Below are 144179 nucleotides of genomic sequence, written 5' to 3'. Positions count from 1 at the left end.
CCATCATTTGCTACCGTATACACTCGAATAATCCGCACATGTTTTCTCCAGAACAAAAAGACGAAAACCTGGGCTGCGCAGATTATTCGAAACAAGGTTGGTACTGTTCCGCCTCCAACGATATATCCCATTATACTGTTGCATTGTTGTGGCCTCAGTCTGTGACGCGTCAGTAGAACGTTAGAAGTGAAGTGTTAACGATGTCTTCAAACTTGTTAATTATACCTACAATTTCTCGTTATCACTCGTATACTGCAAAAGAAAAACTAAAAGTTATTGAAGAAGCCGAGAACATTGGAAACCGTACAGCGGGAAGAAAGTACCACGTGAGCCAGAGTTGTATTCGCGACTGGCGAGAAAACAAAACGTGGCTTCAAGAAGCTAATAGTAATCGCCGGGAATTTCGCAGCCAAAAAGCGGAGCATCCGGACCTCGAAAAAAGGCTCTGCGATTACGTGGATGAGAAGCAACAATAAGGATGCGCGGAGAGGAGTGAAACGTGCCAACTTAAAGCATTGGGTTTAGCCAAAGAACTAGGCATTACCAGTTCCAAAGCTATCCGGGGCTGGCTATCAAGATTTTTCAACCAAAATGGAATAGGATTCCGGAGGAAAACTACCATCGCTCAACGGCTTCCAGGCGATTACGAGGAAAAAATTGTGCATTTTCATCCTTACGTTATAAATCTGCGACGCGAACAGTCCTATTTTGAGATGCCGCTCGACAACACCGTGAACAGGAAAGGAGAATCCAACACCATGACATGAACTGGCGGCAGTAAGAAGCAAAAGTGTACAGTGATGTTGTGTGTAACTGCCGATGGACAAAAGCTACCACCTTAACTTATATTTAAAAGGAAAACTATTCCGAAAATATCAGTGAAAGACATATTAGTGACAGCAAATCCGACAGTGTGGATGGCCAATGATCGTGTGATTGACTGAATGACGCATGTTTGGCAACATCGTCCTGGTGCGTTACTGAATTTATGTAACATGTTGGTCCTGGACAGCTTCCGCAGATATACAGCTCAGGAAATGAGACAAATTACAAGAAGGGAAAACTGACTTGGTCTTCACCCTGGAGGCCTAACAACCACTAGATGTGTGTATAAATTGGCCATTCAAAGCTGCACTTAAACAGCGATATACGCAATGATTAAAACTGCAAGTTCACACCGAGTGGAAAAATCAAACGGCCGGATTTGCCCCAGATTTGTGAGTGTGTGAAAAGAGTATGGGACTCCATTCCACCACCACTGCTGGAAAAATTCTTCAAAAATGTCGTATCACAAATTCACTGTATGGAACAAAGGATGACGTTCTGAGAAGATGGTGACAACAACAATTATTCTCCCGCTAGTGATGACGATGAAAGTACTGATGAATAGAGACATAAGGAAACATACGTATCGACTAAAATATTTTATTGCACATATTAACATTAAATTCGCACCCCCCCCCCTTTAAAAAAAAAAAAAAAAAAAAAGAGAGAGAGAGAGAGTAGGCCTAGAGCCCAGTCTAGCGGGTTCCCCGGCCGCCCGCCCGCCTTATGGGCCAGCCTGCAGGCCCGCCGGCCGGCCAGCTGCACGCTGCTGAATCGGTTGCGTTTTACGATTTATCAACCTGTTCAACAGCATGAGAAGATTATGATGCGTTTCTTCAAACCAATTGATATTATACGTAATTTTGAATGCATCATTAGATTAGAATTTTTTGTTTGTAAATGAAACAAATTAAAGCAAAAAAAAGAAAAAATGTTCCCTCCCTCAAAATTAGGGTGCACGGGTTACGTGAGGGTGCGGATTATTCGAGTATATACGGTATTTTACTACTTCCAATGGAAGGTTTTCCTTTTACCTGAGCTTTTCCTTTCTCTCTGCCACAAACTCCTCTACTGCTGTTAACTGACATACCTGAAAATACATAGTACAATTCAGTTACACATAAATAATTAACTTTGCATTATTATATAGCAAAATGAACTTAGAAAACCCCTATAATGCTTTCCAAATTACAAGTTGAAATACAATAGTAGTAGTAATAATAGTAATAATGATGATAATAATAATAAACCCGGTACAACATAACAGGCATGCACGGTGGATACAAGCAGAAACAGATACATACAAGATGATACCACAAATGCCTGAAGTGATAATTTTGAAACATGAAGTCACCCAAGCAATTAATTCTACTCACAATTGGAAAGCCCCTGGAAAAGATTAAATAGCAAATTTCTGGCTAAAGAAGTTCACCTCAACACATTCACATCTAACTAAATTATTTAACATATATCTAAAAAGAAAGATGATGAGACTTACCAAACAAAAGCGCTGGCAGGTCGATAGACACACAAACAAACACAAACATACACACAAAATTCTAGCTTTCGCAACAAACGGTTGCTTCGTCAGGAAAGAGGGAAGGAGAGGGAAAGACGAAAGGATATGGGTTTTAAGGGAGAGGGTAAGGAGTCATTCCAATCCTGGGAGCGGAAAGACTTACCTTAGGGGGAAAAAAGGACAGGTATACACTCGCACACACACACATATCCATCCGCATATACAGAGAAAATGTCTGCTTGTGTCTGTGTATATGCGGATGGATATGTGTGTGTGTGCGAGTGTATACCTGTCCTTTTTTCCCCCTAAGGTAAGTCTTTCCGCTCCCAGGATTGGAATGACTCCTTACCCTCTCCCTTAAAACCCATATCCTTTCGTCTTTCCCTCTCTTTCCCTCTTTCCTGACGAAGCAACCGTTTGTTGCGAAAGCTAGAATTTTGTGTGTATGTTTGTGTTTGTTTGTGTGTCTATCGACCTGCCAGCGCTTTTGTTTGGTAAGTCTCATCATCTTTCTTTTTAGATATATTTTTTCCACGTGGAATGTTTCCCTCTATTATATTCATATCATAAATTATATAACAGTCAGATTGCAGACCCATACACATTCCCTGATACACTTACACATGGAATAACTTATCTGAAACCTAAAGATCAAGCAGACACGGCAAACCCAGCTAAATATCGCCCCATAACATGCCTACCAACAATATATAAAATATTAACTTCAGTCATTACACAGAAATTAATGACACATACAACACAGAGCAAAATTATAAATGAAGAACAAAAGGGCTGTTGCAAAGGAGCACGAGGATGTAAAGAGCAACTGATAATAGATGCAGAGGTGATATATCAAGCTAAAACTAAACAAAGGTCGCTACACTATGCATACATTGATTACCAAAAAGCTTTTGATAGTGTACCCCACTCACAGTTACTACAAATATTGGACATATACAAAGTAGATCCTAAACTGATACAGTTCCTAAACATAGTAATGAAAAATTGGAAAACCACACTTAATACCCAAACAAATTCAAATAATATCACATCACAGCCAATACAGATTAAGCATGGAATATACCAAGGAGACTCATTAAGTCCTTTCTGGTTCTGCCTTGCTCTGAACCCACTATCCAACATGCTAAATAATACAAATTATGGATACAATATTACTGGAACATACCCACACAAAATCACACATTTACTATACATGGATGATCTAAAACTACTGGCAGCAACAAATCAACAACTCAACCAATTACTAAAGATAACAGAAGTATTCAGCAATGATATAAATATGGCTTTTGGAACAGACAAATGTAAGAAAAATAGCATAGTCAAGGGAAAACACACTAAACAAGAAGATTACATATTGGATAACCACAGCGACTGCATAGAAGCGATGGAAAAAACAGATGCCTATAAATATCTAGGATACAGACAAAAAATAGGAATAGATAATACAAATTTTAAAGAAGAACTAAAAGAAAAATATAGACAAAGACTAACAAAAATACTGAAAACAGAATTGACAGCAAGAAACAAGACAAAAGCTATAAATACTTATGCTATACCAATATTGACCTACTCATTTGGAGTAGTGAAATGGAGTAACACAGACCTAGAAGCACTCAACACACTTACATGATCACAATGCCGCAAATATAGAATACATCACATACATTCAGCAACTGAAAGATTCACATTAAGCAGAAAGGAAGGAGGAAGGGGATTTATCAACATAAAAAACCTAAATTATGGACAGGTAGACAATTTAAGAAAATTCTTTCTACAACGAGCAGAAACTAGCAAAATACACAAAGCAATCACTCATATAAATACATCGGCTACACCACTGCAATTTCATAACCACTTCTACAACCCTTTAGATCACATAACATCAACAAATACGAAGAAAGTAAATTGGAAAAAGAAAACACTACACGGCAAGCACCCGTATCATCTAAAACAGCCACCAATCGATCAAGACGCATCCAACACATGGCTAAGAAAAGGCAATATATACAGTGAGACGGAAGGATTCATGATTGCAATACAGGATCAAACAATAAACACCAGATATTACAGCAAGCATATTATTAAAGATCCCAATACCACAACAGATAAATGCAGACTTTGCAAACAACAAATAGAAACAGTAGATCACATCGCAAGCGGGTGTACAATACTAGCAAATACAAAATACCCCAGAGGACGTGACAATGTAGCAAAAATAATACATCAACAGCTTGCCTTACAACATAAACTTATAAAACAACACGTTCCCACATACAAGTATGCATCACAAAATGTACTGGAGAATGATGAATACAAATTATACTGGAACAGAACCATTATAACAGATAAAACAACACCACATAACAAACTTGACATCATACTCACCAATAAAAGAAGAAATTAACACAACTAATCGAAATATCCATACCCAATACAACAAATATACAAAAGAAAACAGGAGAAAAAATTGAAAAATACATCCAACTGGCTGAGGAAGTCAAGGACATGTGGCATCAGGATAAAGTTGACATTATACCAATTATACTATCAACTACAGGAGTCATACCACACAATATCTACCAGTACATCAATGCAATACAGCTACATTCAAACTTATATATACAACTACAGAAATCCGTAATTATTGATACATGTTCAATTACCCTAAAGTTCCTAAATGCATATAACATATACCATACAGTTAAAAGGAAGTCACACTTGATCAAGGTCTGCGTCACTTTCCATTTTTGACTAGACATAACGTCTGAGAAAAGAAAGAAAGAACAATAATAATGTAAGGCTATACAAATGTACTTTCTTTAGGTAAAGCAACATTGGTTTGCTTCTGTTCTGTCTGTTCTTGTTGTAATCACAGATTTTATCATCTCTCCACAACTACCTAATATCAAAGATAGCATGAATATTGTATGACTACATCCTCTGACTTTATTTCATCAGTTGGTTGTTTCGAAGACATATGCTGGTGCCTCAGCATAATCATCTACTCTCTTGCTTGGCTGCATTCCACCTGCTCCTCATTTAACATACTGAAGAGGCCATTTCAGCAGCCACTGAGGAAACAGGGTGCAACCAACTTCAGATTGTGGTGCACATTGAAACAAATGATGCCTGTCATCTGGGTTCTGAGATCATACTTCTGTCATTCCAGCAACTGGCAGACAAGGTTGAGAAGACCAGCCTTGTGCATGAAGTTTCAACAAAGCTAACAATTTACAGCATTGTCCCCAGAACTGATCATGGCCCTTTGGTTCTGAGCCAGAGACTTCAAAGGTTCTGTGACAAACTAGGCTTCAACTTCATCAACTTGAGCTATAAGACTGGGAACTGTAGGGTCCCCCCAAAATGAGTCAGGTTTGCACTAAACATCAGAGGCTGCTACTGTGTGTGGGGTGCACATAGGGGTTTTCTTTAGATTAGGCGACTCTCCATCCAATCCAGATAATAGTAGGCACAGGAGACCTAGAAGTATCAGTGTAAGATTAGGATGGTTAACTGCAAAAGCATTCACAACAGAGTGCCAGAGTTTGAAGCATCTCTGAAAAGCAGTGAAGCTCACATAGCACTGTGTGGAATGCTGGTTGACACCTGAACTGATAGCAGTGATATTTTTGGGGAAATTTTAGTGTATATTGAAAGGATAAGCAAATGGGAAATGGAGGTGATGTATTTGTCACAGTAGACAAGAAAGTCAAATTCACCAAGATGGAAACTGAAGCCGCATGTGAGACTGACTGGGCAAGACTCAGTATTGGGGATGGGCATAAAATGATAACTGGATCCTTTTGTTGCCCACCAGACTCATCTCTTGATATAACCGAAAAAAATGTAGTCATCAGTGGAGACCTTAATCATCCAACAATTAACTGGAACAATTACTGTTTTGTTAGTGGTGGGCCTGATAATACATCCTGTGAAACATTAACAAATGCCTTCACTGAAAACTACCTAGAACAGATAGTTCGGAACCCCACTCATGATGGAAATATATTGGCCCTAATGGCAAAAAATAGACCTGATCTCTTTGAGAATGTCTGCATCAAAACTGGTATCAGTGACCATGAAGTGGTTGTGGCAACAATGATTATCAAAGCACAAAGGACAACTAAGGCAACCAGAAAGATATTTATGTTCAGTAAACTATAAGTAGATAAAAAATCAGTAGTGTCATATCTCAATGAGGAATTCGAAACTTTCAGCACAGCACAAGAGCATGTAGAGGAACTATGGCTCAAATTTAATTGACAATGCACTGGATAGATATGTACCCAGTAGAACAGTTCATAATGGGAGGGATCCTCCATAGCATACAGTCACTGTAAAGAAACTTCTAAAGAAACAGAGATTACTGCATAATAACTATAAAACAAAGCATAGGGCTATAGACAGAGATATGCTGAATAAAATGTGTTTGGCTGTCATGAGAGCAAGGTGTGATACCTTCAGTGACTACTGTACCAGAATACTATCAGATGGTCTTTCACAAAAACCAAAGAAATTCTGGTTTTACGTAAAGGCTGTTACTATCACCAGAATTAGTGTCCAGTCCCTAGGAACTGAAACTGAGAGTAACAAAGCAAAAGCTGAAATCCTGTGTTGAGAAACAGCTGAAATTTTTAAAACTGAACAAAGTTCCATGGCGCGATGGAATCCCTGTCAGATTCTACACTGAATTTGCAGCTGAGTTGGTCCCTCTTCCAACTATAATTTATTGGAGATCCCTCAAACAAAAATCAGTGCCCAGTTCTTTTTAAAAAAAAAAAAAAAAAAAAAAAAAAAAAAAAAAAGAGAGAGAGAGAGAGAGAGAGAGAGAAAAAGAAAAAAAGAAAAAAAAGCACAGGTCACATCCATCTACAACAAGGGTAGCAGAAGTCATCAACAAAACTACCATCCAATATCCTTGACATCAATTTGTTGTAGAATCTTAGAACGTATTCTGAGCTCAACTATAATGAGGTATCTCAAACTGAATGAGCTCCTCCATGCAAACCAGCATGGATTCCGAAAACACAGATATGTGAAATCCAACTTGCACTTTTCCCACATGACGTACTGAAAGCTTTGGATCAACGCAGTCAGATAGATGCAGTATTTCTTGGTTTCCGTAAAGCATTTGACTGATTATCACACCTACACTTATTTTCAAAAGTACAGTCATATGGAGTATCAAGTGAAATTTGTTTCTGGATTGAGGACTTTTTGGTAGGGCTCACAGCGTGTTATCTTGAATGGAGAGTCATCATGAGTTACAGAAGTAGCTTCGGGTGTGCCCCAGGGAAGTTTGTTGGGACCCTTGCTGTTCATGTTGTATGTTAATGACCTTGCAAACAATATTAATAGTAAAATCAGGCTTTTTGCAGGTGATGCAGTTGAGAGAAGATGCACAAGTAGTCAATCAGATCTTGGTAAGATTTCAAAGTGGTGCAGAGATTGACAACATTCTTTGAAAGTTCAGAAATGTAAAATTTTCCACTTCACAAAACAAAAATATATTATCTTATGACTACAATATCAGTGAGTCACTGTTGGAATCGGCCAGCTCATAAAAATATCAGGGTGTAACACTTTGTAGGGATATGAAATGGAATGATTTCACAGATTCAGTCTTGGGTAAGGCAGGTGGTAGATTTCAGTTTACAATCTACAAAGGAGACTGCTCACAAATCACGTGTGTGACTTGTTCTAAAATATTGCTCAAGTGTGTGGGACTTGTACTAAATAGGACTAACAGGGGATATTGATTGTATACAGAGAATGGCTGCACAAATGGTTACAGGTTTGTTTGATCCATGGGAGAGCATCACAGACATACTGAAGGAAATAAACTGGCAGTCTCTTGAAGACAAATGTAAACTATCTTGAGAAAGTTTCAAGAACTGGCTTTACATGATGACTAATCTACTACAACCCCCTACATATCGCTCACATATGGATCATGAGGATATGGTTAGAATAATTAGAGAACACACAAAGGCATTTAAACAATCATTCTTCCCACACTTCATAAGTGCACGGAAAAGTAAGAAACCCTAATAACAGGTACAATCGGATGTAACCTGTACCATGCACTTCTTGGTGGTTTGCAGAGCATTGATGTAGATGTGCATGGATTATAAAAGGTTGTGTAATTTTATGTTGTAAAATTTGACTCAAATTATAATGTTTTGAACATTTACTTTAATCGTTCGTCATATGTTGCATGTGCAACATCTTGCTGGATGGTATTCAATTAAATTACCAAGAAGTAAAATCAGTATCTGAACCTAGCGGAAAGAAATTTCAATGAATAATAACCATCATTGGGATGTCAACGCATCACTGTCTTAGGTGAAGCTGATGTTGACCATGACCATCCTGTAAGTAATGTAATTGTTAAGCATGAAGACACTTCACGTGAAGTAAATTCACAGATGGGTGACATTTCTCGTGAAATGCAAGTACAAACAGATGGTCAACTAACCAATTTCCTTGCTTTATTGTTTCAAAATTTTAAGGCAATAAATGACAACATAAACGCACAATTTTTTAAAAAAAATCTGTTGAAATGTAATAGATCTTTGACCAATTATTGGCACAACAGGAAAAACAATCTAAAGATCTGAAAGTATAATCTAGTGAAATGCTAATTTTACATGCTAATTTTAACACATTATCAATTGAGTAAAATGCTTTAGCAGTTGATGTTTTGCAATTAAACAAAGAAGTTTAGCATAGTCTTGTGGAAGATGTACAGGCATTGTCTAAATGTAAAAACAATTAAAGGGTAATGTTGAAAAACCAGAGCATAAAGTTGATACTTTCATGGGAGAACAGGACACAAGAGTACAAAAACAGTTCAATGATTCTGTAAATGCCGCTATGTCAGGGCGACACAATACTGGCAAATTCATAAAATCCTAATTAATTCAAATCAGTCACTGACAATAAAGATTTGCCAGAATGGCATGACAGAGTAACTGCACAAACAGTACACTTGCAACAAGAATTGTCTACAGCCAAGAGTTTAGTTCAAGACACCGCAACAACTGCTAATAGAGTGTATGACACTTACAGCAGACCTACTGCTGCAGATCAAACCCATATGGTACCAAAAGAAATTTCAATAACTTATCACCAAATCGTACATCATATGAAGTAGCGACTGCACTATCACACTCTCCTGTCTTGCTTGAGGAAAGTTTGCTCAAGCATAGGCAGTTCCAGGTCTTTATACCGAGACAAATACTCCACACGTGATTGTGTTTATATGAGCATTCATAGGTGTTTTACCACAGTCTTTGAGGGAGCAGCTGAAGATCCACTTCATCACAGGGTACATACAAGCTGATGGAGACCCTTGGGCCAAGAACACAGCAGAACTCTGTCAAACTTACAAACAGTTTGAAACAGCATATTTATCTAAGTATTGATCAAGACGTCATCAAAAGAGTTATTGAGAAAACAGGTATTCAACCCAAAGCTCCTTCATACTAAACAAGGTAGTCCCCAAAGATACTTTGAGAAATATTTCAAAAAACTCGAGTCTATGTCTCACAAAGGTGTATTAAGAATTCTGAAGGCAAAGTCCCTTTTAGATATTCGTGAGGAACTCATACGTGTACCAGAAGACGATCTAGAACATTTTATGAGGTACATGATAAGAGTAACAACACATATTCTTTACCTACCAACAATATTTTTTCAAACAACAGTATTGTCCCCTCAAAGTAGTGCCCTTCGGCAGCTATACCCAGCAGAGCAGTTGTTCCCAGACTTGGTAGCAGTGCTGAAAGGCTTTGAAGTGATTTTCTGGTTGGTTTAGGGTTTTATGGAGATGTAGTTAAAGCTGTGTTGGAACACTTCATGAGATCTATCATCCAACATAATATCTGACAAATTTACCTTTCTTTTTTAATCTGGTTGCCATTCATTAGAGTAACTCATGAATTAGAGCAGATCACAACTTCCCAAATGACATATGCCTCAAAGGCTCAACATGACATCCAAGAGTATAATACATTTTATTTGCCATACAACCATCTTGTTGTGTGTTTTTATTCTTGGAGAGTGGCTACTCTTTGGCAGTCAAGCTGCCACCAAGCTGTGTTGCCAAAATATAGAAGGCCCCACCCACAACAGGTGAAGCCATTTACTTGTCGTGACACATTGCCGTTTTCTCATATTCTACACCCCCTGTTTTAATGTCTGCCCATTTATTGTATGCACATCTGAAAAACAAACACCCATCCACAGCATATGTTCCGCAACTTACTCTCTGCTTGATATTTTTCTGTCACGATCATCTTTTCTTGCACTACACAAGGAATGTGAAATGTCATTTGCCTAAACAGCATATAACACTTGAGCTTCAATAGGTAGGGCCTTCAATATGTCAATGATTTTCTTTTGTATGTTCTCCAGAGTCTCAAAATGACATCTTTTGAAACATTTTTTTTTAATTTTAGGGAAAGAAAGATGTCACAAGGACTCACATCAGGTGAATAGGCCAGCTCTGGAACAACAAGAATATCTTCCGAGATCAAAAATTCTGTGATGAAGGTGGCCACGTGACATTGGGCACTGTCGTGATGCAGTATCTACTTGTCTACAATGTCCAGTCTCACTTGATTCACCTTTTTTCTGAGTCTTTCAAGGACATCTTTGCACAACACTTGGTTGACAGTTTCCCCTGGGGGAACAGATCCTTTATGCACAGTACCCCTACAGTCAAAAAAGCAAATCAACATTGTTTTGATCTTTGATCTGCTCATTCAAGCTTTTTTGGTCGAGCAGATGTCTCAGTGTACCACTCCTCTCTATGCCATACTGTCTCAGGATCGTACTCTAAAATCCAGGATTTATCACCTGTGATCACATGCTTGAACCATTTGTGGTCATTGACATTCCTCTCAAGAAGATCAGTGCACTCGTTTCTCTGCTTCTCCTTCTGGTCACTTGTGAGGTTTTTGGCGCCATTTTGGTACAAACATTTCACACATGCAAAACTTCAGTTAAAATTTGATGTACAGCGAAAGTGTTCAAATTTAACAGGTCGCTCATCGTCCTTTTTGTTAAATGTTGGTCTGATCTCAAAAGAGCATGCAAACACCTGATGTTTTTGTTGGTTTTAAGCTGAAGGTCTCCCTGAGCAATGTTAATCTTCAACATATTCTCAGCCTTCCAAAACTGATCTGTGCCAGCGAAAAACTTGTGCTCTTGATAAGGAATGTTTCTCAAAGGCCTTTTTCAACTTAACAAAGGTTACACTCACAGACTCTCCAATTCCAACATAAGACTTGATGGCATAAAATTGTTCTAAATTCTATTGTTCAATTTTTGTAACAAACAACAAAAACACAAACTTCACTGCTGACACTTTCAAAAACCACGTTTGCTGTACAGAGCTGAAACTTGTACTGAGCATCTGGAAGAGATGAACTCACTGGTCTACACAAGTAGAACACGGAAGTGTTGCTAGATCGCTTGCAGTGTTGTCAGCCTCATTACTTCTGTCACACGACTCTTATTCTACTCTAGTTTCTATCAATCTTATTCATGAAGACAATGAGCTCTGTAACCACAACAATAATGACCACAATAGCAGCCCGCAGACAAGTTAGCTGCACATGCACACTCATACCAGCCACACTAATGGCTACCACGTTGCTCCAGTGACATCACCTCCTATGTCACCCAGACATGATGCACATAGTACAAACCACTGTCCACAGAATTCAAATCGTAATAACAGAAGGATATTTAGTAATAATTGTTACTGCCCTGCTTACTAAGGAAATGGAGATGGGCAAAGTTTTAGAAATAACAATAACTGTTACTGGAATCCAAGTAATAAAATCCAGAACCAAGGAAACGTGGCAATACTTGCCCACAAAATAGTTACATATAACATGGTCCGCCTGATACTAGTTTGGCAACATCAAGGTCATTTGGTGAACATCGTTGAAGTTACCAATAAGCCACCACAAACTACTGTACTGAAGCTTCTTCATTCTAATTCCAACCTCATTAAGCCCTCCAATGGCAGTTGTATCATGGGGTGGGGGAAATCGAGGCAGTCATGTCAATTTATCACAGTATAATGACGGAACTGATATTGCAGATGAGGTAACTATGGATCAACATAAATGTACTATTCATATACAAGTTCTAGAACAAGCTCCAATACACCACATGGTGAGAAAAATTCCTACCAGAATAGTATTAGATACAGGTGGCTCTAGTGTTGGAACTCTAGGTGCTAAGTCGCAACCCATCAAGTGGCAGATACAAGTACATGTTGTCAATGGAAATGGAGCTGTGGTACACCTGTTCCTAATTTTGAAAGGTCTTGTGTTCACTTGCTTGCTGGGCATCGTTTTTCCGAGAAAAGGACATAAAATTAGACTTTTCTTTGAGTAAGTGCTATTTATGCATTGAGGGCACATATATTGAAGTTGACTTATTACAAACATGGTAAGTACTACCAGGGAACTAAAATAATTTTTTTGAAGGCAAAGAGTGCACCTGAAGATAGTTTCTCAAATCATTACGGTGAAAATGACAATAACAAAACATAAGACAATGGAATCTCCTTATATCAAGGAAAAACAACAGATAGAATTAAGTAACATACTTTTGAAATACTTAGAGAAACATAGTATGATAAATATGTTGTTTACCACATGGATGTGATGTTGCATGACACACTTTACCATAAATCTTACTCCATTCCGTGTACAAAATGAGGGGCTGTTGATTGAGAAGTAAAATAAATGCAAACCTAATAGCCAAGAGTGTGTAATTCTGAATGCATATGCCAATAATAAAATAATTGTGCCAGTTCACATGTAACCTGATAATTTAGAAGCAGTATGCTATTTGACTAGCTCAGATCTCCTCTATTCCTATTGGTAGGTCCTATTGTTAAATGAAAATAGTAAATACATGGCTTTCGCCCACACTGGCAGAATTTATCAATTTTGTGTTTTGCCATTCGGACTCAACATAAGTTCTGTTGTATTTATTATGGCTCTAAACAAAGTTCTAGCACCTGACGTACTAAACAAAGCAATGTTATATGTCGACAATATCCTGGCTGCAATTGCTACTTGGAAAGAACACCTTGAGATACTGGACAGAAAATTATGTACATTTTCACAGGCTGGAGTGACAGTTAACTTTCAGAAATCAAAATTTGGTTATGAGGAAATTAAATTTTTACCCTTTGTTGTATCTCCGCAGGAATACTACCTGATCCCGATAAACTAAGTACAGTGAAGAATTTTCTGGTTCCAAAAACAAAACAGCAATTGAAAGCATTTCCTGGTCTCTCTTCATTTTTTCACCATTTTGTTCCTGGATAGTTCATGAATAGTCCAGCACTGTTGAGCTCATAAAAGAAGAATGCTGGTCAGGCAATGTCCAACAGATTTCGATGTAATAAAGAATGCTTTAGTAAATTATAAGATCCTATTTCATTCTGACATGAATACAGATTATTCTACTGCCACAGATTCACCCTTTTCAGGAACGGCTGTTTGTTGTTTCCAATGCCTGGAAGAAACAGTAAAATTGAAGTTAACATGTGTAGTTTTGACAGCAGGGCACTTCAGAGTGCAAATGCAGATATTCAACTATCGAGCAGGATGCTCTAGTGGGATAGTGGGCGTTCAAGAAATTCAGCTATTACATTTATGGAAGACATATTATGGCGTTTTGAGAATACCATGCTCTGAGCTTTTTGTTAACCTGTGAGTCGCTACATCCTAGGATTAAGAGGTAGACAACTTTTCCTCAGGAATATGGTTTTGAGACAAGCCGTGTAAAAGGTAAGAACAATGTTGTAGCTGAAGCTTCATCACTTCTACCACAAGGACTGGCTCAACATGGCTACATTGCAAGATACAGATCCAAGGAGGAATAAGATAAAGACTCTAGTTACACAAAATTCAACTGAGAAAATTTTACAGCATTATAGAACTCAAAACAGCACATTATTTTACAAATGTAATGTCAGTGATGACAACTGCTGCGTGTGCATTCCTTATGCTTGTAGAATAACATTAGTTTGGCGTACACATTATGTTTGGAGTCACTACAGTTCCTCAAAATAAAACTGAATTTATATTTCTACTTTCCAAATATGTGAAGGTATATTGAACAACTATTAAGAGATTGTCTATTGTGTTGGAAGGCAAAACTTAATAAATGCTGTTACACAGAATTACACACTCCATCTTGTACAGTATTTTATTGTATGGAACTGGGGACCTAGATACGATGGAGAGGCTTCGTCCCACTGTAGCCCTCAGTGGTACACAATCCCCACAACAGATACAGCAATCCACTCACTCCACACCGAACCCTGCGTTATTGTGTGGTTTGGCCTCCAGTGGACCACCCCACGAATGTCTCACACCAGACAAGTGTAACCCTAATGTTTGCATGATAAGAGTAATTATAGTGTGTGTGTGTACGTGGAGAAGTGTTTGCGCAGCAATCATCGACATAGTGCAACTGAGGTGGAATAAGGGGAACAAGCCCCCATTCACCAAAGCAAATGAAAAACCGCCTTAAAAACCATCCACAGAATGGCCAGCACACAGGACATCAGCACTAATCGGGCACAGTCCATATTACCAACACACCCACTACAAATCATGTATCTTGATGTTACCGGCCAATGCCCATTGCATGAGTTGGTGTTAAGTACTTAGTAGCTCTATATGATCTTTTTTCAAAGTATGTCAACAACAGCAGCCTCTACCATTATTGAAATACTCTAACATTGCATAGCAATAACTTGCAACCTATCACATTCCTCATTAACAATGCGTCGAACTTTACGAGCAAGAAATGGGAAGATTTTTAACAAGATAATAGCATTAAGCACCACATTCTGATATCCTGGTACTGAAACTTTCTGGCACATTAAGGGGGATGTAATGGATTTCGGTCCAAAAAATCGATTTTTCAAAAATATTATTTTATTGATATACACACTTTAATCTATGTTGTGTGTTAAATTGATTAACTCTGCACTGGCAGTCACTACCACCTTTTCCGACATTTGGGAAACTGCTTCCTTCAGCGGAATTTTTGTCGGTGTGAAGGCTATTTTCTTTCGGTATCTTTGGCTGACATCTGTATCTCTGGTTGACATATCTTTGCCTCAAAACTTTCTTCCATGTGCTTTATTTACGTTTCGACAATACTAACACATATTAGAAGGTGGAAGGTTGAATTTGCAAACCTTTACGTGGAAGTCAAGATTTATGCATAATGGGTGATGGAAATACTGTGTTTAGGAAACGGAGGTTTCATGGAAATCGGTTTACCAACAAAATGGAGGAAGCAGCTCGAAATGAAGAACATAAGCTCTCAGCTTCAGCATTGAAACTTGGGACAGGAGGATTGTAAAGGTGCATGAATGACAATGATATGGATTCCTCTGGATTCAGAGTTACTGATTTAGAGCTTCTCTACCAGGCTATAAAGTTTCCATGTTCATGTGTTAGCCGTAAAAATATGGAATGCATGATTGCTGTTGAAGAAAGAAGAGTGGGAATAGCTTGTGATTTTAAATTAATTTGTAATTCATGTGGCTATGAATTTTCATTTTCCTCCTCCGAAAAATTGACACTGGTACCTATGAAAGGAATTTTAGGTTAGCATATGCCCTGAGATGCCTTGCATAGGGCAGGGAAGGAGGTAATTTATTGTGTGGTTTTCTGAACATGCTTCCATCTTGTGCAAAGTTTGAAAAAATCAATAAAGAAATGTCTGATGCTGTGTGCGATACAGCCAAAGTTTCTATGGAGGAAGCAGTGGAGGAATTGGTTGAAATGAGCCAAAAAGAAATAGATCCTGGGGTAGATATTCATGACAGTGAATCTCCTATAAATGTTACTGACCTGTGTGTGTGTCTGTAGACGGGACCTCACTGAAAAGGGATCACGCATCTTTGTATGGAGTTGCATCTGTTATTGGTATTGACTCAGGTAAAGTTTTAGATGTACAAATTATGTCTAAATACTATCACCAGTGTGCAACAAGGAAAATGTCCAACAATGAAGACAGTGAGAAACTGGCAAGAAAAACATGCACTAGCTTGCTCTAAAAATTATAGTGGCTCAAGTAGGGGCATGGAGGCTGCTGCAGTTGTGAGGATGTTCTCCAGATCTGAGGACCAGTATGGTTTTAGAGATGTTAAAGATACAAAATACCTTGGTGTTGGGGACCCCTCTTCATTCAAAGCTGTAACAGGTAATAACACTGTTCTACAAAAAAAACCTTTTTTTCTATTTCTGATAAAAAATATTGTGATCCTAGTTGTATTTTGAGTGCTGAATTGAAAACTGTTTTTGGTTTTTTTGTGTCAGGGATAGTTTATGAGTAATTGCAATTTTATTTCTCTTTTCAGTTTCTGATATAGTGCAGCAAACGTGAGGTGAAATTCGACAAAAAAATGCACATCTTTATGATGTTATTAGTTCATCACATTAATAGAGGGTGGGATCTAACATATAACACAGTAACCTTTGTGTACACACTTCGAAGCATTTATTTGACATGAGAAATTACAGAAAACTGACAAACAATGAGCCACTGCCTTGTAATGCACATCACTTTTTTCTCTTGTATTTTGGATCTTTCTTCTCTCGAATGATATTCTAGCAATAATCTGCTAACATAGAAGGTACCCACTTCCCTTCATAGCGCCTTTCTATGGTTTCACGTTGTACATTCTTTTCGCCAACTTTCCATCTTCGCCTAGGCCATTCTTTTTTACGTAGTGAGAATTTCGGTCTCGACTATCCCACTCGCAAAGAAAACAGGCATACTTTGTGTAGCCTTGTTGCATTTCCAGTACCATAGCAATTACCTTGAAATCTGCACATATTTTCCATTTGTGTTCATTGTATTTTAATGAATTTAGCATCCTTTGTACGAATTCGTAATTCTCTTTTGTCAAACTAGCGTAAGCTACTGGAACAGAGGGTATTTTATTACCGTTATGGAGCAAAACACCCTTCAGACTTGTTTTCGATGCATCTATGAAAAGTCTCCACTCCTGTGAAATATAAGTGAAGTTCAGCACTTTCATCAGGCCAGCAACGTCATTGCAAAATGTCAGTGCTTCGTCAGTTGAAAAATAAGAAAGAAAGGCATGTTCTCTGTGCCTGAACACACTGATTTTAATACTGTGGTGCAGTAGATTATACTCTTGTAATCTTGAACCAAGCAACTGTGCCTTTTGTTTACTTAGTCCTAGATCACATACTAAATCATTTAAATCTGCCTGTGTTAACAAATGTGGCGATGACTCACTTGTGCAGTGATATAAAGAATCACCATCTGTGATTTCTTCAGTACTACTTATTTCACTGTCACTCGGAAATTGACCTCGAGTTCTTGAAGGTACTGGAAGGTTGTCGGAATGCGACACTGGCATTCTCGCTGAAGGCAGATCTGGGTAAACAATGTGCCTCTTCGACTTTTTGTTTGTAAAACCCTGAATTTTTGTTAGACAGAAAAAACAATCAGTAACATGGTCCTTAGGCTCCCTCCACACCATGGGAACAGCAAACAACGCCACATTCTCTTTACTTTTCCACCACTGAATTAGTTTGCAGTAACATGTAGCACAACAGAAATGTGGTGCCCATTCTTTATCTTGGTCTTCTACCTCTACTCCAAAGTAATGTTTGTATGCTTTCTTTATGACTAAAGAAATTTTCTTCCTATTTCTGGCAAAAGTGAACTTCCCACTGATGTAGCAGAAGTTGTCCGGCTTATATCGACATCCACGACGACCTGGCATTTCTGCAAATTTAAAAATACATCTGTATTAAATTAATAGTAGGGAACTAGACGAACGCTGTTGTGTAAAGACAAGCAGTCGTTTTACCTTCAGCACCAGGCTCAATCAGTTTACACACAGGAACTAAAAAATTCAATCGTGCTCGGAAATATGACAGACAGTTACTTGTCAGCCAAAACACCCACTCGTTAAAACTGATACAAATTGCGGCTAACACCACTGTTGTAAACTCGATGCACTTGCCCCTAGGAGGCGTGAAGCTTTACTGCCGAGGCAGCGACAGGCTGTCGCCGTTCGAGTTAATGAGATGTTTCAGGTGGTCTTAATGACATAGGTGTGGCGGGGGATAACTTAATGATGTCTGATTCTTCCCATCTGCTGTTGCACAAGAAATTATCACGTTCTATCACTACATGATGCGGCAACACACCCGTATTTCTCTATAACGTCTCTGTGTTTGCCATGAATTGTGAATATACATATATATACATATTACATAAAAAGTATCCCTGACAACAATATTTTGTTTACATATTTGAATTTCCCATGGTAAAATGGTCTAGAAGCACATACTTTAATATCAGAAATAGAACCCATGTCAAACAGTGTAATCTGTGCAATACAACAATAGAAAAGTTGGAATGTGTTGGCCAGATCCAAAAGAGGCTTGGTGGTAGGCTTCATCGCTTGCTGAAAGAGAAGAAAGGTGAAGTACTAGAGGATGGTAATCCACTAGGAGGAAAAGACAGGCTTACTCCGAAAGAAACTGATTCTTTTCAGTTATTTTATGGGAGAGCTATCAGGAAAAACACACATAATTTAGAGGCATTGAGGCATGCTGTGTGGGCACAATTTTTTTTCAGAAACTATCTACTGACCAAACACCAATGCACAGTCTGTGTCCGAAATACGATTGGTGTAAGTTTATCAACAGAAATAAGATGTATTCGCACAAACACTCATTACCAGAACCAGTTATGAATGCAATCAAATCCACATTCAGGTTTCTTGCAAAACCTGATTTATTGAAGAAGGTCTTCACGAAAAGGCATAAAATGCAAATGAAAGCCTCAATAATTTAATTTGGATTACATTCTCAAAAAGAACGTTCTGTGGACTTGAAGCACTCAAAATAGGTGTCTATGATGCAGTTTAATGTTACCATAACGGAAATAATGGCAGAACTGAAGTGCTGAAGAGAGTTAGTATAGATCCTGGTGTGTTTACAACAAAAGCATTTTACACCATCAACGAGAGCAGGGTCAAGAAAGCTAACAGATCAATATCTTACCTACAAATTCGGACCAGGCAGATTAGAACAGGAGAAAAGAGAAACCTGGAGGATGAGTAGTATCAGTATGCAGGATTTTAAAATTGAGGTAAGCTTATTACATGTATGAAAAGAAAATCTTTGAATCTCATTTTCTCTGTTTAACATTTTTTACATTATTAGAAACCTTTTTTCAAAAAGTATATGCACTAATGCTATGAAATTTTCAGGAACTGTTCGCAACGTGTTGCTGTCTCCCTGGAACTAAAAAATACGAGATCCTGCAATTACATTCTGATTTTCAGATGATTGTACATAGAAAAAAAGTTAATTTTGGCTGTGCAAAATTAAAAACTCTGTTAATGATACAATTTGTACTATAAACTAATAACTGTAGTTCAGTGGTCTTATAACCTTTGCAGAACACTACAATACAATTTTCAGATTAATTGCAGGATTAGAATTTGAGTTATGGCTTTTTATAAAAAAAGACAACAAAATTCAAATTTATGGCAAAATATTAATGCTGTATATTTTATTAAATTTTTCTGTTAAAACAAGGCTCTTTTTCTTTACACATGCAAAATTTTAGATTTGTACTTTAATAAATATGGCTGTAATGATTTTTGAAATTAATGTTCACATTTTCCATAACTTCTCCCCTTACAACTTTGTGCTGGATCAAGACTTGAACTCAGGACCTTTGCCTTTTTTGGGCAAGTGCTGTACCCACTGAGTTACCCAAGCATGACTCACGACCCGTCCCCACAACTACTCCTCTGCCAATACGTCGTCTCCTACCTTCTCTGGAAGAAAGGATATTGCGAGACTTGGTTTAGTCACAGCCTGGGGGATGTTTTCAGAGTGAAATTTTCATTCATCAATGTAATAGAATTGAAGTACTTTATTGTCACCAGTGTCTGAGAAAATACCTGCATGCATACTACTAATGATTCTGTTTGTTCTGCGGACTGAGGAAGCGTGGTTCCCCCCCACCCCCTAATGAACTGTATTTGAAAACTGAGGTAAAAAGAAGAGGAAACCAATGCTTTTACACTCATCAAAAGCAAGATAAGTACCAGGCTGTAAATTACTATAAATAATCTTGCAGTAAGATGCCCAGGTTTTGTTATCTATAACAAATATTGTTTTATTCACTGGACAGATGGAAGACCAAAGATTCTATGAATTATTACACGAGACACTATTCCTGTAAATCAAATTACTTTACACCTCATCCTGCTGTGTGTACGGTGTGCTGAAATGTGGCATGAACAGGAATATGAAATAAGAAACACTGAAGTGCACAGCTAGAAAATATATTTATGAAAGAGACTCGTGTTTTCCGTTGATTGAGTCTCAATAATAGTTTTAATTTTTCTTAAGTATTCATTACCTTTATATTAGTGAACAGTTATTATGAGCATGTGCAATATATTAGCCTTTAAGTTATACGTGCAACTTAACTGTCATTTAACCATGACCCTGAACTAATTACATGAGCTTTCAAGATAAATATCAAAATTGAACCGTAAACATTTCTGATGGAATTAATATCTTAGGTGCAGATGTTCATGTGGTGAAATTCTTGGGCCTAGATGAGGTGCTGATTAGTTACCTTTAAATAAATAAATATTTGTCAGTAATGATAATGGACAAATATTTCAATGAAAAGTTGTTCATATGCTAAGATACAATGCTCCTTTGACTGGGCTGTTTTTTATTATCAGTTTGCTTTGCGTGTATTTTCACATGTACACATGTCTTTTCTCTGGTGGGTGCAGATGGTTCTGCTTTCGTGACATAGGTAATGCTTGCTGCTTACCAATTTGAAGATCCAATGTACAAAGGGTGTTAAAAAGTTTTGCACAGTCATCTCTAATTGTTTTATTTTTTGCAGGAGGAGAATGAAATTTTTTGTGAACATACAGGTACCATAGGTACAACCACAACGGAGGGGTATCTGTTGAGAGGCCAGACAAACGTGTGGTTCCTGAAGAGGGGCAGCAGCCTTTTCAGTAGTTGCAAGGGCAACAGTCTGGATTGTTGACTGATCTGGCCTTGTAACAATAACCAACACGGCCTTGCTGTGCTGGTACTGCGAACGGCTGAAAGCAAGGGGAAACTACGGCCGTAATTTTTCCCGAGGGCATGCAGCTTTACTGTATGATTAAATGATGATGGCGTCCTCTTGGGTAAAATATTCCGGAGGCAAAATAGTCCCCCATTCGGATCTCCGGGCGGGGACTACTCAAGAGGATGTCGTTATCAGGAGAAAGAAAACTGGCATTCTACGGATCGGAGCGTGGAATGTCAGATCCCTTAATCGGGCAGGTAGGTTAGAAAATTTAAAAAGGGAAATGGATAGGTTAAAGTTAGATATAGTAGGAATTAGTGAAGTTCGGTGGCAGGAGGAACAAGACTTTTGGTCAGGTGACTACAGGGTTATAAACACAAAGTCAAATAGGGGTAATGCAGGAGTAGGTTTAATAATGAATAGGAAAATAGGAATGCGGGTAAGCTACTACAAACAGCATAGTGAACGTATTATTGTGGCCAAGATAGATACGAAGCCCACACCTACTACAGTAGTACAGGTTTATATGCCAACTATCTCTGCAGATGAGGAAGAAATTGAAGAAATGTATGATGAAATAAAAGAAATTATTCAGATAGTGAAGGGAGACGAAAATTTAATAGTCATGGGTGACTGGAATTCGAGTGTAGGAAAAGGGAGAGAAGGAAACGTAGTAGGTGAATATGGATTGGGGCTAAGAAATGAAAGAGGAAGCCGTCTGGTAGAATTTTGCACAGAGCACAACTTAATCATAGCTAACACTTGGTTTAAGAATCATGATAGAAGGTTGTATACATGGAAGAACCCTGGAGATACTAAAAGGTATCAGATAGATTATATAATGGTAAGACAAAGATTTAGGAACCAGGTTTTAAATTGTAAGACATTTCCAGGGGCAGATGTGGACTCTGACCACAATCTATTGGTGATGACCTGTAGATTAAAACTGAAGAAACTGCAAAAACGTGGGAATTTCAGGAGATGGGACCTGGATAAACTGAAAGAACCAGAGGTTGAACAGAGTTTCAGGGAGAGCATAAGGGAACAATTGACAGGAATGGGGGAAAGAAATACAGTAGAAGAAGAATGGGTTACTTTGAGGGATGAAGTAGTGAAGGCAGCAGAGGATCATGTAGGTAAAAAGACGAGGGCTAGTAGAAATCCTTGGGTAACAGAAGAAATATTGAATTTAATTGATGAAAGGAGAAAATATAAAAATGCAGTAAATGAAGCAGGCAAGAAGGAATACAAACGTCTCAAAAATGAGATTGACAGGAAGTGCAAAATGGCTAAGCAGACATGGCTAGAGGACAAATGTAAGGATGTAGAGGCTTATCTCACGAGGGGTAAGATAGATACTGCCTACAGAAAAATTAAAGAGACCTTTGGAGATAAGAGAACCACTTGTATGAACATCAAGAGCTCAGATGGAAACCCAGTTCTAAGCAAAGAAGGAAAAGCAGAAAGGTGGAAGGAGTATACAGAGGGTCTATACAAGGGCGATGCACTTGAGGACAATATTATGGAAATGGAAGAGGATGTAGATGAAGATGAAATGGGATATACGATACTGCGTGAAGAGTTTGACAGAGCACTGAAAGACCTGAGTCGAAACAAGGCCCCCGGAGTAGACAACATTCCATTGGAACTACTGACGGCCTTGGGAGAGCCAATCCTGACAAAACTCTACCATCTGGTGAGCAAGATGTATGAAACAGGCGAAATACCCTCAGACTTCAAGAAGAATATAATAATTCCAATCCCAAAGAAAGCAGGTGTTGACAGATGTGAAAATTACCGAACAATCAGTTTAATAAGCCACAGCTGCAAAATACTAACACGAATTCTTTACAGACGAATGGAAAAACTAGTAGAAGCCGACCTCGGGGAAGATCAGTTTGGATTCTGTAGAAATACTGGAACACGTGAGGCAATACTGACCTTACGACTTATCTTAGAAGAAAGATTAAGGAAAGGCAAACCTACGTTTCTAGCATTTGTAGACTTAGAGAAAGCTTTTGACAATGTTAACTGGAATACTCTCTTTCAAATTCTGAAGGTGGCAGGGGTAAAATACAGGGAGCGAAAGGCTATTTACAATTTGTACAGAAACCAGATGGCAGTTCTAAGAGTCGAGGGACATGAAAGGGAAGCAGTGGTTGGGAAGGGAGTAAGACAGGGTTGTAGCCTCTCCCCGATGTTATTCAATCTGTATATTGAGCAAGCAGTAAAGGAAACAAAAGAAAAATTCGGAGTAGGTATTAAAATCCATGGAGAAGAAACAAAAACGTTGAGGTTCGCCGATGACATTGTAATTCTGTCGGAGACAGCAAAGGACTTGGAAGAGCAGTTGAACGGAATGGATGGTGTCTTGAAGGGAGGATATAAGATGAACATCAACAAAAGCAAAACGAGGGTAATGGAATGTAGTCGAATTAAGTCGGGTGATGTTGAGGGTATTAGATTAGGAAATTAGACACTTAAAGTAGTAAAGGAGTTTTGCTATTAGTGGAGCAAAATAACTGATGATGGTCGAAGTAGAGAGGATATAAAATGTAGACTGGCAATGGCAAGGAAAGCGTTTCTGAAGAAGAGAAATTTGTTAACATCGAGTATAGATTTAAGCGTCAGGAAGTCATTTCCGAAAGTATTTGTATGGAGTGTAGCCATGTATGGAAGTGAAACATGGACGGTAAATAGTTTGGACAAGAAGAGAATAGAAGCTTTCGAAATGTGGTGCTACAGAAGAATGCTGAAGATTAGATGGGTAGATCACATAACTAATGAGGAAGTATTGAATAGGATTGGGGAGAAGAGAAGTTTGTGGCACAACTTGACCAGAAGAAGGGATCGGTTGGTAGGACATGTTCTGAGGCATCAAGGGATCACGAATTTAACATTGGAGGGCAGCGTGAAGGGTAAATATCGTAGGGGGAGACCAAGAGATGAATACACTAAGCAGATTCAGAAGGATGTAGGTTGCAGTAGGTACTGGGAGATGAAGAAGCTTGCACAGGATAGAGTAGCATGGAGAGCTGCATCAAACCAGTCTCAGGACTGAAGACCACAACAACAACAACAACAACTTGGAACATTTAGCTATAAGTTGGTAAATAAAGGTATTTTCTTTTATTTACAGGTGAGCCATAATGGTCCATGAAGTAGATGTCAGGTTGTGACAACGGTTGGTGATGGAGTTCCTCTTCAAGACAGGCAATGACTCTACCACATCGATTCACAGGAAGTTGCTCCCTGTTTATGGGGAGGACACAGTGGATCGCAGCAATATCCAGCATTGAATGCAGAGGTTTAAAGAAGGTGATTTCTCTACTGGACAATCCACGATGCGGTAGACCATCGAATGAGTGATGTGAATAAGGAGACCATTGATCAAATCATCCAAAATGACAGATTTGTGATGACCCAACAGCTTGCTGAAATGACTCGTCTGTCACTGGGTAGTGTGGTATCACTGATACAGTCACTAGGGTACAGAAAAATCTGTGCACATTGGCTGCCTAGATTACTGACAAGAGAAATGAAAACGATGAGGAAGAATGTGTGCGATGGTCTTGACGGCGTCATTACCCAGGATGAAACATGGTTGTTTTTGTCCGAACCTGAGAGCAAAACCCAATCCAGGAAGTGGCGTCATCTGGGTTCCCCTCAGAAGAAGAAACCAAGACTTTCACGAACAGCAGGCCGAAAGGTGATGGCCTCCTCCTTCTGGCATCAGTGTGGTGTCATTTTCATTGACTTTTTGGAACCTGGCTCTACAATTAACCGAGACCATTACTGTTGGTCATTGGACAATCTGCAATGTGCCATCAAGATCCACACACCACAACTTCAGTGTCAGCTCATCAGACAACACCATGACAATTCCAAACCCCATACAGCCCTTATGACAAGGAGAAAAATCAGGAAAATGGATTGGAAAATTGTTTCTTATCCTCCCTACAGTCTGGACTTGGCTCCGTCTGACTTATACCTCTTTAGTCGTCTGAAGGCCCACCTGCGCGGTAAAACATTTGATAGTGAGAAAGACCTTATTTCATGTGTCCAACGATGGTGTAAAAGTCAATCCCCAGAATTTTACCAAAGTGCATTTGCAACATGGAAAGAACGTTGGGCCAGATGTGTCACAGCTGATGGAGGCTACATTGAATAGGCTTAATGTATAGCTAAATGTTCCAAGTATGTTCACAAAAAATTTCATTCTTCTCCTGCAAAATATAAAAAATTAGAGACAACTGTGCAAAACTTTTTGAACGCCCTTTGTAAATATTCCTATAAACGACGTGGAAGAAATATAGAAATGAAGATGAGACATTGATTGCTTTACATAAATGCAATGAAAATATGTTAAAATTTATGACTAATAACGAGATCCACTAAGCCAAATGAGACTTTCACTGTGTAATGTACATAAAACGTATGCAAACTAGAAACTCTAACTTATTTTAGCGACGTTTTAGCATGTTTCAAGAACCATTATATGTATGTGACTGGCCAAGAAATCTACAGAAGACATACCATATGAGTGAAATTCTGTTTCTGGCATGCATTATAGTGAATAATCAGAAGACTTTGCAATACAGGTTAAAACAGAGAAGGTGAACACTTTGCATATCAGGATTTGATCCTGAGAGCACCTGGATGACTGTGATTCAATGTGTGGGATAGGGATATCCTTGGAACTGCTTATAAGGCAATCCATACAGACATGAGCATGTGAACACATTGTACACATTACAGTTGCATAGACTGACTGTTGAGTCTGTGCACAAGTGATTTCCTCGACAATCCCCATTATGCAATAAAGACTTGGCTGTCAAGACAAACAGTGGCAAACACAGCGTTGCTACAAAATTCAAATGAAGTGAACAAAATAAACACAAAAATAAAAGCTCAAAGTAGACACAAATTATACCTAATGTAAAGGTTTGTGACATATTACATTATCCAGACATTTATTGTGTCGTGCTGTTACTATTAAACTTATAAAGTTGCTCTTCCCAATGAAATATATAATAGATTATAAGAAACCCACATCCCTTCATGACACTGCGTGGACCTCTTAGGATATATGTAAATAAGTATGTATCTATCTTCATGTTGTTCTAGATTGTTAAGTTTTGTTCTTATGTACTTAAAACTTTCATTTCAGCACAACCATCATGAGTTGTGAAAAAGCATCACTGATCCTGCTGTACAACTGTTTCATGGTTCTGGTCCTTGTGAAAGACCTCATGACTATCTGAATAACGTCCTTGTTGAAACATGACATCCAGTGCAGTATGAACACAAAATTTTATCTCCTGGATCTAGCCTCCTAAGTGGAATTGTCCAACAACCTCTATTGTCTCCTGCCACCTGACATCCTTGGGCATATACTTTACTTTTCACAGAACAATGATAGAAGAGCCTACACCAATCAGTCTCATGTATCTGAACAATAAGCTTGTATGAGAAATGACAAAACAACAATCTACTTAAACTAAAGAAAGAAAACATTTTGCTTTCTACACGACCGTCCTTTATTTAGACCAATGAAATAAATGTATTTGTTAATTCATGCATGTGACATAATGTATTGTGTGTCATTTGAATTTAAAGAGAAATGAAGTTAAAGTGAAATTATTTGTGGCAGATTAGAAATACTATGGAATGAACATATGTTAACTAGTTACTTGTAGAATGACATTGTCAAGTTAGTAGTGAAAAATTGTGCCATCCCTTTCATGGAGGCTGTGTGATCCCACACTTCATAATCATCCTCACAGTTTCCCGATCTCAAAGATAGCATGAATTTTATATGAGTACGTACTCTGCCTGTATTTCATTGGTTGCTTGTTTCGAAGACAAATGCTGGTGCCTCAGCAGTGACTTCCGTTCTCTTGGTTGGTAACTTTCCTCCAGATCAAACAGATTATAAAATGTTGCATCATTTTATGATGTATTATTTCACTTAAATTACAATGCTATGAATGTGTACTTTAATCATTTGTCAATTGGTTCATTCCTTATCCTAATATGATTTTTAAATACTTTTCAGCAAATTATTCAGAGCAGTTATTCCACATTGGTCATCTTAATATGATGATGCCATTGCTCAGCAGCCATTGTCATAGTTTTCCTACTGTCGTGGTTTAAGGCATATTGCACAATCAATGTTAGAACTCACCTTCACTCAGAAGTTAAATTATAAAGTCCGATTCCTTTTTAGAGCATTGTTTTATTACACACTCAATACTGATAACAAAACTTTTAATTATCTTTTCATGGTCACGCATTATCACGTTAAAGATGTGCTGTCAATATGGGCTTCACTGATTCTGATTGTGCTGCCATCAAAATTATAATCACCCCTTCTCACTTTTACTTATCTTATTTTCCACAATTAATATTAAATAAAATTACATACAGAGGTGGCATGATTATACTGCCTAGTATGAGCAACATTTCTGTCTGAAGAGTCATAGAGTCCATCAATGGGAGGGATATATGTTTCCATCATCAATGGAGTTTGCGATTTCACAAACATTAAGAGAATCTTCAGCTTCAGATTCACCATCTGACATTGAAATCAAATATTTTACAACTGCTCAATCAAACCATGCCTTGGAAATGACATTATAAAGCAACTAAAGTGTTGTCAAAACCAACAGCGCCACTTGAGCATCAGAGCTTTCTCCCTCATCAACAAAGGATCTGCTGAATGCTATACATCAATCTAGTGAGAGTTCATTGAACTACTTTTCAGAATGGTCCTAAATGCTTAATTCTTTGCAGAAATGTACCTCACAAATATTTATTAAAATTCATAGAAAATAGAAACTTTAGAACAAACCATTTACAAGAAATAATTGTACTAAAGCAGAGCGCCTTAAAATGATGGGTGTGATTCTTCTAGTGTTAAACTGAAACCTCCACCCTGTTTTAACATCTTTATTTTGATAGACTTCATAATTACCCCGTCACAGAAACCTGAGATTTGCACCATGATACGATACTGGTCTCATCATATTTTATTTCGTGATTATATTCAATATAGAGCTCACTGCCAATTGATTTACATGGTTATTTAAGTTAGGTGTGTTGCTGATGTTCCTTGCCCTCTCCTTGTGTGTTCGAAGTAAGATGTTGCAGCACACACAGATGTATTACATGTAGAAGTTAGCTTCGGAAATTTTTATCACAGAACAAAAATGCTGTTCCTTGTATTTCTTAGCTTTCAGATATCTCACTACCACTCTCCTTCTCATTTATCACAGACACAATCAATCATCCATATCGTTATACATTTCTAATTGAAGCATGACAGGAATGTACACAATACATTATGTAGATTTTTTGTGATCAGTTATACGAAGCACTGGTTGTGAAACAGAAAGGGAGTGTGTTATAAGATGAATGTGGGACTACGTACAATAAGTCAATAACATTTTATTTGTAACAAAACATAAAACTGTGTCTCAGAGTCTTCTTTAATAAAATCCCAAAACACTATACATATATAGTACATTAAAAATAATTCATCCTTTAAAAATATTAAAATGCTGAGCAAAATCTCTTTCAATATAAAAAAGTTTACTTGGACATGCTACTTGCACAAATTTACATGAGAGCCTTCAACATAATCTGTATTATATACATTCTCTCAAACCACCGCCTCCTCCCCCTCCCTCCATCCCCCCCTCTATATCTGTCTCAAAAACAAACACACACACACACACACACACACACACACACACACACACACACACACACACACAAACAAACAAACAAACAAAATTATTATTTGGTTTCATCATACAAAAAATAAAATCCTTGAAACAATACATGGCAAGTATATTACAACAGACTGTTGTATACAGTCCTCCATGAAAAGAGAGACTTCCCGAAACTACAACATATGTGCGATTAACTGAATTGTAATAAATATTCATACCAAACTTTAAGTAATCTTGAATAAGTGTGACCTCTTCAGATGAAAATTCTTTGAGAAACATTTGTACATATTTTAAGGAAGACATTGAAATGTCTTAAGCTCAGCTTCTTTCACAATCTTAACACCATTATTACAACAGCCTTCACCAATATTGTAATTCACTGTCAACAAACATCTGTGATGTCAGAAAACAGAAAAGAGCTCTCTCATTATCTATATCTTAAAACAATACAAAATACAGTTACCTACCAAAACTGAATTCCATATTCAACAATCTATACATCACAGTTTTCCACAATTCTTTTATCATTTAGCTGTATCAAAATATTCAGATAAATAAAAAACAACAAAACTTGTACACAATTCAAATAACACATTACACATACATTTATGGTATCTCTTCAGAACTCATATTTATCACAATCCAGTGACACTCTTATCAAACATCAATACAAAAGATTTTACAAATTTTATAAACTGTGGCTCTGCAAATATGATGTGCTTAGATACCAACAGAAGTACCAATTAAAACTGCAAACTGTCAAAATACTGGCATGATTTATCACAGATTTCTGTATGTATTAATTACAAAAATTAAATTTCCAAAATAAATTCTTTCAGTTCTTATTATGAAGAGTTCTTATTATGTTTGTATTAAACATTGCATCTATTCCAAGACTGAAAATCAACTATTTTCTTTTTGTGGCATATAGAAGAAAATTCTTTAAAACAATATTCCAAACCCTGGTCAGTTTCCTTGTATAAAGTGAGTGGTTGCATGAGCTTTTGTATTTTGCTTGTTGGCGAAGAAAATGACAGACTCGATTTCTGTAACTTAAAGTGCCTAAAAAAAGGAATGTTGAACAATTATCACTTATGAGCAATATTACTTTGCTCAAGTGGCTCATTACAAAACAGAGCTTGTGAAATAATAAATGCACATTTGTATTAAAATATACACACTAGTTTCAGAACTGATCTTTTTAAAAATTAAATCTTTTTCTAGAAAATTAAAACCTGAATAAGCCAGGCTCAAAGTTATCACAGAGACTTTCACCAGAACACACAATGAAGTGCTAATGGTATGTTTTGAACAGCACCTGCTATCAAAATTTTCAAAATAATGAGCCTACATAGGAGAAGAATAGGTGCTTCCTGTCTTTGTGTCAATAAGGACCTTAGCAAGTGCTTTGGAACTCTCCAGTCCATACACATCAAGAGGTTTCCTGTTTATATCTGCAATCCTGTAAAACAAAAAGCTTTCCTTAATTAAAAAGCAGTAGAAAGAAAGCAAAGCATTAATCCATCAATATGTGAAAGTCCAAAATTACTTCAATACACCACATCACTTTGTACTCACCAGCCCCCCGAAACACGATGTAGGAACTTCCAATATGACGGTCTAAGATTGTTTGGTTCTACCACTGCAGCATGAAATAGAATTGCAGTGGACAAACAATAAAGGAGTATTGTGGCACCTGGTAATTCTGGCCACCATCCCTTGTCTACCCCATTCCTATACATTATCTGGAACAAAAAAGTACAACAGCAGATGCATCTCTCCAAATGCTTCTGCAGACATATACATCATTTCATTAGCTTAGATGTCATGACTTGAATACTTAGATACATGGACCACATGACGCATCACATAATAAAAGTGTCTCTTTCCATCTTATCCCATCCAGTAAGACTCCCCTGACCCAGAGTTCTGGACAATTTTTCCTAAACCTCCCCAGTCCTTTTCCTGCACCCCTTTTAATCACTCTTCAACCCTTCTGCCAAAAGAAGGAGCCACTTGCTCCGAAAGCTTGTAAACTTTAATACCTTTTATATGTGTGTCCTCTTGCCACCACTTGGTGGGGTAGCTTTTTTATCTATCCAAATACATTGTGTTTTCAACAATACAGAGGTATTCTTTCAGCATTAAATTCTACACAACAGCACTTATTCCCTCTGCCCATATCTGTAACATAAAGTGTGTTCATTCTAATTAATTTTTCACCTCATTTGTTTCATCTAAAAGAACTAACTAAGAAACTTCACACAAAATACGAGAACAAAGGTCCACTTGCAGCTCTCACAGCCTTACTTCTGTCAGTACCACTTTCACAACTTCACAAAAGTTCTCCTCCATACCTTGTGGGACTTCCATTCCTGGAAGAAAGGAAGTTTCATAACAGAACACACTCTGCCACAGAGTGGAAGATTCATTCTGGAAACAACTGTCTAGGTTTTGATTAAATTATTTTCCTGCATTACCCTCACTTCCATGGATGTGAGCCATAAGATTAGCAGAACAACTTCTGTGAATATCAGCGCACACTCCGCTGCAGAGTGAAAATCTCATTCTGGAAACTTCTGTGAAGTTTGATAAGTAAGCTGTGAATATAAGTCATTAGTCACGCCTGGATTTCTGAATTGGTAAGAAGACAGCCCCCAAAAGACAAGGTTCAAGGTTTGAGGTTTGAGCTCTAATCAGGTGCAGCTGCCAGGAACTTTCATAACAGCACACACACTGCTGCATAGTGAAAGATACATTTGAAGTTAGGTTTGGATGAAAACTATGTGCCATTGCATAAAAATTCTTTCCTAAGTATACCACAAAACGTCAGCTATGAAATATAAACTGTGCGCTCATGATTGACTGATATTCAAAACAATTGTTCCCTGATGTTTTGAAAGCTTCTACCAATCCGTCCCATCCCATCTCTATTTAGTGTTTAGCATATCAGCCTCTCCTCGCTGATTCTGCGGAAAATCTCCACATTTCTTATCTTAATAATTCTAATTCATTTCTAGCATCCATCTATAATTTCACATCTCAAGTACCTTAATCTTCTTCTTTTCCAGTGTTGTCTCAGGAAAGGGGATTACTGCTGACTAGTCTGACCCCACAATCACACAGAGCAACAGCAGTTTCAGTAAAGACATAGCTTCAGAAAAAATGATTGTCTCTATTCGGACGGCAGTTGTGACTTTACCACCTTCTGATAGTAATTGTCATTAGGCTTATGCCCTAGAAAGGGCCATTTGGTCTCTGAGTCCTTTCAAGATTTGAATAAGGTCTTGCCAGTTGTAGATTTGTGTTTAAATGCAGATTAAAGCCATCTGTGTCAGAAACTCTCACATACAGTTAGCTACACACCTGTAAACGATCAACACTTGACTTACATTCATGAGGTACAGAATTCAAATCCCCTTTTCACTATCAAGATTTCATTTTCCATGATTTCCCTAAATTACTTAAGGCAAATGCTAAAATGGATATGTTACAACTGCTTTTGTTCCCCATCCTTGTTCTAACTATTGCTGTGTTTCTAATGACTACAAAACTGCCAGATTGTTAGACTGTAATTTTCTTTCTTTTTACAAATGGTCATCAAATACCAATACTTCAGATTCCAAGATATGCATAGTTGTTATCCAGATGAATATGACAGTCCTCATCGAAACTCATACTGTAAATATAATTTATGGATCACATAATCAACAAACTAACTCATTCAGCATCTTTGAAACTGGTGATGTTAACAGTTAGCACTACATAGTTGTGAACAGGGTGTGTAATATAAATCATCCAACAAATTATACTGGGTGTCTTAGCACAGAGTACTTGGCAACTGTTATACTGTCAGGCACGAACTTCGCCTTATTCTGTCAGTAAGTCTAATTTTCACTTGTACTACATATTTTTCCAGCTTTCTGCTATTTGCCTTTTAACCTCTTACTCCAACTGCTGACCCATTTTGAGAATTTTTTGTCTGTACCACTGACACAGTCTCACAGTATTCTACAAATCTTGTGCTGTCTACCAACTAAAATACACACAATATGCCAAGTGGTCTAATTTCAGAAAAATTTCCCACATAACCCTCATGGACTTTGTTGAAATTTTGTGTGAACTTTCACATATGTTTCAAATTAACATTGGAAGAGTTCCACTTTTGTCAATTTAATACTTGCAGAGATTTAGTCATTTGTTAAACCCCATAATGCAATTATTAACAATGCACCCATGAGTTTTCAGCAAATTTCAGACATAATATCTCCAACAATATATTCTTGAAAGAAACAAAGGTAGGTCTTCTTATAAAACTTTTTGCACACTCTTAAGCAAAATAATGAAGAAAATATTATCCTCAGTGATATGTATTTGGATAATTTGAAGCAAAGTCGGTTGAAAAAACAGATGCTCGAAATAAACGTGGAGTTTAGCTTTTTGTATCTCCGGATGTAAGTGCGGGATATACCTGAAGCCACCCACTTAATAACTTTTCAATACAAGATCTTAGAATATAAAATTTCAGTCTGCTACCACTTTCCAACAGTTTACAGAATGACGACAAAGTTGATAATTTTTCTAAAAAAAGATACCAAAAATGGCTACTTTAACCCACTTTTACAAAAAAGAAAAAAAAATTGTCTTCTGTAAACTCTTTTAAACCATTTGCACTAGAAAGATCATGTTCTAAAGCACCTAAAAACTATAATTGCTTTTGCAATGCGAGCATGTAAGGTCCTAAAAAATATGAGCCTATATAATAGGCTCATATTCCACTGGTACTCAATTTAAATCAACATTTTTATTATGTCCTACAATTGTTTAGTAATCTCAGAAGTCCTGATGACTAGGAAATGAGCTTGAGTCAGAAATACTGCAACTAAGTAGTCTTTTTTGTTTTTGTTTTTTTGACATCTCTACAGCATTCAGCTCTACAAAATTGTTATTATACAAAACAGAATGGAATATGCAATCCAATAAAAAGCATAATTTTCTCTTTTTTGTGGCACTAATTATTTCAGATAATCACGTTTGAAAAGTATAATTTTTTGGGTTCTCTCTTATCAAAATTTTTCCCCAACAATCCCATTAATGACATCACCCAACTGGCAGTTTAAGTTTCCTCATGACATTCTGCCCGTAAAAAAAATTCAAATAGCTTAGGATCCTAAAAGAGAACACTTATAGCTTTGGCCTCTGACACTGATAGAAATATATCACTGGCTTGGAATCCTGTGTAAAGAAACCATTATCAGGTTTGGGAACCTGTGGAAAGGAAACTCACTCGTGACTGCTGTTGCACAATGTCTCACAATGTGACAGTGGTGTAAAACCAGCAGGCTATTTATATGATGTGTGTTCTCGCTGTTATGCAACAATTTTACTGCTATGGCCTCCAGTGCCTTGCTACTGTGCAGTTAAATTCTGAAGTTTATAGCATATTTGAGATTGTAGTTACAGCAGAAAAACAGACTGAAATATGTTGTGATGAGTCAAGTCAAAAAAAGGCACCCCTTTTTCAAAACTTCTTGACTTATTTGAAGTTTACTTCAACACTTAGTCATTGAAACTTTTGACATTACCTTCCCCAGAGATTATTAAACATTTGTAGAACATAAAAGAATCTGACTTAATTTGAGTACCAGTAGAATATGGGCCAATTTTCAATGCACCTACAACTTGTCGTTCTTTTTTAGGGCCTTGTATGTTCACATTCAAAACAAAATATGGTTTTAGCTGGTTTAGAACGTGGTCTTTATAATGAAGATAGTTTAAAAGAGTTTACAGAAGTCTTGATTTTTTTTTTTTTTTTTTTTTTTTAAGTGAGCTTAAAGTTGGCGTTTTTAGAAAAATTATCAACTTCGTCTTTAATTTGTAAATTATTGGAAAACAGTACAAAAACTAAATTTTATATTCTGCAACCTTGCAATGGTAAGTTATTACACAAATAGGCTTAAGGCGTATGCTGCAATTCCTTCTGGATGTATAAAATGCTAAACTTATACATTTTCTGAGCAGTTATTTTTTCAGCAAACTTTGCTTCAAATTATCCATATGCAATTCACTCAGGAAATCTTTTTTTGTTATTTCACTTAAGAAAACACAAACAGTTGTACAAGATGACCTCGTATAGTTTCTTTCAAGAAAATGTTACCGAATATATCATGTCTCAAAGTTGCCGAAAACTCACAGATGTACTGTTGATAATTGCACTATGGGTCAAACAAATGACTACTTCAGAAGTACTGAATTAATGATCGTGAAACTTTACCAGTGTTCATTGGGAACATGTGCAATTGTTCATTCAAATTTTCATCAAAATCTGTGATGGTCATGCGGGAACCTCTAGATCATTTTGTATGGAATGACCCAATAATCTGTAGAACATTTGAGCAGGACAGCTGGATTTGTAAGCTTCCCTTCGGCTAACATATGTAATTTTTGTAACAAGATGCAAATGTTGTTATTTACCTGTGGACATATCTAATAATTTTGATTCAAAACCACGTTTACTAGAAGCATCATGTATAGAATGTGTCACTACCATTCCTCTACTGGCAAAAAGATTTTCTTGTTACTTTTGGCCCAGATGTATGTAATTTCTCAGAAGGGTTCCTGTTAAATGAATGAGGAGTCAAAGCCACAGAGACACGGCATTTTGAAAAAGCACCATGCAATCACTATAGTTTTACCAACCAGAACATCACTATAATTCTGTACAATGCTAATAAAGGGTTTGATAAACAAATGCTTTGCTATACTCATATTTTTTCTTTCCTGAATGTGAGCTCATCACTCTGTGAGCATTTACAGTGGCTCTTTAATACATCCCATAATAATTCCTGAATTTAACTACCATATTGAGTTATTACCTTTCATGGACCACATTCAAGCCAATAACTTTTTACTTTCAGATAAATTATCGTGTTTATCAGGATTGCTAGTGTCAGTTCTTCAGAAATCAACAACTGTAAGCCATGGATATAAAATGTCTACATTTTCATGTGATTTTTTACGATATAAAAGTCAGTGAGAGAACCAGTGCCTTGGGCAACTGTCTCTTGTATGTTAATAATCTACTTCCATACAGACAGTCATATCCTGCTTCAACAAAGGAAAGCAATGTGGAAGTTGGTCCAGTGCCCACCAACACACGTTGCCAAAGACAAAACATTTTACATTTGAAAAATTATTTATACTCTGCTATCTAATCTCAGAAAAGGATGGTCATTGCTTCTAGTTTTGTCAACAGATGCTTGATAAGGTAAACAGAAGTCAAAATCAATATTTAATTACATATCTGCTGATGATACACATGGAAAGTATTAACTCACCTGAACCAGTTTCCACATAATATACAATGCAATAGTATTGTCAGGGAAAAAAGCAAATGCCAGTCCAGCCACTAGTCCACTTGGTATAGCATGGAATTTTGAGTCTTTGTCAAGAAGCCAACGTAATACACAAGAGGTCATCTGGAAACACACAAGTAAATGGCTTTTAGAAATAAATAGTAAAACTACAAAAAATAGTAAAAAAAATCCCACATGGATGACACTTTATTTATACATTAAACAGGTTGTACATAACACAGTCATAATCGTGGGTGTTGGTATATCAACGGACAGATTTTGTTAGCCAATAATTTCAGTGTCCTGTACACCATATAACTACAATACAGAACTGCAATCATGCAAAGCAACTACCAGAAAGGTTAATAAACAGTCAAACACAACGGGAGCACATCCATTATAAGACCAAAATTACTTATAATTAATATACTACCACTATGGCAAATAAACCGTTACCAAACACAAAAGACTGCTGATCTCTCTGAACAATGTGTGCCCCAACTGATCATAAACGTGTCAAAATGTCTTGTTGCAGAGGAGTAGTCCATTTTACTATCACCTTTTCGCACAATCAACACATGTTGTTGATAATTCAGACCACATCAGAAGTCATCTAAACATATTCAACAAAAAAATGTTCAAATGTGTGTGAAATCTTATGGGACTTAACTGCTAAGGTCATCAGTCCTTAAGCTTACACACAACTTAACCTAAATTATCCTAAGGACAAACACACACAACCATGTCCGAGGGGGGACTCTAACCTCAGCCGGGACCAGCCGCACAGCCAATGACTGCAGTGCCTACGACCGCTCGGCTAATCCCGCGCGGAATTTTCAACATGCACTACAGGGAACAAGTCAAGTGATATTGGTTGGTTGGTTGGTTGGTTGGTTGGGTGGGTGGAGAAGGGACCAAACCACAAGGTCAACAGTCCTTCCAACCTTGGATTAACTAAAACCAATAAAATCCCACATTAGAAGAGGGAACTACAATGTCCATAAAATGATAAACTATTGACAGGGAAGGAAGGAAAAGGGCGGAAGAGAGGTGAGAGAAAGAAAGTGACTAATGACAGGGGCGTAAAGGAAGAAGCACAGCAGACAAGAGAGACACTCAAGACATAACTGACCTCATAAGGAAAGGAGTGGGAAGGCAGAGGGCAGGGGTGAACCACCAAGCCCAGTTGAAGACAATCCAGTCTGGGCAAAAGGGGGGAGCAAGAGGGCCTGCAGTTCCCTCCACTCACCGATAAGTTGGCAGGTCCCTCCCTTAAATAAAGCGATGAAACACCCATCACGAATAGAACGTAAAATGAAATCTGCTGCTAAGGCAGTGTCAGCCAACACCAGGGGTATCGAGTCTGGAAAGCTAAAAGTCTGTCGCAGGGCAGCTAAGTTGGGGCAGTCCAATAAGATGTGAGCTACAGTCAACATCAATCCACGACAGAGAGGGGGGCCCTCACAACGGAGGAGATAAGCTTGATTCAGCCAATTATGGCCTATGTGGAGACGGCATAGGAAGATAGAGGCCTTATGAGAGGCCTGTAAGGAGGACCACCACGGATTTGTAGAATCCTTAATCACCCTGAGCTTGTTCGGCAAAGAAAGTGTGTGCCATTCTGCATCCCAAAGGACCAAAACCTGACGATGTAATGCTGAGCGAAGGTCTATTTCCAGAATGCCAATAGCAAGAGATGGCCTGGTAGTAGCTAATTTAGTCAGTTGATCGGCAAGTTCATTGCCAGGAATCCCAACATGGCCTGGGGTACAAATGAAAACCACCGAGCATCCACTTTGAGCAAGGAGAGAAAGGAAGTCCTGGATAGCGATGACCAACGGCTGGCGAGGGAAGCATTGGCCGTTAGCGTGCAAACTGCTCAGTGAGTCACTACAGATAGTGCAAGATAGTCCTGAGCAGGAGTGAATGAGGTCCAGAGTGCGCAAGATGGCTACCAATTCTGCAGTAAAAACACTACAGCCATCTGGCAAGGAATGAAGCAAAACCAATGCGGCCAGCAACCATGGAGCCATCAGTATAGATCACTTCTGATCTCCATGTCTGGATAAAGGAGACCATAATTAGGGTGTTTTGGGAAGCAGTGAATGCGGAGTGCATAAGGTATCAGCTGTTGTTAGCGCAAAACTCTCAGTGGTGGAAGACTAAGTATGGGGCTAGTCCCAAAGACACCAGTCGCAAGTCGGACCCCACAGTGGTGGATGGGGTCTAGTATCTGCAACGTCGAAGGCGACGCAGAACCATAGACAGGACTTCCACTGTCTAAACGAGACTGGACCAATGCTTGATACAATCACAGGAAAACAGAGCGGTCTGCACCCCAGGAGGTATTGCACCGACACCTAAGAACATTGAGATTGAACCAGCACATCCTCTTCAGCTGGTGAAGATGAGGGACCATGTCAACCGGGCATCAAAGACCAGATCCAAGAAGTGATAAGTGTCCACCAACTCGAGGGGCTGGCCATCGAGAAACAGTTCCAGGTGGGGATGGACTGTGCAGCAACAGCAGAAATGCATGATACTGACTTGGCCGCCGAAAACTGAAAGCCATGGGAGAGAGCCCATGAGTTCGCCCAGCAGATTGCCCTCTGTAAATGGCATTCTGCAGCGCCCATTACAGCGGAAGCGACATAGATACAAAATTCATCAGCCTACAAAGAGGGGGACACTGTCGGCCCAACAGCTGTCACCAGACAATTAATCGATATGAGGAAGAGAGGGACACTCAGCACGGAACACTATGGAACCCCATTTTCTTGCCAATGGGGAGTGCTGTAGGAGGAGCCAACTTGGACCCGAAAGGAGCGACAAGAAAGGAAGTTACGGATAAAAACAGGCAGAGCGCCACGAAGGCCCCATTCGTGAAGGGTGGTGAGGATGTTGTGGCACCAGGCGGTGTCATACGCTTTATGCAGATTAAAGAAGACTGCAATGACATGTTGCTGATGGGCAAAAGCCGACCGACCGGATAGCAGACTCCAGGTGGACCAAGTTATCCACTGTAGAGTGGCTACAGCAAAAACCACTTTGAGTCAATGACGAAAGGTTGCGGGATTCAAGGATCCAAAACAGCTGCCGACTCACCATGCATTCAAGGAGCTTGGCTGCAGCAAGTTCCGGAGTCCACCAAGGGAACAGCTTCCAGCAAGGGGAACCTGAGGAAGAAGGGAATGCTGAAACTGTTGCTGAATGGATGGTGGCAGTCAAAGTCCGTGTAGATTCATCAACAGGATGGGAGCAGAGGAAAAGGCACCCCAATCAGCCTTAGATATGGCCCGCCTGGGAGGGTGACGGAACGAGAGACACTGAAGGAAGGTCAAAACAACCAGGTAATGGTCGATGTCATGTACGTCATCGTGGACACCCCACTGAATGTAGGGAAGAAGGCCGGGAGTGCAGGTGGAGAGGTCAACGGTAGAGAAAGTTTCACGCGCCATACTAAAGTGCATGGGAGGGCCTGTGTTTAGTAAACAACACCTGTGTTTAGAAAACAAAGGTCAAGCCCTGCCAGAACAGCTTCAACTGTCCTGCCCAGGGCAGTAGTCGTATGGCTACCCCAAAGAGGGTTGTGGGCATTAAAGTCCCCTAGTAGCAGGAAGGGAGAAGGGAGTTGTTGAAGAAGCGTGGTTAGAGCAAGGGATGTGGGCGGCCTGTCAGGTGGGAGGTAGAGATTACAGATTGTGATTGGAGTGGCCAGATGGACCCTGACAGCAATGGCTTATAGAGTAGTATGGAGGGGAACCCATTTACTAACAATGTCCTTGCAGACCAAGGTGCAAACACCACCAGAAGCCCGCAAGGGGCCAATTCAGTTCCGACAGAAAGCATGGAACCCACAAAGGACGGGTGAGTACGAATTGACATAATGGGTCTCCTGAAGTGCAATACAAGTGGCAGAGTAGAAGGAGAGAAGGGGCTGCAACTCTGGAAGGCCCTTGTTCTTGCGTTTCTGCTTCTTGTCTTGGGAAGGAAGAGAAGTGCAGACTTTAGCGAGGGCAGGCACGGAGTTACACCGGGCAATCTAGGTGCCCACCGGAGGCGGATTGCACTGCCTATGCGGAGCAGCAGATCGCCTTTCAGGGGGGTGCCGGGAAGTGGAGTCCTGATAGGGGGCTCCAGTACCGGCGGCCGCCGAAGGACGGGAGCACTTCTCCGGCAGGGGAGGGGGAGCAGCACCTGAAGGGATGGGTATGGGTACGGTCAGGGAGGGGGAGTGGGAGAGGGAAGGAGGAGGCTGAAGGCATAGGGTGAATGGGGTGGGGCTGGGATACTTTTGATGAGCCTCATTGTAGGTGAGCCAATCTAAGGTTTTGTACTCTTGAATCCTTCTTTTACACCGGGCATGCAGGTGAGCGTGGAGAATGCTGTCCATGACAATATACACGCACAGGCATTCCCCTCATGGAGGGGGTGCCAACGTCACCGCAGAGGGGATCAGTGGTGCAGTGGGAAGACAAGTGTCCAAACCGTAAGCATTTAAACCATCTCATTGGTGGTGGAATAGAAGGTTTTGCATCGCACCAGTACACCTTTACCTTGACCTTCTCTGAGAGGACATCCCCCTCGAAGACCAGGATAAAGGCACCCGTAGTGGAGCGATTGGAGGTCCTTGCTGCACATGGCAGATAAAATGAACCTCTCGCTGCTCGAGGTTAGCCTGGAGCTCCTCGTCAGTTTGGAGAAGAAGAGCTTGGTGGAAAATAATGCCCTGTATCGAGTTCAAGATTGGTGGTGCATGATGGAGACTGGGATGTCACTGAGATGGTCACAAGCACGCAGGGCATCAGATTGGGCAGCAGAAGACGTCTTTATGAGAAAGCACCAGACCGCATTTTACTCATCGATTCCACTTCGCCATACTTATCTTCAATCATCTCCACGAAAAACAAAGGCTTAGTCATGGCAAAACTTCCGCCATCTGTCCTGGTACGAATCAGGTAATGAGGGAAATGTTTCAACCCAAGCTGGTGAGCTTGACCCTCCTCCCAGGGGTGACCAGGTGGCCAGGGAGGGGAAGGCCGAAGCATCAGAAGAAGGAGTGTCTTGTCTGTTACCAATCTTAGAGACGGCCACAGAATGGCCAGGATGGTGAAGCTTTTGTCACTTCATGCGCAAGGCGTCTGCCCTAGAACCACCCACTCCGATCAGGGGCTCGCCCCGTGGGTGCCACCCAGCCACACCAAGGACCGTCAGGCATGGCGGCCATTGCTGGGAGTTTTGGGGCCCCAAAGTGATGAACATCAACTCCTGGGCATACGTGAGGCATTAACAGCTCAGGTACTAGCACTGTGATCCCTGTGGTTTCAGGGGGCTCCGCTAAGTGGGTACTTAACAGCCCCACCACACAGACTGGCTACAGTGCTGGTGACCTAGCAGGAGAGGGGGCAGGGTGCAAAGGGAAAGGGGAGAGGAGGGGTAGAGGAACCTACACCATGTGAGCTAGGTAGGGAGTTCATCCTCAAATGGCTCACACTTAACGGAAAATTTTGGAAATGGAGGTCAAGCCCCAAGGGGACCAAAAACGCCGAAAAGGAGATGGAAACAGCAAACTAAACAATAGCACAGACCAAAACAAAGCCAGGAGGATAGCCAGGTCGACATAAAGAAGTCCATTAAGAGGGAAAAGATGGGGCAGGGACAAAGGAGCACGGATAGGAAGGGAGATAAACAGGGATGGTAAGCAGCCTGGAAAGGAAAGGAGACTGCAATAGCTCGGTGCCCCGTGCGTGTCACACACATACCCACAAAAGGACTGTGGGCCCCCTGGGGGGTCAAGTGATCATGTCTATAAACAAGCTTGACAACTATCTTTAATAGCACATTGTGTAATGCAAGTCATGAGCACAGATGCATTCTCCTCCTGAAAGATCTCATCTCCCTGCCACCCTAGAAACACAAACAAAATGAAACTGATATTAATCTGGACGTAGCCTACCCTCTTATGTGCTCCCTCAACAAATAAATGTGGGCACCTGGTTATAGTCAATTGTAACTCTTGTGGTGTAACAGTTGCCCTTTTGGTAAAGCAATTTGTTACCCAAAGTTTACCTGGCCAGCAAACAATGATCACCTCAGTGAAAATATTTGTTACTACTTAATTTGTTTAGAATCATAAACTGTGGGAAGTTGTATCATTTGTACTAGCCCTAATGAACGCAGTGTGTCTCTGAGGACAACAACGATGGCAGTTTTGCTACTTTCTGGTATCTGCCAGTTGGGCAGTTATTCCATGCTATGATGTTTCAGCTCGGAGAATCTGGGCACACCACTGGGAAAACACGCATGCCATGACAATCATGCTTATGTCAGATAATGAAAAAGGATTCATTCTACTGGGGAGATTTTACAGAACTGTTGTTCATGAAGATTACACAAGATTAATGTCAGATTCACGAACTGTAAATTAAGTGTTCTTTACTCATGATGTTTCTGAAGACACAATGTAACTGTATTGAACAGAAAAACTTTCTATTACTTAGGCAGAGAAAGTACAAAACTGATTACAACTTCCACATACAGGGTGGCTACTCAAACTTGGAAAAAAAATTTCCTGGGAATACCAGGTTTGGGGGGGGGGGGGGGGGGGGGGGGCGCGCGACGGGATGGGGGTGGAGGGGGGAATGCGGGGCAAGAACGGCATCATGAGAAGACCCTGGTAAAATTAACAGTGAACCAGGGGCCAGTGGAGGGGGGGGGGGGGGGGGGGGGGGGACAGTAACAAATTTTGTTTCCTCTCTGCTGAGATATGCTAACCATATGCGATAGTTTGATTACAGTTTTTAAACATCATACAATGGAAATGTTGAGCTGCAGTGAGGCACAACAAAAAGACTGCTAAGCATGTAAGCTTTCGGTGAAAAAGCCTTCTTTCTGAATTAGACAACACAAACACACACATTCATGAAAATGCAACTCACACACACACAACCACTATCTCTGGCTGCCAAGACCAGACTGCGAGCAACTGGACATGATGAGAGAAGCAATCTGGGTGATGGGGCTAAGGAGGAGGCTGGGATGGTGCGGGATAGTAGGATAGGGTGCGCGATGGTTGAGTGCTGCTTGTGGCAGTATACACGGGAGAGAGGATTAAAAATACTGTGGAGACTATGAGTGAGATCCTACCTGGACAATTCAGTAAAGCTGCTGTTAGTAGGAAGGAGCCAGATGGCACAGGCTGTGAAGCAGTCACCGAAATGAAGAACGTCATGTTGGGCGGCGTGCTCAGGTGGGTGGTCCAGCTGTTTCTTGGCCACAGTTTGCTGGTGGCAATTCAGACGGACAGACAGCTTGTTGGTTGTCATGCCCATGTCGAATGCAGCATAGTGGTTGCAGCTTAGCTTGTAGATCACATGACTGGTTTCATAGGTAGCCCTGCCTTTGATGGGGTAAGTGATGCTTGTGAACGGATTGGAATAAGTGCTGGTGGGAGGATGTACGGAACAGGTCTTGTATCTAGATCTATTAGAGGGATATGAGCCAAGAGGCAAGAGGTTGGGGGCAGGGGTTGTGTAGGGATGGATGAGGATATTATGCAGGTTCAGTGAGCAGCGGAATACCACTGTTGAAAGGTTGGGAAGGATAGTGGGTACGACATTCCCCATTTCAGGGCACGACAAGAGGTATTCAAAACCTTGGTGGAGAATGTGATTCAGTCACTCCAGTTCTGGGTGGTACTGAGTGACAAGTGGAGTGCTTCTCTGAGACCAAACAGTGGGAGGTGGTGGGTGACTGGAGACATAAGGTATGAAAGATCTGATTCTGTACAAGGTTGGGAGCCAATTTCAGTCTGTGAAGGCCTCAGTGAGACCCTTGGTATATTTCCAGAGGGGCTGCTTGTCACTATGGATGCGACTGCCACCACTGGCTAGGACATATGAAGGAACTTCTCGGTATGCAAAGAATGGCAGCTGTCAAAGTAGAGGCATTGCTGGTGTTAGTAGGTTTGATATGGATGGTAGTACTCACATAGCCATCTTTGAGGGGGAGGTCAACAACAAGGAAGGTGACTTGTTGGGTTGAGGAGGACCAAGTGAAGCAAGTGGGATGTTGATTGGTTGGTTGATTTGAAGGAGGGGACCAAACAGCGAGGTCATCAGTTCCGTCAGATTAAGGAAGGATGGGGATGGAAGTCGGCCGTACCCTTTGGAAGGAACCATCCCAGCATTTGCCAGAAGCAATTTAATGAAATCATGGAAAACCTAAATCATGATGGCTGGATGCGGGTTTGAATCGTCATCCTCCCAAATGCAAGTCCAGTGCGCTAAACATTGCGTCAAATCGCTCGGTTGAGTGAGAGGGTGAGGACATCCTATCCACATTCCTCCAGAACCTTAACATTTTCTCCATATTCACTTCACCTGGTCCTCCTCAACCCAACAAGCCACCTTCCTCCATGCTGATCTCCACCTCAAAGATGGCTACATCAGTACCCCAACTCATATCAAACCTACCAACCATCAGCAATACCTCCACTGCAACTTCTACTTCACAACACACCCACAGTCTTTTTACTTCTCCTCTTGTCTCCTCACCCTCCAACTGACCTGACTACACCTAGCTGCAGTTCCCTCTTTCCACCTCATCCCTGTATGCCCCCACAAGCAGTACTTTACCACCACCCCCCGCCTATCCTGCAATGCATCCCCCTCCCAGCCTCCTCCTTACTCTCACCATCCACATTGATTCTCCCATCATGCACAGTTGCTTCCTGTCTTCTGGCCTCAACAGCCAGAGACAGTGGTCATGTATACGAGTTGCATTTGCATAATGTGTGTGTGTGTGTGTGTGTGTGTGTGTGTGTGTGTGTGTGTGTGTGTGTGTGTGTTGTCTAGTTCAGAAGAAGGATTTTTGGACAAAAACTTACTTATTTAGCAGTCTTTTTGTTGTGCCCGTCTGCCACTCAACATTTCAATTATATGCTGAATAGTACTCTATCCTTTTCTAATACTCTCATTATTCTACCCTGGATTTCCCATTGTTTGATCTCATTTTTAAATAATTTACATGGCATATTATTTATATAATTAACATACATTTAAATAACAAATATTTTAAAATTTGTGATTTATAAAACTCAATAAAATTAAATTCCAATATTAGGCTAAAAACACAGATTTCTCTGAGATCTTATGAAATTCCTGAAATTCCCCAAGTTTTCCCTATTTCTCAGGTAAAATGCAATTTCCTGAGAATTCTAGGTTTCCCAGAAGAATCACCAACCTACAGATACCACCACAGGAGCAGCTTCAACAGTCCACATCAAGAACAACTACACAGTTCGTCAGACAGTATTTCAAGACAGAGCAGTTTAAGAGTAATAGCATTCACAATCTGTACACACACATACACTACGTCAGACATAAGGAAACACTTCATTCTGGAAGCTAGCGCAGGACCCAGAATACATCTGTGCTGTGAAGTCAACAAAAAGTGGATAACAAGAATATAGTTAACGAACATAAAGAAGAAATTAAAAAATTCTGAAAAAAAAGTTATAAACAAATGGTGCTGTTTTTCTTAGTAATGTGCCCATCCACCGAAATTATGGCATGCTGCACAAGCTGTTACAGGCACTACTGATTTAAGAAGAACTGCTGTTCAATGAATAATCATTAAATTAATCAACAACTACTACCTCTATGCAAAACAATTTATTAAAGTCTATGAATCAGATGGCCGACAGCTGGATCTACAAAAGGACAAATTGTTGCATCAGTTCCACAACTACGCCAGGGCACTGGGCAATAGTAGCATCTGCTGCGGTGACACATCTTGCAACGTAATTCACCCAACTCAGCTCAGCAATCCAGCTTTCCTTCAGTATCACAACACAGCAAACTATGTAAAAATACAGGGGATTCAAAAAGAATACCACAACTTTAGGAATTTAAAACTCTGCAACGACAAAAGGCAGAGCTAAGCACTATCTGTCGGCGAATTAAGGGAGCTATAAAGTTTCATTTAGTTGTACATTTGTTCGCTGGAGGCGCTGTTGACTAGGCGTCAGCGTCAGTTGATGCTAAGATGGCGACCGCTCAACAAAAAGCTTTTTGTGTTATTGAGTACGGCAGAAGCGAATCGACGACAGTTGTTCAGCGTGCATTTCGAACGAAGTATGGTGTTAAACCTCCTGATAGGTGGTGTATTAAACGTTGGTATAAACAGTTTATAGAGAATGGGTGTTTGTGCAAAGGGAAAAGTTCTGGACGGCCGAGAACGAGTGATGAAAATGTAGCATGCATCCAGCAAGCATTTGTTCGCAGCCCAGGAAAATCGACTCGCAGAGCTAGCAGAGAGCTGCAAATTCCACAATCAACTGTATGGAGACTCCTATGAAAAAGGTTAGTTATGAAACCTGAATGTCAACTACCCGAGGTGATGGATCGGCCGCCAGGCAGCCCGTGACAGAGCACTTCATCACTGGCCTCCAAGAAGCCCTGATCTGACCCCTGCGATTTTTTCTTATGGGGGTATGTTAAGGATATGGTGTTTCGGCCACCTCTCCCAGCCACCATTGATGATTTGAAACGAGAAATAACAGCAGCTATCCAAACTGTTACGCCTGATATGCTACAGAGAGTGTGGAACGAGTTGGAGTATCGGGTTGATATTGCTCGAGTGTCTGGAGGGGGCCATATTGAACATCTCTGAACTTGTTTTTGAGTGAAAAAAAAAACCTTTTTAAATACCCTTTGTAATGATGTATAACAGAAGGTTATATTATGTTTCTTTCATTAAATACACATTTTTAAAGTTGTGATATTCTTTTTGAATCACCCTGTATTTGGATGGGCTGTATTAAAACCAGTTTGCAATTATTTATTTTTTTGTGTTGCGAGGCAAATAAGGTAATTTAAGTGCCAAAAGTATTTGTTTGACAGACTACAACTTATTTAGGAATAAACAGGGTGTCTACGTGGACAAGAAAAAAAAATTCCCGGATTTTTCCCGGATTTCCCGGTTAAAAACACAATTTCTCCCGGATGAAATTACGTATAAAGCGGATGAAAATACATCCGTATTAAGTAACAGTATACTTTCCCTCGGAGCTGTAAAACCTACCAGTCCTTTGAATCTTAAAGGTCTTATACCGGCGGAGGACGTCCCAGCACTTAAGGAAACGAAATCCAGGAAAACAATGCGTTTGGAAAGTTGTTTGATGCGAGACAATATGCACAGAGTTTATTTTCGTATTGCTAAAGTATATACACAAATTCCACAAATTACAGCACGGTAGCTTCCGAAACTCTAAAATAGAGATTGCGTTGAGCGATGCACTTTTGTCAGCCAGTCATAGCTCATGTCACGCGACCTCGCTAGCGAATGACGACAGTTATTCAGAGCACGAGGCCTACGAGAAAGACAGGCCGCGGCGCGTACGTTACGAAGGTAGGCCGAGCTCGCTCAATTCAGCAAAGTGCGTTTCTACACCGGTTAACTCGTAAGCAGATGTGTATGTACGAACGAGAATTGCATCCTCTATTGGCATCCACTGTTATTAGTCCTACAATGATAGGAAGTCCGTAGGCCTACTAACAGGCTCTAATTTGGCAATTAAAATCATGCCAAAATGATTATCAGTTGCTTAGAAAAGTCGAAGTGTTCTGGCATGAAGGGACTTGTGACATTGCTCAGTAACACATTATGCACATTTTTTTTAAGGTCAATGGAACTTTTTGCCATCGATTGCATAATTTTTTATCTATGAAAGTACAACATTAAATATGAAAACTAACTTGAAGCTCGGTCTTTTTTTAGCGTGTGTTACACGTTAAGTCATATCAAATACAAATGTGCCGGTAAAATTTTAAATAGTGGCATAAATGACTTATCTTCTGGGCCCGACATTTTTCAAATGGCTGATCCTCAAAGTGTTACATTTTGAATGAGAGTTAAACGTCCTGTGATTTAAGAAATGCACTGCACATTCTCACACGTAACATAAATCATCTTGCGTGGAAATTTACTTCGAAAGTAACGCATCTCAAGCCACTATTCGTAATATTTTCTGGTGATCTGTTAGAAATGTAAACAATTGTGACGTCACACACATCGAATGCATATTAGTTGTTACGGACGTACTGCATAATCTTCGACCTAAATCCTTTGACACTATTTACCCATTTTCTACGCAACTAAACTTTTATTTTGGTGTTATTCTCTGATTTGTGTTTCATTGCTGCAATATTATTTAGCAGAAGTGGACTAAAGTTCTTTGTCAGCGTATCAGATCTTACACGTCACACCTACAAAACTTTAACTGCAATCTAAAACAACGAAAAATCCCGGAATTCTAAAAAATTCCCGGGTTTTTCCCGGATGAAAAAATTCCCGGGTTTTTCCCGGAATTCCCGGATGTCCCGGGCCGTATACACCCTGAATAAAGGAGATGACTCAGCGAAAGGCAGAAGCATTGTGTTGTCAATAGGTACACAAACAAAAGGTGCATTGCTTGGCTAGCTTTCGGAATGCACTTCCTTTTTCAAGCTTGTAGGGAAAAAATGCACACAAACACGCAGTTCTCAGTCAACTGCCAGCTCTTTCCTGGCCCACAGTGAATGTACTGGTGTGGAGTGCGGGACGGAGAGAGGCAGAAGGCAGGGAGGGGTTGGAGGGAAGCATCTAGCAGCTTGTGGGAGAGTATTGGAGGAAAGCATCTAGCAGCTAGTGCGAGAGTAGGGAGCCATCTGTGGGCTACCTATGGGTGCAGGTAGAGGGGACAGGTGGCAGACAGGTGGGCACGCGATTTGCTATACTACGGTGTTAGATAATGGCACACAACTAGCTCATGTGGGGACACAAATTAGGTGGGGGCACTGGGGCAGGGGATGGTGTACACACACACACACACACACACACACACACACACACACACACACACACACACACACACACACACACACACACACACACACAATATTGAGTGGGGAGGGGTGGGGGGCAGGAAGGTTACGGGAGTGGAGGATTTGCTTTAGGGAGAACTCCCACCTGCGCAGCTCAGAAAAGCTGATTGGTTGATTGGTTTGTGGGGGTTGAAGGGACCAGACTGCTACGGTCATCGGTCCCTTTTTCCAAAAAACTAAAATCACCCACAGAGAATAAAAAACGAACAACAGAAAAGATGGCAGACGACACAGGACAAGAAAGACTCAGACAGAGATCAGACAAAACAAATTAAAATCACACCGAGTGTGATGGTGGTTGGCCGACCATAGGGAAAAAAAAGGGGGGGAAAGCCAACCACCGAGAAACATATTAAAAACTCAAGTCTAAAACCATAGGCCAAAGGCCAGAATCAACACAAAAGAACATAACAAACACTCAGATTACATGATAAAAACCCCCTGCCCGAATAAAACGCAAAACTAAGCCTGCCATGACAGTGTAATCAGTTAAAAGGGCAGGGAGCATATCAGGCAGCGCAAAACGTCTGCCTGAGCATAGTTAAAAGTGGACAGGCCCACAAAATGTGGACGACCGTCAAAGCCGACTCGCATCGACAGAGTGGCGGGTCCTCATGCCGCAATAAATGGCTGTGTGTCAAGCGGGTGTGGCCAATGCGGAGCCAACAAAGGACACTGAGTCCCTGCGAGTGGCTCGCAAGGATGACTGCCACACAGTCGTCATCTCCTTGATAGGACGGAGTTTGTTTGGTGTGGTCAGGCTGCGTCATTCAGTGTCCCAAAGCTCGAAAATTTTGCGGCGGAAAATCGCTCGTAAATCAGGCGCTGGGAGGCCAATGTCCAGAGGTGGTTTACTGGTGGCCTCTTTCGCCAGCCGGTCAACATTTTCATTGTCGGGTATCGCAACATGGCCTGGGGTCCAAACAAAGACCACAGAGCGGCCGCAACGGGCAAGAGTATGCAGGGACTCCTGGATAGCCATCACCAGACGAGAACAAGGGAAACACTGGTCGATAGCTCATAAACCGCTCAGGGAGTCGCTACAGATAATGAAGGACTCACCTGAGCAGGAGCGGATATACTCTAGGGCACGAAAGATGGCGACCAGCTCAGCAGTGAAAACGCTGCAGCCAGCCGGCAATGAACGTTGTTCGTAGTGGTCCCCTAGAGTTAGACCATAACCTACATGACCAGCAACCATCGAACTGTCAGTGTAAACAACACCAGAGCCCTGATACATGGCTAGGAGAGAACACAAGCGGCGGCGGAAGGCCTCCGGAGGGACAGAGTCCTTCGGGCCCTGTGCCAATTCGAGCTGAAGGCAAGGGCGGGGCACACACCACGGGAGTGTATGCAGAGGGGCCCGGAAAGAAGTCAGAATAGAGAAAACCCCAAGCCCGGAGAGTTGCTCTCTGACACGGACTGCGATCCTACAACCCAAGCGGGGCCAACGATCTGGGAGATGGCCGACCGGCAGCGGGAACAGGAGACGATGGTTAGGATGCCCGGGCAAGCTACAAAAATGCATAGCATAAGCGGCCAGTAAACGTTGGCGCCGTAACCGCAGTGGAGGGACACCTGCCTCCAGAAGTATGTGTCCACAGGGCTGGTCCGGAAAGCACCAGTGGCAAGTCGGAGCCCGCTGTGAAGGATTGGGTCCAGCACCCACAACACAGAAGGGGATGCTGCACCATAAGCCAGGCTCCCATAATCCAGACGAGACTGGATTAATGCCTGGTAGGGCCCTAAGAGAATAGATTGGTCAGCGCCCCAGCTGGTGTGGCTCAAGCATCGCAGAGTACTTATATGCCGCCAACACATCTGTTTAAGCTGCCGAATATGAGGCAGCCAAGTCTACTAGGCATCAAAAACCACACCCAAAATCCTATCTGTCTCCACCACAGCAAGAAGTTTGCCGGCAAGATAAAGCCGCGGCTCCGGGTGAACAGTGCGTCGCCGGCAGAAATGCATAACGCAGGTCTTGGCTGCCGAAAACTGGAAGCCATATGCTACAGCCCAAGCCTGCGCCTTGCGGATAGCACCCTGCAGCTGACATTCAGCAGCTGCAATGCCAATAGAGCTATAGTAAAGGCAGAAGTCGTCAGCATACAAGGATGCTGAGACAGACGTTCCCACTGCCGCAGCAAGCCCATTAATTACTATTAAAAGCAGGCAGACACTTAAAACAGATCCCTGCAGAACCCCATTCTCTTGAACTCGGGAGGAACTATGGGAGGCCGCGACTTGCACGTGGAAGGTTTGATGCGACAGAAAATTTAGGAAGACCCCAATCATGAAATGTAGAGAGGATGTGATGACGCCATGTCGTATCGTACACCTTCTGCATGTCGAAAAAGACAGCAACCAGGTGCTGACGACGGGCAATGGCTGTACGGATGGCTGACTCTAGGCTCACCAGATTGTCGGCGGAAGAGCGGCCTTTACGGAATCCACCCTGAGACGGAGGCAGAAGGCCCCGAAACTCGAGTACCCAACTCAACTGTCGGCTCACCAACCGTTCAAGCAACTTGCAAAGAACGTTGATGAGGCTAATGGGGCGGTAGCTGTCCACCTCCAAAGGGTTCTTGCCAGGTTTCAAAACGGGGATAACAATGCTTTCCCGCCATTGCGACAGAGCACCCTCGACCCAAATACGGTTGTAAAGGTCGAGGAGGCGTTGCTGGCAGTCCGCTGAAAGGTGTTTCATCATCTGACAGTGGATGCGATCTGGCCCAGGAGCTGTACCAGGGCAACCGGCTAGGGCACTGTGAAATTCCCACTCACTGAATGGAACATTGTAGGATTCAGGATGGTGGGTGCGAAATGAAAGGCTCTGACGTTCCATCCGCTCTTTAATGGAGCAGAAAGCTAGTGGGTAATTCGCAGAAGCGGAACTCAGAGCAAAATGCTCTGCCAAGCGGTTTGCAATTACGTCGGAGTCAGTACAAATGGCTCCATTCAGTGAGAGCGCAGGGACCCTGACAGGGGTCCGATAGCCATAGAGGCGTTGAATCTTGGCCCAGCACTCCTGCTTGCGTTGGCGGATAAGACGGCGTGCTCGCGCACGCAGCCATTTGAAGGCGATGATGTGTTTTATGGAGGGACGTCGCTTGTGACGCTGGAGTGCCCGCCGGCGATCTTTAACCGCTTCAGCGATCTCAGGCAACCACCAAGGCACAGTCCTCCGCTGAGGGGACCCAGAAGAATGGGGAATGGCAGATTCTGTGGCAGTAACGATGCCGGTGGTGATCGAGTGAACCACCACATCAATGTTGTCATTAGAGAGAGGCTCAATAGCGGCAGTGGAGAAGAACAAGTCCCTGTCAGCCTTATTCAGAGCCCACCTGCAAGGGCGCCCAGAAGACTGATGCTGTGGTAGTGACAGAAAGATCGGAAAGTGGTCACTACCACACAGGTCGTCATGCACTCTCCATTGGACAGATTGGAAGAGGCTATGGCTGCAGATCGAAAGGTCAATGGCGGAGTACGTGCCATGCGCCACACTGAAATGTGTGAAGGCACCATCATTTAAAATGGAAAGATCGAGCTGTGCCAATACATGCTCAATGGTGGCACCTCGACCTGTTGCCACTGACCCACCCCACAGACGGTTATGGGCATTTAAGTCGCCCACTAACAAGAAAGGTGGCGGCAATTGGGCTATCAGCGCAGCCAGGACATGCTGTGCGACATCACCATCCGGTGGAAGGTAAAGACTGCAGACGGTAACAGCCTGTGGCGTCAACACCCGAACAGCAACAGCCTCTAACGGTGTTTGTAGAGGGACAGACTCGCTGTGAAGTGGGTGAAGGACATAGATGCAGACACCCTTTTATAAGCTGCCCGGTTCTTATAATAACCCCGATAGCCACGGAGGGCGGAGGTTCACATTGCTGGAAACCCAAGTTTCCTGAAGAGCAATGCAGAAGAAAGGGTGAAGGCTGATAAGTTGTCGGAGCTCAGTTAGATGGTGGAAGAAACCGCTGCAGTTCCACTGGAGGATGATATTGTCCATGGCTCAGAAAGGTGCGAAGGGACTGGAGAGGCAGATTACGCCACTGGGTCACCTGCTGCCTCCGATGGAGCACCTGTGCAAGTGCTATCCATTGCGTCTGAGGGACTGGCGAGATCGAGGTCCTCAGTGGATGCAAGAATCTCCACCTCATCCTCAGACGCAGAGCTTGTAGGTAGCGGTGGAGTAGGTGCCACCGCAGGTGCCTTGGTTTTACGGGTCTTCAATGTCGCTTTCTCTCGCTGTTCCTTAGGTTGCCGTTGCTGGGAGGGCTTATTGGAGTCAGTCTCTGGGACCGAAGATGAGCGCGAAGCTCGACGACCAGCGGCGTGTGTCTTCTTCAGCCTCTGGTGGGTGTCTGCTGTGCCGCTGGTAGGAACCTGGGAAGGCAGTGGCCCAAGGGATCCCTTCCAAGCGAGAGAAGCCAAAGAAGACTGACGCTTCTCCGGCTTAGAAGTGGGGACTGGCGTCCCTGATGGTTTGCGGGGAGGGGGGGGGGGGGGGGGCTCCTGAAGTAGATGGAGCAGGAGCAACAGGGAGTGAAGTGTCCCCCACAATCAAGGGGGCCGGTGGGTGCTGACCGATCTTAGAGCCAACCATATGTGATGATGGGAGAACCATTGTTGCAGCAGTGGCGTAGGTCAGGCGGACCAGGGTCTTATATTCCATTATCTTCCGTTCTTTCTGGAAGACCCGGCAGTCCGGCGAACAGGGGGAACGGTGTTCCCACAGTTAACACAGATAGGAGGTGGGGTACATGGAGTATTGGGATGCGAAGGACGTCCACAATCTCGACACGTGATGCCGGAAGTACAGCGGGATGACATGTACCCGAACTTCCAGCATTTAAAACACCGCATCGGAGGAGGGATACGTGGCTTCACATCACAACGGTAAACCATCACCTTAACCTTTTTGGGTAAGACATCACCCTTGAAGGCCAAGATGAAGGCACCGGTGGCTACCTGATTATCCCTCGGACCCCGATGGATGCACCGGACGAAGTGAACACCTCGTCTTTCTAGGTTGGCGCACAGTTCATCGTCGGATTGCAGAAGAAGATCCCTGTGGAAGATAATACCCTGGACCATGTTGAGACTCTTATAGGGCGTGATGCTAACTGAAACATCCCCCAACTTGTCACAAGCGAGCAACCTCCGTGACTGGGAAGAGGATGCTGTTTTGATGAGAACTGAACCAGAGCGTATTTTGGACAAGCCCTTCACCTCCCCTAACTTGTCCTCTAAATGCTCCACAAAAAACTGGGGCTTGGTTGACATAAATGATTCTCCATTAACTCGCGTACACGAGGTACCGGGGTGAATGGTCTCCACTGCCTTCTTTAGCCATACGTTCCTCCCATGGAGTGGCCAGGGAGGGAAATGATCTTGGTTCATATTTCTTGCCGTTGAGCTTAGACCTCGATCGCTTAGAGACTGCTGGTGGAGGCCCACCAGCGAGAGATGATGTACCACACTTCATTGCGGGTCATCCGCCCTGATGCCACCCACTACGACCAGGGGCTCTCCCCACAGGCGCCACCCATCCACAGCAAAGACCACCTGGCAGGATGGCCTTTGCCGGGAGTCCCGATGCCCCAGAGGGATAGGCATCTACTCCTCGGCATACATGGGGAGGTAGCAGCTCAGGCATCAGCAGTGCGATCCCTGTGTAGTCAGGGGGCTACCACCAAGAGGGTACATTACGACCCCACCACAACGGACTGGCTGCCGTGCTGGTTGTCGGGTGTCGAATATCCATTAATAAAGGGAGTAAAGATGGAAGTACACAATGGACGGAATGTAGGCTACCCGGATCACACTGCAGCCTATGTGGTCGGAAGCTCAGTGTAAGTCCAACTCCATGACAATAACAAATATGCCAGATGGTAGGGCAAGATGGATATAGAATGCACCACATAAGGCATCCTTCCCCAAATGGTACGCACTAATGGAAAAATTTTGAAAGGTAGTGGTCAAACCCCTTAGGGGACCATCGCATGAAAGGCCGAAAAAGTTGAGACTCCTTTTAGTCGCCTCTTACGACAGGCAGGAATACCGCGGGCCTATTCTGACCCCCGAACCCGCAGGGGGGAGAAAAGCTGGTAGTGGTGGTAAGGATCCAGATGGCATTGTTTGTGAAGCAGCCATTGAAATCTCGCATGGTATGCTCTGTTGCATATTATGCCATTGGATGGTCCACCTTGTTTTTGCCAACAATTTGGCAGTGGCCATTCATTCTAGTTGACAGCTGGTTGGTTGTCGTGCCAATGCAAAATGCTGTGCAGTCATTGCATAAAAGCTGGTACATAACATGGCTGCTTTCGTAGGTGGCGTGGCCTGTGATGGGATGGGATAAACCTGCGATGGAACTAGAGTAGGAGGTTCTGGGTAGGTGGACTGCACAGGTCTTGCATCTGGGTCTTCCACAGGGATATGATCCCTGTGGCAGGGGATTGGGAGAGGGAGCAACGTAGGGATGGACTAGGATGTTGTGGAGGTTGGGTAGGCAGCAGAACACCACTTTGGTAGGGGTTGGAAGTATCTTGGGTGGGATTTCCCTCATTTCATGGCATGATGACAGATAATCAAGATAACATCCCCAATCAATTGTCCAACATCTAGCCTCCCTCATTAAAGGTACCAACCACTTCCTGCATCGGCTCTCCACACTCTTACCTCATGGATTCCTACGCGTCACTGTTGATGCAACCTCCCTACATACCAACTTCTCTCATGTCCATGGCCTTGCCATGACTGGACACTACCTCTCCCAATGTCCTGCAGATTCCACCTCTGCCCCTCCATCACTTGTACATTTAACAAACCACATTCTAATCCACAACTACTTCACCTTTGAAGGAATGTATACTAACAATTTCGTGGCACACGTATGGGCACCCGCATGGCACCTTCCCATAACATTCTCAGCTTCCCAAAACCACAAAACCCTGGTCTGGTTCTGGTTTATTGATGACATCTTTATAATCTAGATCCAATGCCAAGACACCTTATCTTCATTCCACCATAACCTCAACACTTTCTCTCCCATCCACTTCTCATGGTCCTCCTCCACCCATCATGCCACCTTCCTAGAGGTCGATCTCCTCCTCTCAGATGGCTCCATCCACACCTCAGTCAACATCAAACCCAGTGATCATTAACAGTACCTGCACTTTTGACAGCCAGCTGCCACTCCTTCCATGCCAAAAAATCCCTCCCATACAACCTGACCACTCATGGTAGCCGCACCCTCACACAGGCTTTCGCAGACAGCCAATACCTTCCTTACATAATTTACAAACAGGTCTCCCATGCTTTATCCTCACACTCACTTGATCCTCAGATACATCCCAAGAACCAACCGCAAAGACGCGTCACAACTTGTCACCCAATACCACCCCGGACTGGAATGACTGAACCACGTCATGGCTTTGATTATCTATCATGATGCCCTGAAATGAAGGGACATCCTACCCAAGATACTTTCAACCCCCCCCCCCCCCAAAAAAAGTGTTATGCCGCCAATCCAACCTCCCCAACATTTTAATCCATCCTTATGCCACTCCCACCCCCAAAACCCTGCCACAGGATCATACCCCAGTGGAAGATCAGAAGGGCTTGCCCAATCCACCCACCCAGCACCACCTACTCCAGTCCTATCATGTGCTTACCGTATTTACTCGAATCTAAGCCGCACTTTTTTTCCAGTTTTTGCAAACCAAAAAACCGCCTGCGGCTTAGAATCGAGTGCAAAGCAAGAGGAAGTTCTGAAAAATGTTGGTAGGTACCACCACAACTAACTTCTGCCGTCGAATATATGTAGCACTACACAGGCATGCTTTGTAGGCACAAAGATAAATACTGGCGCCAAACCTCTGCGTCAGTAAGTAAATTTTTAAAAAAAGTGGAAGACGAGCTTTTTTTCTCCGCCCCGAGTTTCGACCACTGCATTTTGATACATTATCCAATGAAGTAAATACAAATTCCGTATTGTTCATCTTCGAATGTAGCAGCATTTCAATGTACTACGAAAATCCGACTGGCAAGACTGTTTGGGAAGTTTGTCAATATGGCCAACTCTACGTTCTGAATTTTTTCCTACCTGTTAGAAGAGATTGTTGCTAAAAGAAACTTTTATGAATTGTGAATCACATGCAGTATTCTCTTGACCATAAGAATAATATGAATTTAAACATTTTGCCATGTATTGTTTCATGTTTGTTGCTATCTCATTTAAATCCTGTCTGCCTAATAAACTACGAAACTAGAGTGAGACAAGAGCAAGTGCGGAAGAATATACATATCATGTCACGTTTATATTCGTATTATTCTTATGCCTAATAGTGACACAGTCAGAAATGAAGCACGGCAATTTACTTGATTTTTAAATCTAAGATGACTAATTTCACTGCAGAATGTAATGTAATAAAGAGGCGCCTGCAAAGATTTTCAAACGGAGAAAATTTTTCGCTAAACTGTTGTTCAGAACATCATCTATCATATGCAGTCTATTATTTGGTTCTTGTCTCTTGCCATTGTTTCGTTAATGAGACGATTCCTTTTTAAAAAAAAAAAAAAAAAAAAAAAAAAAGGGGGGCGAGCCATGCCATGAGCGGCGACAGGCCGTAAACACTCATTATCCAATGCATGACACAGTACAGTAATGCATTTTCAGCTTAGAGTGACGTAAACACCTATAACAAGGAGAACAGCACTTATCAGATCAAAGAAAAATAAGCAATCAATTCTAACCAGACGAAGCATGTGAAAAAGGAAGGGTACCCGTATAAATATGTATGGGGCATCTGACGCATAGCAATGGCTACCTGGTAAAGCTTAGCAGTTAATGCTAAGCTTATGACTCGAACCAAACTACTGTAGCTGTATCGTCATTCATTCGACCTAAATTGTTTCTCATATTACAATGGACCAACTTTGTTTCGATTTGGAGGTGCGGCCTAAAGCTTCTCTCTCTCTCCTTGAATTTCAAGTCTTAAATTTCAGGTGCAGCTTAGATTCGGGAAAATTTTTTTTCCTTGATTTCGAGTCTCATTTTTCAGGTGCGGCTTAGATTCGAGTAAATGCGGTATCTCAGCCCATCAGAGGCCGGGCCACCTGTGAAAGTAACCACGTCAAATACCAGCTCTGCTGTAACCACTGCACAGCATTTTACATTGGTATGACAAGCAAGCAGCTGTCAACTAGAATGAATGCCACTGCCAAACTGTTGCCACAAACAAGGTGGACCACTTAGTGGCACAATACACAGCAGAGTACAACATGTGAGAGTTCAGTGCCTGCTTCACAACCCGTGCCATCTGGATCCTCCATACCACCACCAGCTTTTCTGGGCTGCACAGATGGGAGCTATGCTTACAGCACATCCTTCACTCCTGTAATCTTCATGGCCTAAACTTAAGTAACTCACTGCCCCCACACTCATCTCCCTTCCCCATCCAATACTGTGTGTTACAGTGTGTGTGTGTGTGTGTGTGTGTGTGTGTGTGTGTGTGTGTGTGTTTGTTTTTGTGCGCGCGTGCGTGCGTGTGCCCGCGCACGCACCATCCCCTGCCCCAGTGCCTTCCCCAATTTGTGTTCCCACAGCTCATTGTGTGCCATTATTTCATGCCATAATCTATGAGACTGCATTCCCACCCACCTGCCACCCGGCCCCTCTACCTGCACCCTAGCTATCCCACAGATGGCTCCCCACTCTCCCACAAGCCAGTAGGTGCTTCCCCCCAACCCCATCCCTGCCTTCCACGTCTCTTCATCCCTCTCCCCACCCCAACCAACATCCGGATTCCAACACAGTACACTCACCGCTGGCAGTCGACTAAGCACTATGTAGGGAGACAGGAGTGTGAATATATGTGATTGTGTGTTTGTTTGTGTGCAAGTTTTTCCTACAAGCTTGAAAAAAGGAAGCACATTCCGAAAGCTAGCCAAGTGATGCAGCTTTTTTATGATCATTGGTAATGTTTAACATTCGTCAAAAAAGTACTGGCCAAGATGTAGTCACTTGTTTGATTCCATGTGCGACTTTGCACAGAGCAAGTGTGAATTTCTAGCGTCTTTGAGCTGTTATATCTTTGGTAACATTTTGTTGAAAGGTATGAAATTTGGTCATCTTGTACAATTTACAGCATTCTCTTAAGAATAATAATGGAAAGCAAATTACGAGCCAGATTCGGCCAGAAAATTTTAGGCTAAACTGCATTAAAAAATTTCCAAGTTTGGCTTCTTGTGTCTCAGGAATTAGTCCCTGATGAAACTTGGCATGCACTAACTTGATAACAAAAGGTTCTCCAAAATAAAGTTTCATTTATATACCACTTTCCAACACTTTTTAAGTTCAAAGTTGATTTTGTAAAAAGGTCAAAAATGCAGTACCTTTGACCTGATTTTGCAAACGAACCATGTTCTATAAGACTTTCCAAACTGAGCTCACTAGAAAGACCATCATTTTAAATGCAAAAAACAAGTATTTGATTATCCAACATGGGCTGACAATGTTAGATAATTTGAATCAAAGTTGGAGATGAAAATCACAGCACAAAAAAAAGTAAACTTCAGATTCTTATATCTCGTGCAGTAAATGCATGGTGAACATTTAACATAATACACAATAGCTTGGTAGCACAAGGATGAGGAATACAAAATTTAATTCACCTAGTATTTTCCAATAGTCAATAAATTCATCAAAAAGATGATGGTTTTGCGAAAAACTAAACATGGCCACATTCAACACTTCTTTTACAAATACCATTTTCTATTAAAGCTTCAAAACCAGCCTCATTGAACATATTTCAAGCCTCCACCCACCAGTCGCGCGGGTTTATTTTTCAAGATGGGCTGGCAATACTTCGTAAATTCAGGCAACATAACCAGAAAAATCACACTGCAAATGGAGTTTTAACTTCGGCTTATTATATCTCATTGATTGAAGGCATGAGGTATGGAACTCTGAATACTACAACTTAGCAACATAAGATTTTCCAATGTAACATATCAGTCATGTACTGACTTCTAAATTTCTACAAAATCAGTTCAAACGTTATTTTCGTAAAAATTACAAAATAGATCATACTTAACTTTCTTTTAGGTAATCTGTTTTCCATAACTGATTTCAAACTAATCACAGTTGGAGAGAGTATGTTTTCAAGTATTTAGAAAACCATATTTGATTTTCTAATATATGCTAACAATACCTGAAAATGACGGACAAATTTGAGGGAATTTACTACAGCAACGGGCTACATTGCAGCAACCTGTTGTCCGTGTTTCATTGTAGACAATTAATATCTCACTATATTGTGGCATCAACATTGTCACTACTGGTACAAAAACATGAACCAGTAACACCATCACCATAGGGGTCTTAATTTAGGTTCCAAAGCCTTGTCGTGGGACCTGTCTGCTAACAAAGCCATTTTCTACGTACCTTATCTGCTATTCTCAAAATTGGTAGGAGTATCTCACATAGATGGCAAGCAAAAAGTACATAAATTTCGATTTTAAACTTCTCAATATTCTCATCTATATCTTTCAAAATTTTTGAGCCACTTTCTACAGTTCATTGGAAATTGATACTGGCAGCGAGATGGTGACATTGAAATAACAGAGAGCATGAAAATGAGGTGTTGTACTGGTACCCAACAAGCATCCTGTCTTCCAGGCCAATAAAATGAATGTGTGAGCCTTGACAATGCATAAATTTTATTAGTGCATCATTTTTGTTCTGTTGATATGTCAATTATGTTGCCAGTCCACCATTCATTATCATACATAAGGCTTAGCATGGTCATATTAGCTACCCTGGCAACAAAATTTAGAAACTTTGCTGATAAGGCCCAAGCTCGAATCAAGTGGTAAATTGATGATGATCTCTTCTTCTTTCTTCCTGAAACTTTTTGCTTTCTTTGATTTCTTTTTTCAGAACTTGATGCCATGTTTATCTTGGTTGCAAAAGTTACACAGATCTTTTGGTGTCAATATTTAATTTGTTGTTGACGTTTATAGGCTTGCACAAGTAGCTAGTCACTGGGTTGTGCTATCAATCCCATCACACAGAGATTTCCTGTGGCTAGTGCCAAAAAAGTTCCATTCCACAACAATTCATTTTTGTGGCTACACAAAATTCTTATAATTGCCAGAAGGCAAGTGATTAGTTACTTCAACCACTTCTGTGGTAGGCAGTAAGTGAGATACAATGATGGCGTTAACTGTAAACATTGTCATCATGAACCACCCCAACATAGTGAGATATTATTTGTCACTACACAAATGAAAAAATGCATCCAACAAAACACAGTAAACCATTGTCATGGTACATTCCTTCAAATTTGTCCATCATTTTCAGGTATTGTTCGCACACAAAGGAAAATCCAATGCATTTTCCAGATGTTTTTCAGGCGCCAATTTTTCCCGGCAATTTTGCCTAAAATTTTCTGGCTGAACATGGTTCATAATAATCTTTACATTATTATTCTGAAGAGAACACTTAAAGTCATACAAGACTGCCAAATTTCATTTCTTTCAACAAAATATTGCCCTAGATATAACAGCTCAAAATTGCCTGAAATTCACACTCACTCTGTGCAAATCACGCATGGTGTCAAACAAGTGACTATAACTCAGCCAGTATTCCTTCGATGAACATTAAACATTACCACAGTTAACTGGGGAGACGTGTGAATATTCACATGAAATTTCATTGAAATCCATGATGGTCGAGCAAGAAAATGTTCCGCAATTCGGTGATTTGACATGGATTGACCCATATTCATTTAGTGGCTTCTGCTAATATTACTGTGGTAGATGAAATAGAACAATCAAAAAAGAGTTATTGAGTAATAGCAAACTAACAGTGATAGAGTCGCCTGCATTGCCAAAAAAACAAAAATCTCAATCTGAAGGTATTTTATTAAAAGATAAAGAGGCATTTTCGAATAAACAGGGATAACTGCTGCCAGTCACAATAGAGGATAATTTTAATTAATACACAACTAGTTTCTCACTTTGCACATCTTCATATGGTTTACATTCATTTACATGTTTCCATGTTCAATGTTGGAGTTCACTGTTTAAGTAAAAAAACCAATAATGTGATGATGACCAGACACAACTGAAACAATTGGAAATGGCTAAGTATATGCTGAAAATTATTATTGTACTTGCATATACACTCGTTTTCAGGAAAAACAAAACAACTTGAACAACTAGACATAGGACATATATTCACAGGACATGTACCTTAGTATATTCAGCATCAGTCACCTCAGTTCAGCATGTGTCTTGCTGCCTAATTGGCACAGGATCTGCCATGCCCCCTGATAAACTGTTCTGTGTGTGATGGAATTGACGTGAATAACAACCTGTGGTATAGCCAACCATGCTGCATTCACCTGGTTCCGAAGTTCATCCATGGTGGTTGGTACCTGTCGTTTCACCATATCCCACACATTTTCAATTGGCAACAAGTCTGGTGATCTGGTGGACCTGGGCAAAAGGCTGACATCCTGTGTCACCAAGAAGGTATGTGTTTGTGCAGCAACAAGTGGTCTTGCATTGTCTTGCTGAAAAATGGCACCTGAAGTGATGTGCAGAAAGGGTACGGCTATGGGTCACAGGATGTCATTCATGTATTTCACACTGGTCACAGTGTCCTGGACATGCACCAACACTGATTTGTGGTTGTACCCAAAAGTACCCCACACCATAAGGCCAAGTTGGCACTGTATGTCTTGTGCGAATGCAGTCATTGTGATGCCACTTCCCCCCCCATCTCCGGTGAACCAAAATGTGGCAATCATTTTCAGCAGAACCTGGATTTGTCCAAAAACACTATCTGATGCTACTCCTGTCCCCAGTGACATTGTTCCATACACCACTGCTGTCTAGCATGTTTCTGCACATTCATCAGAGGGAGGCAGAGAAGCGGACAACACACATGTAACCCATGCCACAATAAATGGCAACGGACTGTCCAGACTGTCACCTCTGATAGTGTAAATGGTTCAAATGGCTCTGAGCACTATGGGACTTAACATTTGAGGTCATCAGTCCCCTAGAACTTAGAACTACTACCTAAGGACATCACACACATCCATGCCCGAGGCAGGATTCGAACCTGCAACCGTAGCAGTCACGCGGTTCCGGACTGCGCGCCTAGAACTGCTAGACTACCGCGGCCGGCACTGATAGTTTACAATGTGTTAGACTTTTCCTCTGTTGTGCCAGAGCCGACGAGGGCACCGATCTGTCCCGCAATGTCATTCTTAGAACAATTCTGCACCAAAGTTATTTAGCTGGAAGGCACCCACATGGTTCTTGGTATCTTACAGTAAGACTACTTTCTGTCTGTCCTATGTAGAAATGTGGGCAGTTGTCACATTAAAATTTGTAAATACCTGATTTGCTATTTGTCTTACTGCAGTGAATGATGTAATGCTGTCACTTAATGTTAGTGCTGAAGAATACCAGAGTATCACTGTTATGGAAAAGGTTAGCAACTTGGTATGGAATTTTTCCTATAAAGAGAATGCAGGCAAATGCATTTCTTTGTTCGTGTAAATCTGATTTAGGAGGTGTACACATACCTGCCAACCTTTTAAAAAACAGGAGATTCAATTTTAAAAATGAGTAGGTCGAATGATCAAAACTCATGACTCATTTTCAGTATAACTTCGAGAAAACTGTGTGAGTTTCTCCCTATGATGCCACAAAGTTATACAATGGCTATAAAACCACAAGTGAAAACACCAGAACTATCCAAAATATTGATTCCATACCCTCTATTGGTAGCATTGCCCAGGTAATCAGTATTATGTTGTGATGTTTTATGGTTTTAGAAAAAAAATGTATGACTGCCGAAGAACAGTGTCCAACCACAAAAACACTGGATAATAATCATCTTCACTTAGCACAATGACAACACACAAACACAAGTCCAAACAGAACACAACACTGAGCAATATGAGTTTAGATTCTACAAAATGCACGAGAAGAAGAGAAAAATAACAGTCATTGTACAGGCTGCATGCAAATTCTTGATTCCCATAAACTTTGATACGTATATTAATTAAAAACACTAATGAGTGGAAGGGCTTCCAATCATTGGCCAAAAAAACTTAAGTCACAGGTTTCCAAAACAAGTATCTTAGATTTAACAGTAATTAGCTAAAAATTGGGAGAAATAATGGCGTAATCTGGAGGCGGGAGAAAACGTGGAAAATCAGGTTTCACCTGTCTAAACCAGAAGAGTTGGCAGATGTTCGTGCATGGTTTCTTTTTGATTTTGTTGTGAAGTTTATCAATTATATCTGGACTGTATCCACTCTGGTGTGCAGTTTCTTTGATAATGTTAATTTCGTTTTGTTCATCGAGAGGACAGCTCTCAGGAATTCTGTGTTGTATTGGATGACATAACAAGCTGCTTATGACAACATCATGGTGATGGGTTTTCAGTAAATTTGAAAGGCATGTCTGTTATTTAAACTAGAACTGCAAGATCAAGAAAATTATTCCTTTATCCACTTGATGCTCCACAGTGAAGTTAATGTTGCTGTGCATGCTACTGAGAGCATTTGTAAGTTTTACAATCTCCTCAATTGTACCATTGTAGAGGATAATGGTATCATCAATATACCTTTTGTAATAAATTATTTTATCTATAAATGAACATTCTAAGCAGAAGAACTGATTTTCTATGCGACTGATGTAAATATTTGCAAGGATTCCTGGCAAACTGCTGTCCATTGCAAGACGATCTTCTTGTTTACAAATTTTATTGGCAGAAATGAAGTTATTATGTGACAGAATTAGTTCTAGCAGTTCAATGAATTCATATACATCAGTAATGGATAACTTCTTTGTGTTTTAGTAGTCATTAAGTATCTGGATTGTGGAAAATTTTACTCGTTCCACATCATTACGTAATATCATATTCATGATCCATGGAACTAGTACTAATCTAATCTAATCTAATCTTACAAATAGGTACGTTGCTGTAAAGGTTTATGATGTCCACTGAAGCAGGTACGGCACCGTCTGGTATTGATATGTCTTCGATATCTTCCATAACATCACAGTTATTCTTAATTGAGAAATACTTTTGATAAGTATAAATATTGCGGAGACCATCCTTTGCTTCTTGGTGATAAAATATGCAGGACTACTTCCACTAGAGTTTAACTACTGGAAGTATAGGGCAATTAGACTTTAAATGTTTGGTTACGGACGTAGTTTTGGTGCTGACAGATTCATGACAAGGCATTTTAGGATATCAGAGTCACATAACAGGAAATCACAAGGTATCAATAGTTTCCTTAGCTGGGCTTGAATTTGGAAGCGGGTTCACTTTGCACTTCATGTATGTTGTTTTTATGAAAAAATTCCAAAGTCTGTTGATGTATTAAGAATCATACATAACATCTGAGTTACCTTTGTCAGATTTCACTACGGAACCCTGCCTTCAGTTTTCTATTACTGTACATAAGCAGTTTGGAGTCATTTTTTGCACAACTGTGCAAGTTTTTGGTTTTGTAGGTTCTTGTGTATGATGTCCTTAACTTTAAACCCAATACTGATCTGTTTATTACTGTTTATTTTCACTGAGTCACACACCATTTTAGAGCAGACAATTTAATCCTTATTCCATGAAGTTTCAAGATTGCAGCCGGATGGTGTCCATCATTCGTCATGATATGATGGTTGACAACAGTTCAATCATCCTCAGGTGAGTGTTTGGCACTGGAGATTTTTAGTTCACATCGCTAATTTTATACCAAAAATTGGTGCAGAGATGCCTGCGTAAAGGCAAGGCACTACAAGAGCAACCTCTGTCGAGTTTCTTGCTCTCTTTGAATATGACTCCATATACAGTGCGCAGACACATGCATAATGGTGATACTCCATGTGTGCTCTCTGTCGGAATGCGGGTTCATGGAGTTAAAATTCAGATGTCAAATTAACAAAATTAACTGTCACTATACATGTCTTTAGCCCTTAAGATAAAGAAATCATCAGGTCCCATGCATTATCCAGTTGAAAGCCATCATCGTGTTTAATACAATCTCCTGCCCAAAAATCACAATTAAATCTTTGATATTGCTGTTATTGGGCCAGTGGAATACGTTTGAGGCCTTTCGCAAGTAAGTTAGTTTCATCTTTATCAAATGTGATAGTGGCGGTGTTTATCACCTTGTCATAAAACATTTGTTATGGCGTGAGTGGAGATTATAGTTTCTTTTGTAAGAACTGAGAGCAAGTATTTCTGATAATGTCTAGCTGATAAAACTAGTTGTTCTTTGCTCTCCTGGTCACTAATTTTATCTAAAATGTAAATGAATTGAATGGGAGTTAAGGAGTTGTTTACTGCCAAGTGCTGTTTGGGCATTTGCTTGTTAAGTGTATCTTCGCATTTATAAATGATTTGATTTCAGATTTTAACCATATAATTTCACAGTTTGATTTTGCAAATTTTGGCTGATTGAGTGGGCCTCCGTACATTAGTTTTAATGTAATTAAGTATTACTTCAGACAAAAACTGGTTTTTGTTAAATTTGATGGCTTGAATGGGCTTCATTATATTGATTTTACATGTTCTGAATGCTCAGACAGTTCAGTTCATGATGATGCCTGGCTAGGCAACATGAAGTGAATTTTATCCATGATGGGTGCAGCTGAACTCTGTGACTGTTCCTTTATAGGGTGTAGATTAATAACCATTACCAGTCACAACACAGGGCTGGTTTCTGTTTTCCAATGTAAACATGCTAGATGTTGCGAATGCATGTGCTTATGAAGTTACTAACATCTTAAGTGCCACTAATGTATCAAAGGCATAATATGGACGTACCAATACTTAACATGTTGACTAATATGCAGGTAATGTGTACAAATTCAAAATATGTTTGTAAAAAGTTTTATAGGGCGACAATATAGCTACTACAACTATATATAAGCACAATAATATTTTTCAACATGTCACTGTCATTGTAAAAAATTTTTTAACTGTAATGTGGAAACAATACAGATACAACAACTATATGTAAGTACAATAATATTTTTTCAATCCATGTTGCTTAGCCACTTCCAATTGTTTCAGCTGTGTCTATTTTGTCATCATCACATTACTCATTTTTTATGTCAACAGTGCAATCCAGCACTGAGTGCTGGAAACATGTAAATGAATGTAAACTACCAGATGATGGACAAAGCCTGAAACAGGTCATATGTTAAATAAAATCTGTTGCCAATGGTAGCAATTATTACTCTCTACCCTATAAAGAAACAGTCAGTGTTCAACTGCATCCATTATGGATAAAATTCAACAGTTAACAATTATGGAATATGTATGGAAGATTCTTTTGTGAGTCCTATCCATTACTGATGAATCTTACGACTGCAGAGAGTGAAGAAATACAAAAGATGATTGACAATGACGTAGCTGAATGCAGCCATAACATCTACAATAATCCACTGCTAAAGTGTGCGTCATTTATGTTGGCGGCCGAGTTTAGGTTCGTTCTGCGCATCTGATGTCACAAAACACAGTCAGCCAATGAACAGAGAACGACGTTGCCAGATCTCGACTGGAGTGCATAGCATGGACGAGTGTCTTCAGTTTTAGAAACGTTCAGTCATAAATAAAGTAATAGAACAAAAGCAATGTCTTGATAGCAGACTTTCTTTTATAGAAAGTTTGGAAAAAGCATTCTTTATACCATTTGCTTCATATTCTATTAATTAATTAAACCAAACAAGCAATAAGACTCCTAATTCAGGCGATAGCAAGGAAAGGGGCTTGTATCAATTTCACAAACCGCTTTTTCGCAATAAAGAACAGCGGTAATTGTTTATTTCCTATTGTACTTCGCCGAAGCGTGAGTAATTCATAGTCATACCAACAGTGTTTGTCAGTATTTTGCGTGACGTGTTACAGTCCTCATGGCGTTCTGTTATCAGACGAATTGCGTAACGGTTAAGGTGTTGGACTTCTAAGCGAAAGGTTATGAGTTCAAACCTTGTGCACTGCTTAATATTTTCATTATTTAAAAACAATATCGAAGTGCCTTACTTCACGAATTATGTTCGTTTGAATGCAATTTTTTTGAAATTTCTAGTGCTTTGTCTCTTCATTAACCCTTTCGCTGCTGCAGACACGTGCTCCCCGCATTCCGCACTGTGCGTGATTTCGTCATCACTGCACTGCTCGCATGTGCAGACACATGGTGTTCCCACTGCTTTGACACACTTATCATTCGATTTCACAAAAACTATTTGGCCCAAAAATTTGATTTTTACACACCTTCTTAACTGATACCTTCCCCCCATAAATGACTTAATTTTGTTTTGATGTTCAACGCAGTTATTATGCAGCATTACATGTAGTAATTTTATATGAAATTTAGGTATCTTGTCCACATTTCATTCTCAACATCGTGGCAACTAAAATCGACCATACGGAAAGTATACTCTATGGACTTTTACCTCTGCAAACTCTTCAAAATTTCGTGCAATGGTTTACTATATTTAATGCTGCATAATAACTACGTTGAACATCGAAACAAAATTAAGTCATTTACGGTGGGAAGGTATCAGTCAAGAAGACATGTAAAAATCTAATTTTTGGGCCAAATAGTTTTTGTGGAATCGAATGATAAGAGTGTCAAAGCAGTCGGAACACGATGTGTCTGCACAGGCGAGCAGTGCAGTGACAAAATCGCGCACAGCGTGGAATGCAGGGAGCACGTCTTTGTAGTAGCGAAAGGGTTAATGCGGCCGTGGTGGCTTTACTTCATGAACTGCGCGCTCCCCCCTAAACGTAAGCTGCGAACTATGCTATACTATGGCGCTGCTTCTATTGGCGCGTGCGTCGTGTGCAACTGGCAACACAGCAATCTCCCGCGTCTGGGCGGGCATGCTCGAACCGTCAAGATAAAAGAATTGAACTATAGAATAGCTCTGTGGTCGGCACGCTGCAAGCGTCCCAAGCCCGAGCTCCACTCATCTTCCTCAGTTCACATTGCTTTTACTGCACTCATGACTTCTAATTGGGCTTGGTGAACTGTGAACTGGCCTCTGTATGGTACTGCCATTGTGTGGATGTTTCTCCAACTATTTTGGCAATCTCAAAGACAACCCTTACTTGTTTAAAACCACTGCACTGACACATGGAATTGGAGTTTTTGCAGGTTTCTTGTTGTGCTAGTAGTGCATTTTTCTGATAAATATGTCCAAGTTTTTGACCAATACTGAGATTGAGAAGATTTTGAAGGCACCACCTGAATATTCTGGTTGAAAGCGAATAACTAGCACCAGAAGGAATCCTAAAAGATAAAAATTGCAGGAGAAGTTGTGAAACAGAATCACAAATATATTCTCTAGTGAGACTGCAACGATGGAATGATTAGCATGAAACATGGTGAGAAAAAAAAAAAAAAAGAGAAGAAGTCATTTTGATGTCCGAAAACAAATGATGAAACAAGGGCACCTTCTTAACAGTCACCAGTTCTGGAATACCAAGACTAGTGGTTGACAAAAACTGAACAAAGCATCTGCAGTTCCCACTTCATAATTGAAAGGCAAGACAAGAGAATGCAAAAAGTAAAGGAAATAAGCATATATAAAACTACACAGAACTGTAGGCTAAATAGTATATAAATTACATACAAGTAGCAGCAATAATAGCACAGAATGTACTGTGAGTTTAGAAAATGACACACAGAATGCTATTGCAAACATTATTGCAGTTTTTAATTTAATTACATGAACTGTTGCAGCAGCTCCCATTTTTTGGGGTACCCTTGTTATCAACACTGCAAAATTAAACATATGTTGATAACAAAACTATGGACATTTCAGCTAGATATTTTTGATGCAGTATGGGTCTATGGTAGTACGCGACTCAGCTAAACTTTTTTTTTTTTTAAGATGTTGCAACAAGACGAACAGTCAAGAGAATGAATTACAAAGCTGATTTGGTTCTTTTATAATGAACCTCAAGTCTGCAAAATGTGTAAGAAATAACAGAAACAAAATTTAGTTTCTGTCACAATTTTATAGAGATTTGTACTCACCCTAAATAATCCAGAAAATCCCCCAAGAAATGCTCCAAATCTGAATGCATCTCGTTGCACCAGTACACCAGGTAACATCTTCGGGTGACGTACAAGTTTACGAATCTGAAGCAGTAGTCTCAGACAGACTTGAAGACCATACCCTATTGAGAATAACTTTGCTGTTCCCTAAAAGTAAAGTCATTCAGTAATTCCGCCATTAATAAATGCAATAAAATGACATGATAGAAATAATGCATAAAAAATTGATGTACCATACATTTCTCTCTTATCACTTACTCCGAGAGAAAAACGTGAATGAAACAGACACAAACAGCAGCTAAACATATTGCAAAATATAAGGACAAAATTTCAATTTAAAATGTTCAAATATAATATATAAGAAGAACATGAGGTTCATTTGCTAAACAGAAAAATCCTATGTCCTTTTTTATTCTGCATACAATTTGTAGGAAACTTAATGCAGTTGTATTTCCAACTTATTATTGCCAAAAACCATTTACTTATTTTGTGTCCAAGTCACAGACGACAATTTATGCGCACACCTTTGCCACCAATAATTCCCGTATGTTTGAGGAGGTTTTCAGAGTCAGACATGAATTAAATTTCATCAGTGAGCATGTCCCAGAGAAAAAGTCACAGCTGGAAATGTAGCTCACAAGATCATGGAGTGGGCAAAAGAAGAGAGTAAGTATATTTCAAACAATGTATGTGTGTAAGGGCAATGTATGTGCATTTGGGCATTGCAGAGAAGTATAAGTTATCTTCAAAACAGCAGTGGTGCATTTATAGCAACTGTGTAGAAAAGTATATTCTACATGGCGCGCAATTTAATATTTCCAATGTAAGAAAAGATAGAATCTTTACTTACCCTAAAGATGGCACGTTAAAGTGCAGACAGGCACAATTAAAAGACGCTTACCATAATTCCTCAGCCACAGCCTTAAAAAAAAAAAAAAAAAAAAAAAAAAAAAAAAAAAAAAAAAAAAAAAAAAAAAAAAACACCATTCCTTCAAACAAGCAAGCGCACCTTACATACACATGACCGCCACCTCCAGCAGCTTGGATCAGAACACAACTGTCATGGAGAATGGAAGGAGAGAACTGGAGGGGGTGGGGAAGAGGAAGGGATAGCAGTGTATAGGTGGGGAGGAGAGAGGAGCACTGTCTAGTGGAGTGTGTAGGAACTAAATTGCCAACAGCTACAGCATCAGGAAGTTGCGGGGGTGGGGGGACTGTTGGGGTGGAGGGTGCAAAAACAGTATGTTACCTTAGGTTGAGACTGGGATGATTACAGGAGCAGAGAATGTGTTGTGAGAAAAACTCTCATCTGTGTAGTTCAGAAAAGCTGTTGGTTGAGGGAAGGAACTAGATGGCTCAGGTAGTGAAGCAGCCACTAAAATCAAGCATGTTCTGTCCAGCTGCATGTTGTGCCACATGGTGGTTTACTTTGCTCTTGGCCACAGTTTGGCGGTGGCCATTCATCCCGGTAGACAATTCGTTGGTAGTCATATCAACATAAAATCATTGAACAGCTTTTTGTACTGGTATGACTACCAACCAGCTTGAGACGAAGCAAGCTGGGATCTCTTTACTTACTTTCTTGTTTTGCCATCTGCCTCCTTAAATTCATTTTTTTTTTCTTTTTGCCTAATTATCTTTAACATACATGAGTATAATCTGCATTTTCATAAAAGAGAAAGGTTGGCCCTCAGTCTTAAGGAATATAGCACCAGGTCTAATTTTGTGTTTAGTTTTGTGTATGTCATCACAATTTTCTAATTTATTTTGACTATTCCTAGTTAATATCTTTTGTTATAGGGTGAAATCAGTAACTGTTTAGTGGCTTAGATTCTGTTGTTCACTTGCAAACAAATATAAATTCTGTACTTTATAAACATTTTGAAGAACCACCACTAGGATTCTTAAAGTATTTATTTGGCTCTATTCGAAAATATATAGCAAATCTAGCCCTTAATTAATTCCAAAATAATTACCAAGTTTGTCAAAAGTATTGTTTGTATAACTATATCTGTTAATTTCATTATTTAAACATAACAAATAATTCAGCCAAACCTTTAAGAAACTGTTAAAAAGAAGGAATTTTTTTATATATTCAGTTAAATGAATGAGTTATGTCTTAATTGTAATTTCTGTAAATTAAATATCAAACAATGTATGGTTTCAGTACCTATTATTGTGAGGATATATGAAGTCCCCAGTTTTCGTCCCGAGTCAATCAGCCCACTGATGATTTTCAGACGAGACACATGCATCAACTTAACCATGAAATAAGTGTAACACAAATAGGCCATGTTTAAAATAATTACAGTGTCTGTTCAATAGTGCCACACGTAGCATCTTATTCTGCAAGAACTGTATGGGTAGATTTTTACTGCTCATAGATGTTCAACAGTAAACTATTGTAGCAGTATGCTGACATTTGCCTGCAAACTATCAATAAGGCTTATCAAAAGTTAACCAATAGTGAACTGGCCATATTAACTGTGTAATGTTGGAGGGGGGAGGGGGTGTTGTCAACAGTGAAAAACAACTGTGCAACTGTCTGGTACATCATTCACAGTAGTCAGTGTTGAACTTGCACCGCCCCGCCCCCCCTCCCATTTTACAGCCAGTATAAGAATGCAATACGTCGACACCAATGAGTATCAACAATGAAATAAAGCAGGCGAATGTCACAAGCTGTCCACCAGGATTAATAGCCACTGCCACACTGTGCCCAAGAGCAAAGTAGACCAACCTATGGCTTAACATGCAACTGAACGTAACATGCTTTATTGTAATGGCTGCTTCATTTCCCAATCCACCTGGATCCTCACCTCCACCACCAGCTTTTCTGAACTATGCAGATGTTAGTTGTCCTCACAACACATTCTCTGCTCCCATAATTACCGCAGTTTCAACCTACAGTAACATGCCGTTCCCACACCCTCTACCCTATTACCTCCTCCCCATCCTCATCTCCTACCTTCTTTGTTTTTGCAGCCCTCTGCCAATGGATCCGCCCATGTTTCCCTGCTCCTCTCCTTTTCCGCTCCATTTTCCCCACCTCCCTGCCCCCGCAACTTCCTGAAGCTATACCTGTTGGCAGTATAGTTCCTGTACACTCTGCCAGACAGTGCTCCCCTCTCCCCCACCTGTATGCTTCTATCCCTTCCCCTTCCCCACCCTCTCCAGATTGCTGCTCCCATTCCCTGTGGCAGCTGCTTTCTGGTCTATGCTGCCAGAAATGGCGGTCATATGTGAGGCGTGCTTGCTTGTATAAATGAATGGTGTGTGTGTTTCTCTTTCTTTTCTGGCGAAGGCTGTGGCCGACAGTTTACGTGTAAGTGCCTTTTAGCCTTTTAGCTGTGCCTGTCTGCAACTTAACAAGTGACCTTTACACTAAGTAGGAATCTATCTTTCCCTACATTGTTCATATTCCAACCTGGAGTTTCCATTGTAATTTAATTTTTGAAAGACAGAAGTAATTATATACAGAAGTTTGCATAACTGAGACTGCTTGAGATCACTATGATGAATGGTGTTGCCATGATATCTCAAGTAAAAAGACGAAAACACCATATATCACATCAAGCCTTCCAATATTCTAAATCTGACTGGAAAAATACACCATATCACACCAAGACCATTTGGCTAACATATACCCAAGTTCCAAAGAGAATTGCAAAAGGCCTGTAAGGAGAAACATTGTTTGATCATGATTTAAATGTCAGCATTTTAAAAACCATCAGAAGCAAAAAAGGAGACTCTTCCTTTACTTGTTTTGAAATCTTTTGTTTCTTACAGGAAGTTTCACCTTCAAAGTATATCAATAAGTGCTCAAACACCACTTCCTGAGTATGAATTAATTGTCTAATTTTAGACTGAAAATGAAGACGGACACATACTGAGTACTAGACAGCGATTATTGCAGGAGAGTGAAATCACAATTACAAGAGATGTTCATTAACTGTAAATTCAAATACTTTAACATACAATACTGGTACTGTGACTAACATTAGAGAAACCTATTAAGTAATGTGACATATCATCAATGATGTTTATTATTTGGATTCCATAGCTGAAAATCAAAGTAACTGCTGTGGAAAAGTAATGTAAAACAGAGCTGGACACTGTGAGCTTCCTTGAGACATGCAAAAATAGTAATTTGGTATTAAAAATTTTGAATTTGTTCTACTGCTGGATTAAACTCCTTCTGTGACACTGCACTATCTACTGGTATTGTGAAACAACAAAGTTTAGGAAACGTAAATTACTAAAAAAGTTGGGAAAGTTATCAAGAGGATTTTTACCAACAGAAAGTGATGACAAACATTTTAAAATCTGGAGTATGAGAGTTCTACAACACGGATTGTAGGCTTTAGAAGTGCATGGCTCTGCTGACCCTTTAGCGAAGGTTAGCAAGAGAGACAATGTATATTGACGCACTATGGTAGGAAGGTCACAGGACGGCCCCTCGTGATATCACAAAGAATAAACTGGAGATATGAAAGTTGACAGGTTACATCTCAGTTTAATAGCAGTCTACGAGTGATTGATGGATCACAGCTGCAGTTAAATATGAAACAGCATGATAATCACTACACAGGATAGATTCAGATAAGCCACCAGCAACAGAAAATACTACAATGTGACATAATTATTGTTTTAAAATTTACTTTTCCTATTGTTAGAATCAGCAGTGCCCCAGAAACTGGCTCCATGATTTGTTCACAGTGAACGTTTAAAGAAAACAATGTTGTGGAAAAAATGGAAATTTCATGGAAGGCTTTCACTGTATGATTTCTTACAATTTTCGTGAAAGCCTAAATTGACTACTACATCTCAAATCACTTCATTCAAATTTTGGTAATCCATCACCTTTAGAAAAGATTGTTTGGAATTGGTTCACAGAATTTCATCACAGTTGTGCTCCCATCATCGGTGAATTTCATGAAAGCCAACCAACATAGATGCTGTGAGCAACATGATTGAAGAGGATCAACATGTGATTTACCGTGAGACAGAGACATCTTTGAGCTTGTCAAAGACTGCAATAAATTTGATTTTGACATCATTAAGCTGTGAAAAAGACCAGTGGTCAGTCAATGCACAACTTGAACAAAATTCAAAAACAGGTCATTTCAAATGGTGAAAGGCAATGCTCAAAAAATTAGACTGAGGAAATTCAAAATGTGACATAATAATGTAAAAAGTGAAGAAACTTGGACATATTCAAACACGGCGGAAACTGTGCAGCAATTAACCATTTGAGTGTACTAACATGAACTGAAACCAAGTTGGTACGTTCACAATGCTGTTCCAAGAAAATGATTACTGAATTTTATGGTCAGAACACTTAGAAGATGCACCAAATCTACTAGAGAGACTTTCTTCACTGTACTATGCTTGTCTGTCCTCTGCCAGAGTATTGCTGCATAGTGCAGGATCCTTACAAGACGATTAGCAGAGAGTTACAAATGTTTGAAGACAGGCAGCATGTTTTGTATTATCATGGAATACAGGAGAGAGTGTCACAGACATGCAAGTTGGGGTGGCAATCATTAAAACAAAAATGCTTTCTGTTGCAGCGAGATCTTTTCAAAAAGTGTCAGTCACCAATTTTCTCCTGCGAATGTGAAAATATTCTGCGCAGTCCCATTATAAGGTTTGTTACATTGTGACGTAACATGCAGCGCGATAATGGCTGCAAGTTGTACTGTTCAGGCCACAGACGGACACTTCTGGCAAGCTTGCTTCTTCCTCATATGACGTATGCCTACCTGTGTGCTCATTATGTGTACTGGTTACATTGAAGTATCAAATGGCAGAGTTCACAAAATTACTGTTGTATTTTTAATTTTTAATACTGGAATGTGAAAGTCAGTGTTATTAAGTGCTATGTGTTCATAAATCAACAAATTTGTGACGTAACACACTGACTGCTATCAGTGATAACTGTACCCAAGCATGAATATGCCCCTTTCCAACCTTGAATATATTAAAGTTCTATGACTGTGAGGATAGAATGAGGAGAAGTAACATGTGGGAGCTTACGCCATCTACAGAGGGAGAAATGACCATCGTAACAAGTTAATTAGAACTCCCACGGAAAGACTTAAATGTTCATTTTTTCCATGTGCTAATCTAGAGAGTAACAGTCAAGAAATGGTTCAAATCAAATGGCTCTGAGCACTATGGGACTCAACTGCTGTGGTTATTAGTCCCCTAGAACTTAGAACTACTTAAACCTAACTAACCTAAGGACAGCACACAACACCCAGCCATCACGAGGCAGAGAAAATCCCTGACCCCGCCAGGAATCGAACCCGGGAACCCGGGCGTGGGAAGCGAGAACGCTACCGCACGACCACGAGATGCGGGCAAGAAATGGTCTTAAACTGGTTCTATGAACCCTCTGCCAAGCACTTAAGAGTGAATTTCAGAACAGGCAGATGTAGATTTATTTCTATGGCTATGCAAGACATGTTGCAGGCACAAAACGTCATCCAAAAATGTACTGAATGCTTTTTCAGAAAATTATTTTGAACAATTAGTTCATGAGCCCACTCGAAGCGTAAATGGTTGCGAAAGCACGCTTGACCTCTTAGCAACAAATTATCCTGGACAAATAGGGAGTATCATGATGAATACAGGGATCGATGACCACAAGGCAGTTGCTGCTAGGCTGAATACCATAACACCTACAACCAAAAGAAACACAAAGTATATCTATTAAAAAAAGCTTATAAATATGCTCTTGATGCCTTTTTAAGAAACAGTCTTCACTCCTTCCAATCAGATCATTTAAGCATAGAAAAGATGTGGAATGATTTCAAAGAGGTAGTATCAATGGCAATTGAGAGATATATACCACATAAATTAATAAGTGATGGTACTGATTCCCAGGGATGGCAACTGAGAGATATATACCACATAAATTAAAAAGTGAGGGTACTGATTCCCAGCGGTACACAAAACGGGTCAAATTGTTGTTGCAAAAGCAACGAAAAAAGCTTGCCAAATTTAAAAGAACGCATAATCCCAAAGATCACCAAAGTTTTGCACAAGTTCGAAATATAGCGCGTACTTCAATGTGAGATGCTTTTAATAATTTCCACAACAAAACTCTGTCTCGGAATCTGGCAGAAAACCCAAAGAGATTGTGGTCATAGATAAAGCACACCAGTGGCAAGATGCAATCAATACCTTCACTGCGTGATAACAACGGCGATGTCATTGATGACAGTGCCACTAAAGAAGCATTATTAAACATGGTTTTCCGAAACTCCTTCACCAAAGACGATAAAGTAAATATTCCTGAATTCCAATCAAGAACAACTGCCGAGATGAGAAACATAGAAGTGGATATCCTCAGTGTAGCGAAGCATCTTAAATCACTTAATAAAGGCAAGGACTCCGGTCCAGATTGTATACCAGTCAGGTTTTGAGTAGCCGTCTTAGATTGTTTGCAGATGATACTGTCATTTACCATCTTGTGAAGTCATCTGATGACCAAAACTAATTGAAAAATGATTTACATAAGATATCTGTATGGGGGCGAAAAGAAGCAATAGACCCTGAATAAAGAAAAGTGGGACGTTATTCACACAAGTATTAAAAGAAATCCGCTAAATTTTGATTACACTATAAGTCACACAAATCTGAAGGCTGCAAATTAAACTAAATATTTAGAGAGTACAATTACAAATATCCTAAATTCAAAAGATCACATAGATAATGTCATGAGTAGAGCAAACCAAAGACTGTGATTCACTGGCAGAACACTTGGAAGGTGCAACAGGCCTACTAAAGAGACTGCTTACACCACGCTTGTCCGCCCTGTTCTGGAATATTGCTGTGCAGTGTGGGATCCGCATCAGGTGGGACTGATGGATGACATCAAAAAAGTTCAAAGGAGGGCAGCTCATTTTGTTTTATCGCAAAGTAGGGGAAACGGTGTCACAGACATGATAACGTAAATTGGACTTCAATCATTAAAACAAAGGCATTTTTCATTGTGACGGGATCTTCTCACGAAATTTCAATCACCAGTTTTCTCCTCCGATTGCAAAAACATTCTGTTGGCATCCACCTGCATAGGGAGAAATGATCATCATGATAAAATAAGAGAAATCAGGGCTCAAACAGAGAAATTTAACTGCTCATTTTTCCCGCACGCCATTCGAGAGTGGAATGGTAAAGATACAGCTTGAAGGTGGTTCACTGAACCCTCTACCGAGCAGTTTAATGTGAATAACAGAGTAACCACATAGATGTAGATGTTGCATCAACTACTTTTGAGTTAATGCTAAATTTTCAATGCAATAGGGTCTGCAGCTGCGATGAACTTTTTGAAAGATTTCATGATGCTTTCAGCTGCCATTCTCTTTATTGCATGTACGATTGTACAATTTCAGCCCTAGGCCATTTTCAAGTATTTTATGGATGATTTTTCAGTAGTAAATTATGTCATGTATGTTGTTGCCCCTATGACTCCATGTTATGCTCATAAAATAAATCCAAGATGTTTTACTCTCTCTCGACATCTCGGATTCATTTTATGAGCACAACATGGAGTCATAGGGGCAACAACATGCATGACAATTTACTATTGAAAAATCATCCTTAAAATACTTGAAAATGACCTAAGGCCAGAATTGTACAGTCATACAGGCAATAAAGAGAATGGCAGCTGAAGGCATCATGAAATGTTTCAAAAAATTAATGCTAAATGGTATACAACAATTTGTTTGCCACACCTCATTGATGAAATCAAGAAAAAAATAACCAAAACATCACATCGTGTTTCATCATGACGATGACAGAGGTCATACAGCACATCAAACAAATAATAAACTGACGAATAAAACTGTTTAATTAATGCTTCACTGCCTGTGTTCACTCAATTTATCATCCAACAACTTCTTTCTGTTCCCTTTTGTTACACTAACATTGTGTAAATAGTGATTTTCATCACCAAGACACTGCTGAATTGAATCAAAACTATGTTTTTGAGGTACCAGATTCAGAAAAGAAAAAACGTTCCCAGAACTGATTTAAACACATGTAAAATTTTATAAATTTAGAGGCAAATACTTTGAGAGACAATAATATTATTTTCGTATAAAAAATTGTTTTCTTCCATTGCTTTAAGAAAAACCTTTAAGGTAACTGCTAGGTCATTACTATCTTCCTTTCTCTGTCAGTTGCTAAAATCAGCAGCTCATCCTTTTCTTCATATGCAGATCTGACAATGATTTCCCTGCATCCCCAACAATTCTTGCATATCTTTAGTACCCTGCCACCCACTCTTCACATCATCGTACAGGTGTGGTCATTCCCACAGATGGGGTTGGTCACAATGGTTTAGCTGATCACTGTACATCTGACAATCTACAAGCATCATCTTAACCAACTCAAACATTATGCTTCATACTGTTCCAAATGGAAGATTCAAGTTGAGCTCTGCACCATACTACTGTATCACAAAAAACCAACTTCCCAAATATTTACTACCATTAACTTATCCATTTGTCATTTTTCTACATAATGTTGTTGTTATTATCTTCAGTCCTGAGACTGGTTTGATGCAGCTCTCCATGCTACTCTATCCTGTGCAAGCTTCTTCATCTCCCAGTACTTACTGCAACCTACATCCTTCTCAATCTGCTTAGTGTATTCATCTCTTGGTCTCCCTCTATGATTTTTACCCTCCACGCTGCCCTCCAATACTAAATTTGTGATCCCTTGATGCCTCAGAACATGTCCTACCAACCAGTCCCTTCTTCTTGTCAAGTTGTGCCACAAACTCCTCTTCTCCCCAATTCTATTTAATACCTCCTCATTAGTTATGTGATCTACCCATCTAATTTCCATCATTCTTCTGTAGCACTACATTTCGAAAGCTTCTATTCTCTTCTTGTCCAAACTATTTATTGTACATGTTTCACTTCCATACATGGCTACACTCCATACAAATACTTTCAACAACGACTTCCTGACACTTAAATCTATACTCAATGTTAACAAATTTCTCTTCTTCAGAAACGCTTTCCTTGCCATTGCCAGTCTACATTTTATATCCTCTCTACTTCGACCATCATCAGTTATTTTGCTCCACTAATAGCAAAACTCCTTTACTAATCTAAGTGTCTCATTTCCTAATCTAATTCCCTCAGCATCACCCGACTTAATTCGACTACATTCAATTATCCTCATTTTGCTTTTGTTGATTTTCATCTTATATCCTCCTTTCAAGACACTGTCCATTCCGTTCAACAGCTCTTCCAAGTCCTTTGCGTCTCTGACATAACTACAATGTCATCGGCGAACCTCAACATTTTTATTTCTTCTCCATAGACTTTAATACTTACTCCGAATTTTTCTTTTGTTTCCTTTACTGCTTGCTCAATATACAGATTGAATAACATCAGGGACAGGCTACAACCTTGTCTCACTCCCTTCCCAACCGCTGCTTCCCTTTCATGCCCCTCGACTCTTATAACTGCCATCTGGTTTCTGTACAAATTGTAAATAGCTTTTCGCTCCCTGTATTTTACCCTGCCACCTTTAGAATTTGGAAGAGATTATTCCAGTCAACATTGTCAAAAGCTCTCTCTAAGTCTACAAATGCTAGAAATGTAGGTTTGCCTTTCCTTAATCTAGTTTCTAAGGTAAGTCGTAGGGTCAGTATTGCCTCACGTGTTCCAACATTTCTGCGGAATCCAAACTGATCTTTGCCAAGGTCAGCTTCTACCAGTTTCTCCATTCGCCTGTAAAGAATTCGCATTAATATTTTGCAGCTGTGACTTATTAAACTGGTAGTTCGGCAATTTTCACATCAGTCAACACCTGCTTTCTTTGGAATTGGAATTATTATATTCTTCTTGAAGTCTGAGGGTATTTCGCCTGTCTCATACATCTTGCTCACCAGATGGTAGAGTTTTGTCAGGACTGGCTCTCCCAAGGCTGTCAGTAGTTCTAATGGAATGTTGTCTACTCCCGGGGCCTTGTTTCGACTCAGGTCTTTCAGTGCTCTGTCAAACTCTTCACGCAGTACCATATCTCCCATTTCATCTTCATCTACATCCTCTTCCATTTCCACAATATTGTCCTCAAGTACATCGCCCTTGTATAGATCCTCTATATACTCCTTCCACCTTTCTGCTTTCCCTTCTTTGCTTAGAACTGGGTTTCCATCTGAGCTCTTGATATTCATACAAGTGGCTCTCTTTTCTCCAAAGGTCTCTTTAATTTTCCTGTAGGCAGTATCTATCTTACCCCTAGTGAGATAAGCCTCTACATCCTTACATTTGTTCTCTAGCCATCCCTGCTTAGCCATTTTACACTTCCTGTCGATCTCATTTTTGAGACGTTTGTATCCCTTTTTGCCTGCTTCATTTACTGCGTTTTTATATTTTCTCCTTTCATCAATTAAATTCAATATTTCATCAGTTACCCATAGATTTCTACTAGCCCTCGTCTTTTTACCTACTTGATCCTCTGCTGCCTTCACTACTTCATCCCTCAGAGCTACCCATTCTTCTTCTACCGTATTTCTTTCCCCCATTCCTGTCAATTGTTCCCTTATGCTCTCCCTGAAACTATGTACAACTTCTGGTTTAGTCAGTTTATCCAGGTCCCATCTCCTTAAATTCCCACTTTTTTTTGCAGATTCTTCAGTTTTAATCTACAGTTCATAACCAATAGATTGTGGTCAGAGTCCACATGTGCCCCTGGAAATGTCTTACAATTTTAAACCTGGTTCCTAAATCTCTGTCTTACCATTATATAATCTATCTGATACCTTCTAGTATCTCCAGGATTCTTCCATGTATACAACATTCTTTTATGATTCTTGAACCAAGTGTTAGCTATGATTAAGTTATGCTCTGTGAAAAATTCTACCAGACGGCTTCGTCTTTCATTTCTCTCCCCCAATCCATATTCACCCACTATGTTTCCTTCTCTCCCTTTTCCTACTCTTGAATTCCAGTCACCCATGACTATTAAATTTTCGTCTCCCTTCACTACCTGAATAATTTCTTTTATCACATCATACATTTCATCAATTTCTTCATCATCTGCAGAGCTAGTCAGCATATAAACTTGTACTATTGTAGTAGGTGTGGGCTTCGTGTCTATCTTGGCCACAATAATGCGTTCACTATGCTGTTGGTAGTAGCTTACCCGCACTCCTATTTTTTTTATTCATTATTAAACCTACTCCTGAACTACCCCTATTTGATTTTGTATTTATAACCCTGTATTCACCTGACCAAAAGTCTTGTTCCTCCTGCCACCGAACTTCACTTATTCCCACTATATCTAACTTCAACCATTCCATTTCCCTTTTTAAATTTTCTAACCTACCTGCCCGATTAAGGGATCTGACATTCCACGCTCCGATCCGTAGAACGCCAGTTTTCTTTCTCCTGATAATGACGTCCTCCTGAGTAGTCCCCGCCCTAAGATCCGAATGGGGGACTATTTTACCTCCGGAATATTTTACCCAAGAGGACGCAATCGTCATTTAACCATACAGTAAAGCTGCATGCCCTCGGGAAAAATTACGGCTGTAGTTTCCCCTTGCTTTCAGCCGTTCACAGTACCAGCACAGCAAGGCCTTTTTGGTTAGTGTTGCAAGGCCAGATCAGTCAATCATCCAGACTGTTGCCCCTGCAACTACTGAAATGGCTGCTGCTCCTCTTCAGGAACCACACGTTTGTCTGGCCTCTCAACAGATACCCCACCGTTGTGGTTGCTCCTACGGTACGGCCATCTGTATCGCTGAGGCACACAAGCCTCCCCACCAATGGCAAGGTCCATGGTTCATGGGGGTAGGTTTCTACATAATAATCGGTCATATATTCTATATAGCATATACTTGCCTGAATTGTGTAGTAGAAACAGCTGAAAGGATGCGGACAGGTGGCATGGCGATTGTGACACTTCACCCATTTTACAACTGCTCGGTAGAAACGGCAGAAAGCTGACACAATACTATATACAATTCCACTACGAGGCACAGGTTTTGTAGTTTTCCGCGATGTGGACACAGCTGGAGCTCTCTGTGGTGGCAAATCCTCACGGTTTTCCATATATCCACTTTCTTCAAAAGGCCCCACAATAAATCTATAAACAGGACATTAGTGTAATGCAGTCTTCATAAAATCTCAAAAAGGTGTTGCTGAAATGAAAAGAAATGACAGTAGTTTCTCTTCTCTAACTGCAGTTTTAGAACATTTTCATTACACAAAGCAAATAAACAATATCACTTACATAACTCACTATTGCACACAAATTAATAAATTGGGCATTTTGGAAAGAATTATTGATTGGGTCTGCCTCTAGGCCCCACTGCTCTCAAACCAAGAAGTTTTAATACTGAGAAGGAAGGAAGGAAGGAAGATTAGAGTTTAACATCCTGTCAACAACAAAGTCATTATAAACAGAGCACAAGGTCAGATTAGGGAAGGATAGACAAAAGAACCATCCTGGCTTTGCCTTACGTGATTTAGGGTAATCACGGGAAACATAAATCTGGTTGGCCAGACAGGTATTTGAACACCATCCTCTCAACTACAAGTTTGGGAAACTGCATCTGCTTTAATGTTAATCAATCTTCCACTAAGTAAAGGCCATCAAATAAAGATGAAACATGAAAACCGATTCACAGCAGTATACGCGATACATTAGTTTCATCATGTACTAAAAAAATGGATAGATCCCAATTGTGAACCAGCCTCTGCCCGTTTGTCTGAATAAAATACATTCAGTTAAAATGTGGCATACTGAAATTTGTACGCCACAAGCACCACACATTGGAAGGTCCTCTCACTGGAGCTGGAAGCCATTTGTCATCAGACTATGCCCCATCCATAATTGAATGAGATGGACTCCATCTCACCTTACGGCCAGAAGGAGGTACACAATGGCCAAGTTGATTTCATCAGCTGCAGGTAATTGTAAACCACTTTCAGTCATTCTTCCTTCCATCAACATGTGACCCTGTCCTTCGATAGCGAAGAGACAGCATATAGAGAGACAGCACATAGAACCACGGGGTTTCGAGTACATACTTCCTTCGTTCCACTTATACATTTACCTGATTTCTCATACGCACTAGTACCCTGTAGAAAACCAACTCATTTGTCTATGCCGGTGGAGAAGGGAGTCCTGGATGTCCTGGGAATGTTTCTCTAGCAGGTACATGTGTAGTACAGATTTTAGGAGTACTTAGAAGGTTCAGACTAATTTACCACCTCTTAGAGGGAAGAAGTTTTCATTCCCCTCCTCAAACCAAGAAATGATCAAACGTGCTCCAGCAGTCATTGAAGTGTTGCCTTAACATAACGTGTTGGGGACACTCTGGAGCATATTTAACCTGGTATAGGCACTAGACACAGTGTGGTTGCAGACATTACTGACAACCTTACCCTGCTGGAGGCAGGTATGAACAGGCTTTTCTAGTGAGATAGCACCATGGAAAAGGCAGATGTTACTGCTACAAGGCACAACATTCTCAGACAGCTCTGTCATGGAACCTCTGCCTACACTCACAGGGGTCCTTCTCTTCCGAATGCCAAGATGGCACAGTTCTGGGTGACACATTTGAGCAGAATAATTTCAGCATTCAAAATGATGCAGCTTATAAGTCAAGGAGAGTTTATTCAGACACATCACCATGAAAGACTCCAAGGACACAGAGGAATATTGTCCCAACGGCAGTATTTTAACTCTTAACATTTTTATCATTGGCACAAATAGTATACCATTCAAAGCAAGGAGTCCAACAGACAATTTCACAGTTTTTTTTGCTCCCCTTTGATTTTTAGCATTCTCATCGAATTTTTAATTGATCTGATCTGCAAATGATAGATACTATTTGAAGGAGATGGGAAGAGTCTCAGACCTCAACACTGACATAATATTATGCAGAGATATGAATAACAAAATTAGTAATAACGTCACAAACATTCTGAGCACTTTTTTCATGACAGAAACAGTCGTTCTTTGCCACGGTTTGGCAGTGGCCATTCATTCTGGTGGACAGCTGGCTGGTGGTCATGACCACATAAAATGCTGTGTAGTGATTGCAACAGATATATTTTAAGGTGGTGGTGCCCGGTTAGCTCGTACATATCTGATGAACGTCACAGTTTACTACCAAGAGCTACTGAAAAAATTTATTTATTGAACAAACAGTTTCATTCTATGCAGATCATCAGGTTCGTAAGAACATTTACATTACACTAGGTGATTTATTATCTGTGCATATGTAGGCGCTTTCTCAATATGTAATGCCTAAATATGCACAGATCAGGATTAAATGATTTTTATTTTTATTTTATTATGGGACGCCATTGATAATGTACACCTAATAAGCTGCAATAATTATTATTTTTTCCCCCTCCTGAAACAGAAGATAGTCTGTTCATGGAAACTGGTTGTTCGCTAAAGAAATTTCATCCATCTTCTCTTAGTGGTAAATATTGATGTTCTCCAAAGATTGCAACAGAGATGGTATATGACATGGCTACTTTTACAGGTGGCCTTGCCTCTGATGGTATAGGATAAGCCTGTGACAGGACTGGAGCAGGATGTGCTGGGTGGGTGAAATGGACAGGTCTTGCACCTGGGTTTGGTCTCCCATAGGAATAGGACTGCCACTCCAACCCCTTGAAACAAGGGTCGTATCACTGAGGAAGACCCAGGTGCACAACCTGCACAATTTATCCACCCAGCAATCTTACTCCAGTTCGGTCAAAGGCTTATCCTATCCCATCAGTGGTAGGGCCACATGTGAAAGCAGCCATGTCATATTCCCATTCTGCCACAATCACTGCACAGCATTTCATTAGGGGATGACCATTAACCAACTGTCCACCAGAATGAACAGCCAACACAAACTGGGCCAATAACAAAGTACCACGAAGTGCTACAACACTACTGGGTACAGTATGCTTGAGTTCAGTGGTTGCTTCACAACTCATGCTATCTGGATCCTTCCTTCTAGCAACAGCTTTTCTGAACTATCTAAATGGGAGTTATCCTTGCAACACATCCTTTGCTCCTGTAAGCATTTTGGCTGCAATATCTGCTAAGCCATTGTCACCAAACACTCTACCCAACAGTGTCGCCTTCCTGTGTCCTGTCACACCCTACCAATCCATGCCTCTCGTGTGCCACATCGCACCTGCTCTGGTACCAGTGTGCCGCATGTTCAACCCCTGCACTTGTTAACCCTCACTCCCAAATTCCTAGCCTACACATCTGCTGCTCCCCTATGAGGTACTACCTACCCATCCCCAACCCCCTCCCCTCCTGCTTCCTGCCTCTTTCTCCCTCCCTTCACCCAGCCAACCCAACACAACGACTGCCCCAGTCCATCTGCCAGTCTGCAAACTAGGCACTGCATGCCCAGCTGGCACAATGTAGGTGCACAGGCACAAGTGTGTTTTTTGTACTCTAGCTGGTCAAAGCATTTCTTCTGAAAGTTAGCAAAAGATTTATTCCCTCTTTTCTGTGTGTGCCTTTTGACAACTTAACGTTTCTGCTATTTGGTGACTGCCTCCTATACTGTTATATTAGTTAGACCATAAATTGCTTTGTTTGGTTTGCTCCCCCTCCCTCAGGCTGATGAATGTAAACTACTTCATCAAGATTACCATGTACAAACACGGTTCAAACATCCAGATGTTCAATGTCAAGATCAAATTCAGCTGCTAAATCTAACAATGTATGAAGTGAAAAATGATTGTCGTGCGAAAATGTTTCTTGGAATACACTTTTGCAACAAAATTAGCATTATAAACAGTAAGAAAAATTCTGGTAGAACATAAATAATTTGGGAGTAAAGGAGTCCACTAACCAACTGGCAGAAGCACTGAGTTGTCGACAGGCACAAACAAAAGAGAATTGAAACTTTAAAGAAATCCTTGTTTTTTTGTATGTACATTTACACTTTAGCTTGCCAAAGGATTCCTTCCAAAAGCTAGAAAAATTTTCATTCTCTTTTGTGCAGTGCCTGTTGACGACTCAGAGTTTCTAATATTTAGTAAGTGGTCTTCTTTATTCCTAAATTGTTTATGAAGTGGTCATTATAACATTCAACTTCACCATCTTCCATGTCTTTACCTTTGAATACCCATTTCATGTTGATTGTCTTCTGCCTGGCAGTAAATAGAATACAAGTCTTGTTTCCCAGACTAATATTAATCATTTAAGGTGTCTTTTCATTTTCACAATCATCACAACTGTTTCTATACATGAACTTGGTTCAGGAAATTCAGCAAAACAAGCAGAATTATCATTAAAATGTTTTGCTCTGAAACGCAAGGAATTGTCTTCTGATGTCAAATTCTACTTGTCTTTTAAGAATGCCTTCCTACATTGATTCACAAAATCTTTTCCATTATTTGTTCAAATTATTTTACTTTTTCAACCAGTTTCAATTCTACTCATGTTTTGTTTTGTTGATTTTAGCTAGTAACCAGATGATTTTCTTTATACAGGGTGTTACAAAAAGGTACGGCCAAACTTTCAGGAAACATTCCTCACACACAAAGAAAGAAAATATGTTATGTGGACATGTGTCCGGAAATGCTTAATTTCCATGTTAGAGCTCATTTTATTACTTCTCTTCAAATCACATTAATCACGGGATGGAAACACACAGCAACAGAACGTACCAGCGTGACTTCAAACACAGGAAATGTTCAAAATGTCCTCCATTAGCAAGGATACATGCATCCACCCTCCGTCGCATGGAATCCCTGATGCACTGATGCAGCCCTGGAGAATGGCATATTGTATCATGGCTGTCCACAATACGAGCACGAAGAGTCTCTACATTTGGTACTGGGGTTGCATAGACAAGAGCTTTCAAATGCCCCCATAAATGAAAGTCAAGAGGGTTGAGGTCAGGAGAGCGTGGAGGCCATGGAATTGGTCCGCCTCTACCAATCCATCGGTCACCGAATCTGTTGTTCAGAAGCGTACGAACACTTCGACTGAAATGAGCAGGAGCTCCATCTTGCATGAACCACATGTTGTGTCGTACTTGTAAAGGCACATGTTCTAGCAGCACAGGTAGAGTATCCCGTATGAAATCATGATAACGTGCTCCATTGAGCGTAGGTGGACGAAACTAAAATGAACTCTAACATGGAAATTAAGCGTTTCCGGACACATGTCCACATAACATCTTTTCTTTGTTTGTGTGTGAGGAATGTTTCCTGTAAGTTTGGCCATACCTTTTTGTAACACCCTGTATATTACCCATAAAAGTGAGATGGTATTCTCCTCCACACGAAGCCATGCTCATTGGTCTACAAACATTAGAATGTACTACATTAAGTAGACCTTCTGCAGTTCTACTAAAGGGTTTGAAAAAGATTATCGACACAAGTTTCCTTCTATACAAGAAACACATGGATTTGAATTAGTCCCATTCCTTTCATCATCAGCCATTTCTTTCTTTAATAAATGCACACTTCCATGATTATAATGCCCCAGCCTTTGACACCACAATTCAATAATAGTTAATTTTTTACAACATTTGCATTTAGACAAATTTCATTTAATTCATATATGCCACCAACTTCTCAGTTTACAAGCTGCATCATTTCAAATAAAACATGAAGCATACCACCATGAAAGACTCCAAGGACACAAACTTAGAGATGATTATATCATTCTTACTGAACATACCACACTGTAGATCATTGAGCAATATGCAAGGTCCACATCTTGTTGTTGACTAACCAACAGCAAATTACATCCAAGGCCTGTAACATATGCAACATTGTTCATCATTATTGGCTAATGCTTATTGTTACCAGTATCTTCCAAGCTGAACACTGTCCTTCGCAGTCACATCAGGACTATAGTTATCTGCTACTGCAACTATTATAATTGTGGTTGATCTAGATTGACTGAATCTCTCATTCGTCAAATGTTGCATACACCCAGAACCTATATAACAGCCACTGCCGAGATATGAAAATGCAGAAAGAGCAATTAGCAAATTTTAATTTTCAGTTTTCATAGTATTTGCAGAATTTGAAGATTCATTTACCGTATTTACTCGAATCTAAGCCGAACTCAAATCTAAGCCGCACCTGAAAAATGAGACTCGAAATCAAGGAAAAAAATTTTCCCGAATCTAAGCCGCACCTGAAGTTTGAGACTCTAAATTCAAGAGGTGAGAAAAGTTTTAGGCCACACCTCCAAATCGAAACAAAGTTGGTCCATTGTAATATGAGACTCAATTTAGGTCGAATAAATGACGATACAGCTACAGTAGTTTGGTTCGAGTCGTAAGCTTAGCAGTTAAGCTGCACCAGGTAGCCATTGCTAGGCGTCAGTCGCTCCGTCCGTATTTATACAGATACCCTTCTTTTTTCACGTGCTTCGTCTGGTTTGAATTGATTGCTTATTTTTCTTTGATCTGATAAGTGCCGTTCTCTTTGTTATAGGTGTTTACGTCACTCTAAGCTGAAAATGCATTACTGTACTGTCATGCATTGTTTGTCGCATTCTGATAATGAGTGTTTACGACCTGTCACCATTCGCGGCATGGCTTGCTTTTGTGCGAGCTACCGCCGCTTAGGCGCTTACAATTAAAAAAAAAAAAAAGAGAGGAATCGTCTCATTATCGAAACAATGACAAGAGACTGCTATTTGTTGTTACGTACACTGCTGCTTTCTTTGGTAATGATCAACAAGAACCAAATAATAGGCTGCGTATGATAGAACATGTTCTGAACGAGAGTTTAGCAAACATTTTTCTCAGTTTGAAAATCTTTGCAGACTCGTCTTTAGTACATTATATTCTGCACAGAAATTAGTCATCTTAGATTTAAAAAATCTAGTCAATTGCCGTGCTTCAATTCTGACTGTATCACTATTAGGCATAAGAATAATACGAATAAAAACATTACATGATATGTATATTCTTCCGCGTTTGTTGTTGTCTCACTCTAGTTTCGTATTTTATTAGGCAGACAGGATTTAAATGAGATAGCAGCAAGTACAAAAGAATGCATGGTAAAATGTTTATATTCGTATTATTCTTATGGTGAAGAGAATACTGCGTGTGATTCACAATTCATAAAAGTTCCTATTAGCAACCATCTCTTCTGACAGGTAGGAAAAAATTCAGAACGTAGAGTTGGCCATATTGACAAACATCCCAGTCTTGCCAGTCGGATTTTCGTAGTACATAGAAATGCTGCTACATTCGAAGATGAACAATACGGAATTTGTATTTACTTCGTCGGATAATGTACGAAAATGTAGTGGTTCGAAACTCGGGGCGGAGAAAAAAGCTCGTCTTCCACCTTTTTTTAATTTTTTTACTGATGCAGTGGTTCTGGCGCCAGTATTTATCTTTGTGCCTGCAAAGCATGCCCGTGTAGCGCTACACATATTCGAAGGCAGAAGTTAGTTGTGGCGGCACCTACCAACATATTTCAGAACTTCCACTTACTTTGCACTCGATTCTAAGCCGCAGGCGGTTTTTTGGATTACAGAAAACGGAAAAAAAGTGCGGCTTAGATTCGAGTAAATACGGTAGATTTTTCTTAGTTCTACACTCATTCATCTTATGACCAATTTTTTGGCATTTATAGCATTCTATCGACTTGGAATTTCATGCATCACAATTGATCTTCAACTTTTGATGTTTACTGGTTAGCTTATCAGCTGCCAACACAAAATCTGTAATTGCAATTGTCAAAGCACCCTGACTTTTTTGCTGATTCTTGAATACAGTGCCAAGTTATTGTATCACTTGTAATACTGCCACCTGAATTCTCAAGCACCAGTATTGAGAGTATGAAAATTGGCTGGAAGCCCACTTAGCATGACTGCTTCTTCCAAGTCATCGTCCATTTTCTTACCAATGTTTTGAATCTGTTGAACTGGTGACATAATGTTTGACAAATATAATTCTAAATTTTTGTCAGAAGCCAATCTTGCATTTATAAAGTGTTAAAGCAGCCTGATATAACAAGAAGAAGTTGTATCTTTGAATACTGGTTGTATAATTTTTGCTGTACTTCTTTAGCAATTGTTGCTCTATAAAGTTTTCGATGTACATATGATTTTACCTTCAAATGTGTTTTTGATGATGCTTTCCACTGTGCGGGATGGGCGGATGGGAAGGCGGTGGGCGTGATTAATTAATCAGGATAATATTTAGAAAAAGGCCATTTATTGGCGAAAGCATGAAAAAAAGGGATCACATGGCCAGGCCTAGGGAGGTGAGGGTGAGCCAGAAGGTAAAGTATGGCAAAAGTTGGTGTCTGCAAAAACTGAGTCCACTGTGCCGCAGCACCGGGAGAAGTGGAAGATGTTCACTGCTACAGGGCGCATGTCAAACTCGCAGGAGAGCAAGAAAACAAAGAGAGTGGGCCCGGCAACGGGCAGCTGGGTATATTCGACACACCACGCAGCTTCCTCCACCCCGATTGGTCAGGACCGAGAAAACCGTGCGGGCGGCATGGAACTATCCAGAGCGCATAGCGTACCCTCGTCAGCACATGACAGAGACGCGTCATCAAGGTGCCCTTTCTCGGTGCTGACTTCCTGCTGCTAGACTGTGGGACAAGAAAATTTACACAGGGTGTCTACGTGGACAAGGAAAGAAAATTCCCGGATTTTTCCCGGATTTCCCGGTTAAAAATACAATTTCTCCCGGGCGAAAATACACTTTTTCTGTGTTAAGTGACCATATACTATTCCCTGGCACTGTAAAGCTCATCAATCCTTTGAATGTTTATGATTTTATATACCGACGTAGAATTTCCCGCCACTTTAGAAAATGAAACCCGGAGGGGGAGGGGGAGGGGGGGGGGAGCATGTTTCGAAACACCTTTGATGTGCAGCAATATGTAGGCTGCATATTTTCGTATTACGAAGGTATAAATTCAGATTCCACCAAATACCGCATGTTACTTTTCAAAGCTTTGAAATCGAGATTCCGATGCGCTTTTGTAAGCCACTCATAACTCATGTCACGTTATCTCGCCAGCTGATGACAGCATAGGAGCACGTGATGTACTCAGCCAATAGCAAGATCACTCTTAAGTAGCGCGAAAACAAAAAATAAGAAAAGTTAATGGTTTGAATTAATATACATAGCATTCACATATAATATTGGTCTCCAAAATTAATAAGCTGGAAGAGAAGCCAAGCTTCCACATATAATTTTGATCTTTTTGCCCGTGGAACACTTTAAAATACATCACACAAATGTGCCAGTAAAATTTTTAAGAACGACATTAATGTGTGATCTTCTGAGCTCGAAATTCTTTTAAATGGCCGTCCTCAAAGAATTGATTTTTAAATGAGAGTCAAACGCTTTGTTATTTAATAAATTCATCATACATTCTCGCACATAGTTCATCTCGCGTAAAAGGAAATGTGCTTTTAATGTATGTAACGCTTTTCAAACCACCGTTCACAATATTTTCCCACTACCTGTTAGAAATAGGTTCATTTCAGCAGTTGCAAGAGAGCGCCAGATAACAGCTGTCACAGCACGATGACGCAGGAAGGCCATATGTTTGTACATGTAAAACATTAAAAGATCTTACATTATGTCATAAAAGAAACAAGACATTAAATGACACTTCAAGAGCATCGGAATTTCGTGAACCATACTACAATGCATAATTCGGCTTAAAGCGCACATTTGTATGTCCAGATTCGGACGTAAATTTTCTTGGAGTACCAGTATTTTATTATCTCGTGTTTGGTTCTTTATTATGGCATAATGTCATACGTGCACTTGAAATCAGTGAACAGCTGAAACCAGCCAACGGTGTGAAATTAAACAGTTCGTTTCAAATAAACTGACTACCTCAGCAGAAAAGATTAATAAAAGCCCAATCTCTTTAGCAAACCGACGAAGATAACTTCATTATTCTGCAAGGCGATTAATGCTTGACTGTCAGAAAGGTGGGAAATAAAATCTGAAACTAATGACATATTTTGGCCATCCATATTTATGCGAATGTATTTTGATTCATTTGATAACTCCCGGTCACGAAAATCTGTTTTATCATTTAACGTGTGAGCACTAAACGAAGAGGAAACAACAAAATCACTGAATGTAAACACAGGTCACGAGGAGATGATCCACCTCCCCACCGCAACTCAGACTGCTCTGTGCATCAGGCCCGGATTTACTATATTTCCGAACCAGGGCAATATTAGGTAGTGCCGCCAAGCCACACTTCTGTAACAAGAAGCGGGAGAAGGTACTACTGTACTACTCATACGCGACTCAACTGCGCAAGGACAAGAGCCCGCCCGCAACTGCTCAAAGGAATCTAATTTAAACAGTTGTCACGTCACGCTCATCGGAGGCAATTTGTTGTTATGAAACACTGCATATCTTCCAAAAGCCTTTGATATATTTTGCTGTTGGCAGACGCTTGTATGAGCACTGTGTTTCGTTATTGTATACGGCGCATTTCCTTTCCAACTTAAGTTTATTTTACCTTTTTTTCCTTTCTCGTTCATGTTTCGTTGCTTCAGTGTTATTCTGCAGTAACGGGGTACAGTAATGTCCTTTGTTAGAGTGTTGGTTCTTACCATTCAAAATCACAAAAATTTAACTGAAAACTAAAACAATGAAAAATTCCCAGAATTGTAAACAATTCCTGGGTTTTTCCCGGTTTTCTCCCAGATGAAAAAATTCCCGGGTTTTTCCCAGATCTCCTGGTTGTCCCGGGTCGTATACACCCTGTTACAGGCATCCAACGCTGCTGGCCATGGCTTGGCCATAATGGATAAATGAAGTTACCTCTGGGAGCTAATAAGAGAAGTAAAAATTTTCCTACTGACTGGCTCATCCTTTACACCACACATTATTCTGATCATTATTGCTGCCAGCAATTGGCTACCACAATAGTTCATGTTTCAGGTACACTTCAGTCATAAATTTCCACTTGTTAGCCATACCAGTCAATTTCTCACAATTAAACTGATTGTCCACCCAATGTCATCTTAGGTGTGTTCAGTTTGTTCAGCAAATAAATCTTGCATTGTTCAGCAAGTAAATCTTGAATTTTTCTTTACAAAAAATTTGATAGCATCATACTGAATAAATGCAATATAGTATCTCACAAATAAGAATGGCAATTTATGTCACATGGTTACTACCGATCTTGACTTGTCAATTTCTGAACAGAAGGTACTGTACAAATGTGGAAACTTTACTAATCTCTTTCTGGGCCCATAATCTGTTGGATATTGACTCCAAAAGTCCTTTTACGAGACTATAAATATGACAATGATGACTTACATTCCCTCACATATTAATGTTATGAAATATGAAATTCATTTATTCCATGATCATTACACGAGAAAGAAAAGAGGAAAACAACAAACTACAAGGTGTCGGCACAGAAAAACACAGCTCTTCCTAACAATATTTATAAATAATATTTGGTGGCAAGTCTACTGCAGAAATGATCTCTCTCACTCTACCCCGATTACACAAACCAAGCACTCAGACAAAAACAAAACTGAACTTTAGGCAAAAGTTGCTCACCTCAACAATCCATAGATCGAGTCATGGCTTATATGATTGCTTCTATAAAAATAGAGTAGGCCAGCAACCGACGTCATAAAAATCAACACTTCCCCATAAGGTATAGGCTTCACCCAGCCACGCCATACTGCCATGCGAAATAATGTCTCTGATGCCTTAAAAACAAAAGAAATTAGTATCAGTCAGGAACACTCAGCGAACAATTCAGGCTATATAACATCGTCCAAAATAATACGAACCAATTCCTCACTGTTGATTAATATGAAGCATAATTAATTACAACAAATAGTTTCTTTTCAAGTGAAGTTATTTCCCAAAAAGTTTTCTACTTTTTGCACTTATAGGGAGAGGAGCACAAATGGTCCTATTCCATATACACGTAAGTGAAACCCTTTCCTATTTTTGTAACCACTTATGCATAATGATGATGATGACTGTTTTCTTTAGGTGTATGGTATCAAGATCCTCAACATCTTACTAGTACAGAGAAAATGAAAATTTCTTTTACAATAAAAATATAATATTACCCTTAAAGATGTACACGTCTCATTGCATGAGTGTGTGTGCATGCAGTGGCCCTCCTCTATACGTGTGATGTGCAAGAGAAACTTTGTCCTGTCAGATGACTTGGGTGAGGTACACCACAGCCAGATAACTTGTTTCACTGAATCCAGCTAATCATTCCTCGCCATCTACTGCTACTTCTTGCCTCACAGTATCATACCTCTTTGACTCAACAGCAAGATGATCAGCAGAAAGGTGCATAGCTTTATTTTATTGTATGAGAAGATGTTCTGCATTATTTTTTTCTTACGAGAACAGGTTGTATATGCAGACAAGAAAAGAATTCCCCAGATTTCCCGGTTAAAAAATGCACTTTTTCCCCACGTGAAAATATACTTCTTCCAAGGTCAAAAATACACTTGTTCCATGATATGTGACAGTATGCTTTCCCTTGGTGCTGTAAAAAATATCAATCCTGTGAAACTTCATAGAACGAAAAAACTCAGGGGGGGGGGGGGGGGGGGGGGGAGTTTTGGAAAGCTCTGATGTGTAGTAACATTTACACTGCATATTTTCATATTATGATATGCTGCATATTTTTGTTCGTATTACAATAGTATGGATTCAAAACAGCATGTTAGTTTGTGAGCACTGAAATCAAGATCGAAATGCGTTTTTGTAAGCCAATCATAGCTCATGTCACATGACCTCGCCAGTCAATGACAGCAGATATTCAGAGCATAGGAGACATGACACAGTCAGCCAATAGCAACATCACTGTTAAGCAGAGTGAACACACAAATATGGAAAGTTAATGGTTTAAATTAATGTACATAATGTAGTTACAAGAAAAGTTAAGCTTTCACATACAATATTAGTCTTGAGGATTAACAAGCTACAAGAAAAGCTAAGCTTTCACATATAATATTGGTCTTTTTTGTGTGTGTTACACCTCAAGATACATCACACAAATGTGCCATTAAAATTTTAAATAATGGCATTATTGCCTGGCCTTCTGGGCTCTAAATTCTTCTAAGTGGCTATTTCTCAATGTGTTAAGTTTCCAATGAGAATCAAACACTCTGTGATTAAAGAAACGCAACCTGTTAGAAATAGCTTCATTTCAACAGTTGCCAGAGAGGCCCACAAAACAGGCGTTACTGTGCTTGGGCAGCTATGATGATGTAGGAAGTCCATACATACATACATAGTATAAGATATCTTACATGACATCATAAAATAAATAGGATATGCCAAGAGCATCAGAATTTCATGCACCACACCAAAATGCATAATTCAGCTTAAAGTCACATTCATATGTCCAGATTCACAACGAAGTAGGCCCCAACCCGATATCAAGATTTCACTGCGGTTTTCGGGATGCAAATTTTCTTGGAGTACTAGTACTGTATTATCTCATTTTTGGTTCTTTATTATGGCATAATGCCATATGTTCCAGAAGAAGAAAATGAGCACTTGAAATTCAGTGAACAGTTGAAACTAGCCAATAGTGCGGAACAAAACACTTCATTTCTAATAAATTGACTGCCTCAGGGGAAAGACCAATAAAAGCCACGTTTATTTAGCAAACCAACAAAAATAACGTCATTGTTCTGCAAGGCAACTGACTGCCAAAAACATGGAAATAAAATAAAATCAGAAAAGCGAAACTAATAACATATGTTAGCCTTCCGTAATTATGTGAATGTATTTTAATTCACTTGATAGCTCCAAACCAGATACCTGTTTGTATTCATTTGATGTGAAACGTGTAAATGGAGAGGAAACAGCAAAGTCACTACATGTAGATACTGCTTATGTGTAGACTAAGGCCTCTTACAGACAGGTAATTTTAAGCAGTGCTACTGAGCAGCACGCATCAGTCCCCGTGGTCTTTTTTCGTTGCTCTGCTTAGCAGCGCTGCTGCTGTGCTTAATCAGTGCTGCTCACATCGTGTACATCCCATTCAGTCGATAATACGGACTCAGACAAAGTACTGTTGCTCTGGTTTTCTTGATCAAACGAGAATTCAGGCGCCAATGCCGTAAACGTAAATACTGGCAACACCCAATGTGCATCACTCATACAATATACAGACATTTCTATACTGTATATAGGGAGTTACATGAAGACTGTGCCAAGTTCTTCAACTACTTCAGGATGTCAGTACCAACCTTTTAGGAACAACTACATTTGCTGAAAACACGTATTTCACGCCAGAACACTTGCAAAGTACAAATAGTAGAAGTAAAATGATTTTATTTTAGCAATTTGTGTTACATAAGAAAATTACTGAAGTATCTGCACTAGCAGAATACCAATGCGGAAAACACAAGCCCGAAAACAATTTATTGGACTCACCAAAATGAAACAATAATACAATCTCCAAAATAACAACCGACTCGACCCCAACTGTGGATCGATACAAATACAAAATAATGAATAATAATAATAGAAAAGACCAGACTATTCAGTGGGAGCGAACACAATAAACAATCCTACAATGTCAAGAGGTTCGTCAACTATACCAAGTCCATCTACAAGAGATCGGTCAGCTAGAAGAGGCGTCTGGCCGTGGTGGCAGCTCTGTATCTTTCCAAGTGGTGCATCGAACTGCCTTTTGCCGGCACTGTTCCACCTTAAAAAGCTCATTGGGGGATGTATATGCCAGAACTATTAGCGATTATGTGCCTGGTGTATCAAAGTAGTTCCTTGGCTAGCTGAGACCTCTGGTGAAGCTGTTCTGTAGGCTCCGCGAACGGGTAGCGGTCCCTGCCATTGGTGGAGACATGGTGTTGTGTTGTATTGTGTTGTGGCTGCCGGTAAGTATTTGTTTTGTCAACACAGACGATGTAGGTTTTCCTGGTGGACATACGCCCTGTGATGCAGGCGTCTCGTGTTGGTTGGACATGAAGTGGGACGCCAATGCAGTAGGCGCTATGATGTATGAAGTGGGTGGCCACAGCAATTACAATATGTGTAGACATCCTAAAACAAATCGTCGTACACTGATGTATCAGAAAACTGAGATGGTGATTCCAACAACGCCTTTTGTGCTGACTGAGCCAGCTGTACCTCATAAGTGGCTATGGAAGCAGATGAGCCATGTTCCACAAAGTGCGTTCCACTTACATTTCCCTGTGATACACCCACTTTTCCATGAGCATTACCGTATGTAATGTATTTTTGCAGCACACTCGTAAGTTCGAATTTCGCATTAGATGGTTTTTCTTCAGGTGTGGCCTTGAAATGAGGTAGCAAAGAGAAATAATCTATCAGGATCTTCCTCCATTAATTTTGATTTCTTTTGAACACTTCCTGCAAGTATTTCAAAAAAATTCTGCTTTCTAAAAGTCTTTTTGGGAATGCTAGAGCCTGAGATAGTAGGAGACGGTTCTTGATTGGCGCTTGACTCTTCGTTGGCCATAACGTCTGTTTTTTTGTCAACAGGAGGTGTTTCACATACAGCCACTAAAAACGAAAGTTGCTTGAAGAAAATTTACTGCTTTCTGGCATTTGCCACTGAACCACTCTTCACTTTTTTCTGTTTCTGCAGCTCTCGAGTGTACGAATCTCTTACATTTTCCCACCCTTTTTGCAACTGAGTTGCTGAAATAAAAAGATTTCTTTTTTGATTTCAGGTATCTTGCATCAGGAAATACATGCACAGATCTAAATTACGCATATAAATGTGGAGTTTCTAACATCTCAAGCTTAGTAAAGGACACTTGTCAAAATATTTGGAATGTTCTGAAAGAGTCTACATTTTCGATGCTTATTGAAGTGGACTGGTTGAATATTGCAGAAGGTTTCAGACAAATGCAGATTTTCCAAATTGTATACGAGCAATAGATGGTACACACATGCATCTGATTAAGCCCCGGCATAGTGGCTCACTTAAAGTACAAACATTTTTTCTCAACTATTTTATAAGCAGTTTGTGATGCAAATTATAATTTTGTTTACATAGATGTTGGATCCTCCCCCCATGAACCATGGACCTTGCCGTTGGTGGGGAGGCTTGCGTGCCTCAGCGATACAGATAGCCGTACCATAGGTGCAACCACAACGGAGGTGTATCTGTTGAGAGGCCAGACAAACGTGTGGTTCCTGAAGAGGGGCAGCAGCCTTTTCAGTAGTTGCAAGGGCAACAGTCTGGATGATTGACTGATCTGGCCTTGTAACAATAACCAAAACAACCTGGCTGTGCTGGTACTGCGAACGGCTGAAAGCAAGGGGAAACTACGGCTGTAATTTTTTCCGAGGGCATGCAGCTTTACTGTATGATTAAATGATGATGGCGTCCTCTTGGGTAAAATATTCCGGAGGTAAAATAGTATCCCATTCGGATCTCCGGACACGGACTACTCAAGAAGATGTCGTTATCAGAAGAAAGAAAACTGGCATTCTACGGATCGGAGCGTGGAATGTCAGATCCCTTAATCGGGCAGGTAGGTTAGAAAATTTAAAAAGGGAAATGGATAGGTTAAAGTTAGATATAGTGGAAATTAGTGAAGTTCGGTGGCAGGATGAACAAGACTTCTGGTCAGGTGACTACAGGGTTATAAACACAAAGTCAAATAGGGGTAATGCAGGAGTAGGTTTAATAATAAATAAAAAAATAGGAGTGCGGATAAGCTACTACCAACAGCATAGTGAACGCATTATTGTGGCCAAGATAGACACAATGCCCATGCCTACTACAGTAGTACAAGTTTATATGCCGACTAGGTCTGCAGATGAAGAAATTGATGAAATGTATGGTGAGATAAAAGAAATTATTCAGGTAGTGAAGGGAGACGAAAATTTAATAGTCATGGGTAACTGGAATTCAAGAGTAGGAAAAGGGAGAGAAGGAAACATAGTGGGTGAATATGGATTGGGGGAGAGAAATGAAAGACGAAGCCGTCTGGTAGAATTTTGCACAGAGCATAACTTAATCATAGCTAACACTTGGTTCAAGAATCATAAAAGAAGGTTGTATACATGGAAGAAGCCTGGAGATACTAGAAGGTACCAGATCTATTGGTTATGACCACAATCTATTGGTTATGAACTGTAGGTTAAAACTGAAGAAACTGCAAAAAGGTGGGAATTTAAGGAGATGGGACCTTGATAAACTGACTAAACCAGAGGTTGTACAGAGATTCAGGGAGAGCATAAGGGAACAATTGACAGGAATGGGGGAAAGAAATACAGTAGAAGAAGAATAGGTAGCTCTGAGGGATGAAGTAGTGAAGGCAGCAGAGGATCAAGTAGGTAAAAAGACGAGGACTAGTAGAAACCCTTGGGTAACAGAAGAAATATTGAATTTAATTGATGAAAGGAGAAAATATAAAAACGCAGTAAATGAAGCAGGCAAAAAGGAATACAAATGTCTCAAAAATGAAATCGACAGGAAGTGTAAAATGGCTAAGCAGGGATGGCTAGAGGACAAATGTATGGATGTAGAGGCTTATCTCACTAGGGGTAAGATAGATACTGCCTACAGGAAAATTAAAGAGACCTTTGGAGAAAGGAGAACCACTTGTATGAACATATAGAGCTCAGATGGAAACCCAGTTCTAAGCAAAGAAGGGAAAGCAGAAAGGTGGAAGGAGTATACAGAGGGTCTATACAAGGGCGATGTACTTGAGGACAATATTATGGAAATGGAAGAGGATGTAGATGAAGATGAAATGGGAGATATGATACTGCATAAAGAGTTTGATAGAGCACTGAAAGACCTGAGTCGAAACAAGGCCCCCGGAGTAGACAACATTCCATTAGAACTACTGACAGCCTTGGAAGAGCCAGTCCTGACAAAACTCTACCATCTGGTGAGCAAGATGCATGAAACAGGCGAAATACCCTCAGACTTCAAGAAATATATAATAATTCCAATCCCAAAGAAAGCAGGTGTTGACTGATGTGAAAATTACCGAACTATCAGTTTAATAAGACACAGCTGCAAAATACTAATGCGAATTCTTTACAGACGAATGGAAAAACTAGTAGAAGCCGACCTCGGGGAAGATCAGTTTGGATTCCGTAGAAATGTTGGAACATGTGAGGCAATACTGACCCTACGACTTATCTTAGAAGCTAGATTAAGGAAGGGCAAACCTACATTTCTAGCATTTGTAGACTTAGAGAAAGCTTTTGACAATGTTGACTGGAATAATCTCTTTCAAATTCTGAAGGTGGTAGGGGTAAAATACAGGGAGCGAATAGCTATTTACAATTTGTACAGAAACCAGATGGCAGTTATAAGAGTCGAGGGGTATGAAAGGGAAGCAGTGGTTGGGAAGGGAGTGAGACAGGGTTGTAGTCTCTCCCCAATGTTATTCAATCTGTATATTGAGCAAGCAGTGAACGAAACAAAAGAAAAATTCGGAGAAGGTATTAAAATCCATGGAGAAGAAATAAAAACTTTTGAGGTTCGCCGATGACATTGTAATTCTGTCAGAGACAGCAGAGGACTTGGAAGAGCAGTTGAATGGAATGGATAGTGTCTTGAAAGGAGGATATAAGATGAACATCGACAAAAGCAAAACGAGGATAATGGAATGCAGTCGAATTAAGTCGGGTGATGCTGAGGGAATTAGATTAGGAAATGAGACACTTAAAGTAGTAAAGGAGTTTTGCTATTTGGGGAGCAAAGTAACTGATGATGGTCGAAGTAGAGGGGATATAAAATGCAGACTGGCAATGGCAAGGAAAGCGTTTCTGAAGAAAAGAAATTTTTTAACATCAAGTATAGATTTAAGTATCAGGAAGTCATTTCTGATAGTATTTGTATGGAGTGTAGCCATGTATGGAAGTGAAACATGGACTACAAATAGTTTGGACAAGAAGAGAATAGAAGCTTTCGAAATGTGATGCTACAGAAGAATGCTGAAAATTAGATGGGTAGATCACATAACTAATGAGGAGGTATTAAATAGAATTGGGGAGAAGAGGAGTTTGTGGCACAACTTGACAAGAAGAAGGGACTGGTTGGTAGGACATGATCTGAGGCATCAAGGGATCACCAATTTAGTATTGGAGGGCAGCATGGAGGGTAAAAATCTTAGAGGGAGACCAAGAGATGAATACACTAAGCAGATTCAGAAGGATGTAGGTTGCAGTAGGTACTGGGAGATGATGAAGCTTGCACAGGATAGAGTAGCATGGAGAGCTGCATCAAACCAGTCTCAGGACTGAAGACCACAACAACAAGATGTTGGACCTTATGGCAAAAGTTCAGATTCACAAATCTTTAAAAACAGTACTCTATTCAGCGAGATAAGAGCCAACGAACTGAATGTTCCTAGACTAAAACCAATATGTGCTGGAGGAGAGCCACTGCCATTTACATTTGTTGGTGATGAAACATTTGGTTTGACAGAATATATGCAAAGATCCTAGGGTGGAAATAATTTATAATGAGCAAGACGTTTCATAGCGAGTACATTTGGAATACTCAGCAACAAATGGAGAATATGCCACTGCCCACTCAATGTTTCAATTTATTTGGCCTATATAATAAAAGCATGCTGCATATTACATAATTTCATTCATCATAGAGATGGATATACATCTGAAACCACTCTGTACATCGTTGGACTAATGGAGTCAAGAAAGCCTTAATGCCGAGAACAAGGAACAAATCAGTCTCTGTTATCAGAGATAAATCTGCTGAATTGTTTGCAAGTGAAGAAGGTGTAATGAGTGGGCAATTGAACAAAATTTGATCTGGGGACTTCTAATATCTGTACATGTAATAATGTAACATACATACCTTTTTGGTTTTTGGAATCTATGTTTTTTCATTTGCAAATCCTGGAATAAACAGTTTGCACAGTTCTTCTCATGCTCTGCATTTACAATCCTGTTGCTGTATTCGCTACATACTGAGTCCCAAACAGTAGGGCACATTTCTACCTCACAAATGAAATGCTCATTATCAAAACTCATGGTGCTGTGAGAACGACTGATACACTAATAGAATGCCACGTACGTAAGGTAACAGGTGTGAAAACGCCGCTGCCAACAGTGGGCAGCCACTCATGCACAGATGGTCACACGGTTGCCCCTGCCGCTGGCATACAAATCGCCACATGTGTAAATGTCCCATCTATTTGCACTACGGAACACTGACCATTTCTGCCGCGCTGCTGAGCAGTGCTGCCAGAAATCGCATGTGTGTAAGGGGCCTAATCCCCTTCCCACTACAACCCAGACTGCCATGCGCATCATACGGCAATCTGGCAACCTGGGCGTGCTAGAAAAAATTTTCCAGGTAGCATCTGGCTGCTTGTTGCTACTATTGATACAGCTAACAGTCACATGTCAAGTAGCCGGAAGTGGGAGAAGGTGCTGACTAAATGCAACTCAACTGCACATGCCGCGGGCAATTGCTCAAACGAACTTTACGTAAACAATTGTGACATCACGCTCATCGACAGCAGTTTATTGTTGTTATGTATCCCGTAGTCTTCATCCTAAAGCCTTTGGCACATTTTGATTTTTATCAGTTCTTACCAGTCAAAATTATAGAAATTATAGAAAATTAACTCAAATCCAAAACAATGAAAAATTATAAAAAATTCCCGGGTTTTTCCCAGTTTTCTCCTAGATGAAAAAATTTCTGGGTTTTTCCCAGATATCCTGGCACATATACATCCTGGATTATATTGTAGGGCATCAGGGAAATCAGAACAGTTGAGAAATTTCTTCCCTCAATGATGCATCTGATACCACGTGTACAGATCTGCATACTGCTCAGCACTAAATACTAGTGAGCAATAAAACAGTAACTCCTTATTTTGAGGCACCATATTAACAATGATAAAGTAATGGTTCTAATCTGAAATATTACATAACACAAAACAAAGTCAGACTTCAAATTACATTTGGGGTATATTCTTTTTCTTTATGCGGACGAGTTGAAACAATTGCAGTCTCTTAAGATACCAAGGCAGTAAACACACCCAACACCAAAGGTTGTAGGTGCAATTTTCTGTTGTTTATACAGTACACACCATCCACATATGTGGATGTAATTATTATTATTCAGCTATTGTTGGCCAGTGTCAAATTTGCAAGTACTCCATTCCACTTACTTGTATCTGCTGCCCACCACCAACCAGCCAAATGAGGACACTGCCACACACATATTCTTGACCATGGATGCTGACTCCAGAAATAACTATGTTTCTCAAATACAAATACTGACAAAAGAGTCCTGACTAACATTCAGATAGGAAGTACAAGTGTTGATGATGTCAAAATGTGTTAAAATGTTAAACCTTTCTATTTGTAAGGCTACAGAAGTGTTCTTTTTTTGCACATGAAAGCTAAAGACAAGTATGTCCGATTCAACTGTTCACGAGTGTAAATGAATCACAGATACCTTTTAATAACATGTTAACGAACCTAATGCAAGAATCCCATGCGACAATGATAAGACTTGTGCAGAAAGTAACTCCACATATATAATAAAACTGTAAAATTGCTCTTTTCATTGAACAAAACCATAGCAACTGTTTACAGCAAGCTTAATAAAACACAAAAAGACGTGATTCATTTCACTTGTAGGAGATGAGGCAACTGCTTTTAAATGTTCATGTACAGGGTGTCCCAGGAAGAATGGTCAATATTCAAAGATACGATAGGAACTATCAATCAAAGCACTAAAGTCTAAGAAATATGGGCTCAAAAATGCATATCTTAAGAGCTATGAGTACTACTTCATCTCTTATATTGTAAAACAACTCTCTTCTACTGCAAGCTCTTTGCTTTTCCATATTCTGAGAGGTGGTAGTATTGACCAAAACCTGGGAAAAAGTCAAAAAGTCCTGTAAACATGGCTTCTAAAATGCATTTCGTAAGAGCTATCAGCACTATGGCACAATGGGACATACTCTCTACCATATACTTCACAGTGGCTGGCGGAGGGGTTTGCGGAGTATATATGTAGATGCAGAGGTAGATGTAGATGTAGATGCAGACTTGTTCAGTGGAGGACATGTGTTTATAGTACTGAAGATGAACAGGAGCTTACAGTTCTCAAGGTATGTACTTTAAAGTCCACAATTATTGGACTTTATTTCTTGTTTTGGTCCATACTACCACCTTTCAAAATATGGAAAGCAAAGAGGTCAAACAATGGAAACTCCAGGTAGAAATATCAACAATGTAGGAAAACACAGATTGCTACTTACCATAATGAAGGCATACTAAGCTGCCAACAGGCACAATTAAAAGACACTTACATTATGCTTTTGGACTCAGCCTTCATCAGTAGAACACACACACACACACACACACACACACACACACACACACAAACACCAATCATACACACAAGCAAGCACACCTTACACACACATGACAACCAACTTCAGCATCTCGGGCCAGAATGCAATTATCACCTGGGATGCAAGCAGCAATCTGGAGGTGGTGGGGGAGTGGACGGGATAGTAGTGTATGAGTAGGGAAAGAGACGAATAGAGTGCAACCAACTGGAGATTGTGGCGCACATTGGAACAAATGATGCCTGTCGTCTGGGCTCCGAGGTCATTCTTGGTTCATTCCTGTGACTAGCAGAGAAGGATGAGAAGATCAGTCTCGCACATGGAGTTTCAACAAACTCTCAATTTACAGCATTGTCCCCAGAACTGGTCATGGCCGTTTGGTTCTGAGTCGAATGGGAGAACTGAACCAGAGATTTCAAAGGTTCTGTGACAAGCTAGGCTGCAACTTCCTGGACTTGTGCCATAGGGTTGAGAACTGTAGGCCCCCCTAAATAGGTCAGGTGTGCATTCCACATCAGAGGCTGACTGTGTGTGGGGTGCACACAAACGCCCGTTTTAGATTAGGCAACCCTCCATTCAATAAAGATCACAACAGCTATAGGAAACCCAGAATCACCTGTGTAAGACCAAAAGCAATGCCTACCACACGTGAGAGAATTGAAATCCTACTGGTAAACTGCCGATGCACTTGCAACAAAGTGCCACAGTTTGAAGCGCTCATGAAAAGCAGTGAGGCTCACATAATACTAGGCACAGAAAGCTTGTTGAAAACTGAGATTGATAGCAATGAGATTTTTGGGGAAAATTTAAGTATATATCGACAGGGTAGGCAAATGGGAAATGGAGGTGTTGTATTTGTCGCAGTAGACAAAAACCTCAAATCCACTGAGATACAAACTAAAGCTTACTGGGCAAGACTCAGTATCAGGAGCAGGCATAAAATCCTTCTATTGCCCACCAGACTCATCCCCTGATGTAACCAAAGCTTTAGAGAACACTTCAGTTCACTTGTATGAAAGTTCCCCAATCATACTGTAACCATCAAAGGAGAGTTTAATCATCCAACAATTAAATGGAAAATTACAGTTTTCTTAGTTGTGGGTGTGATAAAACATCATGTGAAACTTTACTAAATGTCTTCTCTGGAAACTACCTATAACAGATAGTTAGGAACCCCACTCATAATGGAAATATACTGATCCAATGGTGAAAAATACTTCTGACGTCTTGGAGGATGTCCACATCAAAACCAGTATCAGTGACCACAATATGGTTGTGACATACTGAAAGATTTGGATCAAGGCAACCAGGTAGATGTAGTGTTCCTTTATTTCCAAAAAGCTTTTGACCTACACTTATTGTCAAAAGAATGATCATATGGAGTATCAAGTGAAATTTGTGACTGGATTGAGGAGTTTTTGGTAGGGAGGACACAGCATGTTATCCTGGCTGAAGAGTCATGAGATGTAGAAGCAACTTTGGGTGTACCTCAGAGAAGTGTGTTGGGACCCTTGCTGTTCATGTTTTATATTAATGACCTTGCAAACAATACTAATAGTAAAATCAAGCTTTTTGCAGATGATGCAGTTATTTATAATGAAGTACTATCTCAGAGAATGTGCACAAATATTCAGTCAGAACTTGATAAGATTTCAACGTGGTGTAGAGCCTGGCAATTTGCTCTAAATGTTCAGAAATGTAATATTTTCCAATTCACAAAATGAAAAAAAGTAATATCCTATGACTATAGTATCAATGAGACATTATTAGAATCGGCTAACTCATAAAAATACCTTGGTGTAACACTTTTTAGGGAAATGAAATGATCACATAGGTTCGGTCAAGGGAAAAGCAGATTGTAGCTTTAAGTTCGCTGGTAGAATATTGGGGAAGTGTGATCAGTCTACAGAAGAGACTGCTTACAAATCACTGATGTGAGCCATCCTAGAATATTGCTTAGGTGGAGAAGGGCAGCATGAATGGTCACAGCTTTGCTTAATCCTTGGGAGAGTGTTACAGAGATACTGAAGGAACTGTACTGGCAGACTCTAAGACAGACGTAATCTACACCGAAAAAGTCTATATTAATAATGTTTCAAGAATTGGTTTTAAATGATTGCTCTAAAGATATACTACAACCCCCTATGTATCACTCATATAGGGATTGTGAGGATAAGATTAGAATAATTACTGCATGCAGAGAGGCAATCAAACAATCACTCTTCCTAAACTCAATACGTGAATAGAACAGGAAGAAACCGCAATAACTGGTACAATGGGACATACCCTCTACCATGCACCTCACAGTGGTTTGCAAAGTACAGCTGTAGATGTAGATGTCTGGTAGAGTGTGCTGGGACTAGAATGCCAACAGGCACATTGTCAAGATGTTGTAGGGCAGGAAGGTGGGGAAAAAAGGGCACAAAAAGACAGGGGAAAGACGGGCAGGATGCATTGGCATAGGGCACAAATAAACAGGGTAGGAGAGGAGAACAGTGAGAAGATGATAGGACAGAGGGAATGGAAACTATTGGATGGAGGGCGTGGACACAGTATGTAACCATACGCTGAGGCCGCGATAATTATGGGATCGGAGAATGAGTGGAAAGGATAACTTCTCCATCTGCACAGCTCGGAAAAGCTGGTTGTGGATGGAAGGATCCAAATGGCTCGGGTAGTGAATCAGCCACTGAAATCAAATGTGTTATATATAGCTGCATGTTGTGGCACAGGGCAGTCTACTCTGCTCTTGGCCACATTTCAGTTGTGGCCATTCATCCAGTGGACAGCTGGTTGACAGTCATACCAATATAAAAATCTGTGCGATGATTGCAGCAGAGCTGGTTAATAAAATGGCTGCTTTCAGACGTGGCCCGGCCACTCATAAGGTAGGACAAACCAGTGACAGGCCTGGAATAGGAAGTACTGGGTGGGTAGATTGGACAGGTTTTTCACCTGGTTCTTCCACAGGTACATGATCCTTGTGGTAAGGGATTGGAACTGGGCGTGGCATATAGGAGATTGGGTGGGCAATGGAACACCACTTTATGAGGGACATCCTACCCGAGATACTTCCCACCCCTCCTAAAGTGGTGTTCCATTGCCTGCCCAAACTAAACAACATCCTAGTTCATCCATATGCTACCTCCAATCCCAACCCCTTGTCTCAAGGATCATATCCTTGTGGAAGACACAGGTGCAAAACCTGCCAAATGCAACCACCCAGAACTTCCTGTTCCAGTCCTGTCACAGGTTTATCCTACCCCATCAGGGGCCGGGCCACCTGAGAAAGCAGCCATGTCATTTACATTGTTGCAACAAAGAGCTTTTAGTAGGAGAGATTTGTTCCACAGTACATAAAGAAGTGTTCACAGCTCTAATCATTGCATTTGCATTTTAGAGCCCATGTTAACTAGACTTTTTTTGCTACAAACAATAGTTCCTGTCGTATTCCCAATAGTTTAGTTTAGTTATGTCATGTTTCGTAGATCATTTTTACGATTATTTTATCGATATGATGCGGAACAAGTCAGATTACAAGATATATACATTAAAAACAAAGATTCCATGACTTACCAAACGAGAAAGCGCTGGTAGATAGGCACAATAAAAACACACACACACACACACACACACACACACACACACACACACACACAAAATTTCAAGCTTTCGCAACCCACGGTTGCTTCGTCAGGAAAGAGGGATGAGAGGGAAAGATGAAAGGATGTGGGTTTTAAGGGAGAGGGTAAGGAGTCATTGCAATCCCGGGAGCGGAAAGACTTACCTTAGGGCAGGGGCGGGCAGGAATCCTGCACATGTGCGGTGCACTTGCACGCATGCAGTGAACAGGTGTTCCGCGTGCACACAGGGGCAAGCTGGCCACCCGCTTATCTCCTATCCCCACCATACCTTCTGTCCGCTCCTTCCTCTGTAATGTGTTTTATTTCCTAACTTGTTTTGTTGAGTGAATGAATAAGGTTAGTAGGAGTGCTTGAAAAACACGAACAGTTACGTAAATTTTCATCACTGATGTTTCCTCTTAACCGAGACTTATTAATTCAGCAAATGGTTTTCCAGCTCTCGCTATACTAAGCGCAGTCTTATAACTTGCACATACCGCTGGGCTATTATTGTTGTCGTCCTGAAAACTTGATAACAGTGCTCCATAAAATGTTAAATCAGTTAGATGAGAGACATGACAAGAGAAAGTCGCAGATCTCTCGTGACAACAGCAACTATGACAAATTCAAATGGCTCTGAGCACTATGGGACTTAACTGCTGTGGTCATCAGTCCCCTAGAACTTAGAACTACTTAAACCTAACTAACCTAAGGACATCACACACATCCATGCTCAAGGCAGGATTCGAACCTGCGACCATAGCGGTCACGCGGTTCCAGACTGTAGTGCCTAGAACCGCTCGGCCACACCGGCCGGCCAACTACGACAGATTCATCTGGTATCGTCAGATCGCTCTTCTTAAGCTCAGTCAATTCCCCATCCGCTCAGAATCCGACAATAAATTGTACTCGTCCTTGTGAAATTTATTATAATGGCCTTCAAAACTAAACTTCCGTTGACCAGCGAGAATACTGCCCCATGTTAAACATTTCGAATTTTCACGTTTTTGCACAAAGAAAAAATGATTCTCCCATTACTTTTTAAAAGATAGCAAATCTCCACTTCTCCATTTCTTGAAATACAACATTCACTACATAGTGCTCGCTTCGCATCAACGTCCGCAGCTTAGCCTGGCACTACACTGCCGCAACCTGCCGGCTGTCGCCACAGCCCCGGTCGACGCCTGCACGCGAGCAGCACACGTGCAGCGCTGTGCGCTCATGAGCCGCGTGCAACGTTTGCTCGCCCCTGCCTTAGGGGGAAAAAAGGACAGGTATACACTCGCGCACACACACACATATCCATCCACACATATACAGACACAGCAGACATATTTCAATAATATGTCTGCTTGTGTCTGTATATGTGTGTATATGTGTGTGTGTGTGTGTGTGTGTGTGTGTGTGTGTGTGTGTGTGCGCGCGCGAGCGAGTGTATACCTGTCCTTTTTTCCCCCCTAAGGTAAGTCTTTCCGCTCCCGGGATTGTAATGACTCCTTACCCTCTCCCTTAAAACCCACATCCTTTCATCTTTCCCTCTCCTTCCCTCTTTCCTGACGAAGCAACCGTGGGTTGCGAAAGCTTGAAATTGTGTGTGTGTGTGTGTGTGTGTGTGTGTGTGTGTGTGTGTGTGTGTGTGTGTTTTTTTATTGTGCCTATCTACCAGCGCTTTCCCATTTGCTAAGTCATGGAATCTTTGTTTTTAATATATTTTTCCCATGTGGAATGTTTCTTTCTATTTTATACACACACACACACACACACACACACACACACACACACACACACACACACACAATATTAATATTATTGAAATTTTTAGTTCTACACATCCAACTACACTTAGAGGTACTTTTACTGCATTAACACTCACATCTTTAAAAATAATACAAAACAGGAGTTAACATATGCAAAGAAAGTAACATTTTCATTTTTTTATAATTTATTTTAAAAATGCTACTTACCACATTAGTAACATACAAACACAACAGCCCTCTTCTAGAAGGTCTTTCCACCAAAATTGAGGTATAACTAGCCAGAAATGCTGGTATGAATGAGGCAGTTAAGAAGTTGAAGTTTCCAAGTATCCGCCTGGAAATATCAAATTATTATAATGCATACCAGAAATTTAACAGCAAATAATATGAGGCAGATCATGAGTCCATAGGTAACAACTGTATAAATTCGTTCAGTTCTGACACATTCAGAAACTATAGAAATTGAATTTCTACATGTAAACGTGCACTTACAGAGTCAGTAGCTTTTTCGTTGCATGCTGCAGTTGATAACTGTTTACACAGTGAAGGATGGGAAGGGAACATGATGAATAATGAGTCCAATGATTAGACAAAATGGCAGAACCAATGAGAAAATAACTTTTGATAAATGTCATTATGATGTGGAGTGTATTAAATTATATGGTGACACAGTGGAATATATTGTGCAGAATGTCAAATAAAACAAAATAGTCTGTAAAACTGAAATTGTACACTTAGGATCCTACGTAGCCACTAGAGATGGGTCGTTCGCGAACTAACGGGTCCAAAGGAACAGTTCGCCAAGATGAATGGAAGGAGCAAGGAAAGAATTCTAAGGAACAGTCTTTCAGAGTTCACTTCAGACGTGGCTTTCTACTTATAGTTTCCGGGAATGGGAAACTGTCCGTCTCGTTCCCGCAATGGCACGTCGGCCGGTCTCGTTCCAGCCTGGGTCTCATTCCCATCTCTGTCTCGGTCTCGATGTCCCTCAGCCGGACTTGTCCTCCTTTGCATGGCTACTCACAGTTCCACTGCCGACTGCTCCTAAATAGTTCAGTATCGAGTCGTTCATTTCGTTCGATGCACACGCCCATTCTAGATCTGTTTCAAGCCTTTTTTGAACTCTGTACTTCTGATTCTTTCCGTATGCTATTCAGCATCGATGACCAGTAATTAAAATGTATTTTATAACTACATAAAAATTACGTGGTATGTAATGCATACTTCTTCTCAGGTAACAAAAGCGCATATCAGCTTACTTCACTATTTCGATAAACACCAGAAGACATACTTATAAAAAGACAATATTTTTTTTGTTATTACACATGCAAAGGAAGTCGGCATGGCACACAAGAGTGTCCATTTTCCGTCGTTTTTGATCTAAGGTAAAACAGCATGTTCATTGTTATTGAAGGCAGACCTACTCACAACTGAATGAAGCCTGCACTCCATAATCTAGTGTCTGGTGTCACGTTTTGTAAAGAGTATATGATAACTCCTACAATATTATTTCGGTGGTACAAGATGGCGCATGAAAAATCAGCCTCGAGTTCTAGACTGCTCATTGTCGCCCACCAATCGTCGTCTATTGTTTCAAAGTTGTTGTTTGAATTAACTTATTTGTTATTTCTTTACTACCTAATTGTTACATGTTCATCTATTCTGATCGTAGTGGTCAACAAATCGTGCATAACTGGCAAGCAGTATGTACTTGGGGCCCGTTTTTCATTAGCCACCTTATATTATTTCACTGTGATCTGCCACATAACACTACAATTGGCTAAACAGGAGGTTTTGCAGGACCACGAAAATTACTTCTACAAATGTTTGAGGATTCTGTAATGAATAAAAACTCTGTACTCCAGGGAGGGAGGGGGGGGGGGGGGGGGCAAGTGTCCCCTCTTGGCGCCTTTTATCTTCAGTCACCTATTCTACTAATTTTCAATTTCTCATTAGCACCATATACCATGCACAAATGAACAGTGAATAAGTAAAAATGAACGGTTCCCAAAAGAGAGCGATCACCAGTGAACTTGTTCCCAAAGATATACAAGTTTGCCCATCTCTAGAAGCCACAACCTCAGAAATAGGGCCATTTTGAAAATATGCCACTAAGTTTTCTAAAAAATTATTGGGCTACACTACAGATCAGTCTGTCACCACGGCCAGTTTTCCTCCAGCCACATTCATTGGCTTCACTAACTCACAACCAAACATTGGAAGACAAAACAATGTCCTGAGAAGTTGTGTCACATTCTGAGAAATGAAAACCAGTCACAAACTTTACAATCCATAATAGACAGGTCAATAATCCTCAATCGCTTGCTATTCATGTCAATAACAAAAGTCATCAATTCATATTTTCTACCAAAACAAGCTATTCTCATTAGCTACTCTACAGTATCACCCGACCGACGGAATTGAATTGCTAACAGCAGCACACAGTGGAAGAGTGCCAACATCATAAACGCGCTTTAACCCTCTAGTTTAAATATAATAATGGGAAAGGTAGGTATTAAGTGGAAGGAAAGGTAAAATGTACACTCAGTGGACAGATGGAAAGTTGCTATAAATCCAGGCTCAAACAAACAAACACTACTCATTAAATGGTGCATTAAACAGGATCTGAGAGTTAATCCTAAGAAGACTGTTGTCGTGCCATTTATGAAGAGACATATTTAACACTCAAGTTGGAACCTAAAGCTCTTCGATGAAACTCTACCTGTGAAGGGGACAGTGAAATATCTAGGGGTAACCTTGGATGAGAAGCTAACGTGGACCCCTCACATTGAGAGCATCTGCCCCAAGGCAAAAAGTACTCTAGTGAGTACTAGGAGGGCTTGTGGCAAAAACTGGGGCCTAAGCCCCAGGGGTATGCACTGGACATACACCACAGTGGTTAGACGTAGGATTTCTTATGGGGCTGTAGTGCGGTGGAAGAAGGTTGAACAGTGGGTTGCTGCTAAGGAGCTTGCTAAGGAGCAGAGATTGGCCTGCTTAGCCATAACAGGTGGATTTAGCAGCACACAAACCGCTGGAATGGAAGCCATACTGGATATGCCTCCACTTCACCTTTGGGTCAAGATGGAGGCAGCAGCTGGGACACACAGACCTAAAACTGGCCAAAACTGGCTCTCATTCGGATATCCAGAATCACACACTAACACAGTGAGTGAGGTAAATATAGGAAAGGCTGGGGAAATGCCTGCTGACTATATAATAACTCCCAACTGCTTCGACAAGCCTTACAACATAAGAATTGAAAGTGGGGAGCAGTGGGAAAAAACAGTTCGACACCATACGGGGGACATCGTTTGGTTCACTGATGGGTCAAAAACAGACCAACGCATTGGGGCAGGGGTGTACGGGGTTCAGCCAAGACTGGAGAGCATCATCTCGCTAGGAAAACTGGCCTCTGTATTCCAAGCTAAAATTACTGCAATCATGGCATGTGTGGAGGAGAATATGCGTAGGTACTACAATGACCGTAGCATCTACATCTATTCAGACAGGCAGCCCTGAAATCATTGGCAGCTCCTGCAACAAGATCTAAGATTGTTGCAGATTGCAACAGGGCTCTGGTGGAGCTGGGGGGGGAAGCAATAGGGTAAACCTAGTGTGGGTCCCTGGCCAATCAGGGACCTGTAGCAATGAACAAGCCGATAGATTGGCTAGGATGGGGGCAACAACTCCATTTATTGGACCAGAACCTGTCCTGACAATCACCAAGGCTATGATCAAATTAGAACTACAGAAATGGCTTAGGAAATAGCACACAGGATATTGGACCAAGGTCCATAAACAAAAACATAGTACGGTAATGATGCCCACGCCATGTTTTAAAAGAAGCTCTGTAATCCTGGGATTGAACTGGAAAGAGATCAAACTCATGATTGAATTGATGACCGGCCATGGGAATTTCAAAAAACTCCTACACACTGGGTATAACGGAAGAGGACCCTAAATGTAGGATCTGAGATGAGGGTGAAAAAACTGCATCACACCTAATCTTCGAATGCATGGCACTGGAGAGAAAAAGATACAGAATCGTCGGGACAACTAGACCTGAAGAAATTGTGTCTAACAAAAAACCTGTAGAGGAACTCCTTGCACTATTTAAGTGCACTGGTTGGCTTTGCTAGATATACAGGGAGCTATAACGCACAATAAACCTAATTTCGGTGCAGGCAGTGGCGAGTGAGACCTAAGCTGTTTTAGCTTCCCTGTTAAAATCAATCAATCAATCATGCCACTGGTCATTACCTAAACTTTTACCATCTCCTGTAGAAATGTATACTACTGTTGAGTATTTGCTGAATTTTAAAGTCAATTCAATTCCGACTACAAATGGATTCAGGCAAACTACAGTTTAAAAGTGATAGATGTTCAAAAACACCCAAGTACTTTAAACAGATTTCCATTGTTGGCAGCACTACAAAATTAGCTGCCTGCTCACCATTCCCCTTCTCGTTCTCATCATAGCAGAGGTGGGCTAAACTGTGACTTAATGAAATAGTAATTTCTGTGAATGCTACTTTTTGGTAACTGTGACTCTTAGTTGTAATTTGTCACAGTTTAAAACCGCAACTAATGAATTCACAACTTGTATACCTCCGCACTCTACCAATGCTATTTCAGCAACTTCTACGATTTATCATTACATATGGAAGTTACACCTGTCATTAGAGAAAATTTCATCTCAAAAAACAGTCAGTAGCAAGTATGTTTTTCATTTGTTTGTCCTTTGGCTTTAATTTTGTGTTAATGGAACAAGTATGAAAATCCAGAATGAGATTTTCACTCTGCAGCAGAGTGTGCACTGATATGAAACTTTCTGCCAGATTAAAACTGTGTGCCGGACTGAGACTCGAACTCGGTACCTTTGCCTTTCGCAGGCAAGTGCTCTACCAACTGAGCTACCCAAGCACGACTCACACCCTCACGGGGCATGAGTCGTGCTTGGGTAGCTCAGTTGGTAGAGCACTTGCCCGCAAAAGGCAAAGGTACTGAGTTCGAGTCTCGGTCTGGCACACAGTTTTAATCTCCCAGGAAGTTTCAAGTATGAAAATGTTAGTAGTGTGATTTTGAGAACCATGACATAAATTTCCACACAGTATAATAAGAGTTAGGGTTTGGAATACGGGTTTTAACTGCATTATTATATTCACAGGTATCTGAATCACATTTTCAGTCACTCAAAGTAGCGATAGTTCAAAATATCACCGATAGCAGAAATGAAGAAGTTGCCACTGCGCCTTTACTTGGTCTTCATCAGAAGAAAAGTTAGTTTCTAAATTTGTGAATGAACTTTGAAAGCTTGTTTATTGCCAAGAATGAAACCTCCACCATTCAACTGCTTTAATTACTGAAAATATTTCCAGTTGTACAGAGAGAATTACATTGCTAGTAATTAGTAACAGTAGAAAAGCTTAATAATCGTCACGATTTTCTAGACATAGTTCCCACATAAGCTACTGACTTCCCTATGCACCCATCCACCTTCAGGAGAGGTAATTGTGAACATTCAAGATAACTCTTGAAGAACAGGCAGCTTAAAAGAGCCATACTTGATAACAGGAGTGTCTAAGGTGAGTACTTGAATAGTGTGCCATTGAAGTAATTATGTCATTTGAAAGGAATGATAAATAAATGCGAAATACACTTTGAGTGAATAAGGGAAAATCCATTCTGCTCATCCCATGCTACAAAATTTTCAGCCATATTTGTAGTCATTGATGAAGACTCAACAGAGTGTGACATTGGTCCCACTCCTCACCCTCCCTGCCTCCCACCCACCCTGAAATCTTGGCTGTAATATCAGACAGACTTGCAGTGTAGCCCAAGGTCTAGGTTAGATTGGAAGGCTGCATGTTTTAAGGCTGATGATGTGGAAGCGAAAACAGTAGAAAGTATTGATCTTCCAGTTAACAGTCGACATCAGGAACACTTTAAGCGCAGTACTTGAAAATACACACTACAGTTTAGCCTACCTGGTTACTGCAGTATTAAAAAAAATATTGGTCTTGTAAATACAATGTTGGTAAACATTTGGTAAAAGATACGCCATGGACCCATGGATGCATCTTTCATAGTTTATTACGTGTGATATATGTGCATAATCAAACAGTGGAAAATCCAGGATGGAATAGTGACAATATTATGAGAAGGCTGGATTGCTACACACCCTACAGAGGAGACGAGTTGCAGACAGTCACAACAAAAAAGCACAATTGGTCAATGAGACCAGAATGCAAGCTATGGTGCATAATGGGAGGAGCAGTCTGTGAGTGGTTGTCTAAGGAGGAGGCTGGGCAGGGAGGGAGAGGGACAGCAGGGTAGGTGTGGGGGAGTGTATTCCTGCTTTTGGCACCACGCAGGGATGTGGTGGGTATGGGTGCAGTCAGGTTTGAGGAGAGAGGGGAGGGGGAATAGTAAATGAGAGAAGTAGAGAAGGGAAGAAAGACTCATGGTGTGCTGATGGAACAGAAGGTTGTGTAATGCTAGAGTGGGTGCAGGGAAGGGTATGAAACTAAAGGGTGGGTGAAGGAAAGGGACTGGCAAAAGGTTGAGGCCAGGGGGATTACTGGAACGTAGGGTATACTGCAGGGAGAGTTCCCACCAGCGCAATACAAAAAAGCTGCTGTTAGCAGGAAGAATCCAGATGGCACAAGCTGTGAAGCAGTCATTTACGTGAAGCACACTGTGTTGTACACCACGTTCAGCAACTGAGTGTTCTATCTGTCTCGTGGTCAGTTTTTTGAGGCCATTATGCGAATGGGCAGCTTATTGGTTGTCATACCCAAGTAGAAAGCAGCACAGTGGTCACTGCCAGTTTATAGATCACGAGCTCTTTCACTGGTAGCCATGTCTTTGATGGGATAGGTGATGTCTGTGATGGGACTGAAACAGATGGTAGTGGGAGGATGTATGGGACAGGTCCTGCATCTGGGTTTACTGCAGGGAGACAAGGAATTGGGAGCAAAGGTGGTGTAGGGAAGGATGAGGATATTTGATGAAAGGCGGAATACCACTGTGGTATGTGTGAGAAGGGAAGTGGGTAGGATAGTCCTCATTTTAGGACAAGACAGAGATAGTCAAAACCCTGGCAGAGAACGTGATTCAGTTGTTCCAGTCCTGGGTGGTACCGAGTCATGGTGGGAGTGATTCTTTGTGGTAAGATGGTGGGAATGTGGAAGGTGGCAGGTGCCTGGAGGGATAGCACTATAAAGAGATACATTTCTGTACAAGGTAGGGAGGACAATTTTTGTCTGTGAAGGCCTCAGCGAGTCCCTTGGTATATTTCGAGAGGAACTACTCATCACTAAAGATGAGATGACCATCAGGTGTGGCTTCTTAGTATAGAATGGTTGGCAGCTGTCAAAATAGAGGTATAGCTACAGGTTGCAAGGTTTGATATGAATGGAGGTAGAGATGTAACCATCTTTGAGGTGGAGGTCAACATTGAGGATGGTGGTTTGTTGGGTTGAGAACCAGGTGAAATGAATGGGGGAGAAGGTATTGTTCATGTTCTGGAGGAGTCTGTCTAAATTGTGAAGATGAAGATGTCACCAATGAAACTGAACAGGATGAGGTTTAGACATTCTGGGTGGTTGGGAAGGATTCCTCCAGATGGCCCATGAATAGGTTGGCATAGGATGATGCCACGTGGGGTGCTATTTACTATACCACAGTTCTGTTTGTAGGTGATGCCTTCAAAGGTGCAGTAATTGTGAGTGACACTGTGGTTTATCGTGATGATCAGGAAGGAAGCTGTAGGTTTGGAATCTACATCTACATCTGCATCTGCATCCATACTCCGCAAGCCACCTGACGGTGTGTGGTGGAGGGTACCTTGAGTACCTCTATTGGTTCTCCCTTCTATTCCAGTCTCGTATTGTTCATGGAAAGAATGATTGTCGGTATGCCTCTCTGTGGGCTCCAATCTCTCTGATTTTATCCTCATGGTCTCTTCACCAGATATACATAGGATAAAGCAATATACTGCTTGACTCCTCGGTGAAGGTATGTTCTCGAAACTTCAACAAAAGCCCGTACCGAGCTACTGAGCGTCTCTCTTGCAGAGTCTTCCACTGGAGTTCATCTATCATCTCCATAAAGCTTTTGCGTTTACTAAATGATCCTGTAACGAAGCACGCTGATCTCCGTTGGATCTTCTCTATCTCTTCTATCAACCCTATCTGTTAAGGATCCCACATTGGTGAGCAGTATTCAAGCAGTGGGCGAACAAGTGTACTGTAACCTACTTCCTTTGTTTTCGGATTGCATTTCCTTAGAATTCTTCCAATGAATCTCAGTCTGGCATCTGCTTTACCGACGATCAACTTTATATGATCATTCCACTTTAAATCACTCCTAATGCATACTCCCAGATAATTTGTGGAATTAACTGCTTCCAGTTGCTGACCTGCTATATTGTAGCTAAATGATAAGGGATCTTTCTTTCTATGTATTCGCAGCACATTACTCTTGTCTACATTGAGATGCAACTGCCATTCCCTGCACCATGTGTCAATTCGCTGAAGATCCTCCTGCAATTCAGTACAATTTTCCATTGTTACAACCTCACGATATATCACAGCATCATCTGCAAAAAGCCTCAGTGAACTTCCGATGTTATCCACAAGGTCATTTACCGTATTTACTCGAATTTAAGCCACACTCGAATCTAAGCCGCACCTGAAAAATGAGACTCGAAATCGAGGAAAAAAAATTTTCCCGAATCTAAGCCGCACCTGAAATCTGAGAATCGAAATTCAAGGGGAGAGAAAAGTTTTAGGCCGCACTTCCAAATCGGAACAAAGTTGGTCCATTGTAATATGAGACACAATTTAGGTTGAATGAATGACGATACAGCTGTAGTAGTTTGGTTCGAGTCGTAAGCTTAGCAGTTAATCTTTACCAGGTAGCCGTTGTTATGCGTCAGGCGCTCCGTCCGTATTTATACGGGTACCCTTCCTTTTTCACGTGCTTCGTCTGGTTTGAATTGATTGCTTATTTTTCTTTGATCTGACAAGTGCAGTTCTCTTTGTTATAGGTGTTCCCGTCACTCAAAGCTGAAAATGCATTACTGTACTGTGTCATGCATTGTTTGTCGCATTCTGAAAATGAGGGTTTACGGCCTGTCGCCACTCGCGGCATGGCTTGCTTTTGTGCACACTACCGCCGCTTACAATTAAAAAAAAAAAAAAAAAAAACAAAGAGAGGAATCGTCTAATTAGCGAAACAATGGCAAGAGACTGCTATTCGTTGCTACTTACACTGCTGCTTTCTTTGATAATGATCAACAAGAACCAAATAATAGATTGCGTATGATAGAAGATGTTCTGAACGAGAATTTAGCAAAAATTTTTTCCGTTTGAAAATCTTTGCAGACGCCTCTTTAGTACATTACATTATGCACAGAAATTAGAGACATCTTAGATTTAAAAATCTAGTCAATTGCCGTGCTTCATTTCTGACTGTGTCACTATTAGGCATAAGAATAATACGAATATAAACATGACATGGTATGTATATTCTTCCGCGTCTGCTGTTGTCTCACTCTAGTTTCGTAGTTTATTAGGCGGACAGGATTTAAATGAGATAGCAGCAAACATGAAAGAATACATGGCAAAATGTTTATATTCGTATTATTCTTATGATGAAGAGAATACTGTATGTGATTCACAATTCATAAAAGTTCCTATTAGCAACCATTTCTTCTCAAAGTTAGGAAAAAATTCAGAAAGCAGAGTTGGCCATATTGACAAATATCCCAAACAGTCTTGCCAGTCGGATTTTCGTAGTACATTGAAATGCTGCTACGTTCGATGAGGAACAATACGGAATTTGTATTTACTTCGTTGGATAATGTATGAAAATGCAGTGGTCGAAACTCGGGGCGGAGGAAAAAAAGCTCGTCTTCCACCTTTTTTTTTATTTATTTACTGACGCAGAGGTTTTGGTGCCAGTATTTGTCTTTGTGCCTGCGAAGCATGCCTGCGTAGCGCTACATATATTCGACGACAGAAGTTAGTTGTGGCGGCACCTACCAACATTTTTCAGAACTTCCGCTTACTTTGCACTCGATTCTAAGCCGCAGGCGGTTTTTTGGATTACAAAAACCGGAAAAAAAGTGCGGCTTAGATTCAAGTAAATACGGTACCTATGTATATTGTGAATAGCAACGGTTCTACAACACTCCCCTGCAGCACACATGAAATCACTCTTACTTCGGAAGACCTCTCCATTGAGTATAACATGCTGCGTTCTGTTATCTAGGAACTCTTCAATCCAATCACACAATATGCTCTTACTTTGTTCATTAAACAACTGTGGGGAATTGTATCGGACACCTTGCGGAAGTCAAGAAACACGGCATCTACCTGGGAAGCCGTGTCTATGGCCCTCTGAGTCTCGTGGACGAATAGCGCGAGCTGGGTTTCACACAATCGTCTTTTTCGAAACCCATGCCGATTCCTACGTAGCAGATTTCTAGTCTCCAGAAAAGTTATTATACTCTAACACAATACATGTTCCAAAATTCTACAACTGATCGACGTTAGAGATATAGGTCTATAGTTCTGCACATCTGTTCGACATACCTTCTTGAAAACGGGGATGACCTGTGCCCTTTTCCAATCCTCTGGAACGCTACGCTCTTCTAGAGATCTACGGTACACCGCTGCATGAAGGGGGCAAGTTCCTTCGCATACTCTGTGTAATATCGAACTGGTATCCCATCAGTTCCAGCGGCCTTTCCTCTTTTGAGCAATTTTAATTGTTTCTCTATCCCTCTGTCGTCTATTTCGATATCTACCATTTTGTCATCTGTGCAACAATCTAGAGAAGGAACTACAATTCAGTCTTCCTCTGTGGAACAGCTTTGGAAAAAGACATTTAGTATTTCGGCCTTTAGTCTGTCATCCTCTGTTTCAGTACCATTTTGATCACCGAGTGTCTGGACATTTTGTTTTGATCCACCTACCACTTTGACATAAGACCAAAATTTCTTAGGATTTTCTGCCAAGTCAGTACATAGAACTTTACTTTCGAATTCATTGAACGCCTCTCGCATAGCCTTCCTCACACTACATTTCGCTTCGCGTAATTTTTGTTTGTCTGCAAGGCTTTGGCTATATTTATGTTTGCTGTGAAGTTCCCTTTCCTTCCACAGCAGTTTTCTAACTCTGTTGTTGTACCACGGTGGATTTTTTCCATATCTTACGAGCTTGTTTGGCACATACTCATCTAATGCATATTGTACGATGGTTTTGAACTTTGTCCACTGATCCTCGACACTATCTGTACTTGACACAAAACTTTTGTGTTGAGCCATCAAGTACTCTGAAATCTGCTTTTTGTCACTTTTGCTAAACAGAAAAATCTTCCTACCTTTTTTAATATTTATATTTACGACTGAAATTGTCAATGCAGTAACCGCTTTATGATCGCTGATTCCCTGTTCTGCGCTAACTGTTTCAAACAGTTCGGGTCTGTTTGTCACCAGAAGGTCTAATATGTTATCGCCACGAGTCAGTTCTCTGTAACTGCTCAAGGTAGTTTTCAGATAAAGCACTTAAAAAAATTTCACTGGATTCTTTGTCTCTTCCACCCGTTATAAACGCTTGAGTCTCCCAGTCTATATTAGGCAAATTAAAATCTCCACCCAGAACTATAACATGGTGGGGAAATCTACTCTAAATATTTTCCAAATTTTCCTTCAGGTGCTCTGCCACAACAGCTGCTGAACCAGGGGGCCTATAGAGACATCCAATTACCATGTTTGAACCTGCTTTAACCGTGACCTTCACCCAAATTATTTCACATTTCAGATCTCCGTCAATTTCCTTCGATATTATTGCACTTTTTATCGCTATAAACATGCCTCCCCCTTCACTGTCCAGCCTGTCTCTGCGGTATACATTCCAATATGAGTTTAGAATTTCATTACTGTTTACATCTGGTTTCAGCCAACTTTCTGTCCCTAGTACTATGTGGACATTGTGACCGTTTATTAATGAGAGCAGTTCTGGAACCTTTCTATAGGCGCTCCTGCAGTTTACTATTACCACATTAATATTGTTATTCCCTGTTGTGTTTTGCCTACTACTAACTTGCCACATCTCAGGAGGCGTCTTGTCGGGCCTAGGGAGGGAATTCTCTAATCTAAAAAACCCACATGTGCACTCCACACGTACTCCGTTACCCTTGTAGCCGCTTCCTGCATGTAGTGCACACCTGACCTATTCAGGGGGACCCTACATTTCTCCACCCGATAGCGGCAGAAGAAGTGACAAGTAAGAAAAATACAGTTAATACTTAAATTAACGTAGCTCGCTGCACAGCAGATGTGAAGCAGGCGGCAGTTACTATGACACTGACACATCAGTTGGGCATTAGGAAAGGTACTGGTCAATAGCAGCAAGGCCATGGGCATTGGGGATGTTATGGTAGAAGGAATTTGCCCCAGCGATGGAAAGGGGGTGGAGGTGATCCTTTGTGGCCATATGGTAGAAATGTAGAAGGTGGCAGGCAACTGGAGAAACAAAACATGGGAAATGTGTCTGCATAAAGCTGGGAGGGCAATTTCGGTATATGAATGACAGTGAGACCTTGGGTATATTTGCAGAAGGATTGCTCACACTACAGAAGCAACTGCCATGGATGGCTAGACTGTATGAGACCTCTTGTGTCTTCTAGATGTGAATGAATTGCAGGCACATTCTGTAAAGTTGTTATTGGGATAACTGAGATTTCTCAGTCATGTGATTTGCAACAAATACATGATTTCTTGCCCACCCCTACATCACGGTTCTCAGCCAAGCTGATGTCACTGTTCCCCATCCACCATCTCCATAGTGCTGTCCTGAGCAACTGTGGAATAAGGACTGCAATATCTTCTACGGTGCAGGTCATATGTAACAGCAGCAAATAATACATAAATAAAAGTTCGTATAAACACAATTCAGTCCAATTCTCAAACTTTCATTTTGCCCGTGATGTCTGTTGGAACACCTTCACAATAGGTCTAGCAACTGTAATTTATTCTCATGACAACAATCATAGCCAATTTAACATGATTTAGTTCATTTGCAGACATTTAATTCTGGATTAACATTCTTTCTATTTCATCTAAATTTCACCATACTGTTCTAAAGCTGATTAAAAGATTTTACTCAGTATTCTAATGAGTGAACAGTAAGTCACTTTCTCATTTGCAATAAACTTGGCAAATCATTATAGTGTCTCATAACCAAATAAGATATTGACTCGTTTTCAGTATTACGTATTGTTTTCTTTGAAAGACAACGTTTATGCCTTTCAATGTTATCTTTACTTAAAATGCAGCATAACTATTTATATCCTGCGTCCTTACATGTATGACAATTTTTGTTGCAAATTGCTCAAATACAACAATAGTTTGTAAGATCAGGGTGTATACGTGGATGAGGAAAAAAAATTACCGGATTTTCCCCGAATTTTCCGGTTAAAATACACTTTCTCCCGGATGAAAATACCCTTTTTCCTTGTTATGTAACAGTATACTTTTCCTCGGAATTGTAAAACTTATCAATCCTTTCAATGGTTGTGGTTTCATACACCAGCATAGAATTTCCCGGCACTCAGGGAAAATTGTCTGATGTGCAGCAACATGTACACTGCATATTTCCTTATTACGGAAGTATAAATTCGAATTCCACCAAACACCGCATGTTACTTTCCGAAGGATTGAAATCAAGATTGCAATGCGCTTTTGTAAGCCAGTCGTAGCTCATGTCAAGCGATCTCGGCAGCCGATGACAGCGGATATTCATAGCACAGGACACGTGATGTAGTTAGTCAATAGCAACATCACTGTTAAGTAGTGAGAACACACAAATAGGAAAAAAATAATGGTTTAAATTAATATACATAGTGTTGCTACAAGAAAAGAAAAGCTTTCACGTATAATATTGGTCTCTAAGATTAATAAGCTGCAAAAGAAGCTAAGCTTTCACACATAATTTTGATCGTTTTTGCGCGTGTTACACTTTAAGATACGTCACCCAAATGTGCCAGTAAAATTTTTAACAATGACATAAATGTCTGATCTTCTGGGCTCAAAAATATTCTAAACGGTTGTCCTCAAAGATTTGATTTTTGAATGAGAGTCAAACGCTCTGTGATTTAAGAAATTCATCGGACATTCGCGCACAGAGTTCATCTTGTGTAAAAGGAAATTTACTTTACTTGAATGTAATGATTTTCAAGCAACAAATCGGAATATTTTCCTGTGACCTGTTAGAAATTGATTCGTTTCAGCAGTTGCGCCAGATAACAGGCGTCACCGCGCTTGCGCAGCCACGATGACGCAGGAAGCCCATACATTTGTATGTGTAAAACATTAAAAGACCTTACATTATGTCATAAAAGAAACAAGACATTAAAGGATACTCCAAGAGCATGGGAATTTTGTGAACCATACTAAAATGCATAATTCGGCTTAAAGTGCACATTCGTATGTCCAGATTCAGATGTGAATTTTCTTGGAGTACCAGTAGCATATTATCTCATGTTTGGTTCTTTATTATGGCATAATCCCATACATGCTAGAAGATGAAAACGTGAACTTGAAATGCAGCGAACAGTTGAAACTAGCCAATAGTGTGGAATTAAACACTTCGTTTCAAATAAATTGACTGTCTCAGCAGAAAAGAATAATAAAAGTCAAATTTCTTTAACAAACCATAAAAATAACTTCATTGTTCTGCAACAAAGCGATTAACACTTCACTGTCAGAAAGGTGGGAAAAAAAATAAAATCTGAAACTAATAAAATATTTTAGCCTTCCATTATTGTGTGAATGTATTTTAATTCACTTTATAGCTCCGGGCCACAGAAATCCATTCTGTTTTCATTTGACGTGAGAGCAATAAACGAAGAGGAAACAGCAAACTCACTAAACGTAAACACGGGTCACATGGAGACTACCACCTCCCCACTACAACTCAAGACTGCTCTGTGCATCAGGTCCGGATCTACGATATTTCCGAACCGCGACAATATTAGATAGTGGCGCTCCCCCTACCTTGAGCGTTTGAGGCAGGACGCCAAAAATTAAAAAAAAAAAAAAAAAAAAAATCGACTTTTAAAACATATCTTCATTTTGTAGCGCACGTCTTTCTGAAGAGTCTGATACATAAAACATGTTCAAGAGAACGTAAGACATGTTATTTGGTCTGTGTGCCAAAGTGCAGTGCCACGCCTCTTAACACAGTATTCTTCCATCGCACGTCTCTGTATTTCGCTCTGTGGAATTCAAACGTGTAATATTTTGTAATGGGTGCCATCAAACCATATTCAGGCCAGTGGAAATTAAAATGTCCTGTGGTGCCTCTCCTGCTCCCAGTCAGCCGGTCTGACATCCTGCCCCTCTTTAAAAAATCTCTCAGTTAATACTGGATGGGATTATTTGTAACTGGCAGAACAAGAACTCTTCAGAAAATTTTTAGTCTTTACTGCCTATTAGCTAATAACTTGCTGTTTTGTGTGACATAATACACTATGCATGCATTCAAAAATCAACTTACAATTCATTCAGAAATCAGCTTAGAATTTGATAAAAAAATGTTCAAAAACCAACAGGGATGTGCTCAAAATCACACGAGTAATCGATTTTTTTAAAATCTCATTTTGTTCTTTTTCGTTCATTGCAACTGCTCGGGGCGGGGGCAGCTAACCCTCTGACCGAATAGCTACCGTGCCGGCTACAATGTAAGAGAAGAAAGCTGTGCATTAATCTGAACAGATCAACGTGCGCTGGATGCTAGGCGCTTTGTGAAACAAGGTCTTTTTTCTTCAATAATATGAATTTGGCGCCCCGCCCCCCCTCCCCCTGAATCTGTAGATACCCCGGTTTCTCCCCGCCCCCTAGTTCCGGGCCTGCTGCGCATCTGGCAGCTTCGGCGCACCAGTAAAATTTTTCCGGATAGCATATGGCTGCTTGCTGCTATTACTTATATAGCTAACTGCCACATTTCTGTAGCCAGAAGCGAGAGAAGATACTACTCATATGCGACTCAACTGCACATGCACATAAGCTCGCTTGCAACCGCTCAATCTAATCTAATATAACTGTTGTGATGTCATGCCCATCGGAGACAATTTGTTGTTATGAAACATTGCATAATCTTCCTAAAGCATTTGACACATTTTGCTGTTGGCAGATGCTTGTACGAGCACTATGTTTTGTTCTTGTATATGATGCATTTCCTTTCCAACTTAAATTTTATTTTCGTCCCCCCCCGCCCCCTCCGGTTCGTGTTTTATTGCTGCAGTATTATTCTGCAGTAGCGAGATACAGTAATATTCTTTCTCAGAGTATTGGTTCTTACCAGTCGAAGTTACAAAAATTAAACTGAAAACTAAAACAATGAAAAATTCCTGGAATTCTAAAAAATTCCCGGGTTTTTCCTGGTTTTCTCCTGGATGGAAAAATTCACGGGTTATTCCCGGATCTCCCAGTTGTCACTGGTTGTATACACCCTGAATATTGTAGTTCCACAAAACTGTCAAATTTTAAACAGAGAAATAAATTGTTATAGTGAGTAGTTTCTCGTGTACCTCTTGCACTAGTGTCGCACGTGTCACATGTCTCATGATTGCTTTAGCGAGGCTGATACTGAATTGAGCACTTTGGCATATCAGGAAATATCGAGCCTGTTTGAATGCGAGTATCATCTGAGTGGATGTTCCAGCAGTTCATAAAGAAGATGCTTAATACTGGAAGCTGTCAAAACACTTTTTGTGAGTGAGCACATTGCATTACTGAAAAATGACCTTTTGCTTCTGTAAGTCAGATGCTTCCTCATAAGTTACGTGTGATTTGTGATCAAGACATCACAAAAATAATTTCCAGTTAAAGATTTAACTTTCAACAAACACTAGTAATTAAATCCCTGCTCCACACCCAAATCACTGATTTCATTTAAGAAACTATTACTTTATTTGGTACAGACCATTCTGACTCTGTTCACTGTTTCAATTGCTCTCTGGATTTTGATCTCTAATGATGAATTTAAAGTCTCACCTACAGTAACAATGCAGCTCACAAAATCAATTTCATTCTTGTGAGAACAATCCAGTGATCAAATACTTTCATTTGGCGCAGTGATAATACAGTGGACTCGTATTTGAGAGAATAACAGTTCAAATGATAGTCTGGCTGTCAAGATTTACATTTTCTGTGGTTTCACTAAACTGCTTCAGGCAAATGCTGGGATGGTTCCTTTGAAACGGCATAGCTGATTTCTTTCCTGAATTCAAGCTTATTCTCTGTCTCTAATGACCTAACTGTTTGTGGAATGTTGAAACCCAATCTGCCTTACTTCTTTCCTTTTTCAATTTTTTGACACACTAATCCACTGGTCCTCCATTACCACGTCATGTACCTTTCCAAGAATTTTTTATGATCTTGCTTTCCCAAAAACCTTTCGGCTTTTCCCTGTCATGACCGATATGGCCACATTTTAATTCAGTAACCATTTTTATTAGTAGAAAACGGAGGAGCAGTTTCATAAACATACATATAACTAACAAGAAGTTTCATTTGAAGCAACCAACTATAATAAAGAGCTTTACACCACACAGAGCTCCATCACTGTTGCAGACATATATAATTCTGCTACTTTTGACAGATGTATATAACAAGTACTACTATTCACAATGACCAACAATTTTAGGTCAATGGTTATAAAATATGTACCAATAAATGATGAAAGTAAACAGTATAATACGGCTGTGAGGCATGACTGCAGCCCAAATCTTTTCAGGCTACTCTCACTAGACACATTTCTCAGCAAATAAATTTGTAGTACTTGGCATTTCATACTCACCTAAGCAGACATAGGAATAAAGAATAACTAAATGCATGGCATGCAAGGAATGATGTGGACTGAATTATTCTTAGAAGTGTTCCTCGAAGGTCTTTCTGAGAGGGTATCTTGCCTCTCATAAGCAAAGCAAGCTGTAATTCAAAATTTTAGTATTTCAGTACATTTTATATAAAAAGTAATTAACACATACATAAGCTATTGTATAAAGAATTTATACAAATATGAAAATACTATGAAGTTTCTAAAAAATAGTAATACAAGTGCATATAAAATTAAACATGGCAAATCAGTAATCTTCACTGTTATACTTTGTGATGTCATTCTGTAACAAATCTGTTCGTTAAGTCAGCTAGACACTAACAAATTTGTAAGAAACATTCGAGGCCATGTTTGGTCTATAAACTTTTCTAAAATACAGGAGCTGGACAAAAACATGGAAACCACAGTGAGAAATGCATGCTTAAAAGTAAATACAGATGTTAGCCAAGCCTACAGGTTATGCTGTTGCATTTCACCATGAAAGGCATTTTTGTAATCTCTTCAAAATTTTGCCTGTGCCAGCCATGGTCATTACAGTGTTCTGGGAAGTTGAGCTTGCATTATGTCAGAGCTAAGTGAATTCAAACGTGGGACAATTGTTGGTCCTCATTTGGTGGGTCCTTCCATAACCAGAAGTCCAGTAGTGAGCTCATTATGTTGGAGCTATTGAATTCAAACACGGGAAAATCGTAGGTGCTCATATGATGGATGCTTCCATAACCAAGTGAGCCTAAGTATTTGGTGTTTCAACAGGTATTATATTCAAGACTTATACCACATACAGAGAAAGTGAAAAAACATCATCCACTGTACTGATCAAACTGACAGGTCACTACACTAACAATACATTTTTGCATTGATTTGACATCTTCCTTGGGAGAGCCTTGTAAGGACCCAAAAAATTGCAGCAGTACACAAAAATGTGTTGGACAAGCATTCTATAGACAGCTTTGTTTGTATGTGCACTGAACTTTCCCAGAACTTTCCACGTTAATTGTCACTGGTCATTCATCTTTCCTACAACTGACCTTATTTTCTCATTCAATTTCTTGTTTTGTAATGTTACTCACAGATATTTATTCGAAGTGACTGAGTCAAGGAACACATCATTAATACTGTATTCAAACATAAGCAGAAGGTTTCTCCTACTCACTTGCAATGATCTACATTTATTCACATTTAAAGGTTGCTGCCAATGAAATGAAATGGCATGTGGCAGGGGTAGACTGGTCGCTTGGTGCAAGTCTTGGGATGACGCCACTTCGGTGACTTGCATGTCGATGAGGATGAGATGATGATGATAACACAACACCCAGTCCCTGAGCGGAGAAAGTTTCCCACCCAGATGGGAATCGAACCTGGGCCCCTTAGAATGGCAATCTGTCGTGCTAATGCTGCCATTCATAAGTGCATACAGAAATCTTGATCAAGTCATCCTGAAGTTCCCTGCAGTTGATCAATAATGACACTTTACCGTAACAAGTAGTGCCATCAGTAATGTCTCAGAAATAGACCCACTCTACTCAATAGGTATTTGATGTGTATGAAGAATGGGAGCAATTTTATCAGACTTTTATGGGCATCGCCTGACATGAACACACAGACAAGAAACTGAGCATGTTCGCCCAGCTAACAAATTGGCTTTCTCTACTAATATAGACACAAACAATTGTCTCGATACTGAAGCTATATTCAAGTGAAGGATTGTGTTGACTGCACTGGATGAGATGAGCAAGAAAGACAGAGTGGGGTAGACAGGATAAGACACACATTGAGAGGGAAATTAGGAAATGCAGATATGAATACAGCACCATAGAAAGCTCACCCACGTTGAGGCACTTTTCGTAGCATGTGGCATATAGTGAAGTATGATTCTGGATTTCAGGGGAGTGATGAGAGCACAACAAGATATGCAGAGGAAGCTCACTGCGAGAATGACATCGATGTAGATTCACCAACCTTTAAGACTGAACTGATGGATCATGTTGCACAACGGATCATAATGATGTATTGTAAATCAATTTGCAAATATGGCTACATGCTGAACATTCCTGAGGTGCTTCTTTTATTTTTATTTTTTTATTAGTAATTCCTATTCACCACCTTTTACACATTACAATAATAGAAATTCTTCTACAGAATAGAAAGAGTTATCAAGGGCAAACTGTTTCTGTTTGTCTTCAAATTTTCCTTTGCTGTCTGGCATTTTACGTCGCTGGGTAAATGATCAAAAATTTTAGTTACAGCAATGTGCTAAAGACAACCTTTGTGTGTAACAATGGATATCATTCTTCCTTCTGTCACTGTAATTACGTATATCATTGCTCCTTTTGAACTGTAGTGGATTATTTACAACAAACTTCATGAGGGAATAAATATACTGCGAAGCAGTAGTCAGAAACAGATGACTACAAGAAGATTACTCTGACAGCATGTTTTTGAACAATGAAGGCATTCTTTCTTAAAGATGAGTTATCCCAGAATGTTATTCCATATAACATTATTGAATGAAAACATGAAAAATATGTTAACTTGCTGATTTCTGTCTTCCCAATATCTGAAATGATTCTAACTGCCTCCCATGGTGCAAACGATGCAGATTTTGCCTCAATAGAGGAAGAATTAAATACCCTGAATCAGGCAAGTACAGAGGTAGGTGTCAGTCCAGTTAAGAAACCGTAGTCAGCGAAGTCAAGTCATTAGCTCTATGCATCAAGAAAGTGCAGAGAAACTAGTAAAGCTATGAATGAATATACTACAGCAAAACTGACCACTCTCTTCCAAGCAGAAATTCCATTTTCAGAAGAAAATGAAGCAAAGCACTCTTGCGAGGAATTTTTCACAAATATCAATTCAGTTGTTGAATACTGTGCATCCTACAGTGAGAAGGTGCAAGTTTTAACTATTATTCCAGAGACATTTTCAAAGAAAACAATTTTTAGCCACGTTCCATCAGTATCAAAGTGGTCATCAGCTCAAGTTCGAATAGTGCAGTCATATTTATCTGGAAGATAAATGGGACTGTTCTCACCAGAGTTCCAACAAAAAAAGACACTATAACTGTAACAGTTGAAGGTCAAAAAGTTGTGAAAGTGAAGAGGTACATGACTCGCAGTATTAAAGAAACTTTTGCAATTTATAAGAGCAACTATACAACTTCACACATTGAAAGATCAAAATTTTATGCACTATGACCTAAGTGGGTAGTTCCACACCCACCTAGAGATGTTCGTTTATGTTTGTACTGCGCAAATTTTGAACTTTATGTAGTAACTTTGAAGACTTTACTGGAGCACATGACATATGACACCTTGGTTGGGCATGTGAAATCATTAGTAGTCTGTGACATAAAGCAAGAGACCTGTTTGTTTCAAGAATGTGGTGACTCCCCTGGAAAGGGAGGACTGTCTTTACAGGCACCTGGCTTGAAAGACGTAGCAGATAACTCTGCAGAAATTATATATGTGACATGGGAGGAAAATAAACTAATTAAGAAAACTGTTGCTTTTGACAGTTTCATTGATGAACTTGGTAAATTGTCAGAGAAAGCAGTAACACACCAGCATCTGAAGAAATTGCAACAACAATACATCGCAGAAGTGAAAGGGTGTGTAGAGGCTGGAGAATTATGTTTAGTGCATCACTGTGATTTTGCTGAGAACTGGTCTGTAATTCTCCCACCAGAAGTACAAGGATATCATTGGAGTAATGACCAGGTTTCAATTTTTACAGGAGTGACATATTTTCAAAACACGACCACAAGTGTTGCTCTTGTAAGTGATGACACAGGACATGACTCAGCACATGCTTTGCTAGCAATGCGCAAAATTCTTCAACTGCAAACAGGGACAGAGAAGATCATCATTATTTCTGATGGTGCTCCTAGTAATTTTAAAAATCGTTACCAGCTGTTTGAATTGAGTAAGTCACTTGTGCCAACCGGCTGGGTATACAGTGCTACTAGTCACGGGAAGGGGCCTTATGATGGTGTAGGAGGCCAGCTGAAGCATCATGCTAGGTACAAAAGATAATCTTTCCAGACCAATACAGCTGCGAATCAGAATGCTGAGGCTTTTACGAGATTAGTGAAATTTTTCATATTTTTTGTCCAAAGAGGAAATCAAAGAATTCCGTGAGCAGAAAAAAGAACAATCCAAACAAATGACTCCTGTGAAAGGAATTCAAAAGACACACTTTTGGACTCAAAGTGATGGGCAAACTCATATTGCACGCACTTTAAAGAGGAAGACAGAAGAAATTTCGTTCATTCAGCCAACACCTCAGGATAATATTCAGAATCACAACCTCAGAAGGGGGATGTTTGTGACGTGTGTGTACGACAGTGACTGGTGGATTGCAGAAATGATAGACACCAGAAACTGTAGCAAACTTTATGCTGCAACATGGACCAGCTGTTGGAGATAGGTTTCCAGCTGAAGGGCAGCAACAATGCCATCAGTGCTCACATCCTGTTCACGATGTTTTGAAGACTGTAGGTGCTCCAGTTCCTGTTGGTTCAACAAGAAAGAATCACTCTACATCAAAGGAAGATACTCAAGCAGTGGAACACATTCTTATTTCATTGACTGGCTAATTTCAATATAAAACAGAGTGCACAGAAGTTGTATAAACTGAAACCTTTAAGTCTTTGGACCTTTCACATACATTTTGGAACCATTTAAAATGCTTGAAAAATGAGTCTCTTACTCATCTTTCAAAACTAAAATTATGTTAAATAAGACCAGGTTTTGATTCTTATGAGCCTGTTATGTGATAATGAGGTAATAATGTATGTATGTATACCAAAATTTTCAATTGTTTATAAAACCTGTTCAACCTAAAAGTGGAAGCTCTCATTTTCAGAGAATGTAGGACTATATGGTACTAATCAACAGGAAAAAAAATCAAAATTTTATGGATTGGCATTTTTGGAAAACAGAAAAATTTCCATAAATTACAAAAAAGTTCAGAAAGCTATTGTAAAAGAAACTTTGACAGATAAGTGCAAATGGACGATTTCTTTGTAATCATACTGCAATTATCTTTCAAATAAAAGAAAATCCCAATAAAATAACTAGAACTGTTCCAAAGACATTGCATTTTAAATTTTTTCCAAAATTCGCATCTTCAAAATGGTATGTGCAGCGTCATCTTTGGAGGGCTGTATCTCGGAGCAGAAATTTTGTTTGGAGAAAACAAAAAAATGTGTGTTCCTTACTTAGTCCTTCACTTTAACATATGCAAAATTCAATAACATCCAAGACTATGTAGGTAAGATTTTTTTCCTAGCCTGCCTGAATTGATATTGACTATGCCCAGTACTTCATATACAACTTCGCTACATTTTTCCCTTGCCACTCTTATATGAAATAATAGTGTGTCAAGCATATGACAAATACCCTTTCTTTCTTACTGGTGGATGAATGAAGGTATTATGCATTTATAAAATGCTGAGGAACTCAATGACAAAAGTACTGAAGATAAAGTTTTTTGCAAACATTATTTACTTTCTACACAAAGTATGCTATTTCTTCCCACTCTTTCTTTTATCTTATGGATGTCAACATTCACCAAATTTCCACAGGGCTTACCGAAATCTGTTTTAAACAGATAATACCACAGCTAGTTTATATATATGTTTAACATATCGATGGAAATTAGATGCTAATTCAAAAGCACCCCATTCTTACATCATTTGACAGTCAGGTTCCTACAAATGGTTGAAAATCAACATGAAAACAAATTATCGGTTCTGTATCATAAGTTCTCAGCACACACACTGAACACTGAAATTTTTATCCTAATATAATATACATTAGTGACTTGCCACTCTATATTCATGAAGATACAAAGCTAGTTCTTTTTGCTGATGATACAAGTACAGTAATCACACCCAACAGACAAGAATCAGCTGAGGAATTTCTAAATAATTTCTTTCAGAAAATTATTACGTGGTTCTCTGCAAATGGACTCACTAAATTTTGACAAAACACATTTTATTCAATTCTGTACAGGGTCATTCTATGTCAAACCAATTGTTCTACATGATTTGAACCATGACCTCTCAGATTCCTAAATTTGAAATTTCAGATTTTTCTGACCTTTGGTTTTTGAGTTTCAAGGGTTTAAAAATAAAAAATAAAAGTTTTTGATCAATCGATGATTGTTTTAAAATGCCGTAGCTCAAAAACTATACAACCTAGAGAGCTCAAACTTGCACTATTGTTTTCCTCTATCTGATATGTAACATGACTATGCTACCTAAATCTGAAAATTTTAAACTATTCCAAAAAAACATTTTTTTAAATTTCCAAAATATGTACCCTCGGACTTTTTTTTATAAAAATTATATGTGTTGTCCAGTCTGACTGACTACATGCATGCAAAATTTCAAGATGGGATCTCAATGGGTTCTTGTATAAAATAATATTTTACTACCGCAATACACACTAGTGAGGTATCCCAATCTGAGACATCATGGTTCAGACTGTTAGTTGATTTGAGATGGAATGACCCTACAGTAAATAGCATAACACCATTGATAAATATAGGCTATGAACAGCAGTCTGTTGCTAAGGCAGAATATTCAAAATTTCTGGGTGTGTGCATTGATGAGTAATTGAATTGGCAGAAACATCAATGATCTGCTGAAACGGTTAGGTTCAGCTACTTATGCTATTAGGGTTATTGCACATTTTGGTGTAAAACATATCACTAAATTAGCCTACTACGCCTATTTTCATTCACTCGTTCATATGGCATCATATTTTGGGGCAATTCGTCATTAAGAGAGAAAGTATTCATTGCACAAAAGCATGTAATGAGAATAATAGCTGGAGCCCACCCACGATCACCTTGCAGACATTTATTTAAGGAACTTGGGCTATCCACGATACCTTTGCAATACATATATTCACTTATGGAATTTGTTACTAATAACCCATCCCAATTCAAAAATAAGTGCATACATACAACACTAGAAGAAAGGACGATCTTCACTATTCCGGATTAACTCTCACTCTGGCAGAGAAAGGGGTGAATTATGCTGCCACAAAAATCTTTGATCATTTGCCAAACAGCTTTAAAAGTGTGACAGATAGCTAACCAACATTTAAAAGCAAATTAAAAGAATTTCTGAATGACAACGCCTACTCAATAGATAAATTTTAAGATATGAAGTAGTAACCATAAAAAAATTAAAAATAATATATTAATTGCTCATTTTGTGTAAAGAAAACTTATGTTAAAGTGACACATTCCACATCTTTACGAAACGCCTTATTCATCATCTACGAAACAGGTATTAATGAAGGTATGTATGTATGTATTTATGTATGTTCAGATCTTGCTTTTCTTTATTTAGTTTTCTTTGGGATTAACTATTCTGGATTTATTACTTTGTAGATGGATTGTAACTGAAATACTGCATTTTATCACCTCACACTAGGTGTCAGAAAAATGTGATCATTTGCGATTCATCTGTTATATAGAATGAGAAACTGTGACACTAATTTCATGCACATTTTTTGTTTTCCAAGTACATCTAAAAATGGATTGACCAACAGTTTTGATGATAAGTAATTCTTCCGCTATCAATCGACATGTTAAGCATTCCCTCCCAGAATATTCATATGATTTTGCATTAATCTGCACTTGAAAGGACAACCACCCTGCAGGTCATCAACTAATAACTGCTACCCTTGAAAGAAATATCTTGTACTGCCCACATAAGTCAAGTGCAAGAACCAGTCTGCATGAACTTTTCATTATTAAACATTCCCAAAGCAGTCTTTCAGCTTTAAGAAAAACTTTACTAACACACAACACTGCTTCATTAATCAACAGTGATGGATGATACACAATGAAGTACAACAACAACAAATTCCCTTTAGTCTTCAAGGGTTACTTTGAACTGTAGCAAAAAATAACTGTTGCTCGACAATGTACCAAGGATTTAGTGCCCACAAACAAATAACACCACTCTGGCTAACATATAAAATATGGTAATGCCATAAACAAATACTAGTATACTCTCTGTAAAACACGATGGCATTATCAATCTAATGCATTTAAATTTCAGTTTCGTCAAATTATTTGATTTGGCATGTTACATCCTCATTTTTTAGCATGATGATAATCCACTGCACTGGCTATCATAACTTGTGTCAGGATATGCTTTTAATTTGCCTATTTCATCTACGCACAGTGTTGGCTGTGCATCCATTCTCCAAATGTACAGTATAACCAGTTAAAAGGATATTTTTGGGTCTGAGTCCACTACTGATCTACGCACAGTGTTGGCTGTGCATCCATTCTCCAAATGTACAGTATAACCAGTTAAAAGGATATTTTTGGGTCTGAGTCCACTACTGTTGGTAGGCCTAAAACACTGTTAAAACAGTTTGGTGGAAGAACTTTACAATAAACAACATGACACCAAGCATTTCGTGGATAGCTGTCAGATAACATGGCCTACCACGTATATCAGTTAAAAAAACATGTAGGCCTATAGCCACAGTCTTCATAATCCCTAGTTATTTGTACTCATATCTGCAATATACGCATCTTCTAATCCTTTCATGAGAATTTAAACAGCACTGACATCTGATTGAAACTGCTGGCTTCATCCACTAGTACATACACACAACAGTAAACCATGTGAAATGAAGTGCATTCCAAAAGTGAGTCAACCGTATGTACTTAAACAAAGCATATTCAGTATGAAATGCATACACATCAAACAGTTAACATAGAAACAAAATGCTTGGGGGTTAGACCACATCATTTCTGAATCTTGGATTTTGAAGGATGACACCACTGACATGACAGCAACTGTTTTTTGCAAAATAGTTATTTCTGGCCCAGTTTATTGAAACCAAACAGATAGAAAACATATATCAAGCTATTACATAAGGAAAGACAAATACTGCTGAACAGCTGTGCTTTAAGCTTTACAAAACCCTATTAGGCATCACTTATGCTATTTAATATTACGTGAACTGGCACAAATCAAAATTCCTGCATAACAAGAACAGCTTCTGTGAGAGCTTAATACATGGAAAGAGAAAAACAAATCACATTACGCGAAAATCATTTTTATCTACAGATTAATTTTGCAGACTAGTACTCACCAAATATACACTTGAATAAAGTGGAAATGCCCCTTGTAGTATTATAAAGCCAAAATCAACAGATGCTGTGGTGCAAGAACTAGTGTAACAATGGGTATACTCTCTACACGTTTGTTCAATAACAACTGGCTTGCTGAACAGTGCCATTACAAGGAACGGAATGCTTTCTTGCCGTTAGCAGCAGCGAAGAAGTTATGAGCAACTTTTCTTATCGAAGAACCATAAACCCCAACGTTCAGAACAACGTCTGTGTAGGCACATGTAAATAGATAAGCACTACTAAACACAATGACCCATTTTATGTTGATTTACTTCCCGTACTTCGTCACGGTGCAGTTCCTTCCATCTTCTCGATTCCTGTACATTGTGCGTATCAACTCAATTCTACGACATACTTAAATAGTGTCACAGGTTTCCTTTTATTAAACGGTGAAGGGAAATCTGGGCTGTTATGCGGTATGTTTACATAAGCATCCTGTCCAAACTTGGGCACAACAGTACTGCAATATGCATTGTTTCTTAACTGTCGTCTTAATTACTTGCGCTCACAGGTTGCAGTTTAGAAATGACAATGAAAATTAACTTGGCATGTGTCTGATAACTTGTACAAAGGTTCAGGTTATACTGACACAAATGTCACTCTGCGCCTCCCAACTTACCATATACACAGTTACGTAAATTCGGAAGGACTCCTGGAAAGTTGTACATCCCGAACTAGTTGCAGCGTCGCTGCAAGATTTTGTCCACGGGTGTACATACTCCAAGCAAGTGTGAGGCACTGTTTGAAATTTACTGAATGCAACCATCGCTCACGACTACGTTATGATAGTCATTTGTGACTGCCTCTCACGACTAGCCTATAGTTGCCAGTCACTGAACTGTCATCACAACATGTACCTTGTTACAACAGTCACTGAGATAACAATATGCATACATAAACAGAGACGTTGTTACCGTTGCCAACGTAACAGCGTCATAGTCAGCACGACTGCCTACTGTTTACACTCTGATAAACCTATAATTCAAAATTGGTAGCTCCTTCGTGTTACTATAGAATAAAAACAACACGTATCGCTAAACCGAATACTTCGAGTGCAATTCTCAATACGCCGTGTCTGCAAATTTTTCCCTAAAATACTTTCAACCAAGTAATGCTTTGAAAAATGTGACGTGAGCGAAGCTGAAACGAAATTCTTTTAATGTCACTTTAATATCTGGAAAAAACATAACCATTCTCGAACAAAACTATTTATGTATACCAGATCCAAATAGTACGGTAGCATCGGTATCAAGTGAAGCCGAATCCATGAAAGCAAACACATTACTTCCACTTCAAGTTACTATGTTTCGGTATTAATCTAGGGTGGCTGTGTTAAGTCAGTGCTTGATTTGTGACGGTACTCCGCCGTTACTGCTGACGAAAAAAACGCATTAAAATAACCTTTTTAAAGATTTATAAATTTTAAAAAAATGTACCCTCGCAGTAGTTCGCACTACCAGAATCTCTTTCCTTAACAATTCAACCACGGGCAATAGTTAACTTATAATGCCCATGTGCTCTGAAAACGTTTCTTGCAAAAAGCACAGCAAATACATTCGTAGGAAAAGGAAAGAAAAGTAGGGTGTAGTGCCCTGTCGATGGCGAGGTCCTTCAAGTGCATAACCATTACAGAACAGTAAACACATGCACAGAGCCTTCTAATGCACAGCTCGCATTAGGTTGAGAGATAAAGCTCACGGTTTGACCGCTCACGCAGAGATGACACGGCACAACCGACTCGCGAGTTGATATGTGACAACAGCGCTCCAGTATCTCTCGCTAAGTAGAACTCTATGGAACCTCTTAGAGATACCACGGACTAACATAATACTCTCAGCTCCCAACCTGATTATTTCTAGAAACATAGCCTAGAAAATTTGGACTATGTACCAAACGATGCAGCTGACTGACTTATATAAACCAAAATAATGAGGTATCTCAAAAAATGAAAAAAATGTTATGTCTTAAAAGGGGAAGCGGAGCGGAAGACAGTTACCACAGTAACTGGCCGTATTTCACTGTACTTGAACTCATTATTTCCGGACTATTTGCATGCACAACACAAAGTAATTTAGCTAGTTTACTATTATACCTTGTGCTTTCATGTTCAGCTCACGATATGCCTATACTGTCATGTCAGTTCACCTTCAGTAATCATCCTTAAACTGGTCCGTCAAATCTTTCTGCGAATCTGCAGTTTTATTTTTTCCGTTGTTCTAGTGGAAATATGGAATTTTCTGGGTGATCTTCTGTACGCCACAACCCAGATACAATATCTCAGTGACCTCATAATCACAAATCAGTCACTCTAGTACACTGTCTTATCTTACGCCAGTACAAAACTATGAAACATATTTATTGGCAACAGCATGACCTACAATGGGTACGAGTTCCAGAGCATAGGAGTCTGGTTTCTGTCTTCATTCTTCGCTCGTCTCTTTTCTTGTCCCGTAAATGGTGTCAATTTCTACAGTGACAGCAAGTTGCTGTTTGTGCGACGAACGCACATAGATAACTCTCCACTGGCGATAGTGGGAGCTACCAGTGGCGGCTGCTGTGTAAGAGCACACGAACACCCTAAATTTCGAAATCTCGCAGATTTACTGGTTATATTTCTTTGAATGGTGTTAAACGTAACATACGTGCTGAAATCTGAAAGATGCAGCACTTAAGCGCTACTGCTCCTCCAGACTCGGGAAGCTTGGCATCAGCGTCGCAAGCACACCTTCAGTTGTGCACGTTTTAAGGGGCTTTGCGTGTGCACAACTCGCGTGACGTAATTGCCTTATGGGCCAAATACATGTTGTTATTGTTGTTGTTGTGGTCTTCAGTCCTGAGACTGGTTTGATACAGCTCTACATGCTACTCTATTCTGTGCAAGCTTCTTCATCTTCCAGTACTTACTGCAACCTACATCCTTCTGAATCTGCTTAGTGTATTCATTCCCTCTACAATTTTTACCCTCCACACTGCCCTCCAATGCTAAATTTGTGATCCCCTGATGCCTCAGAACATGTCCTACCAACCGGTACCTTCTTCTTGTCAAGTTGTGCCACAAACTCCTCCCCAATTCTATGCAATACCTCCTCATTAGTTATATGATCTACACATCTAATCTTCAGCATTCTTCTGTAGTACCACGTTACGAAAGCTTCTATTCTCTTCTTGTCCAAACTATTTATCGTCCATGTTTCACTTCCATACATGGCTACACTCCATACAAATACTGTCAGAAATGACTTCCTGTTACTTAAATCTATACCCAATTTAAACAAATTTCTCTTCTTCAGAAACGCTTTCCTTGCCATTGCCAATCTACATTTCATATCCTCTCTACTTCGACTATCATCAGTTATTTTGCTCCCCAAATAGCAAAACTCCTTTACTACTTTAAGTGTCTCATTTCCTAATCTAGTCCCCTCAGTATCACCCGACTTAATTCGACTACATTCCATTACCCTCGTTTTGCTTTTGTTGATGTTCATCTTATATCCTCCTCTCAAGACACTGTCCATTACGTTCAGCTGATCTTCCAGGTCCTTTGCTGTCTCTGACAGAATTACAATGTCATCGGCGAACCTTAAAGTTTTTATTTTTCTCCATAAATTTTAATTCCAACCCCGGACTTTTCTTTTGTTTCCTTTACTGCTTGCTCAATGTACAAATTGAATAACATCAGGGATAAGCTACAATCCTGTCTCACTCCCTTCCCAACCACTGCTTCCCTTTCATGCCCCTCGACTCTTATAACTGCCATCTGGTTTCTGTACAAATTGTAAATAGCCTTTCGCTCCCTGTATTTTACTCCTGACACCTTTAGAATTTGAAAGAGAGTATTCCAGTCAACATTGCCAAAAGCTTTCTCTATGTCTACAAATGCTAGAAACGTAGGTTTGCCCTTCCTTAATCTATTTTCTAAGTGAAGTCGCAGGGTCAGTATTGCCTCATGTGTTCCAACATTTCTACAGAATTCAAACTGATCATCCCCGAGGTCGGCTTCTACCAGTCTTTCCATTCATCTGTAAAGAATTCATGTTAGTGTTTTGCAGCCGTGACTTATTAAACTGATAGTTCGGTAATTTTCACATCTGTCAACACCTGCTTTCTTTGATATTGGAATTATTATATTCTCCTGAAGTCTGAGGGTATTTCACCTGTCTCATACATCTTGCTCACCAGATGGTATATTTTTCTTAGGCCTGGCTCTCCCAAGGCTGTCAGTAGTTCTAATGTAATGTTGTCTACTCCTGGGGCCTTGTTTCGACTTAGGTCTTTCAGTGCTCTGTTACACTCTTCATGCAGTATCATATCTCCTATTTCATCTTCATCTAGATTCTCTTCCATTTCTATAAAATTGTCCTCAAGAAAATCGCCCTTGTATAGACCCTCTATATACTCCTTCCACCCTTCTGCTTTCCCTTCTTTGCTTAGAACCGGGTTTCCATCTGAGCTCTTGATATTCATGCAAGTGATTCTCTTTTCACCAAAGGTCTCTTTAATTTCCCTGTAGGCAGTATCTACCTTATCCCTAGTGATATGTGCCTCTACATCCTTACATTTGTCCTCTTGCCATCCCTGCTTACCCATTTTGCACTTCCTGTCGACCTCATTTTTGAGACGTTTGTATTCCTTTTTGCCTGCTTCATTTACTGCATTTTTATATTTTTCTCCTTTCATCAATTAAATTCAATATTTCTTCTGTTACCCAAAGATTTCTATTAGCCCTCGTCTTTTTACCTACTCGATCCTCTGCTACCTTCACTATTTCGTCTCTCAAAGCTACCCATTCTTCTTCTACTTTATTTCTTTCCCCCTTTCTTGTCAATCGTTCCCTAACGCTCTCCCTGAAGCTCTCTACAACCTCTTTAGTATCTACAGTTCATAACCAATAGATTGTGGTCAGAGTCCACATCTGCCCCTAGAAATGTCTTACAATTTAAAACCTGATTCCGAAATCTCTGTCTTACCATTATATACACTTCCTGAAACCTTCCAGGATCTCCAGGCCTCTTCCATGTATACAGCCTTCTTTCATGATTTTTGAACCAAGTGTTAGCTATGATTAAGTTATGCTCTGTGCAAAATTCTACCAGGCGGCTTCCTCTTTCATTTCTTCCCCCCAATCCATATTCACCTACTACGTTTCCTTCTCTCTCTTTTCCTACTATAGAATTCCATTCACCCATGACTATTAAATTTTCGTATCCCTTCACTATCTGAATAATTTCTTTTATCTCATCATACATTTCATCAATCTCTTCGTCATCTGCAGAGCTAGTTGGCATATAAACTTGTACTACTGTGGTAGGCGTGGGCTTCGTGTCTGTCTTGGCCACAATAATGCGTTCACTATGCTGTTTGTAGTAGCTTACCCGCATTCCTATTTTCCTATTCATTATTAAACATACTCCTGCATTACCCCTATTTGATTTTGTATTTATAAGCCGGTATTCACCTGACCAGAAGTCTTGTTCCTCCTGCCACCGAACTTCACTAAGTCCCGCTATATCTTAATTTAACCTATCCATTTCCCTTTTTAAATTTTCTAACCTGCCTGCCCGGTTAAGGGATCTGACATTCCATACAATACTCCGATCCGTAGAACGCCAGATTTCTTTCTCCTGTAACATATGTATTTGATAAACAACGTGCACAGTTGATGCGCACAGCAGGCCACTGCCTCTCAACTGTAAGTTTACGTCACTGTC

The 144179-nt window shown here is 40.1% G+C and overlaps 1 protein-coding gene across 2 annotated transcripts; it reads right to left on the bottom strand.

The window, feature by feature from the left end:
• Window positions 1–29013: 29013 nt before the first annotated feature.
• On the bottom strand, window positions 29014–139406 carry LOC126089118 (transmembrane protein 135-like). Of its 2 annotated transcripts, none has more exons than XM_049906886.1 (9): window positions 139091–139406; window positions 129262–129392; window positions 111593–111719; window positions 95222–95376; window positions 83544–83787; window positions 70648–70815; window positions 36606–36746; window positions 30847–31013; window positions 29014–30730 (listed from the first exon to the last, which is right to left on the bottom strand). In XM_049906886.1, exons 1-9 carry the CDS (start codon window positions 139235–139237, stop codon window positions 30616–30618), a joined length of 1395 nt encoding a protein of 464 aa, XP_049762843.1. In that variant the 5' UTR covers window positions 139238–139406; the 3' UTR covers window positions 29014–30615. The 2 variants fall into 2 exon arrangements, with proteins under 2 accessions (XP_049762843.1, XP_049762844.1); XM_049906887.1 differs by lacking the exon at window positions 139091–139406 and adding an exon at window positions 138432–139014.
• Window positions 139407–144179: the final 4773 nt, after the last annotated feature.

This window comes from Schistocerca cancellata, chromosome 1 (genome assembly GCF_023864275.1).
Source record: "Schistocerca cancellata isolate TAMUIC-IGC-003103 chromosome 1, iqSchCanc2.1, whole genome shotgun sequence".
NCBI lineage: Eukaryota > Metazoa > Arthropoda > Insecta > Orthoptera > Acrididae > Schistocerca > Schistocerca cancellata.
The sequence above is the reverse complement of the archived record's forward strand: the minus strand, read 5'-3'. Positions and strand labels throughout refer to the sequence as shown.

Excerpts from the sequence above, each read along its gene's own strand:
- LOC126089118 (XM_049906886.1), bottom strand. The coding sequence starts at position 139,237 with ATGGTTGCATTCAGTAAATTTCAAACAGTGCCTCACACTTGCTTGGAG. Across the intron at positions 95,377-111,592 it reads GTTTGTATGTTACTAATGTG|GCATCAGAGACATTATTTCG; the intron begins GTAAGTAGCATT and ends TTTGTTTTTAAG. Across the intron at positions 30,731-30,846 it reads CATCGTGTTTCGGGGGGCTG|GATTGCAGATATAAACAGGA; the intron begins GTGAGTACAAAG and ends TTTGTTTTACAG.